Raw genomic sequence first — 131170 nt, forward strand, 5'->3', positions numbered from 1 at the left:
TTAGAAAAACCTGAGTAATGAGAAAAGACTATTTAGAGTCAGAAAACATCTGAATGAATATTAAAAGTTCATATTCTTTGAATCACTGAATGACTAAAATATGACCCTCCATTTGGATCCACACAGTTTTAAAGGTTTACATCTCTGAGCTTTGAAAGACACGCTGTTGGAAAGAGAACAACGATGGCTTCGTTTTGAGGGTAAATGAGGCTGTAGAGCAAACACTGTGGACACAGCAGCTGTTGAAAGAGAAGTGTTAGATGAATCTTGGCACAGTGAGAGACAGAGCTCGTTAGGCAGGCAGGTGTGAGCCTGGTTGCTATAGTGACTGAGCCAGGGGCTCCATACACACGCACAGAGACATGCACCTCAGTTTTGCTGCTTAAAATGAACAGAAACGTCAGCCCAAACAAATCCTTCCCAAATGAAAAGTACAGTCCTATTGACGAAATTCTTTCACCGTGAGCGCAGCAATGTCTAGTCTACCTAATTCTCAGTTTTCATGCCTGTGGAGTTTATTATATGGACGTGGTGACAGTGTAAAAACACCATGCTCTTCTGATTTTCAAACGAACCTTCTGAGCCATTTTAACATTAGAGTCTATGGAGGAGTTGGAGGGAGGAGGCTGTGCTTTGGTGACATTTATGAAAGAACCATAACACCTAGGACAATAGTAAACACATTGGATGAAAGAGGACAGCGATGGCTACGTTTTGAGGGTAAAATCAGACCGGTAGAGCAAACGCTGCGGACACAGCAGCAGTTTTAAAAAATATTTTAAGATTAATTTTTTCGCTCCTCTCACTCTGGCAGTTGAAGCTCTCACTCTAACCTCCAACATTCCGTCCCATACACACCCATTATAAACTCTGAAATGGCTGAAAAAACATCATGAAACTTAAACTGGAACTGAAGAAAAAGTATAACAGATATTGAAAAGATAAATACAAGTTGAATAGTTGAATGTCTTGTCTTCGTTTAAAGTTTGAATGGTGGATCTATGTCAACGTATGTGGAAGTAGTAGGAGTTTAAAATGAGTAAGTTGAATGAGGATTGAAGGGTCTCCCCATTGAAATACATGGAAAATTTTTGTTGAAAAAGTTGAATAAAATTAAAAATATAAATGTTAAAATGAGAAAAATAGAAGCAGTCATGTCCAAAAGAAGAGGAATCTAACGGTGTTTGAATGGTTTTTCTAAGTTGAACGGTTTTGAAGTAGTAGGACTACAAAAAACGTACGGAATAGATAATAATAATAATAATAATAAAGATTACAACAACTATACTGTGAATGCTTTTACAAGCATTCACACTAATAATAATAACTAGAAAGTGCATTTTCTGAAGAAACTGCAGTGTGAATGCTTGAATCTGAATATATGCACTGAAAAGAATTAATTGCTGAATTTTAAGTTAAAAATGTTGAATGAGATGAAAAATACAGAAATTTTCACCTGAAAACAAAAGTGCTGAACTGCTAAAAGCTGACAAGCACAGAGAAGAAGTTGGAAATAGCTGAAAATGTTTTAAATGTAAATTAGAAAAACCTGAGTAATGAGAAAAGACTATTTAGAGTCAGAAAACATCTGAATGAATATTAAAAGTTCATATTCTTTGAATCACTGAATGACTAAAATATGATCCCTCCATTTGGATCCACACAGTTTTAAAGGTTTACATCTCTGAGCTTTGAAAGACACGCTGTTGGAAAGAGAACAACGATGGCTTCGTTTTGAGGGTAAAATGATGGCTGTAGAGCAAACACTGTGGACACAGCAGCTGTTGAAAGAGAAGTGTTTAAGATGAATCTTGGCACAGTGAGAGACAGAGCTCGTTAGGCAGGCAGGTGTGAGCCTGGTTGCTATAGTGACTGAGCCAGGGGCTCCATACACACGCACAGAGACATGCACCTCAGTTTTGCTGCTTAAAATGAACAGAAACGTCAGCCCCAAACAAATCCTTCCCAAATGAAAAGTACAGGTCCTATTGACGAAATTCTTTCACCGTGAGCGGCAGCAATGTCTAGTCTACCTAATTCTCAGTTTTCATGCCTGTGGAGTTTATTATATGGACGTGGTGACAGTGTAAAACACCATGCTCTTCTGATTTTCAAACGAACCTTCTGAGCCATTTTAACATTAGAGTCTATGGAGGAGTTGGAGGGAGGAGGCTGTGCTTTGGTGACATTTATGAAAGAACCATAACACCTAGGACAATAGTAAACACATTGGATGAAAGAGGACAGCGATGGCTACGTTTTGAGGGTAAAATCAGACCGTAGAGCAAACGCTGCGGACACAGCAGCAGTTTTAAAAAATATTTTAAGATTAATTTTTTCGCTCCTCTCACTCTGGCAGTTGAAGCTCTCACTCTAACCTCCAACATTCCGTCCCATACACACCCATTATAAACTCTGAAATGGCTGAAAAAACATCATGAAACTTAAACTGGAACTGAAGAAAAGTATAACAGATATTGAAAGATAAATACAAGTTGAATAGTTGAATGTCTTGTCTTCGTTTTAAAGTTTGAATGGTGGATCTATGTCAACGTATGTGGAAGTAGTAGGAGTTTAAAATGAGTAAGTTGAATGAGGATTTGAAGGGTCTCCCCATTGAAATACATGGAAAATTTTTGTTGAAAAAGTTGAATAAAATTAAAAATATAAATGTTAAAAATGAGAAAAATAGAAGCAGTCATGTCCAAAAGAAGAGGAATCTAACGGTGTTTGAATGGTTTTTCTAAGTTGAACGGTTTTGAAGTAGTAGGACTACAAAAAACGTACGGAATAGATAATAATAATAATAATAATAAAGATTACAACAACTATACTGTGAATGCTTTTACAAGCATTCACACTAATAAAGATTACAACAACAATACTGTGAATGCTTTTACAAGCATTCACACTAATAAAGATTACAACAACAATACTGTGAATGCTTTTACAAGCATTCACACTAACTAGAAAGTGCATTTTCTGAAGAAACTGCAGTGTGAATGCTTGAATCTGAATATATGCACTGAAAAGAATTAATTGCTGAATTTTAAGTTGAAAATGTTGAATGAGATGAAAAATATAGAAATTTTCACCTGAAAAGAAAAGTGCTGAACTGCTAAAAGCTGACAAGCACAGAGAAGAAGTTGGAAAATAGCTGAAAATGTTTTAAATGTAAATTAGAAAAACCTGAGTAATGAGAAAAGACTATTTAGAGTCAGAAAACATCTGAATGAATATTAAAAGTTCATATTCTTTGAATCACTGAATGACTAAAATATGATCCCTCCACTTGGATCCACACAGTTTTAAAGCTTTACATCTCTGAGCTTTGAAAGACACGCTGTTGGAAAGAGAAGAACGATGGCTTCGTTTTGAGGGTAAAATGATGGCTGTAGAGCAAACACTGTGGACACAGCAGCTGTTGAAAGAGAAGTGTTCAAGATGAATCTTGGCAGAGTGAGAGAGAGCTCGTTAGGCAGGCAGGTGTGAGCCTGGTTGCTATAGTGACTGAGCCATTGGCTCCATACACACGCACACAGACATGCACCTCACTTTTGCTGCTTAAAATGAACAGAAACGTCAGCCCCAAACAAATCCTTCCCAAATGAAAAGTACAGGTCGTATTGACAAAATTCTTTCACCGTGAGCGGCAGCAATGTCTAGTCTACCTAATTCTCAGTTTTCATGCCTGTGGAGTTTATTATATGGACGTGGTGACAGTGTAAAGACAGCCTGCTCTTCTGATTTTCAAAGGAACTCTCTGAGCAATTTTAACATTGGAGTCTATGGAGGAGTTGGAGGGAGGAGTCTGTGCTTGGTGACATTTATGAAAGAACCATAACACCTAGTACAATAGTAAACACATTGGATGAAAGAGGACAGCGATGGCTACGTTTTGAGGGTAAAATCATACCTGTAGACCAAACACGTGGACACAGCAGCAGTTTTAAAAAAGATTTTAAGATTTATTTTTTTGCTCCTCTCACTCTAGCAGTTCAGCTGTCTCACTCTAGCCCCAACATTCCGTCCCATACACACCCATTATAAACTCTGAAACAGCTGAAAAAACATCATGAAACTTAAACTGGAACTGAAGAAAAGTATAACAGATATTGAAAAGATAAATACAAGTTGAATAGTTGAATGTCTTGTCTTCGTTTTAAAGTTTGAATGGTGGCTCTATGTCAACGTATGTTGAAGTAGATACAGTTTGAAAATGAGTAAGTTGAATGAGGATTTGAAGGGTCTCCCCATTGAAATACACGGGAAATTTTTGTTGAAAAAAGTTGAATAATTTTAAAAATATAAATGTTATAAATGAGAAAAGTAGAAGCAGTCATGTCCCAAAGAAGAGGAATCTAATGGTGTTTGAATGGTTTTTCTAAGTTGAACGGTTTTGAAGGAGATACAGTACAAAAAACGTACGGAATATAATAAAATATAATAATAACTAGAAAGTGCATTTTCTGAAGAAACTGCAGTGTGAATGCTTGAATCTGAATATATGCACTGAAATGAATTAATTGCTGAATTTTAAGTTAAAAATGTTGAATGAGATGAAAAATACAGAAATTTGCACCTGAAAACAAAAGTGCTGAACTGCTAAAAGCTGACAAGCACAGAGAAGAAGTTGGAAAATAGCTGAAAATGTTTTAAATGTAAATTAGAAAAACCTAAGTAATGAGAAAAGAAAATTTAGAGTCAGAAAACATCTGAATGAATATTAAAAGTTCATATTCTTTGAATCACTGAATGACTAAAATGTGATCCCTCCACTTGGATCCACACAGTTTTAAAGCTTTACATCTCTGAACTTTGAAAGACACAGTGTTGGAAAGAGAAGAACGATGGCGACGTTTTGAGGGTAAAATGATGTCTGTAGAGCAAACACTGTGGACACAGCAGCAGTTGAAAGAGAAGTGTTTAAGATGAATCTTGGCACAGTGAGAGAGAGAGAGCTCATTAGGCAGGCAGGTGTGAGCCTGGTTGCTATAGTGACTGCACCCACTGGCTCCATACACACGCACAGACATGCACCTCACTTTTGCTGCTTAAAATGAACAGAAAAGTCAGGCCCAAACAAATCCTTCCCAAATGAAAAGTACAGGTCCTATTGACGAAATTCTTTCACCGTGAGCGGCAGCAATGTCCAGTCTACCTAATTCTCAGTTTTCATGCCTGAGGAGTTTATTATATGGACGTGGTGACAGTGTAAAACACCATGCTCTTCTGATTTTCAAACGAACCTTCTGAGCCATTTTAACATTAGAGTCTATGGAGGAGTTGGAGGGAGGAGGCTGTGCTTTGGTGACATTTATGAAAGAACCATAACACCTAGTACAATAGTAAACACATTGGATGAAAGAGGACAGCGATGGCTGCGTTTTGAGGGTAAAATCAGACCTGTAGACCAAACACTGTGGACACAGCAGCAGTTTTAAAAAATATTTTAAGATTTATTTTTTGCTCCTCTCACTCTAGCAGTTGAGCTGTCTCACTCTAGCCCCAACATTCCGTCCCATACACACCCATTATAAACTCTGAAATGGGTGAAAAAACATCATGAAACTTAAACTGGAACTGAAGAAAAAGTATAATAGATATTGAAAAGATAAATACAAATTGAATAGTTGAATGTTTTGTCTTCGTTTTAAAGTTTGAATGGTGGCTCTATGTCAACGTATGTGGAAGTAGATACAGTTTAAAAATGAGTAAGTTGAATGAGGATTTGAAGGGTCTCCCATTGAAATACATTGGAATTTTTGTTGAAAAAAGTTAATAAAATTAAAAATATAAATGTTAAAATGAGAAAAATAGAAGCAGTCATGTCCAAAAGAAGAGGAATCTAATGGTGTTTGAATGGTTTTTCTAAGTTGAACGGTTTTGAAGGAGATACAGTACAAAAAACGTACGGAAGAATAAAATATAACTAGAAAGTGCATTTTCTGAAGAAACTGCAGTGTGAATGCTTGAATCTGAATATATGCACTGAAAAGAATTAATTGCTGAATTTTAAGTTAAAAATGTTGAATGAGATGAAAAATACAGAAATTTTCACCTGAAAACAAAAGTGCTGAACTGCTAAAAGCTGACAAGCACAGAGAAGAAGTTGGAAAATAGCTGAAAATGTTTTAAATGTAAATTAGAAAAACCTGAGTAATGAGAAAAGACTATTTAGAGTCAGAAAACATCTGAATGAATATTAAAAGTTCATATTCTTTGAATCACTGAATGACTAAAATATGATCCCTCCATTTGGATCCACACAGTTTTAAAGGTTTACATCTCTGAGCTTTGAAAGACACGCTGTTGGAAAGAGAAGAACGATGGCTTCATTTTGAGGGTAAAATGATGGCTGTAGACCAAACACTGTGGACACAGCAGCAGTTGAAAGAGAAGTGTTTAAGATGAATCTTGGCAGCGTGAGAGACAGAGCTCGTTAGGCAGGCAGGTGTGAGCCTGGTTGCTATAGTAACTGCACCCACTGGCTCCATACACACGCGCACAGACATGCGCCTCACTTTTGCTGCTTAAAATGAACAGAAAAGTCAGGTCGAAACAAATCGCTCCCAAATGAAAAGTACAGGTCCTATTGACAAAATTCTTTCACCGTGAGCGACAGCAATGTCCAGTCTACCTAATTCTCAGTTTTCATGCTTGTGGAGTTTATTATATGGACGTGGTGACAGTGTAAAGACAGCCTGTACTTCTGGTTTTCAAACGAACCTTCTGAGCCATTTTAACATTAGAGTCTATGGAGGAGTTGGAGGGAGGAGGCTGTGCTTTGGTGACATTTATGAAAGAACCATAACACCTAGTACAATAGTAAACACATTGGATGAAAGAGGACAGCGATGGCTACGTTTTGAGGGTAAAATTATACCTGTAGAGCAAACACCGTGGACACAGCAGCAGTTTTAAAAAAGATTTTCAGATTAATTTTTTTGCTCCTCTCACTCTAGCAGTTCAGCTGTCTCACTCTAGCCCCAACATTCCGTCCCATACACACCCATTATAAACTCTGAAACGGCTGAAAAAACATCATGAAACTTAAACTGGAACTGAAGAAAAAGTATAACAGATATTGAAAAGATAAATACAAGTTGAATAGTTGAATGTCTTGTCTTCGTTTTAAAGTTTGAATGGTGGCTCTATGTCAATGTATGTTGAAGTAGATACAGTTTGAAAATGAGTAAGTTGAATGAGGATTTGAAGGGTCTCCCCATTGAAATACATGGGAAATTTTTGTTGAAAAAAGTTGAATAAAATTAAAAATATAAATGTTAAAAATGAGAAAAATAGAAGCAGTCATGTCCAAAAGAAGAGGAATCTAACGGTGTTTGAATGGTTTTTCTAAGTTGAACGGTTTTGAAGGAGTAGGACTACAAAAAACGTACGGAAGAATAAAATATAATAATAATAAAGATTAGAAGAACAATACTGTGAATGCTTTTACAAGCATTCACACTAATAATAACTAGAAAGTGCATTTTCTGAAGAAACTGCAGTGTGAATGCTTGAATCTGAATGTATGCACTGAAATCAATTAATTGCTGAATTTTAAGTTAAAAATAAAAATGTTGAATGAGCTGGAAAATACAGAGTTTTTAACCTGAAAACAAAAGTGCAGAACTTTTGAAAGCTGATGTTCACACAAAAGAAGTTGGAAAATAGCTGAAAAGTTTTTAAATTAAAATTTGGAAAACCTAAGAAATGAGAACAGAAAATTTAGAGTCAGAAAACATCTGAATGAATATTAAAAGTTCATATTCTTTGAATCACTGAATGACTAAAGTGTAATCCCTCCACTTGGATCCACACACTTTTAAAGGTTTACATCTCTGAGCTTTGAAAGACATGCTGTTGGAAAGAGAACAACGATGGCTTCGTTTTGAGGGTAAAATGATGGCTGTAGAGCAAACACTGTGGACACAGCAGCAGTTGAAAGAGAAGTGTTTAAGATGAATCTTGGCAGAGTGAGAGAGAGCTCAGTAGGCAGGCAGGCAGGTGTGAGCCTGGTTGCTATAGTGACTGCACCCACTGGCTCCATACACACGCGCACAGACATGCACCTCACTTTTGCTGCTTAAAATGAACAGAGAAAGTCAGGCCGAAACAAATCGCTCCCAAATGAAAAGTACAGGTCCTATTGACGAAATTCTTTCACCGTGAGCGGCAGCAATGTCCAGTCTACCTAATTCTCAGTTTTCATGCCTGTGGAGTTTATTATATGGACGTGGTGACAGTGTAAAAACACCATGCTCTTCTGATTTTCAAACGAACCTTCTGAGCCATTTTAACATTAGAGTCTATGGAGGAGTTGGAGGGAGGAGGCTGTGCTTTGGTGACATTTATGAAAGAACCATAACACCTAGTACAATAGTAAAAACATTGGATGAAAGAGGACAGCGATGGCTACGTTTTGAGGGTAAAATCATACCTGTAGAGCAAACGCTGCGGACACAGCAGCAGTTTTAAAAAAGATTTTAAGATTAATTTTTTCGCTCCTCTCACTCTAGCAGTTCAGCTGTCTCACTCTAGCCCCAACATTCCGTCCCATACACACCCATTATAAACTCTGAAATGGGTGAAAAAACATCATGAAACTTAAACTGGAACTGAAGAAAAAGTATAATAGATATTGAAAAGATAAATACAAATTGAATAGTTGAATGTTTTGTCTTCGTTTTAAAGTTTGAATGGTGGCTCTATGTCAATGTATGTGGAAGTAGATACAGTTTAAAAATGAGTAAGTTGAATGAGGATTTGAAGGGTCTCCCCATTGAAATACATGGGAAATTTTTGTTGAAAAAAGTTAAATAAAATTAAAAATATAAATGTTAAAAATGAGAAAAATAGAAGCAGTCATGTCCAAAAGAAGAGGAATCTAATGGTGTTTGAATGGTTTTTCTAAGTTGAACGGTTTTGAAGGAGATACAGTACAAAAAACGTACGGAAGAATAAAATATAATAATAAAGATTAGAAGAACAATACTGTGAATGCTTTTACAAGCATTCACACTAATAAAGATTAGAAGAACAATACTGTGAATGCTTTTACAAGCATTCACACTAATAAAGATTAGAAGAACAATACTGTGAATGCTTTTACAAGCATTCACACTAATAAAGATTACAACAACTATACTGTGAATGCTTTTCAAGCATTCACACTAATAAATAGAGAGTACTACAACCTCAACCAAAATAGCGGTCTCAATTTCTCAATTCAAGCATATAGTTAGGGCTGGACCAGGTGACCCTGAATCCTCCCTTAGTTATGCTGCAATAGACGTAGGCTGCCGGGGATTCCCATGATGCATTGAGTTTTTCCTTTCCAGTCACCTTTCTCACTCACTATGTGTTAACAGACCTCTCTGCATTGAATCATATCTGTTATTAATCTCTGTCTCTCTTCCACAGCATGTCTTTATCCTGTTTTCCTTCTCTCACCCCAACCGGTCACAGCAGATGGCCCCGCCCCTCCCTGAGCCTGGTTCTGCCGGAGGTGTCTTCCTGTTAAAAGGGAGTTTTTCCTTCCCACTGTTGCCAAAGTGCTTGCTCATAGGGGGTCATATGATTGTTGGGTTTTTCTCTGTATTTATTATTGTGCGATCTACTGTACAATATAAAGCGCCTTGAGGCGACTTTTGTTGTGATTTGGCGCTATATAAATAAAATTGAATTGAAAATTGAATTGAATTTGTCAACATGGTGGCAGGTGATAAATATAGAAAGTGCAGAGGCCTTGAAAATTACTTGTTCTCGTTTTCAAATACTCACTCAACAAAGTGATTATCTGTGAAAACTGGTGTTTTATTATTCATGTATCAGCAAAACAGATGTTCACTGACAGAAACCTTTATGAAGGGCTCCAAGGGGAAAATAACTACTTATGAATGGCACAAAAATGCCACATAAAACTTTGCCAAAGTTCATTAAAAGAGCCTAATGAAAACTGGCAGTGCATTCTACGGTCAGATGAACCCAAAATAAATGAATCTGGGTCAAATGAGGTCCAGAATGTCTGGCACAGATGAGCTTGGGACCATCACTGTGAATGCATAGTACAAAAACATGGGAGAGAGTGAGTGCTGGTATGAGTGCAAAAGGTGAAGGAGTACAATTAATACTTCAATACTACAAATTCTGACTGAGAATATACCAAAAACCTTGGGAGAATGGAAGTTTTCAAGTCAACATTAATTCCAAATACAACAAAAAACACAATTGTTTTTAATCACACACACACACACACACACACACACACACACACACACAGCAGAAGCGCCTGAACAGTATTCTGTTACAGTAAAACGGGATAACTGGGTTTGTTCAGTTCAGTTCACACGCATGCTAACAGTGTTTATGCACGTGTGTCTGTGTGCATGGGAATTAGTCTTAATCAATTATTCAGGCTCCTCTTGATGAAGCTTCAAGCTGATCCTTTGACTTTTCGACATATGACAGCTGTGACACCTCAACCTCATTAGATGCTTTGTTTGGGTTTCTCTTTGAACCGCAGCACAGCTTGAGTTACACCAGAGCTCTGAACAGAGCCTGGTTCAACCTTAAAGACCTCCATTATGTCACATCTAAATGTTCTCCAGTGAGTCAGGTGTGCAGTGCACTTCAGACAGGATGTTGTTTGCCTTCTGTTACGGGTTCGAAATTGAGGATGAGAGTAAAACAATGATGGTCCAGAAGAGGTCAATCAAACAATTGATTTTAATGAATGCACGCAGCGTGGAGAGGTGCAAACTGCAAAACAGTTGTACATCTCTACCCAAAATACACTCTAGATTGCTTTTATAACATCAGGGTATTGTAACGCCCCTTCTTGCGTTTACAAGCACATAATTTGCATGTACAGAACATTCATGTATTTTAAGAATTAAATGCAAACACAGAGGTTCCTCCTTGTGGCATACTCTTCCGAACATGGTGATGACCTAAGGCCTTTGAGGTCACCATGGACTGGACATCCTTCCGTCACCTGTAACTAAGCAAACTCAAATGCAACAAGAAGCTGAATACATTCAGGCCTTTGCTCAGCTACTATTTTACTATACCAATATACTCAGCATATGAGTTATGATACATATATATTTAACTCAATCATTTTAAAGTAGTTATAACTGCACCTGTAATAAAAATGTTAATATTTGATTATGATAACCCCTATAATATAAATTATAACATAATGCCAGCAACTTCAATAAACACTTTGATGAAATGATAATTAATGCAATGATAAGATGATGGTTATGTAAAATGATCCCTGTAATTCCACACTTCTTTTCATTCACTTTACAAGTTTCCTTAATTCACATCACAAACATTTAGCATCTTTTACCAAACTACCTCTAATTGTAGTTTTAACTTTGTAGTAATCAGTGTTTTTTCTATTATGGTGTTATTATAGTGTAGAAAATGTCTTCAGTTTTATTCTTTATTTTGTTTATTTTTATAGCGCTGGGAGGAGGTTTTGGGATTGGTACGTCTACATAAGTGACTAAAATATTGTCACATTAAGTTGAAGCAACAAATTCCTGTCTGAAAACTGAACTTAAACAAACAAATTAAAAACTAACGAAAGGTACAAAACTTTAATAACTATGATCTCAAGAAAACTAAACAAATAAATAATATTGTAATAATTTTTAAAAATAAACAGGTAAACCCATGAAATCTTTAGCACTTTTGAAAGAAAACATTACTGTAATAATTGTCCAAGTATAAAATAAATGCTTTTTGAATAAAAACTGTTTTCAGATAAATCTAGAGGAATAAACGGAAAGCAGGAATAATGCAGTGAGTGTCAGACAAACGACAGGGTGTAAATTAAAAAACAATTTAATTCCAGCTTGACGTTTGTTGTCATATTTAACTTTCTGTTTCTTTTGTCCTTTGTTTCTCGAGTCTCTCTCCCTCACTGACCTTTGCTAATTCTTCTGGGACTTTAAAGGTCACAAAAACGGTCTAATAATAACAACAGAGAGATTTACCATCACATAAACACAATGCAAACACATGAAATGTCTCTCTCTCACTCACACACACACACACACACACACACACACACACTATCAATATTTCAGCATCTAATTACCCCAGCAGGGGGCTGGGACAAAGGTTGTGTGCAGTCATGCCCTGTATGTCTGCACGTATCAGATTTTATACCTGTACATTAACACACAGTAGCCAAAAAAAACCCACAGTGTAAGTGAAACATCCTCCAATGGTGAGACAATGTTTAGATGGACAGAAACAAAATGATAAGGGAAGAAAGAAAAGTAGTGATAGGAGAGGCTGTAAAAGAGAAGAGAAGGATGTAAATGGAGAAAAAAACTTGGAGTAAATAAAGGGAAACGTGGGAGGAGAATGAAGGATGAAAAGCAGGAAGAAGAGTCAAATAGAGAGCGGGCAAATATTCACAGATAATTAAAAATAGGAGGACAGGTTAGACTGTAGGAGAGGGTGAATAAAGAAACACCTATCTCTAAACTGGCTGCAAAAGTTTGCGAGCTACACAAGAGAGGCTGCCTCAGAGGAGGCAAGGCTACCTCCATGTTTGAATGATTTATCACAGCTCGTGTCCTTCTAGCAGGGCCTTTGAGAGAGGACATTTGAAACAACTACAAACGTGTTTTGAGCTGCAAACATGATGTGAGCATATCAGTATTCCATATCATATCAGTTCTGAAAAAAAATTCTGGTTTACAGCCTTTTTAGCAATACTTCCTGCCAGTGCAGGGGTTTAGTTTCCACCTCACTTCCAGTAGTGGTATTCTGGAGGTTTCTTCCTGTTAAAAGGAAGTTTTCCCTTCCCACTGTCACCGAGTGCTTGCTTGCACCGAGTGACTGTTTTTCTCTCTGTTACTGTAGGTTCTTTACTTGACAATATAAAATGCCTTGAGGTGACTGCTGTTGTGTTTTGGTGCTATATAAATAACTCTGAATTGAACTGAATTTGACTTCATGCAGCTTTAATTCTTTTAAATACCAAAGAATTGCACTAAGAACTGAAACCACTAAACCCTGACTCGTCTCTCTGCTTCTCATGACAGTGTGGAAGCTGGATTTTTGGTTTTAGAAGACTTTGACACAGCTGTCTTCTGACAGACCAACTGACAGACCAATAGCACCGCTTTAGAGAGCGGTGCTATTGTTATCTAAACTTTATCAGCCTGAATAACCAGAGCGTGCTAACAGTCTGTAGACCTAAATCTAATTCCTGCTTGCCCTTCATGACCTACTGATAGGGCTGAGGGAGGTACTGCCTACCCCCCACTGAGTGAGGCACACTGGCTAAATTAAAACCCTTTAATTGGACAGCTGTGGACTAATATGGTCCCAAAGGCAATCGGTTTTGGGTAGCTTTCCAGGACAGACCCACTCGAGAGAGACTGGACATTTTAGTTACTGTGACAAAAAACAAACAAACAAACAAAAACGTTAGCTTCCATGTACTTTGTGACATAATTTAAATGAAAGATAATAATTTAAATGAAAAACTGTAGACCACACGATCAATGCAAAGTCTCCATCCTGCATAGTTTCTATGTTTATTAAATTAGATATATGAAAATTTAAGCATTTGTAATGCGTCCCACACAAACATGCCTTTTGCACAACATTTGGTTTAACCTCCTAAGACCCGAACTCTTCCACAGCATGCATTTTTAATTTCTCTTTGATATTTGGGCTGATTGGGACCTGATGAATGTAAAAACAAAGAATTACCAGTTTTTTTTTTACCTATTTTTTTGTTTCTAAGAAAAATGAGAGCCACTAATGAGGATATTCGTTTAAAATTTCAATAGAACAGTAGCAGTATAATGTCCTCGTAAGTAGATATCAGGCCCCTGTAGAGCAAAATTGAGTATTTTGGTCTAAATAACCCAAAATGTGATGTCCACATATATGTGGACGCCAGGTCCTAGGAGGTTAACACATTTAACTGCTGTGTATGCATAAAAAACCCCAAAAACAAACATAAAAAAACAACAAAATTCATGTGACTCATGTAATTTAGGACAACCTCGATGGGTGTTTGCCAGACCTCTGCAGGCCGCATGACGAAGCCAGAACCACAGAAACTCTCAAGATGCATTTTGTGTAATGCAGAAAAAAACTAATCAAGTCGAGAGCATTCACAGAGCAGATTTTAAAGCAACAAATGCCGACCGATGCCGACGGCCTAAACAAACAAATGATGGGGGAAAAAAGCATTTATAACACAAAATAAATTAACCACTGCCAGCTAATTAATATCAAATTTAAAACAAAGTCAAACTTGCATTTTTAAAGTATTAAAAGTAGTGGCCTGTTCCTAAGCGTAACTGTGGCAACTGAAAAAGCATAATCCTCCTTTATTTTAAATCTGGATGCAGGAACCAGGAGCATCTGGTCAGATCTAAGTAAACTGGTTTCTGACACGAAAGTAAATAGGTCCCACCAAGCTATGAAGGAGTCAATTATTAATAATGTATTCCCTACATTTTCAGTGACAGTGTCCTGCCATTTAGTGCTTTACAGTCTTTCAGATGCTTCCTAAGCATTATAATGTTACACAACTGAAATAGTAAACCGGAGGAGCGAGCTTCAGCTCAACTTTATGTACTCATTAAGCAATTTTCTTTATTCCCCCTGATGAGATAGTGTCACCAAAGAGCTGATTTTACTAAGTAAAGACAAAAAAAACCATAATTTACTTATGGATTAATAAAGTATTCTGATTCTGATGATTCCGATGAAACCAGAATAAATACCAAATATACACTGAACACTACTTTAAATATTTTAATTGTTTCTGCATGCCTGCAGACTGTACTGTATAAAAAAACACATCTCTTACAGTGACAGTATCAGATGTCATGTCTTCAGCTTGATTCTTTGCCTCCAAAATGACAAAAAGAAGTCAAATAATTCAGCTGATGCTGTTATTGCTCATATTAGCTGGCTGTGCTGAAACATTCGTGTCAACATGACCTTTAGGCAATGCCCACTTCAGGAAATATGCACTGTAATGTGCAAATTAAAGATAAGAGTATAAAAGCTTGTGAGTACCCAGGGAGGGAGCAGGAGTAGCAAACCTGCAGCACTTTATGCTCAACATTTAAAGATACTGGAGGTTTGATACATACAAACAGTGGGATCAGTAAGAATTGAAGGAGGAGTGTTAAAAAGGAACCAGAGATTTTTAATGTGCAGCTGAACAAAGTATCAAACAAAAAACACAAGGGCCAAAAGAGAGAGACCCTTTTACTGACACCAGTCCCACAAAATAATGTGTTTACATTTGAAATACAATGTCCAGAAATAAGTCACACTTCAGCCAAATATCATTCATATGCTGAATTTCCCCACCCTTCATCACATAAGTTCTTGAGTGTTTAAATTTGAGGAAAAATTCTGAACAAAAATGTTCTATTTTTTTTGTCTATTTTCTGTATAATAAAAGTGGTTTCTGTCATGCATTTAATATTATTATTATTAAACAGCCTGATATGATACCAGTACAAAAAGCAAATAGCATTAAACACACAGAATAACATCACTGCTTATGTTTACATGATTTCTGAACGACTGCTGTTTGATGAATACTGCAATGCTGAATTTGCATGTGTGTTTTATCTGTGTGATATAATTCAACATGTTGTAAACTTGTTAAATAGTTCTCTTAATATTTTAAGAAATAAAGAAAGACATGCCACCTGGAACACCATGTGGGAACACACGGTGATCCCTTAAATCACACACACACACACAGATTAAGGAGATTATAAATAAAGCCAGTATGCCTCTGCAAGCCTCACCCTTTTGCGTGATCTGAACACTTCTTGGCTCTTCTGTTTCACTCTCCGTCTCCTGTTGATCCACTGCTGGTCTCGTTTCGGACGTCCTGTGTGGTGGATGGAAGGATGAAGAACAGGAAAACAGACTGAAACCGTTGTTAATTCCACAGTGTGACACCTTTTTTTGTCCTTTCCACACCTTTTCTCGTATATATGCTTATCTCCAGTCTCCAACTTTCTCAATTTCTTTCTCTCTTTCTTCTTCTGTTTGCTTCCAGTGTTAAACTCTCATGCATGACTAATTCTCTTCTTCCTTTATCTGTTTTCGCACATTCTCTCACTCTTCCTCTGTGAAGTCATACAGAGGTATAAGACGTGAATGGCTCCCTTCTCCTCCCTTCCTCCCTCCCTTTTTTGCCGGTATTAACAGTGACACGGCAAGCTGCTCATTCACTGCCACTGATCCCTGTTTCCCTGTGTGAGAGAGACAGAGTTAGTGGGGGGTGATGTGGTTCAGTATAGAGGAGGTTGTAATTAGACACAACACACACACACACACACGTGGGGCAGAGAGAGAAAATGTTGCAACAGTTGCATCAATGCAGACAAAAGAAAATCGTTGCATGCACTACTTTCATAAATAGGCTGCAGTAAAAGTCTATTTCTGTCCTTACAGGCACAGTCTATACTGATGTGATCTCCTAAGGGCTGATTATTGGACCCCAACATTATGCCCCTTTAAAGGACCAAAAAGCAGTAAGAGTACACATTTTTACCACTGCTAGTCCTAGATTTTATTTTATTTATTTATTTTATTGTGCAGTATCACAAGAAAGTCTATGTTCTCCTAACATAAACTGTGCTTTCTCCAGATGCACTTGTTTCCTCGTACAGTCCAGAGACATGCATGTTCAGTTAATTAGCAGTTTTCTTTGGGCTGTAGGTCCAGATGTGATATTTGAGTGGCCAGTAAGACAAGAAAAGTTCTATCCATTTCCAATTTTCTGCAACAATAACAATACTTAACAGAATTAATGAGACCCATGTTACGAATTCTGAAATATCCACTTTCAGTACTGCTCTCCAAAAGGCACAAAGCACAAGGGTCCAAATAAGGTCCTCACACACAGGATTCGCTTTGAGCACCTTAACGATCCAGTGATAAGCTGTTAAAAGTACTTTATTCTTTGAAAGTGCATGCATATGAGAGGGTGATACAAGTTTCAAGGTCTGACAGCAGCAAAATGGTTTGATCAGTAAGAAGATCAGCCAAAAACTCAGCCAAAAATCAGCCAGCATTTTATTTGCCAATATGTGCCATGGTTTTCCAGCTCTTTTATATATTAGAATATTAGAGCTTAAGAATATTAATGAATACAGCTGCATAACAATTTGAAAATGTAATCCAAAAATCTAATCTAATTATTATGTGTTATCTGAGTTTATTTTTGCATTGTTAGTGGTGTTCATTTCTTTGTCTAAGTGCATTTAATTAGACTGCAGTGTACTTACATGCAGTATTTCAAAAATAACTATACTACACTTTTTAAAAAATACAACAATTTAGATGATCAGTTTTGTGACAAAAACTATACTTTCACTATATTAAACAATTTGCTTGATTATTTATATGAAATGAATATTTTTTTGAAAAACTGACCTGGACAGGGTTTCTACATTGCTATTTACGGTCCTCTAGTGGCCACAGTTAGACACTGCAACATACTAAATAAAGATATGATAGCAAATTAAAGCATCGGAGAAGGTCTTTCGCACTAATTGTACATATAATAGTGAGAAAAATAATATTTAATATTTTTTTTACTAGGACTGAGGGTCATGCCACTGATGTAGTCAAACTCAAATATACACATCAGGCATATTCCTACATCTTGTAAGATATTTTTGGAAATTGTGTAAGATTAAAATTTTTGAAGGACAAAGCAAGAGGGGGGTACTAAACAACAAAATATGAATATAATTCATCTTTTTTAGCTTAAGTTTTAGTTAAAAAAAAAAAAGCGGGACAGGATGTAGGAATACAGCACAAAGATCAGGCTGTTAAATAAGGCTGTTAAAGTTGAGATGTTTTAGTAAAAATTAGATTAAAATTAGAGTTATTCTTTACACGAGCCGTTGACAAGCATGACGTCAGTACGTCGTCGCTGGGCGGGTCGTGTTGTTGTTGCTGTTGTGCTGAACGTGAAGCCTCTTTAAACACACGATTCGCGCTTGTTTAAAACCTCAGATAATACCACCATCATCTTCATCTCCGTAACGGGCTCCCGAGTCTAACGGTTTTTTCCCCTCGCCTTTTTATCCTGAGTCAGGATGGGAAGCTGTTTAACTGTGGGGCCAAACGAAGCGTTGGTGGTCTCCGGTAGGTGTTTCCCGTCGTGTTGATGGAGCGAGCTAGCGGGGATGGGGAGAAAGTAGCTAATAGTATTAGCTGGCAAACTAAACCACGTTTGGCATTCTGTTATTTAAAATAAGTGCAGAGCGAGCCAGTGCGTTTAGAGCACACAGTTACTGTGTAAAGTGAATAAATTAGCGGTCGTGTCGTTTCAGAGCTTAGCTTAAAAGCTGCGACGCTGATCAGGCGGTGCGTTAGCAGTGATTTGGATCATGTGATTTAAAGCCATTGGCGTCTCAACGCAAATATGTGAATAAGTCAGGTTTTTATCTTTTATTGATAACAAGTGTGATTTATTAATAAGCGGATTTGAAAATTAACAAAGTGCATTCACTCAAGTATTGTACTTGAGTAGAAATTTTCCCTACTTGAGTATTTCCATTTGGTGCTACTTATTTCACAACTAATGGAGACAGGCATGTCTACATTTATGTCACAATAACGGGTTAATTATAATATTTTACAAGCTCTAAACACATCGTCAAAGATGAAATCATTGGCTTCCAACCAATGACTAATGAAGTAGCCGAGAAGTGTATATAATCATATGAGGCAGTGGGACCTGAACAGAACTTTTACTTTACTATTTTTACTGCATTTTAAGGCTTCTTTTATGTACTTCTTCTCAAGTAGATTTTTCCATGGAGGATTTTTACTTAAGCAAATGATGTGAATACATCTTCTACCACCGTTAATGAGCATGGTGTAGCTAAAAGTAACGGATTTAGTCATCCTGAACCAATTCTAGTTTTTTTAATGACTATAATTAATTGGTAGAGATATCAGGAAAAAGAACCCCCCCATGTACATCAGATAGAGTATATGAGTATAAAATAACTCAACGGTATAACCTGAAGAACATACAACCCTTCTAAATTCACACAATTAGATTAGATTAGATTAGATTAGATTAGGGTACTAAAAAGTCATGTTGATAGAAATGTTCTCTAAGAGGAAAAGACGCATTGAAGGGCATTAGATAAATGTTCCTTTTCTTAACTGCACATCTGGTTGGAGTCATGGCTGAGTGGAGCCGACATTGGGTGAGAGGTGAGGTAGGCAATTTACCAGGCCATCACAGGGCTTAACGCACAAAGACAGACAATCATTCACCCTTAGATCTACGCCTACACCCAGTTTGATGTCGCAGTTTACACCCAATATGTCTTCTGACCATGTGAGAAAAATGGGGACATACAACTTTCACAAGGAAAGGCCCCAATGCCTTCTTACTGTGAGACCACAGTGTGAACCACTGTACTACCACACAGCCCTGTTTGTTTATTTTAAGCTTTCTAGTGAATAATGTAGTAATAACAATAAAAAAAACTGCACTATGAGGACAATATTGTGCTACAGAGCAAGGGCCAATGTTAGCAAAAATAAAAGACACATCTTACTTTTGTCATCTTAAGGTTGCAAGTTGGGGCCCTCAGCATCATGTCTGTAAATGATAACCTTAACTCTATAGTTAAAAAATCATGCCACTTACATTAATTAATACATATATGAAATAAACATTATATAAGAGACTGGGGGGTTGGACCCTGTCCCAGCAGCTCATAGGGCGAGAGGCGGGGTACACCCTGGATAGGTCGCCAATCTGTCGCAGGAAGATTGGAAGGCCACGGTTGCCAAAATTGGCTCCTGAGAAACAGAAAATAAAGAAACTATTCAGTAACTCTCTGAAATCTTGACTTTAAGTAGAGGGCTTGTTCAAAACCTGCCAGTAAAACAGGTTTTGATAATAAACACGGCATGTGTAAAAGCCAAAGGGGAGAAAAACTATGGGAAAACACTATCCAGCTGTTGTTCTCAGACAAAGGCCATAATAAATACATTGGGTTCTTGAATAATTAAAGTAGTGTGAACGATAATGATTATAGTTGTAAAACACCTTTCAATGTTAAAAAGGCTTAATAGGGACTCTGCTTAATAAGCTCAGTTCATATCTTTGGACTGTATCATTTAATGTTATAGTCAAAGAATTACTAAAGAGTCCTGATGGCGCTCTCCTCTTTCCTCAGGTGGTTGCTGCGGCTCTGATAACAAAACCTACGTCGTAGGAGGATGGTCCTGGGCATGGTGGCTCATCTCAGACGCCCAAAGGTGACAGTGTACTAGAAGCAATGATGTAAATGTTATCTTGAAATATAATATGGACCAAGCTTTCTAATTAGACCACAGCGAAAAAGATTAACCACAAGAAAGTCAATTGCATTATCTGAAGGCCATCAGAAGGCAAAGTGGAAGCTGTTCTCCCACACTTTGTCTCATATTACACACAGTGTGTTTCCAGTCACATTGTATACAAACATTTCCTCTTACATGACTGGGGTAGTGTTACTGAGAACTAAATGTATGCTGCTCTCTTAATGTGGAGTGTGCTAAGTGCATATCTCACATTATTTTTTTGTGAGTTGTCATAGATAAAATATTTTATTGCAGGACTTATATTTTACACAGAACTGAACGGTCATCAAATGCTTTGCGAAATGCTTAATCCCGTCATTTTGTCTGTAATAGGTACATTTTAACTTTAGCTATGGATAAAGTTGTTATACCTATAATTATAATCATAATTGAGTAATCGAATCCTAGTAGTTCACTTTTGTTAAAAAACAAAAGTGATCTGTGAGTAGGGAATTGCCTCAAAGAAGCTGTATTTTGTTCTCTGGTAAGAGACATCGGTTTCTAGTCACAAGTAGATGCAGTGCTTCAGCTCTGTGTTGAGTAGTGTCTGAATAAGCTATGAATGGAAGTTAACAAAACACAGCTGCATGTGGACAGTGTAAACAAACTCTTTGGCAAACAAGTGCTTCACACAACCATCGGACAGGTGTGTTGAAATGTGAAACTAAGCAGGGTGGATCCATCCCCAACGTACTGATTCTTCAATGCAATTCAATTCAGTTCTATTTACGGCCATGTGAAAAAGAAAGTACACCCTTAATGCTTCCATAGGAATTAAGAGGGTAAGTAGCAGCCAGGTGCTGCATATTCAGTGTGCTTGATTAATTGATCATCAGCAGGTGTGAACACATCTGTAAAAGCGGGAGTTTTGGCATCGTAGTGGTCAGGATCATTCAGGTGTGTGTATCGACAAATCATTAACACAGTGTTAATACAGTCCTCCCAGGAATGGGTATCCCACCTGATTCACCACAAAGTCAGACCTTGCAATGCTCTGAAAGGCTGCAACACCCCCACACACCCCCACCAAGGGTTGGCATGTTCTCTCTAAAAAGAACATGGCAGCACAGCCTAGGTTTGTAAAGCTGCATCTAAACAAACTAAAAGACTTCTGGAGCAATATCCTTTGAACAGATGAGACCAAATAGAGATGTTTTGCCATAATGCACGGCACCACGCTTGAAGAAAACCAAACAGAATATCAATACAATGCTTTACACCAGCTGTTAAGCATGGTGGTGGAGGTGTGGCAGTTTAGGCACCGTGCAGTCATTGAGTCAACCATTAACTCCTCTGTATACCAAAGTGTATGTGAGTCAAATATGAAGCCATCTGTCTGACAGCTAAAGCTTTGAGTCATGGTACAAGACAATGATTGATATGCACATCAGCAAATCTACAACAGAATGGGTGAAAAAGAAAACAAAGTGTTGCAATGACCCAAAGTTCAGACCTCCACCTGACAGAAATGCTGTGGTAAGGCCTTAAAAGAGCTGTAAACACATATCTGCAAATGTCAATGGAGTGAGGCAAACTTGTATAGACGAGTAGACTAAAATGCCTCCTCTATGATGAAAGAGACTGATAATCATACAGAAAGGGATTACTTCCAAGTTATTGCTGCTAACGGTGGTTATACGAAATACTGACCTGGGGTGTACTTCCTGTAATCAGAATCAGAATACTTTAATGATCCCTAAAGAAATTATATGGTTACAGTTGCTCCAAGGCAAAAACGGTAACAGACTGAACTAAATTAAATAATACACTATATTAAGAAGTTTACAAAATATAAGAAATGGCTCTAATATATACACACAAAGCTCAATTATAAATATCCAGAATATTACAGAGGTGACATTTTACTCTAAACTGTAAGACTTTGTTTTTTGTTATTTTCACTGTAGAGGATGTGCAAATATTAAAGGTGTAACTATTGCACTGTGTACTGTGCATTAGATGGATGAGTTGTACAGCCAGAGGCAGGAATGATTTCCTGTGTTGTTCAGTGGTGCATTATGGGTAATCTCAGTCTCTCATTGAGCGTGCTCCTGTGACTGGCCAGCATGTTATGGAGTGGGTGGGAGGTATTGTCCAGCATTATCCTTATCTTGGACAACATCCGCCTCTCAGACACCGCCTTAAGGGAGTCCAGCTCCATCCCCACAACATTACTGGCCTTGCAGATCAGTTTATTGAGTCTGTTGGCATCTCAACCTGATACCCCAGCATGCAACAGCAGGGAGGATGGCACTGGCCACAACAGACTAAAAAGAAAAACCCTAAGCATTATTCAACAGACATTGAAAAACCTCAGCCGCCTTAGAAAATAGAGACGACTTTGGCCTTTTCCTGTAGAGTGCAGTTTATTATCTATGTGTACTCCAAGGTATTTGTAGCCCTCACAATGTCCACATTGACACCCTGGACTGAAACAGGGGTCACAGGTTTCCTGGTCCTCCTAAAGTCCACAGTCAATTCTTGGGTCTTTGTCATGTTGAGCTCCAGATGATTCTGTTCACACCGCGTGACAAAGGAGTCAAACACAGCCCGGTACTCTGACTCATCACCCTCACTGATGCATCCAACCACTGCAGAGTCATCAGAAAACTTCTGAAGATGGCAGGTCTCTGTGCAGTGGCTGAAGTCTGTGGTGTAGAGAGTGAAAAGGAAAGACACACAATGTGGAAGACGCGCATATTGTGCTCTTTCTGTCAGGTAATCAACAATCCAGGACATGAGAGAGCCATCCACCTGCATCGCTATCAGCTTATCACCCAGAAGGGTCGGCCTCATGGTGTTGAATGCACTGGAAAAGTCGAAAAACATGACCCTCACAGTGCTTGCCAGCTGGTCCAGATTGGTGTAGACACAATTAAGCAGGGAGATGATGGTGTCCTGAGCTCTGAGGCGGGGCTGGTAAGCGAACTGAAGGGGATCCTGATGTGGTCTGACTGTAACAGGCTGCACACAGAAACTTACACTGCACCGCAGAGAAGTCTGTAAAACGTTTCTGTTCATAGGACTTTGACAAGAAGTCTCCTCAATGTCAGATAGAGACACTCAGCAGTCAGATGATCCCCTATAAATAAGGACTTGGAGATGACGTGGAGGAGGAGCTCTGAACTGGAGGAAACTTTCACAACCATCTGCTGTGACTGGCTCAAAAATTTTTTGCTATAGGTTTGTTTTTGTTTTTTAAATAAATTTTCATGTACCAGGATTATACAATCCATGACATTTTAAATCTCTTTTGCAACAGTGTCTTACACAATTATATGCAAAGTAGACATACACATAATCATAAACAATGAGGTATAGACTCAGGGTTTTTTTTTCATTCATTTTGGGATCTTTCAAAGAAAAGATGCAGGAATTTAGCAGTTTTCAGTAGTTTTGCTAACTTCAGTTTCTTTTACACAACTAAAGGATTTTGTGTTTGTCAAATGTTCAGAAATAACAGGTAAATCTATGGATTTCTGTTAAATAACACAACGCAGACTGCCTTTTACTGTGTGAGGAATGAGTGTGCTTAAGCCCAAACTTAATGCCCAGAGGCCCATTGAAGACAGGAAGACTCTTAGTGTTAAATATTTAAAGGTTCCACCTGTTGCTCTATTGTTTCAGAGTCTTGAGGCGGGACTGGGCAGCCTAATAACTGTGCCTGTGTTTGTTGCTGTAGGCTAAGCCTGGAGATAATGACTCTGCAGCCACGATGTGAGGATGTGGAGACAGCAGAAGGAGTAGCTATCACTGTCACAGGGGTGGCTCAGGTAAGACCAGATCCCAGCGTCTTCTCTGCGAACGCTGACACAAACACTTACACTCACTCACTCACTCAAGCCAAGCCTATTTGTCAAACATCATCTGTTATCAAAAGTGTCGGGTTCTGCTGCAATGCTTTCTGATGTTTTCTGAAATGTGTCCCTGTAATCTAATGGTGTAATTCCAAAGAAAAATCAAGCAGTGCTTCCCAACAGACTGCCTCATAATCAGCAGTCTTATTTATTTATTTAGTAAAATGACTTTAGCATACTTGATGAACCCCTTTAGCCACAAAAACTTTTTTTTTTTCAGGAATGCAAAGAAATAACTGTAATTTGGCATCTCCATTAAAAAAAATATGTGCTTTACTATTTTTGTCCAGCATTTTTGGAAATAATTTAATTATAATTTAGCATGAAAAATATAATAATCAAACAGCTTGCATATATTGGTAAGTTAGCCATTAGAGAAAAAAATATTTTGGTAATTATCAATACTGTTAAATTAGGACTGCTGTGGCATGAACCTTTGACTGGGTGATGGTCTAGTAAATGTGTTAAGTACTGTACATAAAGGTGGGTACACTCAGAGCATCACAATCTATCTATAACAAAACTGCACTTCTGATCATTCACAGTAAAAACATCAAAAAGGGCATTTTGGATCAAATTTAAAGAGCTGTATCACTGTGTGGGATAGGTTCCTGGTCAAAACAGCATATAAAAGCATGAAAAGGTGTTATTATATATGAATCTACATTTTCTTACCAGGCTCATCTTCTAGCCAAACAACGTTGGTGTTAGCACATTCATTTTCAAAATTGTTGAGATTAACTTTGCTTGATTGTTTAAAATTGCACCGATGGCACTCTGAGCCCATGTGCCATGATTTGCTTCTCAGTGTAGAAGGCTTGCTGTGTAAACACACTCTAAATGTGTCTCCTTCAGGTGAAAGTCATGACGGAGCAGGACCTGCTGGCAGTGGCTTGTGAGCAGTTTCTGGGTAAATCAGTAATGGAAATCAAAGGTGTGCTGCTGCAGACTCTGGAGGGACATCTGCGCTCCATTCTAGGTGTGGACAGTTAACACTAACCACAACAGTAACACTACACATATATAGATTTTATTTCAAACAATATCATAGTTATTTTATTAATTTTTAGTTCTTGGTTTACAAGTCCAGAGTAGCTACTCCTGCATGTATACAACAGAGGAAAAGAAGCAAAGTATTAAAGTGGTTATTGATTAGTTCCTGACTTTACTCTACAAGTTAGCCTTAGTTTGCCTTTTATGTGTTATACATATTGTGTTGGCTTTTCTGTTTGAGGTCTGAATTAGAGAAGAAAAGTAATATATAAGTGCTGTATAAGTACTAGAGATGCACCAGTTTATTCAATGTGAAATATTATTTCCACAATGAAAGACATTATTAAACTTTACAGTTTCCCCCAATCTGCAGAAAGTTAAAGAATCTTCTGCTACTGGAAACCTTTACCACCTTTACCTGACATACCAAACAAAGCAGGTGGTGCAGATTTATGTACTTTACATTTTCCAGTTTATGGAGACTTGAACTCTTTTCTATTTTCCTCATAATGGATTTAATCCTTTGGCTGCACATACTGAGGCTGCTAGCTTGTGGCTGTTTCTGAGCTCTGGACAGCTTTAGCTTTAGCACTTTTCCTTTGTAGCTTCTTTCAAATGTTAAGCTGGGCGAGGGTGATTTTAAGTATGTGATTGGAGTTGTTGTTTACCAGGGTTTCTGGGGCAGGCCTCCAGACTTTTTGTCTTGACTCACAATGGGTGGCTTCCACACTAATAACATTAAAATTACCGTGTGAATTTGATTGTGATTTTGAGCATTTGCCTCTGTGCACATGCTGAAACAAACTGACTTGGATGCAGACATATGTGAGGCTGACTGAGAACACTGGCAGTCGTCAGACTGTGGTCTACGGACCGGTCGATCTCTGATTAGTACCAGCAGCTCTGTGCTGACCATTTATGCTACTTGAGTTCAGGGGTGATGCATTTCTCTGACAAAATTATGATGCTGTGACGTGAAATAAAAAAAGAAATTTGGATCAAAAATAAAGCTGCCCAGCACAGAGCTGCTGGTAGTTTGTTAAAAGTGAATTGCAGGCTAAATGACATTGAATGATGTGTCTTTTTTGCAGGTACTCTGACAGTCGAGCAGATCTATCAGGACAGGGATCAGTTTGCTAAACTGGTGAGGGACGTAGCAGCTCCTGACGTCGGCAGGATGGGCATCGAGATTCTGAGCTTTACCATTAAGGTGAGTTAAAGGTGCTATGAGAAGTCACAGCAGCAGGAGCTCTGGCAGCAGCCTCTAGCTGCAGTGATAAGATTATCTGAAGAAAAGGCTCATGTGCAGAAGAAAGGTTACTAGTTATACAGCTCAGCACAGACTTTGACACGATTTTCTCTACATTGCAAAGACCGCATGTATTGAAACAGGAGTAAACGAGTTCAGCACCCAGTACCTCTTCAGTATGCATAAAAAGAAGGGTCAGTCAGTCTTAGTCTAACATTTGTTTATGTCAGCAGAGTTCAATTTTAGCAGGAAAATTAAACGAGTAATATAACAAAAGTAGTAAAATAAAAACAAAAATATTAAGTATTCATGTAAGTATATAACTACTTAAACCATGTGAGCGCCGTTGGTGCTCTCCATTTTGCCTCAGTGTGGATGTGCAAGAGAGATGATGCAGAGTGTCAAAACTTTAGCTTTAGGCCACATTTATTCAGTCAGAAGAAATGTGACACTGACAGGGCGACACATGGGACAGACAGTCGTTCAAACATTAGTCAGCAGCCTTCCCATCTTTCTTTTTAGACTGTAGTTTTGTAATATTACTGAAACTGAAAAGGTCTTTCTCTGAGCTGTTGATGCTGCTGGTTATTAGAGACGTCATCCCTAATGAGTTTAATTGGTTTTTATAATTGACTGGACTCACCCTGTGGAGTTCACTGTTGCTCATTAGAACTAATTGAAGTGTGTGGTGTGGACAGAGCGGCTGAGGTTAGTGCTCTGCTGAAACCCAAAGTCCATTTCTGTAACATCTTTTAGTCCATGTCAGGATTTCTGTGACACGTCAGATTCTGGACTTTAAAATATGATTAAATGTTACATGTAGAAATGAGACTGTTTGAGTGCCACCCTATCATCTGCTTTCTTTACACCCACAAAGGCCCAGCATTTTTTAATCTGTATGTTTTATTTTATTTTGGCTTCGTAACCTTGTTAATCACATGAAAGATGCTGATATACGCCACACCCAGTTTAATGTTACGTGTCCTGTGGTTCTGTGTTTTCAAAGGATGTGTATGATAAACTGGACTACCTGAGCTCCCTTGGAAAGACCCAGATTGCAGCTGTCCAGAGGGATGCAGACATTGGTGTGGCCGAGGCAGAGAGGGATGCTGGGATACGGGTAAGAAAATCTAGCAAGCTTGAAATGGATTCTTCCGTGCACAGAGACCAGCTGTTCACAGCTCTGTTTCTTTATTATCGCCTTAGGAAGCCGAATGCAAGAAGGAGATGATGGATGTTAAATTCAAGGCCGACACCAAGATGGCTGACTCCAAACGAGAACTGGAGCTGCAGAAAGCTTCATTCAACCAAGAAGTCAATGCTAGGGTTCGTACTGTTTGCACTTACAGGTTGTCTGTGTACAGTTCAAGTAAAAATACTTGTTATTATACTATATTATACATTGCTTTAACCAAACTTATGGCTGTTCCCAAAAAGTGCCAGTCTGTATTAAATCACATGGTGTGTAAACAATTTACCTGAAATCTGCAGTTAGAGTGATTAAAATCAGAAAAACAACATGTGCTCTTTTGACCTGAAGTAATGCATTAAAATAAGACCTCAAAAAAGTGCACGTGTCAACACAAACAGAAACTGTGTTGCCTCAGATGTAAACGCCTTAGACCACCTCTGTGTTGATGTTTTCAGAAAGCAGAGGCCCAGCTGGCATACGAGCTGCAGGCTGCCAAAGAGCAGCAAAAGATCCGGCTGGAGGAGATTGAGATCCAAGTGGTGCAGCGGAAGAAGGAGATTACAATTGAGGAGAAGGAGATTGACCGGACAGACAAGGAGCTCATTGCCACTGTAAAGAGGCCTGCTGAGGCCGAGGCCTATAAAATGCAGCAGCTGGCTGAGGGCGAGAAGTGAGTAAAAAGACATTCAGTCAGATTTAGGAATGAGTAGAAATGGCAAGATCCCCAAGAATGTACCACAGCTCTTGTCAGACATGATTAGACAGCACATTACCTCCCTGATATAAAATATATATTTATTTATTTTGTTGGTTTAATCCCTGCAGAATCCTACAAAACAAACACCTGGAAAGTTTGGACTAAGGAAGCCAGACTGTGTTTTTAACTATAATGCATCCATATTTCCATAAATGTTTTTCCTTTCTGAAGTGAAATGTATCGTGTAATTTCCAGGCGCTCTGTATGAAAAAGTCTGTGCATGTCTGATTGTACTGATTTGCAAAAACTGATATTCCTGTGCATCCACCCGTAGTATTTCCAGCAGAGCAAAATAGATTTGAAGTTTATTGTGTGCTGCCGTGGGCTTTATTTGAGAAAGGAAAGCTGTAAAAACGATCCCAACATCCCAAACTTGTGCATGAAGACAGATTAACATATGACACGTCACTAAGAAGCAAATTGTCTCAAAAAAGTTGCATCCTTCCCACTCAGGAAGGGATTTTGATAACAGCAAATATTACTTTAATGTTTCCCTGCTTCAGGCTGAAGAAAGTGCTGATTGCCCAGGCTGAGGCCGAGAAGATCAAAAAGATCGGTGAGGCGGAGGCTAGCTCGATTGAAGCGGTGGGAAAGGCTGAGGCTGAGAAGATGAGACTGAAGGCTGAGGCCTACGAGCAGTACGGAGATGCAGCTAAGACAGCTTTGGTCCTCGAGGCCCTGCCTAAGGTAACACACAGATACGTGCTCATACAGCTCAAACTAAGGAAGAGAAGAACTTGAATTGAAGTTGGATGTCATTTTACAAGCATCACCCGGCCCGAGGTTGATGAATTAGAAGTATTTTTCTTTTTATGTCCACATGAATTTAAGCACAAGTTTTTCATCACTTCAGCTTCATCACTTTTTGGTTGCATTTAACACTTTGATACAAATGTTATTACTAAGAATTCAACAATGCGTGATCGTAAAGAACCATAACCCCAGTCTATTAAAAATCCATTTGTATTGCTTCCGGCACTGCTGTCAACCTCAGCCATCTGCAGAAAGCAAACATCGACTTCTGTTGGCATTTCCCCTCCTGTGCCAAACTCACTTAACTTTCATTTGGAGGGTCATGTTTGTGCTAGCATGCTAGCTGATATTTCTGTTTGCTTTTGTAAATTCACAGAGTTATGCATTTTGAATCGATCCCCCAGAGTGAGACTGTCGGTGCTCAGATCTACTGTAAGGTCTTGAAGCGTCTGAGGGGAAGACATTCAGGAGAAACAACCTGAACTGTGGCAGGTGCCATGCAGTGTTTTGGCCACACAAACACACTTTAAGCTCACCTCCCATCAGATTTCTCTCCCTTTGACTTTGTGTACTCATTTCCCTCAAAATGAAATGCAAGCCATTTTTGGCACACTTGGAGAGATCTGTCCGAGGCAGAAGTGCAGATTCCCAAAACCTTATGATCTCACCTTCTCTGGCAATGAGCCTGCTGTCCCAGGACAGTTAGCAAAAAGTCCAGAAATGGTCGACCAAATTTAAAACAATCGGCCTTCCAGCTGATTTAAGTTTAATGGACCTGGAAAAGTGTTGATATTTGATTAGCTATGGGTTTTTTAATATATAATGAAGCTTTGGCCATGCCGAAACTTTCAACAGAAAAAGTTGGTATTTTTCTTTAGGCTAGTCTAGCATGTCACATAAAACACCAGAGCTGGATTATTATTTTCATCTTACTGTAAACGCTTAACAATGTCTTTGCAGATTGCTTCCAAAGTGGCGGCGCCCTTAGCCAAGACGAATGAAATTGTCATTCTGAGTGGCGAGGGCAGCCGTGTGACAGGCGAGGTGAACCGCCTTTTGGCCGAACTTCCCGTGTCGGTCAACGCTCTCACTGGAGTGGATTTGTCGAAGGTAACATCTTTATATCATTTTATATATGATGTGTTCCTGTTAACCTTTGTGATTCAGCACTTATTTATAGACGCTTTAATGAAATTGGGAGACATATGGTGAAAATTAAAGTAGCAGCTGTCTCGTCTTAGATTGGAGTGTAATGTAAAAATGGTGAAATGCCTCGATAAATCCTAACAGTTGGAAGCATGTTGGATTTAAGTTTTTGTTTCCAGTGTGAACCTAAAGGACGTTGAAACCAGCGAGGTTGTACTTCAGTTAAGCTTTACAAATAATCTGTTCGTTTTTGGGATTTTTTTGGCAGATCCCTCTGCTGCAGAAGGTGACCAGCTCAGCTTAAGCCTGAAAACCGAAGACTCCACATGACTCCAGTCTCTGTTGTATGCACTGTCATAGACTGCCTTTAATACACTTGAAGATTTTTGTTGTTTTATACGTATACTCTGTATACCAAGTGAATTTTGGAAACCTCTGGTGCCTTACTTTATACAGGACCAGAAAATCTGCATGCACTGCTGCTCATTCAAAGATTTTGTTTTTAGTTTAAAACTTGAATATTTTGTGATTGATTTTTATTTGTTGTGTTTGAAATGTATTTATTGGCCGGCTTGTATAAAACATAATTGAACAAGAGAGCTGATATTAGACTGAAAGATGAGGCAGATTATATTTGTTATTTATTATATCATAACACCTACTCTTTGGTAATTATACACTGAGGCCAGTTTGTACACTCTTTATGTTTCAGCCCTTTTGTTAATTTATATACCTGTTATGTGACACATCTGAATTCCACAGATAATTTCAATCTTTTTTTTTCTCAGTGTGTTTCATGTTGTCATTTTTACCAATGAAACACTGTTTTATGTCTCAGAAGTTGAGACAAAGGTGCTCTCAGTCTCAAAAGAAGCCCCGCTGATTTTTTTCAAATCTCCACCTTCAGTCCTTTGCAGACTTTTTGTCTGTTCCCCTCTGAATGAAGTTTTTCTCTCCACGTCTGTTGATATCAAGCATGACATGTTTTACCATCATTTATATGCTGACAGGGAAACGGGTAGCAAATTCTTGTGTTAATGTGGTTAGCTTGTAATGTGTGTGACTTTTTTGATTTTATATATACATATATATATAAAAATATATATACAGTGGGTTTTAATGTAAAATGTAGCTGCTGGCTTGGCCTTGATTAAAAGTAGAAAAATGTGGCTGGTGAGGGGACGGGGGGGGGGTTGCAGAGAAATTGTGAAAGTAACCAGTTTAGAGAATTGAACGTGTTTATATTGCGTAAAATGTGAGGCTATCGAATAGATTTAGAACATGAAACAGTGATGCCAAATAGAACAGACTGACTTGATTTTTACTGTATCAGAAGGAGGGATTGTGCATCTGAGGACCAATGTTTAATTTGACACAACAGTTACCTATAGATGCTAAGCCATGTTTAACAGAGTGTGTCAACAAACCAAACTTTTACATTTTAGAGAGACACTCTTTTCTGTTCAGCGTTTCTACATATCTGCAATTTCTGAACTGTGGCATCAGATATGAAGTGATATTCTAGCGGGGTACACTGGATAATCAAACTTATCTTAATGTTATATCTGTTAAAATTTGTAATTGTCACAGAGCTTTCTAGTTTGGAAGTGTAATCCACTGCAGCTGCTCACAGAATCTGTCCATTTTAGCAAAAAAAGTCGTGCAAATGGTTTGCGCATTTCCATCCACTCTCGTGTTTCCAGACGACCTGACTGCAACCTGGCAGGGACGTTTAGTTTGAGTAGTTATTGAGGAAGAAGCGGTCAGTCTGGGAGAATTTATAGAAGACTGTTATTCTTGTTGTTGATGCTTTTTTGTGTGTGTGAGTCTCTCATCTTCACTTTCTTCATGACCTGTTTGTCTCAAATGTTCATATGTTCATGTATGCTCCTGCTGCATGTCATCCATCTGTATACAATAGAATCTGCTCACTCTCAAACTGTCATTCTAATAAATCAAACTGCCATGATTTATTTCTTTATTTTCTCTGTTTTAAATTAAAGCGGAAGTGATAAAAGGCAGGAATTTACAAGTTGAGTATACAATATAAATACTTTATTTATCCCATATTTGGAAATTCTTTTGTTACAGCAGTGACCATAGCAATACTTTTAGTAGTAGTTAATAGTAAATATAAAGGAAAATATTTAAAAGTCAACTAAACAAACAATTGTAAAAAAAAAAACAAACAACAACAACCAAATAACAGATGTTTCCCTGGCGAGATGGTGCAGTGGTTAGCACCATCACCTCACAACAAGAAGGTCCATGGATCAAATAGCCTTCTCTCCTCCTGTAGTCCAAAGATGAGGTTAGGTTAGGTTAATTTATGATTCTAAATTGGTGGCCAGTTTAGAATCATAAAGTAACTTAAAATAACCTTATCTGAGTTTGTTTGAAGCTTTAAACTCAAATCTTCCTCAGTTGTTTCCTGTTTTACTTCTCACCAGAGTAATTGTGCAGTAGTATTCTGTTTTTTATCAGTTTTATTTTCTATGTGATTTTTAATTGTATATTAGTAAATTCAGTTTAGTTTCTGTTATTTCCCCAGGAGAATCAGTTGGTTTGAGTTTTGATTAGTTTTAGTGTGAATTTAATTTATTTTCTTCAAAATATTAGTGGTGCCAGATACTATTATTTTAATAATGTGCTTATCTAAACCTCCTAAATCTTACAAATTCTTGTCACATAGTCATCCCAGTCAGGTTAACCGTCTGCATTAATGTTTCTTCGGTCTGCTTGTGCTGGAAAATTTGACCAACCTGAACAAAAACATTTTTATCTGTTTTTTATTTTTTATTTTCGTTTGATTGAATTTTTAGTTCGGTTGGCCAAAATGTTTTTTTTTTTTTACACTAAGTGTTACTTTTTAGTTTAATTCACTATAAAAAACAAACAAACAAACAAAAAACCTTGCTTTTTGTGGAAGGTTTTCATCATGCCACCACTTCAGAAAATCCAAATCATGCCAGGTGATAAGAAGTAAGTGACCAACATTTGTCCCAAACTGCTGCTGCGTGCGCTTAATATAAGGCTGACAGGAACACCCAGGCAGAAAAACCAGATCTTTTAAGTTTATATAATCTGTGATAAATTTATGATAAAATGACGCTCTTGGGCTTTAATAGCGTCTCATCTGTGGTGGATTATTGGACAGGCGTTCACCGTCGATGCCTTAAATGCAGAAAAGGGGTCCTGTCTGTTTGCGCATGTCCGACAGATGATGCTGCTTTAGCAGACAGCAGCACGAAGAGCTGATACGCTGATTACAATCCTTATCAACGTTATGTCGCCACAAAATGAAGTTTCCTTACTCAAAGATTCCTGAGGAGTAAGTATCGCTCTCTTTAACACAGGTCACGGCGGCGCTTTCCGTCAACGAGAAGCTAAAGTTTGCTAACCAGCTGGCCTGTTCACAATAAGCACAAAGAGGCTCCTTATTTATTGTGGTGCTTGACTTGAGGTAACCTTTTGAACGATTTAACATCAGTTTTCTGAAGGTGTCTGGTTCTGCTTGGGGTTCACATGGTGTTTGGCCACTGGAATCGTCCGGGGTGGTTTATTGAAGGCTTCAGGCGTTAGCTAGCTGTTTGAAACTGCAGCAGGTTGAGACTGGATTGTTAGACAGATGGCTAACGTTACCTAGCTGCAGACCGGCTGTCAGAAAGTTCACCTCTCCCGCTGTATGACCACCCCAAGAAAGCGGTTCAGCCTTAGGAAGACAGCTTTAGCTGGTGTGGGTATGTTTGAAAGGTTGGGTCTGTTTTTAACCATCCCTTTCCTCCCTTCAGAGGGTAAAATAAGTGTGTATATGTACAGCTAGGACTGAAGCGTTGATGTGTAGCCCAATGCATTTTAATTAAGATTAAGTAGAAAAGCCTGGTGTCTGGCATCTGACACAAACACCATTTCTCAGCAGGAGACTTCATCTGAAACCTCTGGGGAATTGTGCCAAAATAAACGCACCTCTGTGGTAAGGAAGGATGAATGCTGATAATGTTTTATTGATTCCTGATTGTTTACAAATTAGGGTTACACTGGTTTAGTGTCTAACTGCTTTATATTCTGGGTCTGAACACTGTAGACAAACTTGTGTGTATAATCATAAATATGTCACTGAATAAAAGTCAGTGAGCACACTAAAAGGTCTACAGTTTCTATGGATTGTATAGTTTATAACTGGTTTGTCTTTCCTATCCTGAATAACAAGTCAATCTTAACTTCCACTGTTCAGACAGTTAACTCGTGATGAATCATAAACTGCAAATGGAGGATGATTCGGCAGTTGTGCTTCTTAACAGATCCCTTCCTCTTCCCTCTCAGTGGAGGAGCTGAGAAAGCTGCAGCAGTTCTCAAAATCTTTATATTCTCCATTAATCTATTTTCTTAATTGTCTTATTTCAAGACTTTAAAAAAACTCCTTGAAGATATATTTATTTGAGTTAACATGAAGTCAGAGGTTTCAGTGACACTTTAAACCACAGCATATATAACTATGCAATATTACAGAAAAGGCTGAAGACAGCCTTCCAATTCCTTTTTATGGAGGGAGGAAAATGGGAACTAGGTGCAGCAATTTACTTAATATACAGAAATAAAAAGAAATGCAATATGTAAGGCAAAATCACAGTTTGTATTATTATAACAAGCTTGAAAGTAAATATTTGGTTATGACCACCAGCCTGACTTCTTAGGTAGCTGTCTTGTAACTTGCCAGTCTTCAAGAATAGTTCTCCAGGCTTCTTGAAGAACATTCAAAGCCCTTCTTTGGATGTTTGCTGTCTGCTGTTTGGTTTAGATGATTCCACGCTGCTTCAGTGTTGACTCTGACGAGGCCAGTCCATGACTGATGGTGTTCCACCGTCTGTGGTGTTTTGTTTTTTAAACCAGGTATGTGTTTACTACACAAAGCTGTGGACAATCAGATGCTCTCTGGATTGTACTGCATGTTGGATCAAAATCTGATGGTACATTTCTATATTCATAAATCCATCAATTTTGAAAAGATCTCCACCAGCATGACTGAATGCAGCTCCAAACTATGACAGAACCTCAATTATGATTTGTTGCCACTGATTTTCAGTGTGGTTCGTATGTAATTTGGCATGCCTCAGCTTTTTCTCCCCCTCCAAACATAAAAACATTCTTATGAAAATGGTAAGGTACAAGAACTGAACAGAAAATGAGTGAAAAAGCCACCAATGTCCAAAAAAACCTTGAAAGACATTAAGAAAACTTGGAGAACTATTGCTCTGTGCCACACAAAACAAAGCCTAGATCTGTTGAAGCAAATTGTAAAGAAATGAGAGGTACTTCAAGGCTTTTGCACAGTTCTGAATATGAGGTGTGTCTGTGTGGATACATAGCCTCCAGTTCTGAAAAGTGAAGCTAGCGTATTGCTGGTATAATTGACAGTCAAGAAGGGGATATAACAGTGAAATGTTAAAGAATGGCTTGTATCAAATATGTTTGTATTACTGGAGAAAATGAAAGTAAGTAATTCTAAAAGGACAAACAAAATGAAGAAAAATGGCATTGTTTGTTTTCCTTATTTAAAACACTACTTTATATATATCACTGGTTCTGTACCTCTGCATTATGATGAAATATTTAAAATAAAAGTTTTAGATTGTGTTGTAAGCAGATTTTCAGCATAGCTCTTGGCTTTTCCCCAATTGTTGAATTTTCTAATTTGCTGCTAAAACATTTTGGCACATTCTTAGCTTGACACAGAAAGCTGGCTGGCTTACAGTCTGCCATCACTCTACAACTATGTGCTGCTTTGTTCATCTCCATCTCAGCTCCTTGCTGCCTGCAGTGTGTACACAGAGAGCTTATACAGAGCCATGGTTTCTCTTTATTACAAGCTGCCATTTGCAAAAGGTCAAACTGAACTGTGAAAATCAGTGATGCCAAAGTATTTTCACACCAACGTAAGTGTGTGTGTGTGTGTGTGTCAACGGCTGACTTTGACCTGCTCTGTTTGTCCCCCAGTATGGTGAGGAAAAGGTGTCCCGTGCTGCATTAGTTGAAAAGTGACATGCTGGCCCGCCTGCCAGCATCAGTTAAGCCTACCATCAGACTACTTTCCCGCACGCAGATGAACACTGGACCTCCAAAATGTAAGTGCTGTCTTTTATCATGTTGTGGTGTTTCTTTTGACTTATCATACTGGTCAAGCGGTTTTCTAAACACGACATCCACAATTTCCAAAGATTTAAATGACACTAAAGTTTAGTTGTATAAAATATCTAATCACTGAGCATCTGAAACTCGTAGTGGGATGACCTTGTAAAGCAATGCAGAAAATGTATGTAAATGATAAAAATTACCAGTAAGTTTAGACAACTGATTTTAAAAAGCAGTTAAATTGTGTCCATGCTTCCTGCTTTCAAGATGCAGTTAAATATTCAACATCTGTTCAGAACATTACCGTAAGTGAAGTGGGTTTTTGTTTGAGGCTAGTGCACAAATGATGACACATTATTGAAAACTTCTGAATTTTTGTGGCGTTTCCCACAGAATAAGATTGTATTTGTGGCTATATTGCAGCAGGATGAGTATGCACAAAAACAAAAAACATACTTTACTAAATAACCCAGTGAATGATAGCATATTTACTTTGTGGGAGGTAATAAGAGCATTAATTATCTGCTTCTGACATAAATATTGTCATTGCTGGACAAATTCAAAGTCAAAGTCCCCCGCTGTGGCAGTAGTCTTTGTTTGTCACCTGGCTCTCCAGAGCAGAACATGCATTATCATAGCCAGCTACAGTCTGCTACTGTGTGCAAGGTGAAGTGCTGTCTGATCAGTTTCGCAGCATTTGGCTTCATCTGAGCAAAGGGACCTGCCCTGTCCGACAAATGGTGAATAGCTGACCGGACAGCACCTCAGAGCAAATGGATAATGAATGCAGAAAAACCAGAACAAGAAGCAACTGAAAGGTGGCTGCAACAACTTGAATGGGGATGTCCTTGGGTTCTGGGGACTATTTTGGGTTTCTGAAAATGGGGAGACTTTGTATAGGCTGTTTTTGTTTTGTTTTGGGTTTTTTTAAAGAGCAGGATGATTGCAGTCTGGTCCACTTAGCAGCTTTAGAAAATATGAGTGCATAGATAAGTGTACAACTTTTGTGTATTTTTGTAAATGTTACAGTTTTGGCTATTAACAAAGACTCCCACCAAGGACATTTTCAAAACTCTATACTATAGACCAGGGGTGGGTGAACTCCAGGCCTCGAGGGCCGGTGTCCTGCAGGTTTTAGATCTCACCCTGGGTCAACACAGCTCAATCTAGTGATTAGTTCATTACCAGGCCTCTGGAGAACTTCAAGACATGTTGAGGAGGTCATTTAGCCATTTAAATCAGCTGCAAGACACCAGCCCTCGAGGCCTGGAGTTCTCCACCCTTGCTGTAGAAGATGTTTTAAAGTTTCCCCTAAGAGACGGTCACCTTGTTTTGTTTTGGTTTTTTTTCCCTCCAGTTTGCATTGAAGAACTTGTATAACTGTGCAGGCTGACAGCATGTTTCTCTATAAAGTTTTGTGCTATGTGAAATCCCAGTTGGTGTTATTTTCTAAGAATGCTTTTTTGTCTGATTTTGCACATCTTGCAGGGGAAACTACACAGAAAATGAGATCTGCCAGCTATCCAACCCCAGCAGAGTTGGATGCCTATGCTAAGAAAGTTGCCAACAACCCTTTGACCATCCAGATCTTCCCAAGCAGCGTCAAAGTACCTCAAAAGAAGCACATTCGTCGCACAGTCAACGGGCTCGACACATCCTTGTCCAACCAACGGCAGAGTCCCTACTCCTCTCAGGTCGGCAACAGTGGGGGCCTGCTGGCTGTCCTCCGTGCACCTGTCAAAAACTCAGATTCTAGCCACGTCCGACAACTACATAATTCAGTCATGAATCCTCACAGTGGGCCCTACGCCACTGAAAGCACTTTAAACCATCCTCAGCCTGCTCCTCACCTACAGGGTCCGTCTCAGTCTGCACTCCAGAAGCAGAACTTGGTTCACCCTCAAGCACTACAGCAACAGCACCGTTTGACTCATCCAATGGCTTTACAGCAGCCTCACCCACAAGCTTTACAGCAAAGGAATATGGCTCGTTCACAAGCTCTCCAGCAGCAACAGAGCTTGTCCCAAATTCAGGCGCCACAGCAGCCGAGATTGGCTCATGCACAGGGTATGCAGAGACAGCAGAGCCTCCCTCACAACCAGACTGTGCAGCAGCAGCCACAGCAGGGCCAGTCATGTTCGTCAGTTGTACCACAGCAGCATCTTTCTCATCTGCAGTCACTAAAGCATCAGCCGGCTCCTCCACAAGCTTTACTTTCACAGCAAGGAGTGACTCAGGATCTGCGCCACATATCTGATGGATCTCAGCTTCCGAGCATGCAGCACACCCAGGGGCTAGTTGGGTCGCAGGCCCTTCCCCAGGCTGTTGCTGCAGGCCCTCCTACCATGCCTAATTGCCCCCAGCAAGCCCGACTGGGACCTTATGGGCCGCAGAAGCTCCCTGACCCAGATGCCCCACCAAATATAACTGTATCTACCTCCACCATCCCACTGTCCATGGCAGCCAGCTTGCATCAGAACAGACCTGGTGACCTGAGCATCATTGTGCACCAAATCAACCAACTGTGTCAGGCTCGGGCCGGTATGGGCACCACCTCAGTCTGTGAGGGACAGATTGCAAACCCCAGCCCCATTAGCCGCAACCTGCTCATCAATGCCAGCTCAAGGGTGTCCTCTCACCACCCAGCTCTGGGCAACATACCCAGCAGCCTCATGGTGGGACCACCAGACAAAGCTGCAGCCCAAGCTCCCAGCGTTTCTCTCAATTCACAGCAGAGTATAGCTGCTGCGAATAGTGTACCTGCTTTTCACACCAACCCCGAGAAGGTGGTGCAGCAGCAGCTTCAGCACCATTTACATCAGCAGAAACGACAGCAGCAGCAGCATTTTCAGCAGCTCCAGCAGCTGCAGCAACAACGCTCCTGGGCTCAGCATCAGTTAGCCCACATGCAGCAGCCTCCTGAGGGGGCCAATCCTTGCAAGAATCCAAGGATGGAACCTCCAGCTGAGTGTGCTTTCCCCTCCAGAAACCTCTCCTACAGTCACAAGCTACCAAACAGTGCACAGAGCTTTCCCCTAAATCATCCTGCAGAAAAACCGCAACCTTCATCCCCTGTTAAATGCCCAGCAAGTTCTATGCCTTACATTAATGGCCACTACATGAAGCCACCGTGGAGCAGCGTTCAAGCAACAGCAGGAAACAATGGCCCTCAAGACCTCTCAATGGCTTTCCAGGGAGGGCAGGCTGCTGCTTCCAGAGACAGAATCCCAGGGGCAAAGTATAGGCCAGGGAAGGAGGGTCCTAATGACCAGTCAGAGCTGATGCAGAATGTGGATTTCTTAGGTGGGGATTTTCAGATGCCCAGCTTTCAGGAGCAGAATGTGGATGCAATGGGGAATATACACAGGTCCGCCAGGAGCCAAGTTCAGGAACCTGGCAGCAGCGGAGCAGTCCATGCTCATCGCCCAGGTTACTGTTAAATGTGCGTTTATGCCCATGTGGCGTGTACTGAATTTTTTGTTTTTGTTCTGGTCTACAGTTGCTTTCAGCTTCTGTATTTTACTCTTTAAAACCTTCAAAGTGAGCAGTTAAATTGCATTGCTTCAGAGCTTGATTTGAAGACCCACCAGGTGTGATGTTTCAAAGTATTCCTCAGGTCTTAAGCCATGTCGTACTTGTTGGAGATGAAGGGTTTTTGAGATCGTTGTCGACTGTTTTATCTGTGGCACAGATGTGCTGCTGTTTGTTCATATATCTATGGTGTTCAGAGATGTTAATTTGCAGCTGAGACTATGCTTGCCTTATGATTGTCACAGTGCTTTTCATAGGTTGACATGGAACAACTCAACTTTTATTAGCATGTGTGGCCTTAGAACTGCCCAGAGGCAAGATAGAATAGGATGTCTTTGTGTAATGTTTTTATTTGCAATTATTTATCTTCCTAACAGCTTTGATCCATTTGAATGGGGGTTACTTGTATATGCAATTATTAGGACTGTTGACAGTGCTCAATCCCATAGCTGCATTGTACATTTGTAAAGGGGCCTGGGTGTGAGCCAGAGCTCCCCTATCAGGAATACTAACATGGCTTCTGAACGATATTGTTGGTGGTCCAGGTGATTTTTGACATTGCTCTTGGTGGGATGTTTTTTTGGTTGTTGTGTTGTGTGTTTTGTTTTTTTGTTTGTTTGTTTGTTTGTTTGTTTGTTGTTTTTTTTAAATGAAGGGGGGGGGGAACCCTGCCAGTACTAGCAAAATCGGTAACCTTCTCCATTTCTGATATTCTTGTAGTGTGGGAGTTCCTTTTAAATGTTTCTTTTGTTGTTGTTTTTGCATTTCTGTACATTGTCTTACTTGAATCGTAGAATTTGCTTTTAAATGTCATGCTTAACATTTGGAAAAGGGGCAGAAACTCTCATTAGCTCCCCACATGTTAATCTTTAGGCAATGTGAAATAGAATGGATCCCATTACTTTAAACTGAGCGTGTCTGTATGTGAAAGGTAAACTGATCATGTGCATGCATGCAAGTACGTCAGATCATGCTACCGGGGAAAATGTCATTTCCCTTGAGCACACGTTGTCACCATTTTATTACTGTAATGCAAGTGAACTGATGTGGCGTGGATGTTTCCTTTTCTGTGGGGCTTGTGGTCAGTTGTTCATCTACTAGTCACCGGCCTTACCACGTGTTGTATTTTTGTGACCTACAAAGAAAGAACTAAGAATATGTAATGCAGGTCATGTTTTACTAGATGTACCATAGTTGATGTTGTCTGGGCTTGTGTTGCTGTACTACCCTCAAGCCTTCTGGAAAAAGCCTTAAATGACACACTAGTTATAGTCTACTTTAACAGTTTCTTTGCCAGGATCACAACTTGTGTATGGCTGTGAGGAAGGTTGTTTGTTTTTTGCCCCTGAACTTTGGTTTCCCTGTTTAAAGCTATTTGGGAGGTGTTAACATGTACAGGCAGTAGGACTGGATGATATTGCCTTAAGGTAATAATGCTACTCATCCCAGATTATAAAGCCCTCATCCTTCTGTCTGAAATGTTGCCTAAGGATTTAGGATAGCGGAGAAAACAAATGACTTAATAGCAGATTTAATAGGTATTTAGACCAGGGATGTAGCAGTTATTTTAAGGTATTTGAACTGTTGTAACTAGTTGTTACATGTAATATCCTCATAGTTTAATTTATTGTTTGGACCACTGCATCCTGAAGCCATAGGTATTTTCACATTAGGTGCCATAGGTGACATACTGATGCAGGCAATAGGTTTGCATCCAACCTTTAATGTCTTTCACAACAGCAGTTCTTTTTTTCCTAACTGGATTGTTCTCAGAACATCGTACAGATTAAAAGGGAGAAAGAATTGCAAGATGATAAATCTTCAAAGAGAGACAGTTCTCTTACAAGCTGTAGCTTTTCTGGAGTTCAGTCTTTGTACTTAATGGCAGTTTTGTTTTGTTTTTTTAATTTTACTTTTTAGTTTAGGTTTTTTGTTTTTCCTGGCTCTCATTTTTGATGTGCCTGCCCCCTGAAGCTGCTATTAAATTAAATCTTGACACACACGTATGATCTGTGTGTGTGTGTGTGTGTGTGTGTGTGTGTGTGTTTCTGTGGTGATGATATATGGGCTGTATCAGTGAAATAAGTTCCTATTTATTTGATGGGTGCAAGGTGAAAGTTGTCACCAGTCAAATGCAGGTATGTTTGGCTGTTTGTATGTCTTGCGAGCCAAATTTAAAGAAGATTCTGTATTAATGATTTAAAACTGACCAGTATTCAAGGTGGCAGAGTGAAGTCTGACCCACTGTGGCCTAAAGACCTTCCAAACCTGTTTGGGTTTCTTTAACATTAAGTTGACTGGGTGAAAACACTAAAGGATTAGACAGACCCGCCCTGTTAATGTTGAACTGCCTCGTTACAGCCCACCACAGTCAGGTTCTGCAGTTTCATATGAAGTGCCTCCACTGGGTGTAGTATGGAGAAGTGTGTGTGTGTGTGTGTGTGTGTGTGTGTGTGTGAGAGAGGGAGTGAGACTGAGTGCTTGCTTGTATGTTAAGCTTGGGTACTTGCACACAGGTGTGCGTGCTGACAGAGGTGCACAAAGTTGATCTCTGATGGGGGGACCAAGCTGCTTAGTATAACTACTGATACTGTGTCATGGACTGAAGTCCTGGAGTGTGCCACGATTCCCAAACACTGTCAGGATGTGTGAACTGTTTGCTGCTGACTCACTGACCAAAGTGACCAGAAGTCCCTCTCTAACCACTCTGGCTGAAAGCCTTTTGAAAGCTTGTTAATGAGCAGCATCCTGGTGACCTAACAAAAAGCTGCTGGGGTTAAATAAAGTCTTGTGAAGTAAAAGTAACGATGTGAAATGCGCATTTATTTAAAAAATAAAAAATAAAAAAATAAAAAAAAAAAAATAATAAAAATATCTAGAGTGAGTAGTTCCTTTTTTGCAGAGTGCACCCCAAATGTTCTGGTTTTAACCAGAAATCTGGAAATGCATTAAAATACAGAAATATTGTACAAGAACCGTGTCAAGAATCACATCTACTTAAGGATGTTGTAGCTCAGCTTTTTAAGTTGATATAGATGGCAATATTTACTGGGGCACAGACATAACAACTCTCTCTAGATTTTGACTGATTTATATAATTGTCTTTGGTTATCAAAGACATGTTGTGAACAGTGGTGGAGGGGGGCTTACTTTCTCTACTTTGAAAATGTGATATTCCAGTTTTGCCTAACCTTCAGGAAAAAATGTCTTGCACAAACATTCCCCTAACCAAAATAAAGTTTTCAAACACAAAGCTATTGACTGACTTTTTTTTTTTTTTTTTTTTTTTTTTTGTGAGCAACATGTTTCAAGGGTTTAAAGCTAATAAAACTGCATATATGGAATTACACTTGAATCTGAATTCAGTTTAAGCAGAAAGATATTTGTGTATGAATATTGAATGGCCAACATTCTCCTTCAGGTTTTTCAGGTCGAGAGCAGAATTTATGGTTCCATCTATTACAGAAAGTCGTCCAGCTTCCAAAGCAGCCAGACCATCACACTACCACCAGGTCTGATTGTTTGTTTCACCTTGGAACTTTCCCATAGGCGCCGTTTTGCTCGGTTTCTTTATTATTGTTGAATCATGAACGCTGACCTTAACTGACAAGTGAAGCCAGCAGTTCTTTAGATCATTGGCGGGGAACTTCAGGTCTCAAGGGCCAGTATCCTAGAGGTTTTAGATGCGTCCTTGATCCAACACAGCTGATTTAAAAGGGTAAATTACCTCCTCAACATGTCTTCAGAGGCCTGGTAATGAACTAATCATTTGATTCAGTTGTGTTGACCCAGGGTGATATCTAAAACCTGCAGGACAGACATAACAACTCTCTCTAAATTTTGACTGATTTATATAATTGTCTTTGGTTATCAAAGACATGTTGTGAACAGTGGTGGAGGGGGGCTTACTTTCTTTACTTTGAAAATGTGATATTCCAGTTTTGCCTACTTGAGGCCTGAATCCCCCCACCCCTACTTTAGATGTTCTTCAGTCGGGGGTAAAAATAAAAAAGAGAAGTTAGGAAAAGCCGCATTCTTTTTCTCGGCACTGTAAAAGATGTCATCTGTTTTTGATCAGTTTTACCAATTTGGCTGTTGCTAAACTGGCAACATACTTAGATAAGAGGGCTAAGTTATAAGCTAATGCTAGCGAGTTTGTTTATGCATGCAGTTATCTAAACAACGATGCAACGCACAGATACCTGCTGAGTAACATAATAAAATTCCAGAATTTCATTCACCAAAACTGAAGCACAGACTTCTTGGACAATCAGTTTTATGCCAGATAATTGCTTTGAAATGTTCTGAAAGACACAGACCAACAAAAAAACCAAAGAATACTAGTTCAATAACTCCAATCAGCAATGTTATTGCCTAGCCTGCAGCTTTGGACTAAAGCTAACTGTGTCAGCACACTTGTCAATCAAAGCAGCCGCACCATAACTTGAGCATCCGGATTGATGGGTTATTAGGAAAAAAAAACTTCCTCCTTCTGTTGTTAAGTAGGAAACAATGCATAAAGACGAACACTGTAATCTGTGTCATCTCTAAACCTGCTTTTTATTGCTGTTAGGCAATCCACCCACAAACTGAGGTTAAAATGTTCAACCTAACTTGTGGAAATAGCTTTGAGTTGACATTGGAGGAATTGCAGTTTTAGGCACTTCATGATGGCTTCTTCCTTCAGTTAGAACAGTTGGAAGAAAATAGTTCAATTTAGTTTTATTTTATTTATAACACGCTGAATTGCAAAAGCATTCACCTGAAGATGTTTTACGTTGTGTGAAGGAGACACTGCAATAATACAGAGAAAACCACCAACCAAACAAGGAAGCAATTGGCAACAGTGAGAAAGAAAAACTCCCCTTTAACAGGTAGAAACCTCCAAGAGAACCAGGCCAGGAAGGGGCAACCATCTGCTATCTGAACTACAGAAACGGGCACAAATTGAAACTTCAGTCCAGGGGTCCGTTCTTCGTACCTCGCTAAGTAAGTTAGCCGGATTTGATTGTTGACGATTTCGCGTGATCTTGGATCATTCGGTTCTCCGAAGCTCATCCGGGACTTGCTATCATAGCAACAGATCCGTAAGCGTAAACCTGCTCGGGAGCAGGCTTACTTTATGTAAACAGGATTAGATCGCGGCCACTCAGGTATGTCCGCTTCATTTATACGAAAGCAACAGCGATATTTCTCCACTGTTTCTCCATAAATAAATATTATCAATGTAACTAAAGATAATGCAGTATTTGATTCTTTTATTGATTGCATACAGATACATACAGGTCATTTCCTAAAAAAAGGGAAATGTACTAGTAATCATTCTATTACAAGTATTTGATTATTTCAGATGTAATTCATATTTTAGAGTAGTAATAGTAAATTACTTCGTGTAATCAAGATGAGAGACCACGGCTATAAAAGCGAAGGTGGATTTGGGAAGTCTGTCGCAGCCATGTCCTGTCCGTTTGTACGCGAGCAACCCATTGCGGAAGGTGCAAGATTGATAAGGAGAGTTTTCAGAATTCAGCGTATATTGCGGGATAGACAGGATGCTTCCTGTCCTTCCTCCTCCTTATATATATATATGTGTGTGTGTGTGTGTATATGTGTGTGTGTGTGTGTGTGTGTATAAAAAAACACCCAGCACGCCCCTGCGGGTGGTTTATCCTTCAAGCTCGGGTCCTCTACCAGAGGCCTGGGAGCTTGAGGGTCCTGTGCAGTATCTTAGCTGTTCCCAGGACTGCGCTCTTCTGGACAGAGATCTCCGATGTTGTTCCCGGGATCTGCTGGAGCCACTCGCCTAGCTTGGGAGTCACCGCACCTAGTGCTCCGATTACCACGGGGACCACCGTTACCTTCACCCTCCACATCCTCTCGAGCTCTTCTCTGAGCCCTTGGTATTTCTCCAGCTTCTCGTGTTCCTTCTTCCTGATATTGCTGTCATTCGGAACCGCTACATCGATCACTACGGCCGTCTTCTTCTGTTTGTCTACCACCACTATGTCCGGTTGGTTAGCCACCACCATTTTGTCCGTCTGTATCTGGAAGTCCCACAGGATCTTGGCTCGGTCATTCTCCACCAACCTTGGGGGCGTCTCCCATTTTGACCTCGGAACTTCCAGGCCATATTCGGCACAGATGTTTCTGTATAGTATGCCGGCCACTTGGTTATGTCGTTCCATGTATGCCCTGCCTGCTAGCATCTTGCACCCTGCTGTTATGTGCTGGATTGTCTCTGGGGCATCTTTACACAGCCTACACCTGGGGTCTTGCCTGGTGTGATAGACCCCAGCCTCTATGGATCTTGTGCTCAGAGCTTGTTCTTGTGCTGCCATGATTAGTGCCTCTGTGCTGTCTTTCAGTCCAGCTTTGTCCAGCCACTGGTAGGATTTCAGGATATCAGCCACCTCCTCTATCTGCCGGTGGTACATACCGTGCAGGGGCCTGTCCTTCCATGATGGTTCCTCGTCTCCCTCCTCTTTCTTGGGTTTCTGCTGCCTGAGGTATTCACTGAGCACTCGGTCAGTTGGGGCCATCTTCCCAATGTATTCTTGGATGTTCGTTGTCTCATCCTGGACTGTAGTGCTGACACTCACCAGTCCCCGGCCCCCTTCCTTCCGCTTAGCGTACAACCTCGGGGTGAAACCCTCCATGCATGGTAAAGAGCTTTCTTGTCTTTATGTCAGTGGCTTCTATCTCCTCCTTTGGCCAACTTATTATACCAGCAGGGTACCTGATCACGGGCAGGGCGTAGGTGTTGATAGCCCGGATCTTGTTCTTACCGTTCAGCTGACTCCTCAGGACTTGCCTGACCCTCTGCAGGTACTTGGTGGTTGCAGCTTTCCTAGCGGCCTCTTCATGGAATACCCAGGTACTTGTAACTGTCCTCTATGTCTGCAATGTTGCCTTCTGGTAGCTCGATCCCCTCAGTTCTGACTACCTTCCCTCTCTTTGTTATCATCCGACTACACTGTCAGCAATGACATCGGGAATGACATCCCGATGTAACCATCACGGTGGCAGACATCCCGATGTAACCATCACGGTGGCAGACATCCAAGAAAGGGCCTCTAGTATGAAGAGTTGGACAGCACCAGGCCCTGACATGGTTCACGCCTACTGGCTGAAGAAGCTGACTGCACTCCACGAGCGTCTGGCAGCACAAATGAACCAGCTGCTAGTTGACGAGAGACCTAACCGAAGGTCGGACGGTCCTGATCCCCAAGGACCCCAAGAAGGGACCGGTCCCATCCAACTACCGACCAATAACCTGCCTCAGCACCACGTAGAAGCGCCTGTCAGGCATCATATCGGCTAAGATGAACAGGCACATGGGTTCATGTGGGTTCACATGCAGGGATTGCAGGGATTTGCAGACAATTCTGCAAAAAAAGATTTTTGTAAATCTGCAAGACTATATTATTTTACCTAAGACTGTCAACCATTAAAAGGGAGCTTTGGTTAAGTGAGGTGTGAAAGTACAAACACTTTTGGCAGAAATTGCAGACATGTAGCATGTTTCCAAAATTATTTTCTCTACCTGTTCATTACTACACGTGTTTGGTGATTTTTTTTTTTTTTACCTGAAAAATTTCCGAGTGTCCATGCTGTTTCTGGAAGACTCCATCCTAGATGATCTGGAAAGCAGCTTATGCCTCAGGGGTTTTGGCAGAGACCTCTCCATGTCCAAAATTGTAAAGGCCCGCTAAAGATATGAAACAAGTCGTTTTTGTTTCTTTTGTGTTTGTTTCATGTTTTTGAAACAGTCTAAAAACACTTATTATTTATATGAGTCATAATAAAGTACCAGTAGTATGGGTAAGTGCAAAATTAAATATAATATCCAGTATCTTAATGGATACAATGAAGAATTGCCTGGAATTTTTGAGGTCATGGTTGCAGACTTTAACAGCATCCCACCTGCAGGTTCCAGATGTTTTCGCTTTGGTTTGAGAGTCTTTCAACTGTGTTGCTCATCAGGGCTATCAGCATGTTCAGCAGCAGGATGTATGTGAGAACTATGTAAGAGATGAGCAGGATGTAGTAAACTTTGTACTGAACGTCGTCCGTGAACTGCAGATCTCCCATTCCAATAGTGAACTTGAACAGTTCCAGTATAGTAAAACGAACGTCACTATAACTTAGCTTGTTTACAGAAGTAGTCAACCTCCCTCCTTGTAGCTGTATATCAGCTGTCAGGTTTTGGGCAGCTGACACTACTTCAGGCGGGTCACGTATAAGAGCAACAAAAGCTATAAAAAAAAAAGAGAAAATCCAAGTGAAAACTTCAAATCTTGGTAAGCATCTATTTTGCACATTCTTAAGTTCTTAGATTTGAGTGAATGTGTGCGTGAATGGGTGGATGACTGGATGTGTAAAGCGCTTTGGGGTCCTTAGGGACTAGTAAAGCGCTATACAAATACAGGCCATTTACCATTTAGATTTGGAGTCTATTAAAATCTTACCAGCAGAAAATCCAAAAAGCAAGACACAGTAAACGGATAAAAAGTGCAACAGGTCACGTAAGATCATCTAAAGAGAGATACATATTTTAAACTGAGCCACTCATGTCTGCCCAGGCAGCCTATTTTGATAGTTTTGGTAACAAAACTCTTACTCTTTGCATCATGACACCATACATCCCTAATTGCTTGGAACCTCTTAGGTAGTAAAGAAGGTTCACCCAGGCAAGAGCCAAGGGGAGCACAAGAAGTCCAACGTATTCCTCCTGCCCACAGCCATACATAATCACACAGATCAGAAGGAGTGCTGCCTGCAGGAAACTGCAAAGAGAGATTTCTAAGACAGCAGTAATAGTAAGGTCAGGGTATAAAAAAATATTTAATGGTGATACTTACAACACAATATCATTGAATCCATCAATAGATAGGACCCTGAAGTTCGGAGGGTTCCTACAGAAATGATTTATCTAGGGATTTGAAGGTTATTACATTAGTAAGTTTAACTCTGTCTGTGTGAATGATGTGACCAGGTTCCACTTTCTTACCGTCTTATAGAGAAAGATTAGTGCTCCAAAGACACTGAGGATCTCACCAACACAACGGAGATGGTCAAGTGGAAAATTTTCAATGGGAAATGGCGGCTGAGGGTTTAAGAGTCTTTGCTTCGTCAAAGGTGAATGTCTTAAAACATAAACATTTGTCATTTAAGTTAGAGGATGTTTAACCCTTTTTACCTTTCCATCCTTTCTGTACAAGGCCACAGCAGTGAAGATGATCAGGTACACCACATAAAGCAAGAAATTCATCAAGAATAATTTCAAAGCGAACCTTTCCCACTTATCCTGAAGAAGACTGCGAAGTGGTTCAATCTGAAGCATCTCAGGATGATTCTGAAATTTATAAGATAGGTTTTATATTAACCCTCCTAAGACCCAAACTCTTTCATGGCATGCATTTTTAATTTCTCTTTGCTATTTGGGCTGATTGGGACCTGATGAATGTAAAAACGAAGAATTACCTGATTGTTTTTTTCCTGATTTTTGTTTCTGAGAAAAATGAGATCCACATAAGAGGACATTCGTTTTAAATTTCAATAGAACAGGGACAGTATAATGTCCTCGTAAGTGGATATCAGGCCCTTGTAGAGCAAAATTTATTGTATTTTTCGGACTATAAGGCGCACCGGATTATAAGGCGCATTAAGCGAAACAAAACAGTCAGATAAGTCAAACTTTACTCAACTCATTCCTCTTGCTTCCTCCATTTCTGTACCATTGATTCATTAATGTTGAATTCTGTCGCAGCTGCTCTATTCCCATGTTGTTGCAGTATATTAATGACTAACCTCGTATTGTGGATGGATTATCTCAGTTGTTCTCGTGACTGAAGTTTGGTCCGTTTACAGCATCCTGCCATGCGATTGCATTTGTCCCTAACCATCAGGAACCCTCTCGTTAACTTTTATCGAGTGGAAAAAAGTTAGCGTTCATCCTCCAGCTTCAATGTGTTTATGTTATGCTAACATAGCTATGTGGCTAGCAATAACGTAGCACATCATTATATACCAGCTAGCCCAACTGCAGTAACCCTACAAACGTCACTGCTGTTTAGTTTCCTGTCTTCATTTATGTTGAAAGTGATAGCAGAGCTGTACGTTTTAACTATTTCAGAAATCTCTGTCAGAACATGGTATATCATGTTTAGGTGGAAACTAGCAAGCTAACTTCCTGCTAACTTCTAACTCAGTTAAATGTAATAAATTCTGAATGTTAAACTTAATTGTTACACCTGGTAAAGCAGCAACACTGATCATTCTATTAAAGATGAAAGAATTTAGACAGTTTTTAACTCTCAGTGATGCCGCAGTGTTCACTTGACTTTGGGACCTGAAGTGGACGGAGTTTTGGACCCAGATTACTTCGGGAGGCTTCTGACTACGGTAGCCGTAATGCTCCGATAATCCATCAATGTTTAGTCGTACAAACATTTTTTGACAGATTTTTAAGTGCCATGTACCACATAAAATCGGTTGGAGGTCAATAAGCACAATCAGAATTCATACATAAGGCGCGCTGTCAATTTTTGAGAAAATTAAAGGAGTTTAAGTGCGCCTTATAGTGCGGAAAATACGGTAGTATTTTGGTCTAGAGAACCCAAAATGTGATGTCCACATATGTGGATGCAAGGTCATAGGAGGTTAAAATACTTAATTCCTTCTGTTTAATTTGTTGCCATCATAGTTTATACTTCAGCAGATTGAGCTCCCAATTGTGCTGTTCCAGACATGATTACTCCTTTATTAAAATATAACTAGTATGATTTTTAAAATTTTGCATCATATATTTAATATTTGCTAAATTTATCCCATGCAATACTATCTAAGCACAGTGAGGCAAGAGGATTTTACTACTGTTAATTTCACTCTACACTGCCTATGCATAGAGTATCTCTAGTTTCATCTGAGCACATTCAACACTGTTTCAATCATTGTTTAAAAGGCACTACTGCCTCTACAAACGTACCCCACAGCAGTCAATTTCCTACTTTATCTAAAACATTGGAGGGAATAAAGCATAGAAATATCATAAAATAAATTAAAATGAGGTCAAAATTGGAATTTCTCACCGGAATCTCACTCCCAAAAATTATTATCTCTAACACAGAGTCTTCTTCATTGGTGTCAATGGAGGTCATGTCATAAAGTGAAGAATGAACAGGTCCGTAGACCCATTCTGTAAACTTCCTGGATAGTGGCCTTGTCTCCTCATCCATGAATTCTCGATGCAGCATGTGCCTAAACAGCTGGCAAATGAGAGAGCAGAAAGGAAAAGATCTATCTCAGAGACATTATCATTTTTATTTTCAGTGCTTGCTGTAAGTAGGTCAGGTCATAATAAACCTTTGTTAAATGACCATTAATGCCACCTGGGACATTACTATTAACTGAAGCGATTCATCAATCCAGTTGTTAAATTGCTCAGGGGGACTCAGGCCAACGTCTGTGGAGGCAGAGGTCTATATTATATACATGTGACCTCTAATCACGTGACCTTAACTTGTCTGCTGTTTTGCTTGTGTGACAATCATGGTGACTGTATAAAATCAAGTAGATAAGGCCCCATTCACACAGGCCTCCGTGACTCTCTGATAACCACCAGCCATGAGGAGAATGTGAGTATTACCCAACCAGCTGAGAGTGGTTGCTGCAGCTTTGAGACACAATTTTTACCATTCTCCGTTTCCAGTTTACGTTTCATTTTTTCAAGTTGCATTTGCAGACAAGTATGGAAAAACTACAGGCAACAGTGGCAATCTGCTAGCACCTAAAGGAATCACTAAGAGATTTTGGTGCAGTGCAATGTGTGCATTACGTCATGTGAGAAACCTCATTACAATTGAAACTCTTAACTTTGTATTGCGATTCTTATATTGCTCATTATTTTGTTCTGCAGCACAAAGAACCGGCACCATTAGTTACATTCTTTAAGAGCGCTTACTCTAAAGTTTGAATTTAAATGGGAACTAAAGGCAAGTCATTTGGCTCACATCATCATCTCATGTCAGTCCTGCTGCCTATGAATGTCTTAACTTTATCTTCTGTAATGTACTCAAAACATAGGTCTGCAGCTCTGAATGCATTTGTAGCTACAGCCAAGGTGTGTACAAATACAAGCTTTCTGTTGCTGAATGTCACCTTTAAACATGCCATTAAACAGATTTAAGTAATTTTGCATTACTTATAATAATAACATGTAGGGCGGTAAATATAATTTTCGCATCGTGATACAATCTTTATTTCATCTTTATTTTTTTATAAAGAAGTACTTAAATTAGTGTAAGATAATCACTTAATCTCAAGTCTGCTTGAAAGAATCTGTCATATATTGCAACATATCAAAATTTAAACATGTTGCAACAGCTACATAGTGTAATACAACTTCTTACCTGCCAAACATTATTACCTATTGTTTTGCTGAATTTTTCTTAATTTTATTTAAACATTAAAAAGTAGCACAAAAGCTTTGGCATATGGGAATGGGTCAGAACCCTCAAACATATCCCCTGAGATCCCCCGTTTTAACAGGTTTTATTTTAGTGTTAGAAGGCAGTGTACACATGATAAATCAGACTGTTGAAGAAAACTGTTCCATCAAGTCAAAACAGACATTTAGCAGAAAATAGTTTGTGGCGGAGGTGTGGTCCCTGGCGTAGCTGCAGGGGAGGGGTGGAGCAGTGAGCTCAGGGGGGTGGTACCGGGAGGTAGGTGAGCCACAGGTAGTGGCGATTGTGTCATGAGTGTCTTCCTTCTGTGTGTCTATATAGTGACGGCAGAGTCGAGCGGGAGGCTGGCTGGACCGGAACGAGCTGTCACGGTGCATTGTTATTATAAATAAAAACGTGATCGTGAGCAAAAACGGTGTGTGTGTGTCGCATATGTCACAAGCAATGTTCCCTCTAAGCTGCGCACGTGCGCAATTGCGCACTGCTGGCATGGTCTCTGTGCACAGAAAATCTGCGTTGCGCACAAAAAAAAAATCTAACCTGAATTGAAATTAGAATTAATACTTTAACAATTCTGTTTTGCAGTGTTAGTTAGTAAGTGACTGGCTGCTCCTGTATGGGATTAGAACGATGCCACCTTATCCTATAGTCCAGCCAATAATGCAATTCACATTCGTATATACGCAGCCAATCAACGTCGTTGACAGGCTATGACAGCGTCCTGCGCAAATTTGCGTAACTTCCCTAAACCCAGCACCCCCTAGAATTACTGGCTTTTTTATTTTCTGGTGCAAGTCCCGAGGTGTTAAGCACCCCTGCTGAGATTTTCACAGGTTGTCAGCTTGTTTCTCCTCCAGCTTTTGTTGTGCAAACCACCCATTATCCTTGAGGCCTGGCACATTTGCATTTGCTCACTCAGAGTTGCTCAGATCCAAGGCAGGCCAAACCTCTGTGTTACAACTTTCAGAAATGCCTGGTAGAAATGCTTCAACTTACTCATGAGATTTTGACCACATTTCTTGCGGAAGTCACAGCTATACTGAATGCACGACCGTTGTTGCCAGCTGCAACAAATGCTTGGTAGGGAACAGCTGTTCCCTACCAAGGTTCGTTGTCCATTCCATCCATTCACCCTAACCAAGTCAGACAAATTTGGGATCAAGTTCTGGATGGCCACGGATTTGGACACCAAATATGTCTGCAGTGCATCTCCTTTCTTGGGAAAAGACCCCAGTTGTCAGAAGGGAGAGAGGCTGGCAGAGAACGTGGTCATGAAACTGATGGAGCTGTTTTTGGATGATGGGAGAAATGTCACAACGGACAATTTCTTTACTTCACTGTTACTGTCACACAGACTGCTGCAGCGCAAAACAACGTTACTGGACACGGTGAATAAAGTCCGGCGTGAACTTCCTCAACTTGCAAAAGATACTGCAAAGCGAGAGGTATTCTCCACTTCAGTGCTTAGAAGTGGCAGTGTGTCCTTGACAATTTATGCACCTAAAAAAAACAAGACTGTGTGTGTTCTAAGTTCCATGCACCAAGACGTGACGATCGGTGACGGCAGAAAGAGGAAACCCAACACGATAACAGACTATAACCACATGAAGGTATGTGAATGTGTGTACAATTTTACACCAGTGCTACAATGTTTTCTGATGTGTGCTATACAGGCCTATAGAAAAAAACATATACTCATGACTCTCTCTCTCTGCTTTTACAGTGTGGTGTAGACGTGTTGGACCAAACGGCACGGATGTATTCCGTAAGAGCAGCAACACGCAGGTGGCCAGTAGCGGTTTTCTACAATATGCTGGACCTGGCAGCAGTGAATGCCTACATTTTGTACAAGGCATGTACAGGGTGGACAGGCAAAAGAAGATTGTTTCTGAGTCTTTTAGCTCAGCAATTTCATTGACGATTCATGCAGCACAAGGAAATATTAGCACAGAGGCAGGCTGCTGCAGCTGCTGTGCCAGGGACTGTAAAGACAACGCAGTGCCAGGTGCAAGAGAGCTGCAACAGGAATCGAAGCAGGTTTACCTGTGCAACATGTCAGAAATTCACCTGTGCCAAATGCAGGGATGATGGACACTGGGTCTGCAAACGCTGTAAAGTTTGAAACACTTTGAAATAAAACAGACTTGTGTACCCATATATTGTGAATGTGTGTCTTTTGTATGTAGGTTGTAACACAGAGGTTTGGCCTGCCTTGGATCTGAGTAAACAAATGCCAATGTTGCACAGACACACACACACACACACACACCCAGCAAATCTGCATTTATTTGTCCCACAAGTGGAAAATCTGCATTGTCATTGCAAAAAAGTGGACAGAGCATGGTATAGAAAGTGCACTATACAAACAATCTGGAAACATATATATGGACACGTGTATTCAAAAATATTGGTGTATGTATACACACACATATATCTATCTATCCATCCATCTATCCATCTATGTGTGTGCATGTATGTATATATATATATATCTCTATATATATAGATATATATATCTAGATATATATAGATGTGTCTGTGTGTATAACTAGACTTTATGCATATTATATAAGGTGTGGCTATATAAATATATGTACAACTCTGTGTATATATGTTTATGGACAGGCATGCAATGTAGTGACAAGGATTGACAAGAACTAATATTGCATATGAGAAATATTGCACATAGAAACTACCATGGTGTATTGTACACTGCAGGTAAGGAAGGAAAGTAGCCTTGCAGGGAAGGAAAGACCTGAATCTCTCATGGTTAGGGTTTGGGGGAGGGTGTGTTTGCACAACAAAAGCAAGAGAACAATGGAGCTGAAGACCTGTGAAAATCTCAGCGGGGTGCCAAGAGGTGTTAAGGTCGGGGGGAATTTACGCAAATTTGCGCAGGCTAGTAAATCTAGTAGTAGGGACTTGCACCAGGGAAAAAAGGCTCAGTAATTCTAGTGTTAAGTGCCGACACTGGAGTTTTAGCTAACAAAGCGGCGTGGCTGATGTGGAGTGAAGCCACGTTAATGACAACGTGTACAACCATTGGAGATGTGAGCAGGACAGACGGAACAATTGACGGAAAAAGTGTGGACTTTATACCAGTTTTTAAATTGTGTTGATAGGCCACGTAAAACCAGAGTTGTGATAAAAAAATATGCAATGTTTGGTTTTCTTCCTGAATACTATTGTTGTTTATATTTACTGCGGGAAGAAACGGTAAAAACGGCGTTTTATAAGAAAAAAGGATCGAAAGCACTCTCCGCCTGTGAGCAAAAACAAACCCCCCCGCTCCCCCTTTCCTATTCGTCCAAAAAAGTACCATGTCGACCAATCAAAAAATGATATGGCAACGTGGCATCTAGTTGTTAAGAAACGGGGGGAATTTTTAGGAGTGACGGCGGTGTTCTGAGATGTGAGAGATTTGAGACGTTTAGCGCAAATCTTGTGTAGTTAGTGTGTAGTTAGTGTGTAGTTTAGTCAATAGTTTTGTTGTGTGTGTCAGAACAATGAGGCGACTGCTGAATGTTACAGGTGTTACAGGAGTGATACATCTCCTGTTGTCAGGCCTGCAGGTATCAGGCTGTTGTTCTCCTTTATCTCATAGTGGACAGAAATTATTTTTTCGAGTGGCACAAATAATGTGTGTGGCATCAGATTTCATGCAGAACAGCTGATTGTTCTGTAAATAGTTTGAAATGTTTATTTAAAAATGCCTTGGCTGCATTAAAAAAAAAGCTGCAAAAAACTTTGTTGTTTGCCAAACTGAGTTACTTCTTCAAAAAAGTAACTATATAATTAATTGCCCAGCATTGGTCATTATATACTATATTTTGCAGACAGAGAGTTACAGGACTCTCTCCCAGACCACAGACTCATACTCATAATACAAGTCAGAGCTTTATAAAAAAAAAAAAAAAAGAAAGTTGTGTTTTCGAAATTGGAGTTCCAAGTTATTTTTACTTCCAATAGTGTTAACATACTACACAGGTCAATGACTAGATTTTTTTTACATTTTCATTGTAAATGGGCTAAAACAGTTCATTAAAAGTAGTCTAACATAAATGTAACTGCTGTAATTTGATTTGATTTTAATAAACCATGTAACTTGGATGGATTAGGTGCTGGCGTGACCACAGTGCACACGTCTGATGTCGCTCACAGTGGTCCAAGGGATCGCTCAGGGAGTTTGTGTGTTCGCTCAGACACATGAAAAATTAGAGGGAACATTGGTCACAAGTGGTGCCGAAACCCAGTGTGGAATGTCTGACCCCCATGATGCGTCGCCCACTCAGCCTGTGCAGTTGTTGGCACAGATGCTGGCAGAGTTGGCGATGATGTGCCGTGGCCCAGCGGGAACATCTGATGAAGCTCCAGGAACATTTGGACCACCAGACCAAGGTCCTGGAGCAACTGGTCGGGGCTTCTGCGTCGCCTCTGCCGCCACCGCTGTCGCCGTCTCTGTCGCTGCCTCTGTCGCTGCCTCTGTCGCCGGCGATGCACAGGATGGGGGACTGTAACGATCCCCAGGTTTTTTTGGAGGCGCTCCATGCGACGGCGGAGGCGTGCCGGTGGCCGTGAGCGGAGTGGGCCTCGCGGCTGATCCCACTGCTGTTGGGGGAGGCTCAAACGGCGGCCCTGGGCCTGCCGCCAGCCTCGCGGAGCAGCTTCGACGACGTGTGCCGGGCCGTGTTGGACCGGATGGGCCTTGCCCCGGAAGACCAATGCCGGTGGTTCCGTGCCTGCAGGCTGACTGGGGAGGATCGGCCGTTTGCATGGGCTCGCAAGCTCCACGACGCGGCAGTGCGATGGCTGCAGCTGGGACAGTCGGCGGGAGAAGCCCAGCTGGTGTACAAAATCATGCTGGAGCAGTTTGTGGAGGGGCTGCCGGCGGAGACGGCGAGATGGGTCCGGTGTCATAGACCTGCCAAGCTGGAGGTGACGGTTACGCTAGCGGAGGATCACCTGGCCGCCAAAGCAGTGGAGCCAGGAGGAGCCAGCCGGCTGCCTGGCAAGCAGGGCCCGGTACCAGCACCGCGCCGACGGGCTCCAGCGCTGGTGCCGGGAGAATGGGCCCCGGCGTGGAGTCCTACGAGCCCGTTTTCTTCCACTTTGCCTCCCCAGGGATCGCGCAGCCTGGACACCTGAGGAGGGATTGTCCACTGATGGAAGTGGGGCAGGTGTTCCGTGTCACCGGTGCCCCAGCACCCTCCCCCGGTCCAGGAGAGACATACAGCATTCCGGTAAGAGCTCAAGGGGGTATACGCCAGGCTTTGGTGGACACGGGCTGTACGCAGACCCTCGTGCACCAAAGCTTGGTTCGCCCCGGGGCATTGCTGGAGGCGGAGTGGGTGGAGGTGAGGTGTGTTCATGGTGATGTGCACAAGTATCCCATAGTGTCACTGTTGTTAAAATATAGGGGCAAAACGCATAGAGTTAAGGCTGCGGTTAGCCTGCGCCTGTCGCATCCCCTTATCTTGGGCACGAATTGGCTGGGGTTTCATCAGCTGTTGGGACATTATGCGGGGATGCGATCATGACCATTGGTAGCGTGTAGTGTCTGCGCGGCGCTCAGCGGTGACGCAGGGTCGTCCGACGCTGACTCCGGGGAGGGGGAGACGGCGGGCCCTTCAAGGGACGACCCGCCGGCTCCGGAAATTACCCCCAAGGGAGATTTCCCACTGGAACAGTCTCGTGACGACACCTTACGCTCAGCCTTCGATCAAGTGATTGAGATTGATGGTCATGTGGTGCGCCATGAAGCCGCGCGGACCTACCCACGTTTCGTGTTATTAAAAGATAGGTTATGATAGGTTTGTAGCATAAACCTATTCGCTGGAACGTTCAGGACAATTTGCTACACAGCAAAAACAAGACACAAGTAGGCAAAGTTCCTTGTAGTACTCATGCATGAGGGAGGCCTGCCTGGAGCCAAGTGTCGTTCCACCCACTTGACCTCCGTCAGACTCTCAGCCAGGTTCCCCATAGCACTCCTTTTATTGTGGTTACATGAATATGCATAGGTTCATTAACATATGACATCTTATATAGGTATGCATGTGAACAAAGAATACCCTGTGTGTGTGTGTGTGTGTGTATCTGTGTGTGTATGGGGTCAAGATGTAACCCCAGGAAGACTCCCCAAAGCTGGTGCCAGGAGTCTAGCGGTACATCTGAACAAAAGGCTCTTAGACTCAAACAGATATATGTGTGTTTGCTATACCATATATCAGCAGGAGAAGATACGACCTCTCCTAGGAGGTGTGTGATCTATGCCAGAACACTCTGAAGAGGAGTGAACGCACTCCCCTCTTCATGCTACACAGAGTTGTTACAGACCTCCTAGGATGAGACATTCTTTCAATCTACAAATGATTATATACTTCTAAGCATATATGAGTAAATATTTCTAAGGATAAATGGCAATCACAATACAAATCTAACATTTTATATCGAGTGAGTTGTGACGCTCGCAAGGAGGAGACGCACACCCAGTTGTCGGTGCTACGAGGCCGCTGGGAAATAATTTTCCAGGCGGCTCATTATAACCCCATGGCAGGGCATATGGCAGGGGTAGGCAACCTTTCTGATGGCGAGTGCCATTTAAAATTTCCTCAGAAGTCAGTGTGCCATATGATTGCATTAGCAATAAATTTAATAACGCTCTATATTAACAGTTACACACTATATAGAACCACTTTATAGAATTATATTTGTTCGCAGATGTTGGCAGCTATCAGCGAATAGTTATCAGCTATTTTGAAACAAAAAAAAAGACACTTTTTATCCATAACAAGAACTCCATAACAGCAAATACAGAAAATACAAATGCTATTTATGGTCTCCTCACAACAATGATAAGAAAAATAAACTAGGCCAATATGGCATGTTTGTTAATACAGAGACACACATGTTAATGTGATTTCTGGTCTCCCACTCAGAGACACAGGTCTACGAGTGTCCAGCATTCAGACGGCTACCCGAGGACGCTCATGTGACAGAAAATCTGCTCACACAGATATGTAGAGCCCAATACTGTCAATAAGGCCTTTGCTATGTTCTGAAGACAGTTAAACTTGTCAGGTAGTGATGTCCAGCAGGTGAAAATGCAAGCTCCATGAACATGCATGGATTCCAGCTACTTCGATGTTATATGTATGATTTCTATACATTTTATGTCAGATAAAAACTTTGGTTGTAAGATTCAGATAATTATTTAATAACAGCCAGACATTTTAAATGAGAATAAGAAAGTATTTCTTTGTGCCCCCCTTTCCCTGTTAATGCCCTACCTGGCCCCCTGGCAAAGCTTTGCTAGACCCGCCCCTGCACAGTTACCAGCTGTCAGCTACTTAGAAAAGGATCCTGGTGTTATTTTTCTCTCAGAAACAGTTCATAACTTCCCTTCAACTCATTCATGTCACCTAAAAGGTAAACCTGTTTCTCCATCACCTGTTCAGCTCTGATGATTCAGTAAGGACATCTCCTGGTTTCATCTTCATGTCTCCCTCTCACCAGATATACAAACCATCATGACCAGCAGCTTTTACAGCTGTAGCTCCAGCAAACATCAGCTGATACTAGAAATTAATATTAAATAAATTCTAACAACAGCTGATCAAGCTTAAACGTGCTGCTGTTGTTTTGCGCTACATCCGCTGGTTTCCTCTTTCTGGCGCAAAGTGGGCGATAAACAAACAAGAGAGAAAAGCCGATCAGCTGATCATTGATCGTTTCATGATTGACGTAGCAACAGGAGAGGGAGGGGAGAGAATGAGAGGAGAAGAGGCAGCTGTGCAGCGTAAACACAGAATAACTCCAGCTTTGTGTCTTTTTTCATTTTAGCTAAAGTACGGGACAAACTGTGTTCCTTTTCACCTTAGTACGAAAAGCGTAATATTTTCTCTGAATGAGGGACGATTCCGTCTTTTTATAGGCAACTCTACTAACTAACCTTATGAATAAAATACAGTTCACTATGGTATCACTAACATCACAGCACTCACCCAGTTGTATAGAAACTCCGTCATGCTAGCTAGCACGTAGTACGAGTTATTGTAACTGACTGTAAAAAGTCAGCACAACGAAAATAAACTCCTCCTAAACTTGGTTTATATCTGACCCAGATAGACTGCAGGTCATAACTTCTTACCTGAAGTTTGGTTCACCTGACACTCGGACCGGCGGCTGCCTCGGGTCTCTCCTCCTCCTGCCTCCCCTTTCTCTCATCCACCTGCTGGCCTCCACCACTTGCTAATTTTACTGAATCTGAGGAAGCTCCGCCATAGCCACCACCAAACAACTGAGTTATTTTTACACACCGACCAGCATCTGGCCAAACCACCACCTTTCATTGTTTATACCGTTACAAAGGGGAAAAAAAGTCACCGGGCCACCGAGCAAATGCCCGATGGCCAGTCCAGCATTGGTCGTGTCATCAGTTGACCCCTGGCATATGGGATATGACAAAACTCTGGAGCGAATAACGGCCCGATTTTATTGGCCCGGCATCCATGCGGATGTGCGCTGCTGGTGTGCGTCCTGCCCGGAATGCCAACTTGTTAATCAGCCGGCCATTCCAAAAGCGCCTTTGCTCCCGCTCCCTCTAATGGAGGTCCCGTTCGAACGTATTGGCATGGACCTCATCGGGCCGTTTCACCGGAGTGCACGCGGTTATTGCTTTGTACTAGTTCTGGTGGATTATGCAACGCGATACCCGGAAGCAGTGCCACTGCGAAGCATCTCTGCGAAGAGCATGGCGCAGGCCCTGTTTCAGGTCATCTCCCGAGTCGGTATCCCGAAAGAGATACTGACTGACCAGGGCACGTTGTTCATGTCTCGCACACTGCGTGAACTGTACGAATTGTTGGGCATTAAATCTATTCGGACCAGCGTCTACCACCCTCAGACTGACGGGCAGGTGGAACGACTGAATAAGACTTTAAAGTCCATGATTCGTAAGTTCATTCACGAGGATGAACGAAATTGGGATCGTTGGTTAGACCCTCTGTTATTTGCAGTGCGGGAGGTGCCCCAGGCCTCCACGGGATTTTCTCCCTTTGAACTGCTGTTCGGCAGGAAGCCACGTGGGGTGCTCGACCTAATTAAAGAAAGCTGGGAGGATGGTCCGAGCCCCGCAAAAAACGAGATTCAGTACGTGTTGGACCTGAGAGCGAAACTCCACACTTTGGGGAGGTTATCACGGGAGAATTTGCTCCAGGCTCAGCAGCATCAGCAGCGCCTGTATAACAGAGGGGCTAGACTCAGGAAATTTTCACAGGGAGACAAAGTGCTTGTATTACTCCCTTCTTCTAGCTCAAAGTTACTCACCAAATGGCAAGGTCCCTTTGTGGTCACACGGCGAGTGGGGGACGTTGACTATGAGGTCGCACGGTCGGACAGGGAAGGGGCCACGTAGATTTATCACCTCAACCTCCTGAAAGCATGGAGGGAGGCTGAGTCTGCTTCTCTGGTGAGCCTGGTTAAGGAGAGAGATGAGTTGGGGCCGGAGGTGCCAAATTCTATCATTCCCGCCTCCCTCCATTGTGATGACCATCTCACACAGGCCCAGAGAGCGGATGTTGCCGCTTTGCAACAGCGCTTTGTGGACGTGTTCTCCCCCCTGCCCGGCCGAGCGTCTCTCATTGAGCATCATTTTGAAGCACAGCCTGGCGTGATGGTGCGTTCACAGTCCTACAGGCTCCCTGAACACAAAAGGCAAATCGTTCAGAGGTAATTGGCCGACATGCTGAAGATGGGAGTAATAGAAGAGTTGCACAGCGCCTGGTGTAGCCCCATCGTTCTAATGGTGAAGAAGGATGGGTCTATACGGTTCTGTGTCGAATATCGCAAAGTGAATGAGGTGTCACAGTTTGATGCTTATCCCATGCCCCGGGTCGACGAGCTCCTGGACCGGTTAGGCACGGCCCGTTTTTTCACGACACTGGATTTAACCAAGGGCTACTGACAGATTCCCTTGTCTGCAGAGTCCAAGGAGAAAATGGCCTTCTCCACTCTGTACGGTTTGTACCAGTTCGTCACGCTTCCGTTCGGCTTGTTTGGGGCCCCGGCCACCTTTCAGTGCCTCATGGACCGGGTGCTGCGTCCACACGCTGCGTATGCTGCCGCCTACTTGGATGATGTGATCATCCATAGTGACACCTGGGCGGAGCATGTGCGGCGGGTGGCCGCAGTCCTGGAGTCCCTGAGGCAGGCGGAGCTCACGGCCAACCCGAAGAAGTGTGCGGTTGGACAGAGGGAGGTTCAGTATTTGGGGTAACACTTGGGAGGCGGGCAGGTGCGTCCACAGGTAGAGAAAACGGCGGCTTTAGCATCCTGCCCGCGCCCCAAGATGAAAAAGGAGGTGAGACGGTTCCTGGGGCTGGCGGGTTACTACCGCCGTTTCGAGCCGGGGTTTGCGGAGCTGACCAGCCCCTTGACTGAGCTCACCCGCAAGGGTGCTCCGGATCTGGTCCAGTGGACGGGGCCGTGCCAGGCGGCGTTTGTGCAGGTGAAGAAAGCTCTCTGTGGAGAGCCGCTGCTCCACACTCCTGACTTTACCCTCCCTTTTGTTCTGCAGACTGACGCCTCGAACAGAGGGCTGGGGGCTGTTTTGTCCCAGCAGGTACGGGGGGTCGACCGGCCCATGCTCTACATTAGCCGGAAGCTGTCTGAGCGGGAGAGGCGGTACAGCACTGTGGAGAAAGAGTGCTTGGCTATCCGGTGGGCGGTCGACTCCCTCCGCTATTATCTCCTGGGGCGCTCATTCACCCTCTGCTCGGACCATGCCCTGCTGCAGTGGCTCCACCGCATGAAGGATGCCAACGCCCGGATCACCCGGTGGTATCTGGCTTTAGAGCCCTTTAAGTTCAAGGTGGTCCATAGGCTGGGGGCGCAGATGGCTGTGGCCGATTTCCTCTCTCGCTTGCGGGGGGGGGGGGGGGGGGGGGGGAGTAGGTTCGGCCTCAGTCGGGCGGTGGGGGTGTGAGGCGGAGGTGTGGTCCCTGGCGTAGCTGCAGGGGAGGGGTGGAGCGGTGAGCTCAGGGGGGTGGTACCGGGAGGCAGGTGAGCCACAGGTGGTGGGGATTGTGTCATGAGTGTCTTCCTTCTGTGCGTCTATATAGCGACGGCAGAGTCGAGCGGGAGGCTGGCTGGACCAGAACGAGCTGTCACGGTGCATTGTTATTATAAACAAAAACGTGATCGTGAGCAAAAACGGTATGTGTGTGTCTCATACGTCACACAGACCTACCTCTATCTTGCCGAGCTTAGCTGCCAGTTTTAGAGGAGTCATACTATCATTATTTTCAATCTCTTCCAACTGGACTTTTTTGTCAAGCTTGTTGTGTTGAACAAGTATTTCATCATACACCTTTGCAATTATATCTGTGTTTTCTTTTGTGTTGTCTGCTATGACCACCAAGGTGTGCAAAACAGTGTTTCCTCGTGAGTCTCTGTCAGTCACGTCAGCTCTTCTGTAAGGGTTTTCCATGAGAAAGGACACAATATCAGGCTGGTTGGTGCAGGCAGCCAATGACAGAGGGAGCTCCCCTAATGGAAACACAAACAGATGAGCTTAGAGATAACACTTAGCCATAAACAACTGAGACAGAAAGTGTAGCTTGTTAACACCAATATGAAATTACCCACCAAAATAAAAGCCAATTTCAGCATGACGCTGGAAAAACTCTCCATTGGCTTTGGCTTCCACATCTGCTCCTTTCTGGACTAGCAGCTTCACATGCTCAAAGGTCCGTCTCTGGCAATGGCAACATGCAAAGCTGTCTGACCTGTTATAGGCGTGGTTTTGTTGTTATAGTAAACAGGCTATCTTTGTTATGTTGCGAAAATGTGAGCTATTGAGCAAGACCACCAGGTTTTTTCCCCCCACATACCTTTATAGTTACGATCTGTATAAGATGCATTGATCAAATTTTCTAATTTTGATCTAATTTTTTTTTTTTTTCGACCAAGATGGCGGCGCGTGAACAACGCGAGGCTCAGTGTCTCTCCAGAATCTGCTATTTAGCGGGTTTTTTTATCTACTTTTAACCGGATTATTCATCCAGAATTGCTGTGCGTTGCTGACCTACAGCAGACAAGAGATTCTGGACATCTGGACTCATAACTCCAACAGTTTTATCGCCGATCTCCGACTCATCCCAGAGATCTCCAGAACACCGGAGGCTGCCCACTCTCCCCGGCTGGGCGGAAGTGCACGCAGACGGCGCCGAGAACGTAAACAAAGGCGAGGTAGGCGCGGAGGGCTACGGGCTAAGCTAAAGCTAACACCACATCGGCTGCCTTTACCTAGTATTTTCCTCGCCAATGTCCGTTCTCTGGCAAACAAAATGGATGAGATACGGCTCTCCATCACTAACAACAGACGGATTATGGACTCAAATGTCATGTTTTTCACCGAAACATGGTTGAACAACAGCTGCCCGGACAATGCTATCGAGTTAGCAGGACGCCACACACACCGAGCCGACAGGCTAGCAGATGACTCTGGCAAGACCAGAGGTGGAGGTTTGTGCATTTATATTAACAATGCTTGGTGCATGAACTCCACTACTACTGAGAGTCACTGCTCACCTAATGCAGTTTTTAATGGTCAAATGCAGACCTTATTATCTCCCCAGAGAGCTCACTTCGATCATACTCACTGCAGTATATATCCCCCCCGACGCTAATGCTAGGTTGGCCATGAAAGAACTTTCTGCAGCCATTAACAAACACCAGAATAACCACCCCGAGGCTGCTTTTATTGTTGCTGGCGACTTCAACCACACCAACTTAAAGACAGTCCTCCCGGTTCAGATTCCACCAACATGTCTCCTGCCACACCAGAGGAGACAAGACTTTAGACCATGTTTATTCCAACTTGGCTGGAGCCTACAAAGCAACACCCCTCCCCCACATTGGACAATCGGACCATCTCTCCCTGTTCGTCACACCTAGGTATTCACCACTCATCCAACGTGTGAAACCTGCTGTGAGGACAATTAAAGTGTGGCCAGAGGGGACAGACGCAGTGCTCCAGGACAGATTTAAAAACACAGACCGGAATATGTTCACCCACACAGACCTGGACCAGTACGCCTCATCTGTACTGGATTACATCTCCGAAACCACAGACAGTGTCACCACCCAGAAACGGATCACCATGTACCCCAACCAGAAGCCTTGGATGAACCGGGATGTTCGTCTCCTCCTGAAGGCCCGCAACACCGCCTTTAGGTCAGGAGATGCACACGCCTACAGTACAGCCAGGGCTAATCTAAAGAAGGGCATCAAAAAAGCCAAACACCATTACAAAAAGAAGGTAGAAGAACACTTCTCCAACTCCAACCCCCGACGCATGTGGCAAGGACTCCAGACCATTACAGACTACAGGACCACCAAACCCTCCCCCACATCCTCTGATGCCTCCTTCCTCAACGAGCTCAACAACTTTTATGCTCGTTTTGAGCGAGGGAACCCCACAACCACAACCATAACAGACATGACGCCAGACCACCAACCTCTGACTCTCTCCCCCACCGATGTAGGAGTGGTGCTGAGCAGGATCAATGTCCACAAGGCTGCAGGTCCTGATGGTATCCCCGGGCGTGTTCTCAGAGCGTGTTCTGGGGAGCTTGCAGGAGTGCTCACAGACATATTCAACCTGTCCTTGGCCCACGCTGTGGTACCGGCCTGCTTCAAATCCACCTCCATCGTCCCGATACCCAAAAACTCCAACCCATCTAGCCTCAATGACTACCGCCCAGTAGCCCTCACCCCCATCATCACTAAGTGCTTAGAGCAGCTGGTCTTAGCACACTTCAAATCCTGTCTCCCCCCCACCCTGGACCCCCACCAATTTGCATACCGCCAGAACAGGAGCACAGAGGATGCAGTCTCCATCGCACTGCACTCTGTCCTCTCACACCTGGACAACAACAACACCTACGCCAGAATGCTGTTTATAGACTTCAGTTCAGCATTCAACACAATCCACCCCTCACAACTCATCAGGAAACTGACAGACCTGGGCATCAGTTCCCTCATCTGCAAATGGTTACTGGACTTCCTGACCAACCGCCCCCAACATGTCCGACTGGATAACCGCTGCTCATCAACAATCACAATGAACACCGGTGTACCACAAGGCTGTGTGATGAGCCCTTTCCTCTACTCCCTCTTCACCCACGACTGCAGACCTGCTGATGGTTCCAACACCATCATTAAGTTTGCAGATGACACCACGGTGATTGGCCTCATCAGTGACAACGATGAGGCCGCCTACAGGGAGGAGGTGGATCGTCTGGCTGAGTGGTGCGACACAAACAACCTGCTGCTTAACACCGAGAAGACTAAGGAGCTCATCGTGGACTACAGGAGGAATGCTGACCCACATCCACCCATCCACATTAAGGGGATGGCTGTGGAGCGTGTGAGCAGCTTCAAGTTCCTGGGAGTCCACATCTCCGAGGATCTCATCTGGACGACCAACTGCTCCAAGCTGGTCAAGAAGGCTCACCAGCAGTGTTGGTCAAGTTACTTGAAAAAAGTAATCAGTTACTAATTACTGATTACTTCCCCCCAAAAGTAATCCCATTACTTTACTGATTACTTATTTTCAAAAGTAATTAATTACTTAGTTACTTAGTTACTTAGTTACTTTTTACAAACACGATTTACAACCTGAATAGGTGATAAAGCGATAGATCTTTCAGCCCAATTCTACTTGTTTTGCATAATCCATCATACAAAATGTAATCAAATGGAAAAGTCTCTTTTTAAAACTTGTTTTATTAGTTTTAATCTTTTAACTTTATGCATCAAGCAAAAATTTAATTATATGCAACATTCTCTGACTGGAAGAAATTTGTTTAACATTTAAACCTATTTTCTGCACATTCCAGCACATAAAATAAAATATGTTTTTGTGTTTACACTCACTCTTTCAAATAGATGCAAGTAAAACACAGCAGAAAATAAATAAAATCAAAGACTAGCGGTCCTGTTGCTCTATTTTCACCTGTAAAGCAGGACTGGGGTAGGCGGAGGTTTACCCTGGTGCAGGTGTGCTGCAGCGGTCAGTGGAAGAATCCACGAGTTTCTCTGTGAATTTCACATTACGTCGTAGTACACTCGGTGCTTGCTTGGAAGTTTAGGGGTTTTTTCGCTGTAAAAAGAAGTTTTCTTCCCATGCACAACGGACACTAATGTTTTTGTCACTTTTTATGGAATCAAACTCAAAATAAGGTCAGTACTTCCACGCTTTAAACGCTGCATGCTACACTCTGTCCCGCACTCGATATATTATGATCTGCAGACAGCTGTTGTCACGAACGTCGCACTCGCTTACGTCACTGTCATGAGACGTTCTCGCAAAAAATCACGGTTTTAGTAACGCAGTAACGCAGCGTTCCTACGTGAAAGTAACGGTAATCTAATTACCGTTTTTGCAATAGTAATCCCTTACATTACTCGTTACTTGAAAAAAGTAATCAGATTACGCGTTACTGCCCATCTCTGCTCACCAGCGCCTCTTCTTCTTGAGGACTCTGAGGAAGAACCACCTGTCCTCAGACATCCTGGTGAACTTCTATCGCTGCACCATCGAGAGCATCCTGACCAACTGTATAACAGTCTGGTACGGGAACTGCTCTGCCTCAGACCGGAAGGTGTTGCAGAGGGTCGTGAAAACTGCCCAGCGCATCGCCGGAGCACCACTTCCTGCCATAAAGGACATCTACAGGAAGCGGTGTCTGAAAAGGGCTGGGAAAATCATCAAAGACCCCAGTCACCCATCACATAGACTCTTCACCCTCCTGCCCTCTGGGAGGCGCTACAGGAGCCTCCGGACTAAGACCACCAGGTACCGGAACAGCTTCTTCCCCACAACTGTCAGACTCCTGAACTCTGCCTCCTGACATCTGACCCACGTTAAACTCATGGACTGAACATACACACACCCACAACCACTAGCACTTTACCACTACTGTATAGTTCTGTGTAGATAATCATTCTGTACATACGATAATTTTTAATCCCACAACTGTTTATAACTTACATAGTTCACATTCTGTATAACTGTATATCTCAGATTTCTGTATAGTTTTTATTTCATATTTATATCCTGTTCATAGCCTGTACATAGCTTGTACTCACTACAGCCTGTACATACTTATAGTTATAGAATATTCATAACATACTTCACACTGTGTACATTATAACATACCATAATAGACCCATTTCTGTAATATACTTACACATCTCTATTATTGCTAATATATATTGTAATATATCTATATCACGACTAAAGCACTTTCTGGATGGATGCAAACTGCATTTCGTTGCCCTGTACCTGTGACATGTGCAGTGACAATAAAGTTGAATTCTATTCTATTGAATTCTATTCTATTCTAAATCTCCAGTTTTCTCTGCTATGTCAAGGATGACTTCAATAGTGTCGTTTCTTCCATCCTTCAGATTCAGCAAAGCTTTCAGGAGTGCTGTTTTTCCATTTCCTTCATCTGAAAGAATTGAACAAATTACTTATTTCTTGACAATTTCTCATACAATCTTAAATTCATACTGCAATAACTTCTTAATTTACTTGGGAAAGTATCACCACGCAAGAACAAACCACTCCTCTTCTCCAGTCCTTTGTTTATTAATGGAGTCCACATTTTTTATTAACCAAACAATCCTGCTATTCCAGTACTAAACTGCATTTACTGTACCGGATATTTCTGAGGACACACTACAGACAAACATGTTCACTACAAAGCATAATAGCAGGATATAGTCATATCCTGCTATAAAGACTGTCCCCATTATTTACCTGTGAATTCTGGGCTTGTAAGTCACTTATTATGACGTTGCAGGTACTCGAGCAGGCCATGAAGTTCTGCTGTGTTTCCTTGGGAGACTGCTTTAAAGACTTTCTCACTTGTGAACGTGTCACTGGGAGTAGGTTCACCAATGGGCCTAAATAATAAATAAAGATAAAAACAAAATACATAAAATACATTATCAGAATCAAACTCTGTTTTATTTGTCAAGTGTACACATACAAGGGATTGGGCTGTGGTTTTTTCTTTACTCTCAATATATGTAACAGAATAGACAAAGACAATACCAACAATAGCAACATGAGACAGACAGTAAAAACACATGTGGCATATGTATATGTAGCTCCAGATTTTCAACAATGCATCAATTAAATAAATAATAAGCAATTAAATAAATAATAAATAAAGATTAGTTACATCCTCACTGGGTCGATGGTATCCATAGGTATAGGTGCGAGATTCTTTTTCTAAGGAGACATTTCAATTCCAGTTCTTCCCCTTCTGGTTCTTTATTTGGCTCCATATTTTCAGGTGTATCATTGTTTTCCATTTTAAGTGAGGTTGATGAAAAGATTTTGATCATCCATGAAAAGATACTGTTTGTTCCCACAAGCAAGTCTTCAACAACAATGAGCTAACGCTGCACGAGTGTAGAATTCTAAGTGTTATGAGTGCTTTGCAGGTGTTGCTGTTTGCTACCTTAGTCATGTTTCAGTCTCCACCCTCTCCCCAGAGAAGATGGAGCAGTTGGGTTGGGTGGTTTTTTCACAGTGGAAATTTTGACTTGCTGCGGCTTGCAAAGAAAGTCTAACACAGGGGTCGGCCGCATGCGGCTCTTTAGTCCTTATACTGCGGCTCCGCGTGGTTTGGGCAAATAAATTAGAAGTATTTAGCTGAAGTGTATTTTATTTATGTTAGTTCTTTTTAACTTGTAGTTCTAAATTGGAAGATTATTGTGATATTGAAATATAAAAATAAAATTATATTCTATTATTTTTTCATCGCTCAAAATAAGAGTCACACTCGCGGAAGCCGGTATACCCGCCTAAACGCCGTGCATTTATCGAGACTTTCAACCCCAGGTAGGCCAATTATGGATCTTCGGATCCACATTATGTCAGCAGCTGTTCTCCACCGTGAACTATGTTAAAGACAAACACCGCTCACGCCTGACAGATGACAGCTCACAGTCCTGCGTAAACTGACTTCGTATAGCCCCGATTTGCGGACTCTGTGCGCAGAGGCTCAGGAGCAGAAGTCCCACTGTAAACAAATCACGGCAGACCCGACGATGTTTCCATGAGCATGCTTTTGAGCATCTCTTTATTGAGCACTTTTCACACACGGTTGCTGTACGCATACAGCCGGCTGTAGCTTTTCAGCTCACAGCCCGACATCACCACCAACAGCACAACAGCACAGATAGCGCAGACGTAAAGGCAGCGAGGCGTGATTGCGGGTGTCTCAGGTGCGTCCGCCTCCCCTGCAGCGGCGCTGCAAACCACGCCCCCGCCGCACGCATTAATTCAATTCAATTCAATTCAATTCAATTTTATTTATATAGCGCCAAATCACAACAAAAGTTGCCTCAAGGCGCTTTATATTGTACAGTAGATAGCACAATAATAAATACAGAGAAAAACCCAACAATCATATGACCAGGTAAAATACATATTTAGGCAGAATTTTGCAAATATCTATTTTTCATTTTTCAGCAGCATAGAGCGTTTTTCCAATTATTTTTTAAGAGTCAGGTCAAGGCTCCAACAGCCCAAAGGCGATATAAGGGAGGCGGCTGACAACAGTTTTTGTTTGCTACATGGATCATTTTAGTTCAGGTTGGTGTCTTTCCTTTTGTTATATTTCTTTAAGAGTTCAAAATGTGTTGATTACATAAATATAATTTAATTTTCTCTGTAGCACTTCATGGATTTCATAAGCAGCACACCTTAGTTGTTCACACAAAGCATAAAGATAAAACACAATATATACAATGTTATCTTCATTTTTTTTTTTAACTTTTTATTTTGTGCTTTTCCAAATTAACAGTACACGCAGACGAAAGTCTGAAAAGGAACACAAAAACAAAAAAAACAAAGCAAAAAACAAAAAAACAAACAAACAAAAAAAGGACCAAAAAAGAAAACAAAAAACAAAAACAAAAACAAAACAAAACAAAAAAACAAAACAAAAAAAACAAAAACAAACAAACAAAAAAAACTAAAAGTTATAACATACACCTAATCTGTGGGGGAAAGAGAATAAAGAGTAAATATACGCATATATATAAAGATGGGGCCAGGAAAGCCCAAGTTCCGGTCCTCTCACCGGCAGGTCCGGTTCCATCCACAATCATAACCTATTTGAGTGCAAAGTGGGGAATAGAGGGGCCCCATTCTCTCGGGGCTCAGCCATCCGCCTTATGGGGCTGAATAAGTCTTGTAGGCTATCCATTTTGCCCACTGTTTTCGATGTTTGTCAGATTTCAGTCTCAGAGTGTAGGTCATTTTCTCCATTACATATATTTCCTCGATTACATCTGTCCATTCTTCCAATTTTAAAGGGTCACTTTTCAACCAGTTTTTTGTTATTACCTTTTTGCTTGACAACAACATAATTTTGAACAAGTATTGGTCCTCCTTTCTTACATTTTCCCATAATCCAAAATACATTACTCGTGCCTCACACGGCACTTCGTACCCCAGCACTCTCTTCATTGTTACTGCAATACTTTCCCAATATGGTTTGATATGTTTACACTTCCAAAACACATGGGAATGATTGGCGTCGCGGTCTCCACATAATCTCCAGCTATGTTGGGGTATTTTCAGCTGCTTACTTTTAATATGGGGAGTAATAAAGAACCTAATCACATTTTTCCAGCCATATTCTCTCCATCGTCTAGAGCTGGTAGAATTATGCTGTGAGAGACATACGGATCGCCAGTCATCCTCTGACAACTCAAGATGTAATTCAGATTCCCACTTTTGTTTGATATATAATGTTTCATTCCTATTCAAATTTTGCAGACCATTATATAATTTCGTTAAAATTCTTGGTGGAAGTTTTTTTATATGCGCCTGTTATTATTTCTATTATATGGCTTCCTTCTCTCAAGAGCTTCTTCCTAATTTCTGTATTGTAAAAATGTCTTAATTGAAAGTACCTAAATAAGTCTGATTTTTCCAGTCCAAATTGTTTCTGTAGATTCTCGAAGGATTTGAATGTTTTCCCGTCTATTAATGTGCTCATTGCTGTAATTCCTTTATTGACCCATCTTAAGAATGTACTATCCCATTGTCCACTTTGGAATTTTTGAGAGTATGCAGGCCAAATCAGTAGTTTACAGTCTTCTATAATTCTATATTTCTTCACTATAATCCACCAGAGTTTAATAGTGAATTCAGTAATGAGATTTACGTTCGTAGGCTGTATAGTTTCCTCTCCCAATCTTGCTTGTGGATCACATGATGAGCAATAATTTATCTCTATACACTTCCATTTTGAGGTGTAATCCGGTGAGCACCAGTAAACAATATATCTCAGTTGGGCTGCATAAAAATATTCCTTGAAATTTGGGAGGGCAAGTCCTCCTTTTTCTTTTCTTAATTGGAGTGTTTTAAATCTTATTCTTGGCTTTACCCCTTTCCAAATGAATCTACTAACTAATTTATCCCATCTAACAAATTGTGCATCTGGTATATAGACTGGCAATGAAGTGAATAGATACAGTAGTCGAGGAAGCACACTCATTTTTATTGCCTCTATTCTTGAACTAAGGTCCATGACAAGGGGAGCCCATTTAGTCAAATCTTTTTGAATTGTATTACTTATCTTTACATAATTTGCCTCGTATAGTGTACTTATTTCGCTAGTTAGATAGACACCTAAGTATTTAATCTTATTTGAGTCCCATTTTAATTTATATTCATTTTGAATTGAATCTTTGGGGAAATAATTCACACAAAGTACTTGGGTCTTTAAAATATTTAGTTTATACCCTGAATTTTTGCCAAAATATTTTAATGCTTTAATCAGTTGGGGAAAGGCCGTATCAGGATCCTGTAAATATATAATTATATCATCTGCAAAGAGACCTATTTGTTGTTCAATTTTAGAAACTAAAACCCCTTTTAAGTCTGCACTTTGCCGTATATACTGAGCCAAAGGCTCGATGTACAGAGCAAAAAGGGCTGGACTCAGGCAGCAACCCTGCCTGGTTCCTCTGAAGAGCTCAAAACTGTCTGTCAGGTCCCCATTTATTTTAACTCTAGCCAATGGCCTGTAGTACAAGGATTGTATACACTCAATGAAAAGGCTGTTGAAGCCCATTCTTTTCAAGACTGCAAAAAGAAACATCCAAGAAACTCTATCAAAGGCCTTTTCAGCATCTAAGCTCACTAAAACTGTTGGGATTTTCTTTTTATTAACTTCGTTAATTATATGCAATGTGCGTCGTATATTATCTTGTGTTTGTCGCCCCTTAATGAATCCTGTCTGGTCTTCATCCACCAGATCTGGGAGAAACAGCTCTAAGCGTCTTGTGATTATGGATGTAAATAATTTATAGTCCACATTTAAGATGGAGATTGGACGATAAGACTCACAGTATTCCTTGTTTTTATCTTCTTTTGGTATGACTGATATAATGGCTTCTTTCCAGGAGGGTGGAATTTTAGCATGTTTTAGTGTCCAGTTAAAAGAGTCAAAGGAGTTTGCAAAGAAAGTTAAAAGAATTTATCAAAATAGGAGCCAGGTCCTCTTTAAAGGTTTTATACCACTCATTGGGGTATCCATCACTCCCTGGACTTTTGTTAGGTTTCAATCTCCTTATTGCCTTATCCAGTTCTTCTTTAGTGATTGGTTTAGTTAAAAATTCATTTTGAGTTATCCCGATAGAAGGAAGGTCTAACTGATCCAAGTACTCTTCAATTTCTTGTCCGTTTTCCTGATCGGGTTGGTTATACAATGTTTTATAATATTTTTGAAAGGCATTTTTTATCTGTGTTGGTTCATATAGTAGTTCCTTAGTGTTTGGATCTCTAATCTTATTAACTGCATTACTTATTTGTATTGATTTTAACCGTTTAGCCAGTATTTTGGTTGCTTTGGAGCCAGACTCATAAAATGTTTGTTTTGTGAATCTCAGTTTCTTCTCTATTTCCTCCATAGACAGATCATTTAGTTGTTTTCTTACATCTTTAATTCTTTCAGCCAAGTCAGCAGTCAAGTCTGTATGCTGTTTTTTTTCTAAATCTCTTAATTGTTGTTCTAATTTGAATTGTGTGAGCTTTTTCATTTTTTTGATATGGGTAGTCCTTGATATCAGATACCCTCGAGTTACTACTTTAACAGTATCCCAAATTATTGTTGGATCCATCTGTTCATCCTTGTTGTCAGCAATACAGAGTTGTAATTCTTTTTTAATCTCTTGTACCACAGATTCATTGTTAAGAATACCAGTATTTAATTTCCACAATGATTTCTTATTCTGATTATTTAAGTGAATAGTCAAGTGTATGGCGTTGTGGTCTGACAGATCAGCTGTACCGATACTACATTCTATGACTCTATATTTATCGCTTCTGTTTATCAAAAAAAAGTCTATCCTTGAGTGTACCTTATGGGCCACTGAGTAATGTGTATAGTCTTTCTCCAGAGGGTGTAATTCTCTCCATACATCGCAAAGATCTACTTCTTTTATAAGTAAATTAAGAGCCTTAGATTTCTTATTTTTGCGTCTTTTTAAGCTTGTAGTATCTTTAGTATGATTTAATACACAGTTCCAGTCGCCCCCACATATCAGAGTCCCTTCACTAAAACTAATAATTTTTTCTGATAATTTTTGATAGAATTTTGGGTTGCCCTCTGGAGGGGCATACACATTTATCAGGGATACCACATTATTACTAATCCTTCCTTTAACAGCGACATATCTACCATCCTTATCACAGATTACCTCTAACATTTCAAAATCAACCGTATTAGAAATTAAAGTTATAACTCCTCTTCGTCTGCTATTCTTACATGAGCTGTAAAAGATATTTACATAGCCAAACTTTTTAAATTTTTCATGTTCTTCTTTCGACATATGAGTTTCTTGAATGAATATAATCTGCGCCTTGTGTCGTTTCAATTTAGATAACAATCTACTCCTTTTAACCGGATTCCCCAGACCGTTGATATTGATCGAGATAATGTTTATTTTACCTACACCACTCATGACTTGTGCAATATGCAGTAACCATCCCCTCAGAGTTGAAAAAACAAAAAACAATATTACTACACATAAAACAAAAAGTGATCAAGAACTTGTGACTCCCAATCAGTTGGAGAGGGCAATCTCCCCCCGTGACCCCGTTGGTAGGTCTAGGGTACAAACCTCCATAAAGGGAGGGCCCTATAGAAAGTTTGAAAACTGAAAATATTGTTCCCATCTTATAGTCCAACGTATTTACCTCCATCCGGTGCTGCTCCTCCCGTGGTTTGAATTAATGAGGCAGCTCTATGGTATTCTAATCAGTTACAGGGGAAAGATGTCCCCTGAACTACTCAACATTTCTCTGATATTCCTTCAGCTTTTTTTTAGCTCTCTGCCCCGGGGAAGTAGTTTGCTCTCGACTGGAAATTGGGACCCGTTTCCACTCTCGACACCTTCTAATTAACGCGTCTTCTTCCTCAGATTCCGCCGGGATCTGTACATCGTATCCTCGCCTCTGCAACTCCAAAGCCGCATCTCGTGCACTGCTGTAGTATCTGGCTCCGTCCCGCCAATGAATCCGCATGCTCGTGAAGGGGGTTTGGAAGCACACACCCGCATCCTTTAGTATCCGTTTAACTTCTCTGTATTGTTTGCGCTTTTGGACAATGTCTGGTGCATAGTCATGATCAAAATAAATCATCTTGCCTTTCACCTGAATTTGCTTCTTCTTCCAAACTTCTCGAAGTATAAGTTCTTTCGTTGTAAATTCCTGGAAATTAATAAGAATCGGGCGTGGGAGTTCTCCAGGGCGCGCTTTCCGTGTGGGAATACGATGGGCCCGCTGGATCTTGAGTTCCAGCCCGTCTGGGATAAGTATTTCGTGCTGTAGTAACTCCGAGACAAAGTCTTGGACGGATCTCCCCTCGGCGCCTTCCTCCACTCCAAACATGCGTATGTTATTTCTGCGGGATCTGGACTCTAAATCCGCCAGCTTGTTCTGAATTAACTTCTGTGCTGTCAAGCTTTGGATGAGCGCTTCAGTTAACTCCAATGTCATGTCTTCTATATTTCCCACTCGATCCTCAGCTTCCCCCATTCTCTCCGACAGAGTTTTTATGTCTTCTTTAATTTTGTCAAGTTTTCCGCCCAGCTCCTGCTGTAGCGTGTTAATATCTTGTCTCAGCCTTTCGTTATCTTGTTTCATTTCTGTTTTCATTAATTCGATAGCTTTTAGTAGCTCGCCAGCTGAGTCACTAATTATACTGTCAGGGCTCGTGCAAGCTTGTCCTGTTGCATTGTTAGTATTTGTTTTTGCGGAGGAAGTGGCTTTGTCCTGTCCCCTTGGCATTTTGGCTTCCTTCTGCCTTATTCCTCACCTACTACTTTTGTCTTGCTCAATGAAGTTGTCTGTTGACGAGTTTTCGGTGTTATCTATCCTGATTGTAGGGAGCAGCCACCATACACGTCCTCTCACTACGCCATGACACCCGGAAGTCCCGTTATCTTCATTTTAGATGTCAAAAAGTATTTGCGGCTCCCAGTGTTTTCTTTTGCGTGGAAACCGGGTCCAAATGGCTCTTTGGGTGTAAAAGGTTGCAGACCCCCGGTCTAACAGCACAGGTTTTCAGTTTGATAACTGGCTTTACAAAATCCAGTACCAGTCATAGGTAATATATATCAAAATAGTAGCTTACATTGTTATTCATCAGGCTCTCATCAAGTTCAAGGTTCAAGGTTCTTTATTCGTCACATGCATAGTTATACAGGTATAACACAGTGAAATGTAACGTGACACGCTCCTCGACTTGTGCAAAAAAAAGGGGGAGGGAACATTATATATAATATATACATTAGGTGAATGTGCAGTAGTAGCATGTATGCAGCAAGCAGGTGAATTCTGTACATAAAGTGAATTAAATAAGAATAGACAATCTGACTATTTTACAGAATAGACAATATGGACATATTTAAAATTAAAGGAATTTGAAATGTACATTGTGCCGGTGGGTTTAGAGTGTCTGGAAGAGAGTCCTGTCTCAGTCACTTATGGATGATGTGAGAGGGCGGGTGTGTGTGTGGGGGGGGATTTGGTTTAGGGCCCGGATGGCTTGGGGATAGAAGCTCCTCTTGAGTCTCTCTGTCCTTGCCCGGATGATGCAGAACCTTCTACCGGATTGCAGAAGTTGGAACAGTTTGTTGCCAGGATGTGACGGGTCCTTCAGTATCTGCGCTGCTCTACTCCGGCATCTCCTGGTGTAGATGTCCTGAAGCGGGGGGAGAGCAATCCTGCAGCAGCGTTCTGCTGTACGGATCACTGTCTGAAGAGCTTTTTGGTCCTTAACACAGCTGTTCCCAAACCAGGATGTGATGTTCTGTGTGAGGATGCTCTCCACAGTGCCTGTATAGAAAATCTTGAGGATCTCTGGAGAGACCCTGAACTTCCTCAGTTGTCGTAGGTGGTACAGGCGCTGCCTAGCCTTTTTGGTCTGGACCTAAATGGGCAGACCATGTCAGGTCTGAGGAGATGTGGACACCGAGATACTTGAAGGACTGCACACTTTCCACTGGAGCTCCACTGATGATAATGGGCTTGTAGTCTCTGTGCTGACTCCTTCTGAAGTCCAACACCAGCTCCTTGGTCTTGCCAACGTTCAGCTGGAGATGGTTGTCCTGGCACCATGTTGACAGATTCTTCACTTCATCCATGTAGGCCGCCTCATCGTTGTTGGAGATGGCACCCAACACCACTGTGTCGTCAGCAAACTTCACAATGGTATTGGAGCTGTGGGTGGCCACACAGTCTGAAGTGTAGAGGAAGTAGAGTAGTGGCGAGAGGACACATACCTGTGGTGCTCCTGTGTTGATGGTGATGCTGTTAGAGATGATATATTGTAGAAGATGAAGATGTATTGTTCTGATATATTGAAAGCATTTGGTGTGAAATTTCACTCCTTTTCTGCACAAAATCCTGCCATTGCCTATTGCCTTCCAAAGTTGAGAGGAACAAATCAAAAATCTCTATAGGTCATTTTTTGTTTGTTTTTTATGTAATTGTTCAGATTATTTTGTGGCAGCTTCTTTGAAAGTCAGTTGTAAGTTTACAAAACTGTGAAAATGGAAACTTGGAAACCCTCAAACAAACACTCAGATTATTCTGCTAAGTAGGTGTCCTTGTAGGTTAGAAGGCATTTAGTTATTAACAGAAACTGCAAACTATATGTGTTTTTCATTATTATTTCCTTACAAATGTTTAAATCTTTTTAGCCTATTTCTCCATTTTTTCCTCAATGAACCACATAGATCTATTAAATTGTGTCAGTAATTCTATTGTTCAGTATTACCTATTGTCTTTTACATTTTTAGGATTGGAGAGCCTACATCAGTGTCTAGAAAAACTAGACACATGTATATGATTTTAGTGTGAACATAGTTTGAAAGACACAGCAACAAGATTTACTTTTATTAATAACAGTAATTATTAGTAATACCAGGAGTAAATGCATGAACGATTTTATGGGAGTTAGTGTCAACAAAAAGCAAAGCACAGCTGCATGTGTACACCACTTTTATGTGGTAACTGCTTTTTGTTGACATGACTTAAACATGCACCAAGAATACCACCAAAACCAATACAAATAGCTTCACTATGATCTATTGTGAAATTAAATCAATTTCCACCTCTCCTTTATTGGACAGTAACATTTTGGGGCAGATTTAAACAGCCTTTAATGTAGGCCAATAATAATCTGTTTCCTCAGTCAAGGTGTAAAACAGTACTAGACTTAGCCTATTCCTGTCATGGTCCTGAGCCTGTTGACTCAGTGTTTTGTGTTTCTTTATGCTTTTGTTATTCTGATTAGGTATTTAATTATTATTTCGCCATTTTGTTAGGTTTCTGTTCTGTGCCCGTCCTGATCCTCCTTCCATGTTCCCCCCGTCTGTCCATGATGTCAATGTGCCTGATTATGAGTCTGCGTCTGTGTCTCTGTCTGTCTATGGTGTCACACCGTCTGTTTGCGAATCTGTCCGTTCAGTTCAGTGTCTTGTCTGGTTCTGTGTCTGTGAGTTTCCTGTTTTATTATGAAGGTCTCTGCAGAGGTGTGGACTCGAGTCACATGACTTGGACTCGAGTCAGACTCGAGTCATTAATTTTATGACTTTAGACTTGACTTGAAAAAAGGTTGTAAGACTTGTGACTTGACTTGGACTTTTACACCAGTGACTTGGGACTTGAATTGGACTTGAACCTGTTTACTTGAAAAGACTTGATATTTTACCCAAATCTAAAATTTAACATACATATTATATAAAAAGTGCGGACCATTAATTCACTTTATTCATTCATTCATTCTTACCACACTCCGTATGTATGTGAGCGTGTGCTGTAGCACAGCCAATCAAATTAACCAGATTTGAAAAAAACAAGAACAAAAACGCTCGAGCCAAAAATGCTCCCAAGAGTAATTTCTTTCGGGTACATAAACTACGAAGTAGTCAACAAAAAACGAAATGCAATATGCAAAACATGCAAGAAGAGAATCACAGACGGAGATGGAACAACTTCCAACTTTGTCCGACATTTGAAGTTGCATAAAGAACGGTAGGTGGTGCTTTTTTTTCTTTTTTTTTTTTTTTTGCTACGATGAGACAGCTGACTTAGCTAACTTCATCTTATTAGCAAATGTTCTTCGGGCTACGTTGATGATACTGTTTGGCTTTAACAGGTATGATATGTTTGTCATGCTATTTTAAATCCGGTCCTGCAAGCGCATCCAAGAATAACATGCAACTTGTTAGCTCAGAATTGTCGGTGAATGGTGAGCAGGGTCCGTTTCAGAAAGTGGGTTCTGTAGCTGTACTCAGTCTCTCTCCGTCTCCTCCCCATCATTAACCCCGTAGATTTAACCCAGTTTAGACTGACAAATATTTATTTTACCATCACATCACAATTCAAAATCACTGTGTTTAATTTGCAATTAGTGTATGGTCATGTTTAACTTTTGCATGTCTGAGCCAGGGAAAAAAATTTTTTTTGGTTAGAAAATCTGGCCCACCTTAGTGTGTAATTGAGTAGTCCTGCTATACATGGCCTTTTTCTTCTGTCATTTATGTCAATACATCAAATAAAATACTTTGATCTTATATTATTAGCTGTTGTTTATTTGCAAAGGTTATTCTCAACAGGGATGCTAGACAAAAACGGCGTTTTCTACAGACAGCCTAGCATACGCTCTCCACTTGCGAGTGAAAAAAGAAAAAACACCCCTTTCCTATTGGTGTTAGAGTTTACCATGTCAGCCAATCAAAAAAATGATAAGGCAACATGTGACATTTGGTTGTTTAGGGAGAAGGGGAAGTTTTTAGGAGTGACACCCGCGACGGAAAGCGGGCGAGCGAAAGAAAGAGAGAGCGAGAGAGAGTTTTCATATGTGAGACATTAGTGACGTTTAGCGTGTTTGGAGGCTGTAGTTAGTTTGTTGTGTAGTTATTGTTTTGTATTGTGTGTCGGTTAGACTGCTGAATTTCATATTTGATCTAAAAAAGCTGTCAAAGGCAGATTCCAGTGTAAACGCTGTCTCCACATAGAAAACTGGACTGTTGCACCTCCAGTTGTCAGACCTGCAGGGTTTAGGCCTGTGGTGTTCTCCTCTGTCTTATACTGAACACAAACTACATTTTTTGGACTGGCACAAATAATTTGTGTGCCTTCTTATTTGATGCAGCACACCTGATTGTTCTGTAAATAGATTTAAATGGTTATATAAAAAACGCCTGAGGCCTTGGCTGCATTTTTAGGTAAATAGTACCATATAACTTTGTTGTTTGCAAAACTTGTGCATAATTTTTAGAAATGTACAATTTCTATTTGCATTTCAAGTTATGAAAATGATTCGTTAAACATGTAAAAAAATATAACTTTTTTCTACTCGGATTCTGAATTTTTTGTCTGAATTTAGATCAACTGTGCTAATATAGTATACCAAAATGAAAAAAATAACTCAAATTTCAGATATTTGAGGTTGTGCTGTAAATAATGATACCAAACAAGGCAAGAAAAACATATTTTAAAGGTGAAATATAGAAGTAAAATCAAAAGTAGTCAAGAACGGCCAATTATACCCGGGACCCCAGAGGGTTAAAAAAAAAAAGACTTGAAAGGACTTGAAATTCAAAGTTTCGGACTTGGGACTTGACTTGAAAGTTCTCTGTCTTGACTTGCGACTTGACTCTGACTTGCTTGACTTTACTTGAGACTTGACTTGTGACTTGAGGATAAAGACTTGGGACTTACTTGAGACTTGCAAAACAATGACTTGGTCCCACCTCTGGGTCTCTGTCTCGTGAGTGTGTTCAGTTTTCGTTCCCCTGTTCCGTCAGCTTTGATTTCTCCCAGGTGTGTTCCCCTCCTGTTGCTCATCCCTTGATTACTGTTATGTGTATTTAAACCCTGTGTGTTCTCCTGCCTGTTGCTGGTTCATCTGTGTTTCATGGTGTCCTGTTCCTCGTCTGCATCTCTCTGCCTCTCATCCCTTTTGGTATCATCCCAGGTTTGTTGTTTAGGTTTCCCAGTTTAGGTTTCTTTAGTTTATTGTTCTCCCTCATTGCCTGTTTTGCCACTTCCCCTCTTTTGTAAATAAACTTCACTAGCATTTCATCCACTGCTTGCATTTTGGGTCCTTTCTCCCTCCAACACCACTGACAATTCCTGCCTAAAGTAAGCTTGTTTCCTAAAGGAAAATTAGAGCTAATACATGCATAAATTCAGGTTTAAATAAAACTTCCCAGCAGGCAGTTTCACTTCAAATTAATGTTGTTTGCTGATGAAGACACATGGATTACTTAGAGTATTTCATTGATGATCAGCGAATATCACTTGCCAGACAAATTCTTGTTGACAGAAGTGACCCACTGCAATTTTTCAGGCCTGGAGTTGGCCACCCCTGCTCTAGAAGAAAAGTGGAGGAAACGAGGGATCTTTCTTCCTCTCGCTCTTCTTGCAAGTGTACCTCAGTAATCCAGATGCTTTGAAAAATTGACTACTGTTCCTATTTCCTGATGCAATTTTCTTTATTTTTGCAACAGGACATAAAAAGTTTCATGTACATGGTGGATTTCAAAATCATGAGCCAGATTACAAAACTCAACAGGCAAAGGTTAAAATATCAATACTACAGTCTAAATATTAGGAGAGCAAATCAGTATGCTTTCAGATGTGTGTGTGTGGGGGGGAACTAATCTGGAGTGGGGAGATGCCTGTGTGGAAATAAACATACAGATAACTAATTGCTTTTCTCTAGCACAGGAAGATACTTATTTCAGATGTAGTTTTGAGCACCTTTTAAAGGACTGGGTAGAGTTGAAAAATCCAACCTTGTAGATTGGTGGAAAGACACAAAACTAGGAATAAAACGGTATATAATAAAATGTTGCAAAATATACAGCAACGAAAGTCCAAAAATTACAAATAGAATGTTAAATTCCACACAGAAAGAAGTTGAGAATATATATTCTATTGATATTTCTAATGAGAGGGATTATTTAGTAATTTCACATAAGACAGCGTGACATTCTTGAGAAAAGTGCTAAAGCTTTTATGTTTAAGGTGCAGAAGCAGGAATACATGAAAAATGAAAGGTGTTCTGCTTATTTCTACCGAAAACCTAAAACACATTGTAAATTATTAAATAAAGGAAATCAAGAGGAATGATGGGATCATGGCTAAAACATGTAAGAAATACTGGAGATGGGCCGAACGATGGTTCAGAGTACTCAGCCTTATTAGAGTCTTCAACTAACACCTCTTTTGAGGGAGACTGGGGATTTTGAGTCCGAGCTGCTGCCACAAGGTGGTTGGTGCCTGTCGTGGTGATAACCCCTGAACTAAATGGTGGACACCAGAGGTAAAGGGAGCCACCAGGCTGAAGAAGGGGTCCTATCGGGCTTGGTTAGCCTGTCGGACTTCAGAGGCAGCTGATAGGTACTGACAAGCCAAGCGGAACGTGCCTTGTGCAGTAGCTGAAGCAAAAACTTGTGTGTGGGAGGAGTTCGGAGAGGACATGGAAAAAGACTTTTGGACTGCCTCGAAGAGATTCTGGCAAACCTTCAGGCGACTCAGGAAGGGAACTGTGTATAGTGCAGGTGGAGCGCTGCTGATTTCGACTGAGAACATTGTCAGGCGGTGGAAGGACTACTATTCTATTGAGAGCTCCAGTAGATTTTCTTTGTGTAAAGGCTGTGATCAGCTGGCCATGCTGCTCTTTGTAGACGTACACAACTGAATTCAACCAGGTGTCAGCAGATGTTTTATGAGTTGTCCTGGCTGATTTCCATCCTCTACTACCGTCAGTGTTTATTATGTTTTTTTCCTAGATGGTATAAAGTTGGTATGAAGGTGGAATTCAGTCAGTGGAGCTAAGCATCATCAGCTAAATTTCATATGAATCTCTGCTACACTTGATGTTACCTAACTCTGACCATGAAGCCACAGCACTGTGCATCAGTCAAACACTGTTCTTTACTTTAAACCCATCACAGTACAACAAACTAACCTGTTTATCTTGCACTAACCTGCAGAGGATTTTCATGCAGTCTTTAAATAACACAGTTAGTCTACCTTAGTTTGATTTAGACATTTCACAGTATGAAAAATGTCACATATTAACAGACTCAATATCTAATTTAAAAACTTATCAAGTCTCTGTCCTAGCATTAGATACTAGAACCCCTCCCTTTTGGCTCTGTGCAGCAACAGACACTTTACTAGTTCTCCCTGGAGAGTCACACGGCTCATGCTTAGTAAAACTGGCTTTGTGGATGGCTTTGGCTCTTTAAGGGAATTCTTAAAATCCTTGACAAGTACCAACTCACACACTGATCAGTAGCTTTACACGCCATACACCATTGATCAAAAAGGGTACTTTTCTCCCTCACAAAGGGAGAAACGGTTAAATTATAAACTTTTTTCAACACAAAGAGACGGCAATGCTCCTATATCAATATCAAAACAACAAGCAAAGGTACAACACAAATTCACCTATCCAAAAGGAGGGAAGACAAAAGCAACAACTAAAATACACTTCAGTGGCCCACAGGCTCACACCTCCCACTGATCCCCCCCCACCCAACCCAACCGAATCCTAACCATAAATCATCCTTGGGGCATTGGAGATGTTAAACTCATAAGGACTGATTTTTTTTTAAATTTCATTTATCAAAACAAACATCATTTAAAAAAAAAAAAAAACACAATACATGTCAACATAAAAGACCTGATGTTACAGCAGGACATCCTGAATCATATAAATTCATGGGTATACAAACCAAAAATCTTACATACCAGATTTTACCTTTTACCAAAGATATTAAAGTAATTATTAATAACAAATCTTGTCTTCTTATACCTTTCAAATAAAAATTTACAATCTCTTCATAACCCCCAAAAAGCTGATTCTGTTCATCTGGACATAGCTTTTTCAGTGAGAGAAACATTTTGTAACTCGTCCAAGTGACTTCTTTGGTCTCCTGAGTGACTTTTCTCGGAGAAACGTTAAATCCAGATGAACAGAATCAACTTTTTGGGATTTCCTTACCTGGATGATTGAGCATGCATCAAAATCTCTTCATAAGTAATTAAACCTAAACAGCTAAACCACTTCTTCAACAAAGTTTGTAAAGAAGAAGAGAAAAAACAATCCCTAAGGACATGACAAATCGTCCACTGTCCACTTATAGGAATCTTTAACTGTAGCTTGTCTTGCAAAGCAAGACTAACACATGACCAAATCAACTCCACCCCCAAACAGTTCTCTCTCTGAAAATATTTATTTAATAATAATAATAGTAATGATAATAATACATTTTATTTGAGGGCACCTTTCTAAAACCGAAGGTCACCATACAAAAAGATCCAACATTCGTTTATGTTGTTGCGGGAATTGCCGTCTTGTGTGTGGCTGGGTGCAGTGAGGAGTGTATGTGATGTGTGTGTGAGCATGCACGTGAAGGAAACGCGGGGAGCGGAAAAAAGAAAAGAGAAAGAGAGAGTGTGACACGGGTAGAGAGGGCGACCGGGAGCAGCGTTTTAACGGGCTACAGCCTATGCAGTGTACCTGGGGGAGTGCAGTACTGTTATTAAAAAGCCTCATCTCTTCAGTACTTTTCGGTGTCTCGGCTGATTTCTGCCTGCCTCACTACTCCACAAAGTGAAGGGAGTTAACCCCGAAGGAGGACAAACTTCGGCCCTGGAGGAAGCATCTCCCCTCGCGTCTCCCGACCACGGTCAGGGGACTGACGGCGAGGAATGGTTAACACTGGCGACCACGAAGGGACCCTTTCACGCTGTCAAAGGAGTGGTGAGCACTGAGAAAAACCGACAGGCTAAAGCGGCTAACGATAAAGCCGAGTGACCGTAATTACAAGTGTATTGGCCCATAGCTAAGCTAACTCGCGATGGCCGCTGCTCGCCATTCTCGGGAAAACTACGGACTTGAGACCAATTACTCCAACCCATTCATGTCGCTGACCAGTGTCTCCGAGGGTGCCGCGAGCATTAGGGAAGCTAACAGAGACAGAGCTGTGACTAAATGTGAACATATCAACCCATTCCTGTGTGCCGAAAGTTGTACTAACACACACGCTAATGGAGAGGATGTATTCGCGCCGCCCGATGGTCCTGCCCAGCCGCAGTTTTCCCGCACGAATCCCTTCGTCGATGCTGAATGCCGCAGCTACGGCCGTGAGGGAAACACAGGCAGCAGCAGCATGAACTATTATCCAGCTCCTACTCCCCAAATGAAAATGCACTATCCAGACTTAAACCCATTTTCCCCCGCTCACATGAACAGTTTTGTACACAGCACACCGGCTCAATTTAATGCAATGTTAAATACACCCATGCAATGTGTGCCTTCCAGTAGCCTTAATGAAGCCATAAGCTATGGGCAAACCACTACACAGCATAAACCCCGCTCAAAACCAGGCAAGACCCGCTGTGTGCCCCGTCAGCCACCATCTGACAGTGAAGAGGACGGTGACCCTAGAGAGAGAGTCCCCACTCTACGTCCGGGCCAATATGACGGCACCACACCGTGGAAGGAATTTCCGCACAGGTTTGAGAGCTGCGCTGAAGCCAACTATTGGTCAGAAAAAACAATGACAACTCAGCTAAAATTCTGCCTAGTTGGAGCAGCAGGGGCTATTATCCACAGAAATCCCCGCTCATCCAAATGGGATTACCGCCGCCTGGTGGACGAACTGGAAACTGCATATGGTCCTTCTTCTGACCATGCAGCTGCTGTTGCTGTAGAATTGAGGCATAAACCTGGTGAGGCCCTGCATGTTTTCAGAGATGACATTTATGGGAAAGTGGCTGTTGCATATGGTGATAGAGCAGAGATTGAACAAGACTCTATAGCTGTTGAAGTTTTCACCAATGGGCTGGGTGATGCAGAAATAGTACAGAAGTTGCTAGAGAGGCACCCAGCCACACTTGCCTGTGCATACGAAATAGCCCACTGACACGAAACCACTAAAAGGGCTGCATCTTATGTAACCAGTGCCATGCAGCAAGGAGCCCGTAACTCAGCTGAACGCCGGCCCCGAGCTGCTGTGGTCAGAGAAAAGGACAAAGATGAGACTGCTGCTGAGAATGCACCTGCAGCTAGCCCCTCACCGAATCGCTTTGTTCCACATGCACCCTTGACAACACCGAAAAATCACAGAAACTTTAAAAGGGGTGGGGTTCGCTGCCATAACTGTCAAGGTTGGGGCCATGTCCAAAAGCAGTGCCCTTCCCCTCACAAAACCACCAAGGCCTTAACATTGAACGGTAGCCCTTGGGACAGCCCAAAAGCCACCGTGCTCCACCTTAAGTGCCAAAGCCAAGAAATGAGTATCCCCATGCGCCTCTATGAAGTGGAGGTATGTGCTGTTTTGGACAGTGGGGCCTGGAGGAGCGTGCTGCCGCTGCCCTACTACAACTCCATCCACCCAGACATGAGGCCACCACTACAGCCCTCAGTTGTTGAGACCTTGCTTGGTGTGGGACCTGGGGACGTGCCGGTGCTAGGTGAAGCCCAGATACCTGTCAGTATCAACAATCGACAAGTGGATGTTGATTTCCTGGTGGCAGATATAGCAGGAAATGAGGTGCTGCTTGGGCATCCCTTCCTCACTCAAGCTGAAGCACGTCTTGATTTCGGCAAACGCCGCATCATCCTGTTCGGTGAAGAGGTGCTCTACTACCAAACCGAAGCTAGTACAAAGTCACACGCAGTGAGAATAGCTAGAACTGTGGTGGTGGAACCGGGGCAAGAGTATATGGTGAAAGGCAATGTGCATCCTGGTGCAGCAGCTCAAGGTGACATGATGCTTAGTCCCACCAAAGGTTTCGTTGAGAAGCACAAAGTACTTATCGCCAGAGTCCTAGTCAATGCACAGCCTTCTAAAGCTGTCCCACTTCGGCTTTTTAACCCCGGCAATAAAGCAGTAACAATTAAGGAGGGATCCATTGCCGGGCTCCTCCAGCCAGCTGAGGCCGTGGAACCCTCCATGGTCTCCCCAGCTGCAGACTCACTGACCAGCCCTCCTGTGGTTCCTCTGCACCTGCAGGAGCTCTATGCCCAGAGCTCCACAGACCTCAATGACTATGAACAGCTCCAACTGAAACGCTTGCTTTGCACTTATGGACATGTGTTTTCTACAGGGCCTGCTGACCTGGGCCGAACCAGCCTTGTGCAGCACGACATCATAACCCGTCCTGGTGCTCCAGTCAAACAACATCCAAGAAGAATGGCAGGGGAAAAGCAGCAACACGCTGATCAGCAGATCTACGACAGCCTACAGAGTGGTCTCGCCCAACGCAGCTGCAGCAGCTGGGCCTCGCCCATCGTTATAGTGCGTAAGAAAGATGGGACATACCATCTCTGCATTGACTACAGGGCTCTCAACGACCGCACCATAACAGACGCCTACCCGCTGCCCCGCATTCAGGACACGCTGGACACACTCTCGACTGCCAGATGGTTCAGCACATTAGACCTCGCATCAGGCTACTGGCAGGTTGAGCTGACGCCTAGAGCACGCAGGGCCGCCGCTTTCTGCACTAGGACAGGCCTCTTTGAGTGGAACGTCATGCCATTTGGACTATGCAATGCCCCGGCGACGTTCCAGCGGCTGATGGACCGGGTCCTGGCTGGCATGCAGTGGGAGACCTGCCTGGTCTACTTGGACGACATCATTGTGCTGGCTAAGGATGTGTCAGGGATGCTGCAACGGCTTGGCCAGGTATTCTATAGACTTCAACAAGCTAACTTGAAACTGAAACCTGCCAAATGCTGCCTCTTTCGCCGCGAAGTTGCTTATCTTGGCCATGTGGTGTCCAAGCATGGTGTGGCTACCGACCCCAGCAAAGTTCAAAAAGTTCAGATGTGGCCTGCACCTACGTCCATCCAGGAGGTCAGACGCTTCATCGGCCTGGCCTCATATTATCGCCGGTTCGTGAAAGACTTTGCCTCTATAGCCGAGCCCCTGCACAACCTGACCAAGAAGAATGCACATTTTCAGTGGCATGCTGAGCACCAAGCAGCTTTCGACAAGCTAAAGTGTCGACTCACCTCTGCCCCTGTTCTTGGCTATCCACTTGACCATGGTGAAATGATACTAGACACTGATGCCAGCGACACAGGCATCGGTGCGGTGCTGTCACAGATGCAACAGGGCGTGGAGCGTGTGCTGGCATATGGCAGCCGTAAGCTATCGAGAACTGAACAAAACTACTGCACCACACGATGTGAACTACTAGCCGTCGTGGATTTCACGTCCCGTTTTCGCCAGTACTTCCTCGGACGGCCTTTCAAAGTGCGCACAGACCACAGTAGCCTGCGCTGGCTAACAAAAATGAAAGAGCCAGAGGGACGGTTAGCTCGATGGCTCGAGAAGCTTGCCGAGTACAGCTTTGAGATCATCCACCGTCCAGGTCGAGTGCACACCAATGCTGATAGCCTCTCCAGAAGACCCTGTCGCCAGTCCTGTCCATGCAGAGTGCAGGACCCCTCCAAACATCTCGGGGGGACCAGTCATCGGGCGGTCCAATGTGAGTTGGACTCTGACACCAGCTCCCTGTTGCTGAGTCCGGTGAGGGTGGAGGGACAACCAGCTACTACAGCGGTGTGTCCAGTGGGGGTAGGTCATAACACCCCTACACCAGACATAAAGACTTTAGACCAAACTGCTTTTACTATGTCAGACATTTTATGTCAAAACACTCCTACCAACACAGACGTCTCAGAACAGATAATTCACACTAGCACAGACATATCACACCAGAACATTTCCACTGGCACACACACACACACCGTAAAGCTGACTGAGAAAGTATATGTGGCTAAAACTCTCGATACTGCTTCTCTGTTTCATGGCTGGACCATGGGGGAGCTGAGCCAAGCCCAGGACGCTGATGCAGACATTGCACCCATACGCGCCTGGATGGAGGCCAGCAGTGAGCGCCCCCCATGGACTACTGTCTCGCCATGCAGCCCGGCCACTAAGACATACTGGGCTCAATGGAAACGGCTCTACTTCAGAGATGGAGTTCTGGTCCGTCGCTTCTACTGCCTTGACGAGACCCAGTTCTACCCCCAGGTCGTACTGCCACGCAAGCTACAACCAGGAGTGATGAGCCAGATGCACGAGGGGCCAGTGGGCGGACATTTTGGTGTCGAGAGGACTGTGGCCAGGCTACGAACCCGATTCTATTGGTATCACATGAGGGAAGACGTCGCTCTTTGGTGCCGTACTTGTACCAGCTGTGCATCCAGAGCCCGACCCCAGAAGACACCACAAGCTCCGATGGGAACTGTCCGGGTAGGAGCCCCAATGGAGCGCATTGCGCTGGACATTATGGGACCACTGAATGAGACAGAGCGCAGAAACCGATATGTGCTTGTGATACAAGACTACTTTACAAAGTGGACTGAAGCCTTTCCTATCCCAGATGAACGGGCTGCAACCGTTGCCGAGGTCATTGCATCTGAGTGGGTGTGCGGCACACCCACTCAGATGCAACGACACTCAGATCAAGCACTGCACAGTGACCAGGGACGCAATTTTGAATCTGATGTGTTCCAGGGGGTGTGTAGTTTGTTTGGCATAGACAAGACTCATACAACGCCATTCCGACCCCAGTCAGATGGCCAGGTTGAACGTTTTAATGCCACTCTCCAAAAGATCCTGGCCTCCACAGCAGAGCGTTGCCATTGGGACTGGGACCTGATGATCCCGTACGCTGTTATGGCCTACAGGGCGACCAAACACAGTGCTACAGGTTTCACCCCAAACTTCATGATGTTTGGCCGAGAACTGAGTGAGCCAGTGGACCTTGTCGCAGGTCTACCTCCTGATCCAGACAACCAACCCTCAGCTCCAGAGTATGTGCAGCAAATGCGTGAGCGGCTGGAGCTGGCCCACCTCATTGCCAGGGAAGCCCTGCGTGAGTCAGTCACGTACGCAAGAAGGCAATATGACAAGAACTGTTGCCACACACAGTACAAGACTGGAGATCCTGTGTGGTATCTCATCAAAGGAACACGTCACATCAAGAACAAGGTCAAAAAGTTCCTCCCATCGTATGAAGGACCATTCTTTGTCCTGGGGCAATTGGATCCAGAAGAACCCAAGGTCTAAAGTGAAAGTTGTCCACCATGACCAGCTTAAGCATTATCGCTGCCGTGAGCCCCTGGACAACACCTGGGTCCTTGATCAAGCTCATCTGTGGTCACCTACAGAGGTCCCACCACCAGCTTTAGAGGATGACCCAGCAGACCATGATCTGGGTCTGCACAGTCTGTTCTCTACTGCAACTGGCAATGGCCTCAGCGCCTCTCAGCCATCTGTCTCAGTTGCAGCTGATCCCGCTCCGGTTGTGGTTGTCCCATCGTCCCCTTCCCATGTAGACCATGAGAATGGTGGGGGTGTGGTGGGTGAGCCAGACCATCTGGGCCAGCAGTTTCAGCGACCAACTCGTCGGCGCAGAGCACCAGACCGGTATGGGGTGTGGATCACTTAGCTTGGTCTACCTACCATGGACAGTTCCAAGTAGGACTGAAGATTCAGTTCAAGTTTAAATCGTTTCAGCCTCCTACACTGTTAGCTACAATGGTTTAAGAGAGCTATATTTTTCATTGTTTCAGTGTTTACATTTGGAAAAAAGGGGAGTGAAGTATCTGAAGAACCTACGGGGTTATCTACATGCACCTATCCATTTGTATTTGTGCCTTCCTAGATGCTAGGATAAGTTAGTTATTCCCGGTCGCCATGTAATAGTTACAATTGTGTAATTTCTTTCCTACTTGACAACACTTGAAATGCTTTATTTTGCACATGTATGTACACCTTGCTTGAGCCAACGTTTTTGCCACTGAAGTGCACTAGTTGATACTATACCTCACCTTATATGCGGTAATGGCTAACACTTTTATCTCCTGTGGGCTCCAAGTGGTAAAAGGGAATTGTGTTCCAGTTTTATGCATTACAATGCTGGAGTGGAATTATTGTTTAATTGCCATCCAGAGTGGGGGTAGTGTTGCGGGAATTGCCGTCTTGTGTGTGGCTGGGTGCAGTGAGGAGTGTATCTGATGTGTGTGTGAGCATGCGCGTGAAGGAAACGCGGGGAGCGGAAAAAAGGAGAGAGAGAGAGAGAGAGAGAGAGAGAGAGAGAGAGAGAGAGAGAGAGAGAGAGAGAGAGAGACACACGGGTAGAGAGGGCGACCGGGACCAGTGTTTTAACGGGCTACAGCCTATGCAGTGTACCTGGGGGAGTGCAGTACTGTTATTAAAAAGCCTCATCTCTTCAGTACTTTTCGGTGTCTCGGCTGATTTCTGCCTGCCTCACTACTCCACAAAGTGAAGGGAGTTAACCCCGAAGGAGGACAAACTTCGGCCATGGAGGAAGGAGGACAAACTTCGGCCATGGAGGAAGCATCTCCCCTCGCGTCTCCCGACCACGGTCAGGGGACTGACGGCGAGGAATGGTTAACAATGTGCATATACAGTGGTCCCTCGTTTATCGCTGGAGTTATGTTCTAAAAATAACCTGCGATAGGTGAAATCCATGATGTAGTCAGCTTTATTTTTTTACAATTATTATAGATGTTTTAAGGCTGTAAAACCCCTCACTACACACTTTATACACTTTTCTCTGACGGACATGAACATTTTCACACTTTTCTCTCTTGTTTAAACTCTCTCAAAAGTTCAAACCTTCGTAGAAAAGTAAGTCCAGTACTATAGAATGAAACCAAAGACAAAACCCTGTTTTCAGGTCCAGAACATGAAAATAAAACAGATTTATGTAAATTTGACAAGCTGAATGCATTCTGTACTGTACAGGAGACACGGCACAAGATTGATTGACAATGGTCTACAGACAATCAGGATGCAGAACACAATGCGCTCTAAAACAAAACAAAACAAAAAGCATGCAAAATTGCACACACAAAAAACACAGAGGCCACAAAAGGTGAACCGCATTATAGCGAGGGACCACTGTAATATAAATCACACTGGCAAGCTTTTGTTTAGTATAAGCTAAAGTCATTTAATCTCCTATCTAAGCCTTTCATCTGTAGCCCAAGTGTGAGTTGAATACAATCAAAGAGGTCACTTTGAGCTTTCCTACTAACTTCTCATACAATAATTTATTTTTCTTTATAATATTGATGTTTTCGCAATCTTGCTGTTCTTCTTTCATTTAATTACATATTGGTAATGTCTGGGCATGTTTTCAGCCTTAGGTGAATTATTATCCCATCTAATTATAGAATGGAAAGGAAGTGCAAGCCAAAAGCTGTCACAGCCCATGGCTCGGCATCCAGGGAGCCATGGGAGGCTTTGGTGGCCACACCACCGGGCTGGGCCACCTCCAAACCACCTGCGTCCCATTTGAGGCAATCACGGGAGGACTACTTCAGCCAGCTCTGACGGCTTCACCTCGCCAGTCTGTAAGTCTCCTCTCAGTGTGACCATTGTTTGACATGGAAGCCTGTGGCCTGCCTGTCCTCCTGCCTGACTGTCTCCCGCAAACACACAACACACTGCTTCAGAAGCACTGTGTTGAGGCTCGATTTGTTTAGCCAGAGTCTCGTTATCAGTGACGTCCGTCGACAGTGCGCCTTATAATCCGGCGCGCATTATGTTCCGAAAAACACGGTATATATATGTCTGTACAAATAAGAGTGAAATTACTTCATGTACTACTTAGGTCCAGTGCTTGGTCTGTGAAGAGCAGCTGGCCTACAACCATAACACCTCATCGATGCTAAGGCATTTCCGTGCCAAGCACAATGCTGTCCCCTCTGGGAGTAGACTGACAGCGAACCCAAGCAGTCAGTGAACCCAAGTGACATCAAATGAGTCCCACACCAGTGTGCTGAAACCACAGTTGGACTGTTGTCACAATAAAAGCGCTGTCACCACATCAGCCATGTTGTGACTTCTTGGGAGAGGTCCGACATCACAACATAATTTATGACTATCGAACAAGCTGGGAATAATGGCATTAAAGCCTAATCAACTTACACAAGACAGTTAAGCACATTTTTATACTCATATTCAAATGGGTTTTTTTGTATTGAAGGGATCATGAACGCAGAGCCCACTCAGACCAGACAGCAGATGGTTGATGCAGCTTTGGTGAACAGGATTGTGAAGGACTCGCAGCCCAGTTTATTGGTGTGTTGGACCCAGCCTACACAATCCCCACCAGAAAAGCTCTAAAGGAAACAGTGGTGTTAAAATTCAAGGAGGAAAAGGAGGAAGCAAAGAGAGAAGTGAAGGCTACAGCTGTGAGTCTCACCAGTGACATGTGGGCATCTGTTTATATGGATGCCTACTTGGCTGTGACCTGTCATTTTGTCAGTGAACAAGATACACCGTCCACAGTTTTGCTAGGAGTGCGACATTTTCTGAAGACACATACAGCAGAAAATATTTCTGAGGGGAAAAAGGCTTTGATGGAGGAGTGGTGCATCCAAAATAGAGTCAGATGCCTCGTCACTGATGCAGAACCAAACATGATTTCCATCTTCGAAAATATTGAAAGTGTGCCACACAAAGTGCATTGCACATACTCTGAACCTAATTCTGAGAAAACCAATTGATAACACACCTGGACTTGAGGAGATCAGAGGTAAAGGCTCGAAAAATAGTAAGCCATTTCTGATCTAACACAACAGCAAAGGAGAAGCTTTGCCAAATGCAGCAGCAGATGGGGAGACCACATCTAAAGCTCCTTCAGGAGGTGGACACCAGGTGGAACAGCACATACACCATGCTGCAGTGTCTGTATGAGAAAGAGAGTCAGTTAGTGCTGCCCTTGTCTCAATGAGAACGGATCTCACACCCATCACTGCCGAAGAGTACCACTTAGTTAAAGAGTGCCTGGGGGTGCTTTCTTCATTTTACATGCCCACTACTAAACTTTCTGGAGAGCAGAGAGTATCTGGGTCCAAGGTCATTCTACTTGCCTGCATGCTGCGGTATATAATCGCTAAAAAACAACCCCAAGTTCTGGATGACAAAGCCCACCGGCTGTGCATCAACCTCACAGGAATGCTAGGTGACTTATAGATGTTTAATAATAATAATAATAATAATAAGTGTGATGACCAATGCTACACTGCTTGAGTCAAGATTCAATGCTGTGGACGTCTGCAGAATGTGCCACCATCACTGAAAACAAAAAATACCAAAGGATGCCTGTCCCTCCTGCCCCATCTACCTCCTCACAGCCAGAGCCAGCAGCTGGTTCCGCAACTCAGTCAGGTGTAGCTTTTGTTGACCTGAAGTGCATAACACATTGACAGGGTTCCAGCATATTCTTAAAAATTTCTCAATTGTAAGAATTTGCTTTAATGTCTTAAAGTTTTAATTCTGTTGTTGAAAATATCTAAATATAAAATGTCTCAACAAAACTAAAATCTGCTTTTCAAAATATAAATATCATTAAATATCTTTAGAGACACTTACATTTGACTCTTCAATTTTAATGTAAAAAAAAAAAAAAAAAAAAACTTTTAATTTTTAAAACCAATCAGAAAATGTTATTCTACAAAATGTGCAGCCATTTAATTTGTTTATTCTTTTTAGGTGATTGTCTGTGGGATCTGTGAGAAGCCATGTGGCAGAGAGGCAAGCAAGGAATGCTACCACAGATGCCACAGCGGACGTATAGAGGTACATGGCAGATCCTTTGATTCCCCGGACAAAGGATCCACTCTACTTCTGGGCAACCAGGAAGACTGTATACCCCCATCTGTACAAACTTGCGTTGCAGTTTCTGTGCACTCCAGCATCATCTGCTCCATTAGAGAGGATTTTCTCTAAGGCAGGAGAAATTGGAATCCAAGAAAAGAAACAGACTCAGTCCTCGCACAGTGGAACAAATTCTTTTCTTAAATAAAAACCAAACAGGATAACCTTAAATGCATCGTGTGTTTACTTTAAAAGTTTATAGAAGTTTATAGTTTTAAGCATTTTCCCCTCCCAGTTCACAATCAGTTCTTTCCTCAGGTCCAAATTTGTAAGAGATTTGCCCAATATAATATGATTTATAAACATACCTGTCCAGCTCTCTAGTGGTTAATTGCTAAGTACATGATGTATCGGAGGGGCTGGCCCAGCACTTCCTGTTTATTTGGAGAGTATCTATCGGAATTTCAGGAGCAGGACCACGCCTCCAAACACACTCCTTCCAGCTGTCATCTATATAGGTTCCCCTAGTTCTGCAAGCTGATCATTCTCGTTTACATGCCCCACCCTCCCTCCTTCTTCACTTCTGTTTAGTACATGGGGATCTGCCAGGCCTGGGAGCCATCGCCAGTCCCCTTCGAGGCCTTCCCCAAACCGCAGCTCAATTCATGTCAAAGCATTCACTTTTACCTACTAAAATGCTGTCAAACTTAAAATGAGGACGTGGGCCCAGCTAGTGAAATAGGTTCATGATGTCATTGATAGCATCACTGGGTGCAACCAAATGAAGGGTTTTTCCTTTTTGCATAGTATTGTTTATTTTCTTTAAATTAACCTTTTGAGTTTTACTGTATGAAGTGTTTTACTTTTCAAACCATTTAGTTGTGTAAATGGGTGTGTAAATTAGATGAATTGTCACGGCGGGTGGGATGAGCCGTGTGGAGAAAAATAAAGAGGATACAATTGCAGGCACTCATGGAGGTGTGAAGGTGGTTTATTGGAACACGAAGCACAGGGGAAAAATGACAAACAGAGATTAAGCTAAACTATACTGGGCACAAAACTAAACTACAAAACAGCAAATATGAACATGAACATGAAGGAGAGTCAGCAGAGGCATATGGAGGTTGATAGCAGGGAGAACACACGGAATGAAGCACGGTAAATTCACAGACGGACCAGCGACTACAACATAAAAAGACACGACTTAAATAAACACAGAAGAACACAGGGAGATCATGCACAGGTGGGGAACACAGCTGGAAGTAATAAGGGCTAATGAGACAGGGGGAGAAGTAAAACTGAACACGCTGACATCACACATGAACATGAACCTTCAAAGTAAAACAGGAAACAAGACACACTTTACTAAGACACGGACTAGACAGAGAGAGACAGCCTTGACACTGAACTAAACCTACTATAATAATAATAATAATAATAATAATAATAATCAACACAGTATCACTAAGTAATCAGAATATAAAATCATAATCCAGAGAAATAGAAAACAATCCATCATTCAAAAATAAACCAAAAACATAAGAACTCAAAATACTGGGTCAAAACTGACCCAGAACCGTGACATGAATATTCTTATTCTTGTTTCTTTTTTTTTAGATTGTGTTGTTTGATGTGACCTATTTATTAATGGTAGAGACTAATGAGGTTCAGGTGCGTGTAAAAAAAATCTGTATAAAATGAGATGGCAGAATGGAGATGCCAGAAAATAAAATACACTAAGAAGAAATTTGACCAGTCTGCTGATAAGATAACCTTTATTTGTTTTGTTACAGCAGAAAGTGGACAGTGCAAAGTTATATAGCAAAAATTAGAGATCACTGGAATACAACAAGAAAAAGATACTGTACACAACTGTACAGAATAGAAAAGAATAAAATAAAATACTATATAGAATAAAATAAAATATACAATAGGATAAAAATAGAATACAAATGCTATATACAACTGAGTAAAAATACAATTTTGTCAGAAAAAAGAGTATTGCACTTAGTCTTATTGCACATGTATGGGTTTGTGTGTTTGATCAGCTGCACAATCTTTGTTGTGGAGTCTGACAGCAGTGGGGAGGAAAGACCTGCGAAATCTCTCCGTCCCACATCGATGCTGAAGTTGAAAAGTAGGTGCTGTCTACTTCCTTACCGCTTGAACTACACTACCAAGTATCATTCAAAAATGTATTTCAAATAAAAGAAACAAAAACAAAGCCTTACACAAACAATGGAGTGTGTGGTCAGTACAATCCGTGGTATAGATGCATGCATGGGTGGAAGAATGGCGTACGCAATGTTGCTTAGTGCAGAACCAAACCAAAGGCAAAGGTGTCTCAAAGTAAAGCAGCACCCAGCAACTGACTGCTTATGGCTGTTAGAGAGCACAGGGCCCAGGTGTTGCCATTGTTACTGATTGGGAATGAGCCCTTCCACCCCTCCAATGCCTGCAAATTAGACACACAAACAGGCTAAAAAAAGGCAAGATGGAGTGGGTCGTCACACCACTGGTCTCCCTCTCTGACTCCTTGTCCTCACATACACTAATCTCAACCTTGCCTCCTCTTTACATACATATTGCATGGCCACTCTGACTACATGCCACTACTTTTCCACATTCTTCTTTTTCCTTTTCCTAATTGCTAATTGACACACTCATTTTTCCCACCTGTGCCACTCTGTGTCTCTTTCAAGAGAACAGAAATGTTTTTCAGTTTCACTTGTTTCACTGCCATCTGCCTAAATCCCTTCCCTCAAAAAAGTTGCATAAAGTCAGGGTTCCAGGCAGTTCTTGGCCAAATGAGATTTAGCATTGCATAAAGTACATTTCTCTTTAGAGCATAACACAAAAGCCTGTAGAGCGTAGCAGTTTTGGCAACACACCTGTGTGCAATTATCAACTGAGTGTCTGCACTACATTTTCAACAGACTGTTGGTTGCCCTGCATAAACAGGGAAACTCTTGTGTGCCCCAATAAATAAAAATTGCAGGATGGCAATAACGATGATTGAATGTATCCACCCCACGTGCCATTTGGACTCTCCCTTGACCCATTCCTTGATAAACATGAGTTTGTCAAAATTACAAGTTGTTAAGTAAGTAAAGATTGCTCCTCGTCTTAACAGGTCATAATTTTAAAATCTGTCATGGTTATTATGAATGTAGTTTAGAAAATGCTTCTTACAAAATATCAAAAGACAAGAAGAAAAAAAAAACTACAAAGGATGCCAATGTTCATCTTGCCCCTTCATCAATTAGTAAGCTTGGGGGGTTGCTAAGCCATTCCAGTGAGAAAAAAGTGAGAAATACTGACTGCAGCATCATTGGTGTCTTGTATTTCAAAGGTCCTCTTTGTTTCTTGGCTGCTGGCGAAAGTATTGTCCCTAAGAACAACTGCATAGGATCAAGGTTTGGGACAGTTTTTAGCCAAGTGAGATTCTGCGTTACATAAATGACATTTCCTTAATTCATTGTAGTCTCTTACGTTGTGTCCCAGTGCATTATAACTTCAGCAACACACCTGGCTACATGCATCTCCTGTATGTCCATATGTACTGCATTTCTAACAAATTATTAATTGACATAATGAATCCCCCAATCTGCCCGAATAGTGAAACTTGCAGGTGGGTGACAATATCTTTCATAACCAGTTGGGTCTTCCTTTAATTTAATTCTAAATGTCTTTTCCCTGTCCATATTCCCAATGAGACTTTGATCTCCTTGACTCTGGGTAGCACAGTTACAAATGTCCCTAAAAAATATTGTATTGTATTGGCCGTGTGGACTGTTACAGTCTGGTAGTCATTATGGTACAAGAAAGTCTTGAAGAACGGTGTTAGCAAGCTCAAGTACTAACCTGAGATAGTATTTGCAATAGAGACTCACAGGTTAACCAAACATCTTTGCATCACCCCTCTGTTCCACAATGACCTGTATGTCCAAACACGCACTCAAAAGCAAGCTCAATCTACACTGTTAGATTAATTGCAAATGTAAAAAACACATGCAGTCCAGTCCTCAGTTTCTTAATTAAGTTGTTGTTTTTCATTCGACAGATGCCTCTTTAAGATAAACCCTGACAAGGGATCCAAAGTGGAGCGGAACACATCTAAGAAACACCTTGCAGTCAATCCAAAGGTTCTGACATTGATCACCAAAATTGTGGACTACGAGTGGAGAGAATAAAAAGGTCTTATCTTTATCCTGAGGATAACATAATCTGGTGTTCAGTAGCACTGATCTCTGGTTCACAGCCAATGTCAACAGCACGGGTGGCCCTCTTGATAGGGGAAAAGTGAAATATAGGCTGCAAATCCTATTCACATTTAGCTAGCATTAGCTCTAGCCAGTTAGTATGTTACTGTCTGCTGACAGGCTTCTCTGTCACTCTGTCCTGCTTCAGGTATAGCACTGTCTTAAGTATTATCTTCATCTCAGTTTATTGTAATAGGCTATACATTGACACTTGTGGTGCTTACACTGTAAACACAGTCCCATCCGTTCAGTTATTTTGGTAAAAGTTTATGTTAAAGTGACAACTTAAAACATAGCAGTGCTTATCAGTTAAGTATAATCAGATTCAGCATAACAATGAGGCTTTTGTTTTACTGTAGTTGTTCTTTGCATATAATTTCATTGCAAATTTCTCCAAGGGAACCCAAATGGCCAGCAGCAGCCCTAAATGTGAGACTTTCAGAAAGCTAGGGCTGCTTCTAACACCCTAACCCTTAAATGAGTTTTTAAACGGGATTTAAAAGATAAAACGGAGTCTGACGCACAGATAGCGATAGGAAGGTTATTCCACAGATTCGGTGCAACCAGGGCAAAAGCACGGTCACCCCTAGATTTAAGTCTAGCTCTAGGCTGAGCCAAGAGTAACTGGGCTGAAGACCTGAGGGCTCGCCCAGGGACATATAGACTAAGAAGATCGACAAGATAACGAGGGGCTAAATTATTTAAAATTTTAAAGGTGAGCAACAATATTTTAAATTCAATGCGATATTTTATGGGTAACCAATGCAAATCAATAAGAACAGGGGTGATAGAGGCATGCTTTCTAGTGCCAGTCAGGAGGCGAGCCGCAGCATTCTGGACAAGCTGAAGTCTGTGAAGGAGAGCGGAGTGAAGACCAAAATAGAGAGAATTACAGTAATCCAATCTAGAAGTCACAAAAGCATGAATGAGCTTTACAAGATCTTTATGAGGGACATAGTGCTTAGCCTTAGCAATAAGGCGCAGTTGGTAAAAACTAGATTTGATTACTGAAGATACTTGTTTGTTAAATTTGAAAGAGCTATCCAGCAGGACACCTAGGTCACTAACTGAGTCAGAGAAAGAAGTGGCAAAGGAACCAAAGGTATCAGCTAATAGGCCCCTAGGGATATGGTTGCCAAACACCACAATCTCCGTTTTCTTTTCATTCAGAATAAGGGAATTGTCTGAAAGCCATTCTCTGACTTCTCTCATGCACTCAAGGAAGCAGTGCAACGAAGGAGCAATGTCATCATCATGTAATTGAAAATATATTTGTATGTCATCGGCATAGAGGTGATAAGAAATGTTATATTTTTCAAAGATTAAGCCTAGGGGGAGCATATATAAAGAGAATAACATTGGGCCAAGCACAGAGCCTTGGGGCACACCACAGCATGAGGATGCAGTTGAGGAAGAATAAGTACCCAAGGTAACGGAGAAGGACCTGTTCAAAAGGTATGATTTGAACCAGTTAAGGGCTTCACCCCAAATGCCCACAGTGCATTCTAACCTCGTTAATAAAATATTATGGTCAACCATATCAAAGGCTGAGGACAAATCCAATAAGACTAATACAGCAGAATGCCCTGAATCAGTAATTAAGAGAAGATCATTAAGGACTCTCAGCAAAGCTGTTTCAGTGCTGTGACGAGGTTTAAAACCAGATTGAAATTTATCACAGATGTCATGCGCATCCAGGTAAGCCTGGAGTTGCGAGAGAACTATCTTCTCTAGGATTTTGGAGAGGAATGGAAGTTTGGATATCGGCCTATAATTAACGAAATCACAATGATCAAGACACCTTTCCTATTCTCTCTGACGTAACTGACGTAACTGAATATTCAGGAAATCTATGTTAAATTACACCTAAAAACTAAATTTACATGTGTTATTATCTAAAATTAACAGTAAAATGTAATATTGAACCCAATATTTAGTGTTTTGACAAGTTTTTGACATGTTTTGAAAGAGAAATCAAATTATTTTATGTGTTATATACTGTAGTATTACATGAAATATAATTGAATATAAAACTTTTTTTTTTACATCAAATAATGTTATTTAAACCAACTGTTAACTGTATATTTCTGTAAATTTAAGCATTATTATTCATATTGCCACATTCATTGACCTTGTTTATAGGTAATTTCATTGTTTAATCACATTAAAATGTTCCTAATTTAATGTTTAAAAGCACTTGAAAAGCCAAAATCACATGTAAAATTAGGGCAACAAACTGTATTGTTATTATTGAAAATAACTGTATTTTTATGAGAAAGTTATTTTCTGTTATTTTACGGTATTATTTTGGCGCCCCAGCTGCCGGAATATTACTGTTTTTGTAGGACTTTTTTTACACTGTAACTTAACAAAACAAACCATTATCAACATATATTCTTACGCCTTTTGTTTCCATTGCATGTCTTAGCACACCTTTATTTCAGTATCCTTTTTCCATCCATTCTCCGACGAGATGGTCTAATCCCCTTCCCTGACCCTCTAGTCCTGGAGGTTTTGTAAAAATAGCTTTCTGTCACGGGCTGCGATGGCAGACCGTGGAGTGGCAGTGAAAGTAGGGCCCAAACGCGAGACTCTAGTGAAGGACAGTGGATTTATTTACAGGGGGTGGAAAACACACAACTATATGCAAAATCCAGGCACTGTGGTCCGTGGCGATTCTCCCTGAATCCCACACAGTGCAGATGTCCGTGAAAAGTGAAAAGTGGCGACTCCAAAAAACTCCTATTCCCACACCGTGACTTTAAAGCACACTCCGCTCCAGATTCCTGGTAACACAAAAACATTGAGGTTAGGAGGCAATCTATTAACTCGGAAGTTATACAAAAGCCCACGGCTGTACTGACGAGTTCTGACTCAAGGATCCCGCGTCGGCCTCAGCTCAGCTACAGTCTTAAATGCCGCTCCCTCGACGAGCGTAATCTACTGCAGCTGGCAGAGGACAACGAGCGGCAGGTGTGGCTGTCTCTGGAGCAGAAACACTTCTGGGTTCGCAGTCTCCTCAGCAAACCAAAAACCTCCGTAAGCTCACACGGAGAAACATGGAGAAAAAAGGAGAGCAAACCAAACACCACACGGAAAATATAAACATAAACATACACTAAACATACATGAGCCCTGGGTCCCTAGACCCAGGCCATGACACTTTCCACCCATCCTTTATCACTAGTGATGGTAAATTTGATTCTTTTTACTGAATCGAGTTTTAATGAGTCACTCACCAAAGTGAATCGGGTTTTTTGAGTCATTTGAGTCACTGAGTCAGTTGACGAGAGAGTGCAAAAAATGTACATTTTCACTCAAACTTAATTTGTTTCTCTTTTAATGTAAATCCTACTGCTAAGATGAGTGATTCTTAAAGAAAACAACTATTTTATATAGCAAAAAAGAGCAAAAGAATTTCTAAAGGGAACATTTCTTTTGTTCATTTTTATTTTATTAGTATTTTCCTTACATCTGTCAAATATATATTTTCTCATTTAAACGTCCACTGAGCTGTGACCCAGGGGGCGGTAGTGTGCCTTAACATTGGTTTCCAACCAAGAAGAAGAAGAAGTAGCTGCGAGCCAGGAGGGAGGGGGTGAGTGAGTGAGTGATTCGTTCTCTCTATGATTCAGCACAGGAGGGGGGGGGTTAGCGAGTCATGAGTGATTCGCTCGCTCTATGATTCAGCATAGGAGGGAGGGGGTTAGTGAGTCCTGAGTGATTTGCTTACACTACGATTCAGCACAGGAGGGAGGGGGTTAGTGAGTCATGAGTGATTTGCTTCCCCTACGATTCAGCGCAGGAAGGGAGGGGGTGAGTAGCTCAAATGTGCTGTTAGCATGTTAGCAGAGCGATGCTACTGTGAACCGAGGAGCTATTGTCTTGATGTGAGCTTCTACTCAGGGTTTTTTCTTCCAGTTCAGAGCAGAAATGTTTTTGTTAAGATACTGGATGTTGTGTTTTTCTTCACAATTTGAATTATAAGCTAGATATATTTCTACTAATGAAATTAGTTTGCTAACAGCAACAGGGATGAGTCAGTGAGTCAGTTGCGCTTGTGAATCATGATTCACGAGTAAGTAAAGTGATTCTCGAGTATTGAACGATTCGTTCATGATTCGCGCATCACTATTTATCACCTCCCACCCCCATTTTAAAATCTCATACATACAAATTTGTTCTATTTCCTTTTCAATTCTTTTACATGTTCCCTCCATCCATCTATATGCTCCTGTAATCCATCCTTGCCATGCCCTCCATAATTTTAATTTTACTATTGACAACAGCAGGTAAATTTTTGCCCTCTGTTGCTTTCCCCCCTCCTTTATTTCAGAATACACAGAACCCTCATATGTTATATCCCTCAAGCATTCGTAATATTCCTTTACCCCAGGGGTGTCGAACTCCAGGCCTCGAGGGCCGGTGTCCTGCAGGTTTTAGATATCACCCTGGGTCAACACACCTGAATCAAATGATTAGTTCATTACCAGGCTTCTGGATAACTGCAAGACACGTTGAGGAGGTCATTTAGCCATTTAAATCAGCTGTGCTGGATCAAGGAAACATCTAAAACCTGCAGGACACCGGCCCTTGAGGCCTGGAGTTCGACATCTGTGCTTTACCCCCTTCCAAACCTTTTTGGCAAAACCACATTCCCACATCAAATGCACTATAGTCTCTTCCTCAAGGCAATTTTCTCTTGGACAGTACTTACTTTTCCCCAGTCCATGTGCATACATTGTGGACCTCACAGGGAATCTCTTATGCAGGAGCAACCAGTTGAAGTCCTTGTGCTTATTGCTCAGCTCTTTATCTTGGACTCTTCTCCACACCTCCTCTTTCACCAGAATAATTTGTATATTATATTTTTGCACCAAGCTCCTATATAACTCTCTATGCTTCATGATTACCCCTACATCCTTGCATTCAGTGTACTTCTTTCTCCAGTCGTCCATTTGTTGGTAATAATCTGGTCTATCTTCCGCCTTTGGCACGTTATTATCCCATTTAACCAAAACCCGGAAAGGTCCGGATAACCAAAACCACATTAAAATCTGACATTTATGCATATAGGTCTTGCTCAACAAATTACATACATTACTATAGAAGATCGCGTCGAGCTTCAGCGGGATACAAGGGACATCCCTCCCTCCTTCCCTTATCGTCTGGTATATTATCGTCCTCTTCACGTACTCATAACCCCCCCATATGAACTTGAAAATTCCCCATATCACCTTTTTCCTAAATAAACGAGGCACTGGAAAAATGTACGCCAGGTGGAGTAAAGCTGGTAACATATCGGCCTTTATGGCTAAAATCTTGCCCGTTATAGACAAATTTCTTTTTTTCCATAAACCCAATTTTACATTTATCTTATTTAATTTTTTTCTCCAATTTACATTAGCATCTCCCTCTAAATTCCCAAATGTTATCCCCAACACCTTCATGGGCCCCTCACATAACGAGAAATCACAGATTTTCTCCTTTCTGTGCGTCCATTTTCCCAAATATTTATATGTTGACTTCTCCACATTTATTTTTGACCCGGCAGCTCTTGAAAAATCATGCATAACCCTTAGAGATTCCTGAACGCTCTCGTCATCTGCCAAATACAAGATCATATCATCTGCAAATTGTGAGATTTTTAAAACCTCACCTCCCGGTAACCCTATCCCCCTTATAGACAAGTTTTCCCTAACTGCGCATGCAAAAGGTTCTGCTTATAAAACGTAAAGGAATACCGAAAGGGGGCAGCCTTGCCTCAATCCCCTCATTTGCCTCACCTCTTCTGTCAAATTACGTTCACTTTTACTCTGCATACTATGTCCGTGTACATCATCACTACCCACTTCAAAAACTCTTTTCCCATTGCAAAGTGCTCTACCACACCCCATAAAAATTTATGATCTACTCTATCGAAGGCTTTCTGCTGATCAAGGCTAACACAGATTGCGGCCAAGTTTCTCTCTTCTATGTACTTTAACACATCTCTGTGCAATTGTAGGTTCCACGTTATCTGCCTGCCTTTTACTCCACAGCTTTGATCCATCCTGATAATATGGGGCATAGCCCGAGCCAGGCGATTTGCCAATACCCTACCTACTCCATATTTTATAATCCACACAGACCATAGTAAGCTGCCTATAATTTGCAAGGGAACTTGATTGTCCCTTCTTATAAATCAAAGAGACTATTCCCGTCCGCATGCTTTTCGTCATTTTACCCTTTTTAACCATGTCTTTAAAAACTTCCAACAAATGCCCCCCTTTCAGGCCCTAGAAAGTCATATAGAATTCTTTAGTCAGTCCATCTATTCCGGGAACCCTATTATTTTTCATTGACCTTACTGCGTTATACATTTCTTCCACGGTTATGTCCCCTCCCAACTCCTCCCTCACTTCTTCCGGTACTCTTTTATCCAAATGATCTAGATATTTCACCTCCAAATCACGGTCCACCTTCTCCTCTCGAAAGAGCTGTGCATAATATTCCTCTACTGTCTCCAATAAGTCCTTACGTTCCCTCACTATTTTACCCTCCCCTTGCTTTTCCAACTCCTCTATCGTAACCGTACCATTTCTGGCTGTCATTTTCTTAAAAAAAATAAGCAGGGCATTTTTCATGCTCCATATATTCTTCCTGCTTTAATTTAAATGTTACAGCTCTTGCCCTTCTCTCAAAGAAATCCCTCTGCCTCCTTTTTAATATTTCAAGTCTCTCTTTCTCATACCTCTCATCCCTAATATTCCGAATCGAAATTCTCTCCTCTATCTCTTTTTGCAACCCAATAAACTCTTCTTTAAATTTTCTTGATCTTCTGGAGCAATAATCCACAAAAAAAGATTTTATTTTCTTTTTTGTTCCCTCCCACCAACTCACTCTATCCTGATATCAACCTTTCATCTCAACCCAGATTGCAAACATCTTCATAAAACTTTCCCTAAAATCATATTCCGTTAATACTTCATTGTTCATTTTCCCGTACCCCTTCCCGTACTCTGGTCCGCTAACCACCACCCTAGCACTTACTGCACTGTGAGCCGAAAAAAATACCAGCATCACCTTGCCATCTATTACTTCATCCTTAGTCCCTATTAGGATGTAGTCCAACCTACTCTTTATTCCCCTACTATTCTCCCAACTGAAATCAAGCTGATTTCCATACAATCTGCCCATAACATCCACCAGATCATATTTTGAAATGAAAATCCTAAGTATATAAGAGCGCTCATCCTTTTCCAGGGAACAGTTAAAGTCTCCCCCCACAATGATCTTTTTGCTTGTCATAAAACATGTATCCAAGTTTGTCAACAGCTCCCTGCGTGGCCCTGGTTCTGTATGCCCATATATATTAATTACCCGACAATGGAAACCCCTCTTTTTTATATCAACACACATTACCCTCCCCTGTACTACCGTAAAACTATCCACAATTCTTATTTCTTTATCCCCACATAGCACTCCTATCCCCGACCCATGTACGCTCCCCACGCTCCAATGAGCATCACCCCTCCTCCATTCTTTAGTAAATAACTCAACATCCCTTTCATCCCTTTAATCACAGGTGTCGAACTCCAGGCCTCGAGGGCCGGTGTCCTGCAGGTTTTAGATGTTTCCTTGATCCAGCACAGCTGATTTAAATGGCTAAATGACCTCCTCAACATGTCTTGCAGTTATCCAGAAGCCTGGTAATGAACTAATCATTTGATTCAGGTGTGTTGACCCAGGGTGATATCTAAAACCTGCAGGACACCGGCCCTCGAGGCCTGGAGTTCGACACCCCTGCTTAAATGAACTTCTTGCATTAGGCAGATGTCAAAGATACAAGTTGTTAAAAACTCAAAAACCGCTCCTCTCTTCTGGGAATTTCTCGACCCTCTAACATTCACAGTCACAATCTTCAATTCTTCCATGTTTTATGTGAACTGTGTAAATACAACCGTAAAGGTATAAATAAGAAAAAAAGGACCACTAGAAAATAAAGTCACAAAAATATAAAGAAACTAATTACACCACCTCTTTACATATCTTCTTAATTTCCATATTTAATAACAAAAAAATGATAAACATCAGTTCTCAATTCGCCCCCTGATCTCCAAAATCCGTCTGGGAAAATAGTGAACGTATAAAGGATTCTTCTGATTTCCCCTCTCCCTCCTCTTCCATCTCAGCCCCACTCAGTATGTCACTCAGTGGTGTATGCATGCACTCAGTCTGCGTCCCTTTTGGCTCATAGCTCTCCATAATCTCAGTCAGCACATCCCCAACCTCCTCATCCTCCTGATTTTCTTCTGGGGATACAACAGGGCTTACTATTCTCCTCTTTTTTTGAAGCTTTCCTCCTTGACCTTTTGACCACTTTCCACTGCTGCTCAAACTCCTCCTTCCCCTCCTTTTCCGCTCTCAAACTTTCCTCGTCGCTCTGTCTCTCCTCCTCCTGAAAACCCGCCCCCCTTCCCTCTGCTCCTCCCTCTACTTCATCAGCCTCATTTGCCTCACCTGTACGCACTTCCTCACCCATCGCATCTTCCTCCCCTCCTTCCTTCTCTTCTCCATTGTCCCTTCTTATAGAGTCCCCCTTCAACACAGCTGCATAGGGCCTGGGTTTTGTGCAGTCTCTCCCCATGTGTGACTCATAAGGTGTCACATAAATGACACCTTTTGGGTTTACTACAATCTCTTGTAACATGTCCCATACTCCCACAATTCCTGCACCTCACCTGGTCACAATTATCCATCATGTGTCCATGTCCCCCGCACTTCCTACATGACTGCGGCTGCCCTGAGTATACCAGGAAGTCCCTGTCCGCCCCGATAGAGAACACAGCGGGTGGATGTCGATACCCGTCCTCGCTCGTCAAGTCCTCCTCCAACTTTATACGGAACTGTCTTTTCCCGGTCCATATTCCAAGACCATCCTTTATAATCCTTACCCCGGGGAAAACTGTGACATATCTCCCCAGGAAATATCTAATAGTCTCTTCGGTTACCCACGGATTGTACATGTGGACTGTCGATATCCGGTAATCGTTCCAGTAAAGTGGAATTGCAGCGTATTTCCGCAGCTCCTCGTTAGCTGTTGTAATAGCCGCCCTCCTCACCTCCTCCGCTCTGTCACTGGTTAGCATAGTGACATCGTAGTATTTCTTTGCCGTGCTCTGTTGTAGGCAAAAAATGTCATCTGGTCTCGTTTTCAGGATATCAGACAGGATTCTTCGTCCGAAGGTCACTCTGTCTTGAAAGACTCCTTCTTTGTCGATTAGGGCAGACCTCAAAGTGTTCTTCAGTCCACTCCCTCCTGCGTTCTCCTTGTTGGTTCTGGCCGACGCAGTCGCTATTTTGCTTCTCAGTAAGAACAGATTTTTTTTTTTCCTTTATTTTCAGTCACACACATTCATTTACACAAAATGCCAAAGTTACATCACATCCTCTCGATTGACAATCTAGTTAACATATTTTCCCAACCACTTCTTGACTCTAAACCAGTCTTACTATATATCACTCTCAGAACAATCAAAACCAAAAAATCTCTCCACTATCTTCTTCTTTGGTCCTTTTGTGCCCTCCTCCTAATCCCCTGGATTAGGTGGCATCCGAAAAATGGCTTTCCACCTGTCTTTGATTGCATCCCACCCCCACTTCAGTTTCTTAAAACAACATACTTTTTCTATTTCCTTCTCTACCATCCTACATGTGCCCATAACGGTCCATTTATATGATCCCAAAATATATCCTTGGCGGGCCTTCCACAGGTATAGTTTCACCAATGACACTAGCGAAAGAATCTTTTCTTTTCGTTTACTTCCCTTCTCCCACCCCGTAAGAAACATTACATCATCATACAAGATTCCTTTTAAACAATCATACTGCCTCTGCATTTCACCCCACACTTCTCTCGCAAAAGGACATCCCCACATTACGTGCACTATTGCTTCTTCTCTTTGGCATATGCTTCTTGGACAGTTCTTATTGTCACACAATCTATGTGCATACATTATTGACCTTACTGGTATTTTTTTATGTAACAGCAGCCAGTTAAGGTCTTTGCACCCGTTGCTCAGTCCCTCCTGCACCCATATGTTTTGGGTGTGGGTTTTCTGCACCAAAGTTCTGTACAGATTTTTGTGGTTCAAAATTAGGTCCCTGTCCTTATATTCCTGGTGCTTTTCTTGCCATTTAATCATCCTTGCGTAATATTCTGGCCTGCTTTCCGCCCTCGGCACTCTATTGTCCAACTCAATCAATTGTCTCAAGGGACCGGATAATCAAAAACGGATCAAAACTTGACATTTGTGTGTATAGGGCCTGTTCAATAAATTACAGATATTGCAATAATACATCACATCTAGTTTCAAGGGAATGCATGGGACATCTCTCCCACCTCTTTGTATTGTCTGATACATCGTTGTTCCTTTTACGTATTCATATCCCCCCAAATGAACTTAAAAATTTCCCCTGTTAGCAACTTCCTATGAGTCTGTGGCATTGGAAAGACATATGTCAAGTGAAGTAGGGCAGGTAAGATGTCGGCTTTTACGGCCAAAACTTTGCCAGTTATAGTGAGCTTTCTTTTTGACCACATCCCCAATTTCTTTGTAACTTTCACCATCTTCAAACTCCAATTGTGATTTGTGTCCCCCCCAGGATTCCCGAAATCAGTGCCCACAACCCGCATGGGCCCTTCACACAGGGAGAGCCCACAGAGCATCTCTCTTCTACCTGCCCATCTTCCCAAATATCTATATTTTGATTTTTCCTTATTCACCTTTGACCCCACCGCACTCCCAAAGGTCTGTATCATTTGCATCGTCTCCCTCACACTCCCATCATCTTCCAGATAGAGCACAATGTCATCTGTGTACTGGGAGATTTTCAACACCTCCCCCCCTGGCAAAACCACCCCTCTGATTTTCTCATTTCCCCTTATTGCGCATGCCTCTGTTAGGTATCCATTTAACTTTACCTTGCAAATTATGTCTATATACATCATGCTTATCCAGTTCAAAAAAATTTTTCCTATATCAAAAGTTCTCATCACCCTCCACAGGAAATCGTGGTTAACCCTATCGAAGGCTTATTGACATATTGATGTCAAGTTCCTCTCTTCTATAAGCACATCTCTATGTAGTTGCAGATTCCAACCAATCTGTCTGCCCTTCACCCCGCATGTCTGATCTGCATTTATAATAGCAGGCATAGCTCGGGCCAGACGTATTGCTAGAGTTCTGCTCATGATTTTATAGTCCACGCAGAGCATTGAGAGAGGCCTATAGTTTGAGAGTGCTACAGGTGAACCTTTCTTATGTATTAGACTTATCACTCCTGTCCTCATGCTCTTTGGCATTCTACCCTTTTCACACATTTCATTAAATACCTCCAACAAGTGGTCTCCAATGAGATCCCAAAATGTGATATAAAACTCCTTCGTAAGTCCGTCTATTCCAGGTACCTTGTTATTTTTCATTGTCTTTGTCGCCTCATATAGTTCGTGATTTGTTATACTCCTTTCCATTATCTTCCTTTCATCCTCTGATAGCCTCTCTTCCAGAAAACCCAAAATTTTTTCTTGGGCATCTCCATCTGCTTTTTCCTCCCCAAACAAAGATCTATAGTACTCTTCAACCACCTTCAATAAGTTGTCCCACCCAGTAACCACTTTCCAGCTCCATAATTGTCCTTTTCTCCTCTCTCCTTTTCATTTGAGCAAAGAAATAGGCCAAGCACTTCTCCTGGCCCATATGCTCCTCCTGCATTAATTTAAACATTCTTGTCTTCGCTCTCTTCTGAAACAAATCCTCCTGTTTTTTCAATAATACATTCAGTTTCTCACTCACTTCTCCGTTTTTATTGTTATTCCTCTGAGCTTCTATCCCTGCAATCTTGTCCTGGAGCTTCTTGAAAACCTCTTTGGAAGCCCGCCCTCTCCACGTGCTATAGGCAATTGAAAACATTTTTATTCTCTTTTTCGTTTCTTCCCACCAACTCACTCTGTCCTCATACAACCCTTTCAGTTCCACCTAATTTCTGAAGATTTCTCTAAAGCTTTCCCTATATTCATATTCTGCCAAGATGTCATTATTCAGTTTCCAATATCCCTTACCAAAACCTACTCCTCTGAAAGTTACCGTTACCCAAATTGCTTTATGATCAGTAAAAGGGGCAAATATTGTCCCCCCTCCCGTTACCTTTTCCTTATCTCCTACTAATAAATAATCTAATCTACTCCTCATTCCTCGACTATTTTCCCACGTATAACCCACCTGTTTGCCTGATACCTTTCCCATAGTATCCGCTAATCTATACTTTGCCATAAAATCTGTAAGCAGGTAAGATCCACCATCCTTGTCTAGTGAGCAATTTAAGTCTCCTCCCGCGATGATCACATTACTCATCATAAAACATATATCCAAGCCGCCAAAGAGTTCTCTGCGGGCCCGTGGTACTGCATGTGCATAAATATTAACCACACGACATTGAAATCCAGCCTTTCTAATGTCCACTACCATCACTCTACCCTGGATTACGGAGAACATATCTATGATTTGGATGCTTTTCCTTCCACACAAAACTCCCACTCCTGATCCATGTACGCTCCCCACGCTCCATGCTGCTTCACGAAAATAGAAAAAAGGACCAGTTCCCGAAACCTTGCCCACTGACCCCAGCAATAGCAAAGCACCAAAAATAGAACCTAAACAGGGCCAAAGAAGCCTGTGCCAAACAACAGGTGCAGGCATAGCCCTTCTTTCCATCCGTTTCACCATTCATGATGAAATCTACTTCCCCAAGCTTTCTTGGGAGAATAGTGTTCGTATGATGAATTTATCTGAATTACCTGCAGTCTCGCTTCCATCCTCCATTTCATTTTCACTCGTCAAAACGCTCAGAGGAGCGTGCATGCACTCCGTTTGAGTCCCTTTTGGGGCGTGTCCTTCCGCCTCACCGGTCGAAGGGTCCGCCCCTGCCTCCCTCTCATATCCGTCCTCCGGGGAAGTGGTCGAATCCAATCTTCTCCTTCTTTTCGCAGTTTTCTTTCCTGTCTTCTTGATCACTTTCCAAGGCTGCTCTGTGGGCTCTGTGTCCTCGCTCTTTCCTTCTCCTCCATCCTCATTACTCTCTTCGGCCTCCTGTAGGGCCCCCCCCCGCCGTTTTCTCTACCTCCTCCGCTGTCTCGTCAGTCTCATTCCCTTCACCTGTCGGTAATTCCAAAACAATCACAGGTGCTCTCGCGGTTTCATGTCTGCTTTTCTTGTCTTGCCCCAGGAACCCCTTGACTACAGCCGCATAGGGTCTGGGCTTCGTGCAGTCTCTTGCCATATGTTCTTCGGACTCACATAAATGACACCTCTTTGGTTCGGTGCAGTCTCTTGTGCTGTGGCCCATGCTATTGCAGCTTCGGCACCTCACCTGGTCGCAATGTTCAGCGTCGTGTCCTTTGCCACCGCATTTCCTGCAGCACAAGGTTTGACCCGCATAGATAAGGAAGTCTCTATCAGCCCCGATGGAGAAAACCGCAGGCGGGTGTCGAAAGCCATCCTTGCTGTTTAAGTCTTCTTCCAATTTTATACAAAATTGTCTCTTACCTGTCCATATGCCCAGTCCATCTTTTATTATTCTTACACCTGGTAACACTTTCACGTGCCTCCCCAGGAAACACCTTATCGTCTCTTCCGATACCCATGGATTGTACATGTGTACAGTTAAAATCCTGTAGTCACATCTGTACAAGGGGGTCACCGCATATCTTTTTAGGTCTTCATTTGTCGTTATATTTGCATTCCTTCTCACATCTTCCGCTCTGTCTTTAGTAGTTAGCGTCACGTCGTAGTATTTGTTAGCTGTGCTCTGCTGTAAGCAGTAGACCTCCTCTGGCTGTATATTCAGAGCGTCAAACAAGATTCTCCTCCCGAAAGTTATCCGGTCCTGGAAGGCAGTGTCTTTGTTGATCAGATCAAATCTTAATGTGTTCTTCGTACCGCTCCCTCTGTCGCTCGCCTCCGCATAGCTGGCCGACGCAGTCGCCATTGTGCTTCTCAGTAAGAACAGATTTCAATTTTCAATTTTCAAAGAGTTTTATTGTTCAAAAACCAAATTACATCAGTTCATTCATACAAAAATAATGAGACATCCAAGTTCAAAGACCCAAATGGGAAAACCCACAAAGGTAAAAAAAACAAAAAACAAACAGGACCAAAACAACAACAAAAATACTCTCACATTATTCTACATACAAATGTTCAAATACTTCCTTGGTACTTTCCACATCTTTCTTTTGTTCTCTTCACTTTCACCAAGGGAGAGTCTTATAATATAATCTTTCAACAAACTAATCATGCTGTTGATTACAACTCTTTCCGGTATTTCATACTTTTTAAATACACAAATCTTTCTCGCTCTCCACAAAGCATCTTTTACACAATTCGCTATTATCCACCAACATGTTTCCCCTTTCCCCCAATTTGTTATCAAAAAACCATACATTATAGTTTCATATGTCAACTCTTCTTTACTTAAATCTTTCAACCACTGTCCTAATAGGCCCCATACTTTTTTTGCAAAGGAACATTCCCAAAATATATGTTTAACCGTCTCGTCTTCCCCACACCGCTTTCTTGGGCACTGTGCACTCCTCGTGCGCTCCCTTTTTTTCAAAAAGGCTCTTGTCGGCAAACATTCTTGAACAGCTTGCCACGCTAAGTCCTTATGAGAATTTAGCAGAAGTTTATTATTTACATTACCCCAAGCCAGTTTAGCGTGGATTTCGCGTAATTTCCCTATCGGTGACATACTAACTGTTGGAAACAATATCTCCTCTATAGTTGCACGAGTTATCTCCTGAGGTGTTATCTTAGTCGGAAAACGTTTCAACAAATGAATCACTACCTTGTGAATTACAGGATATTGTTCAGAGAAGGGCACGTTAAAATGGTAAATGGTAAATGGCCTGTATTTATATAGCGCTTTTCTGGTCCCTAAGGACCCCAAAGCGCTTTACATATCCAGTCATTCACCCATTCACACACACATTCACACACTGGTGATGGCAAGCTACATTGTAGCCACAGCCACCCTGGGGCGCACTGACAGAGGTGAGGCTGCCGGACACTGGCGCCACCGGGCCCTCTGACCACCACCAGTAGGCAACGGGTGAAGTGTCTTGCCCAAGGACACAACGACCGAGACTGTCCGAGCCGGGGCTCCAACCGGTAAGCTTATCTTTCGGGTCATGTTACGGGTTCAAATATTGAGGAAGAGTACAAAACAATACAAGTCCAGAAGGGTTGGGTCAAACGATGATTTTATTTCAACACACGCGCGGGGAGATAATTACTGCACACAATCAGCATGGATCTCCGCCCAAAAAGACACTTCAGATTGCTTTTGATTCATCAGGGTTAACGCCCCCTCATGCGTTTACAAAAATATAATTTGCATCTTAAGAACATTTGTATTTTTTACAGACATGATCAATTTTAAGAGATAAATGCAGACACAGAAGTTCCCCTTTCTGGCATCTTCTTCCAAATAAGGCGATGGTCTCAGGCCATTGAGGTCCCCATGGACTTGTCCTCTCCTGTCACCTGTTGTCAAGTAAACTCTAGTGCAACATGTTGCTGAATACATTCAGGCCTGTTTCTAGGTTATATGTGGTATATATATGTGTTTTGTAAGCATGTGTGCGATCTTTCTTCAGCTCTAAGCCACTTATCCAATAGATCGTCCGGACATCACGCCGAACGAAGCTTCTGACCTTTAATTACTCGGCCGAGCTTCAACTCTTTTATAAGCACAGAACTGCAATGTGTGTATAAAATGGTTCTAACTTTGTCTGTAATAAAGATTAATATGGTGTCAGTGTGTTTAAATGTCTTAATGCCGTCTTAAAGCTATATGTGATATTGTTAATGCAATGTTAATGCTGTAGATTATATTGTAGCAGTAAAAATAATCTCTTTAATTCCACAGTCACTAAAACATGCCTTAAGAATTGGAGCGATAAATATTGCATTACACTTAGACTCGATTTCTGGTACTGCTCTCCCCCCTTTCCCTACTGGTCTCTCTCTTTGCTCTCTCATGTTGACCTCCACGAAGAAAATGAAACATAGCCTTCCTCAGTGATATTAATATTTTGTAAGGGATTGGTAACGTCGTTGCCAAAAACGCTATAGAAGCAATTACTTCAGCTTTCAACACCAGTAAGAACAGATTTTTTTTTTCCAAATTTTTATTTATCAATCACACACATTTCACAATCCACATGTACAGCTTGTTAAAAAGTGAAAACAACAACAAAAACACATAAGAAAAGAAATAGAAAATAAGAAAGAAAGAAGGTACCAAATGGCGCGGCATCTTACTACCACGCGGGCCCATACTTAACAATATTCTTCTCAAACACAAACCCTCCATTTTGGATCAGCGAGAATCTATCGAAACACAATGACCAAGCTATCCCCTTATTATAAATCTCTTGTGCCTTCTTAAAACCCCATCTTGGGTCGTGTTTGGAAGACATGTTTCCACCTATCTTTAATCGTATCCCACCCCCATTTGGTTTTCTCCAAAAAACATGTCTTCTCTAATTCTTTTACTATTATTCTACATGTAGTTCTAGCTGTCCATTTATAAGACCCCAGAATATACCCCTGTCGTGCCTTCCACAGGTACAATTTCGTCAGGGCCGTCAACATGGAGATCTTTCCTCCAGCCTCGTTTCTTTTCCCCTTCCCTATAAGGAACATCAACTCATCATATTGGATACCATTTAGACACTCATATTGCACCTGCATTTCTCTCCACACCTCTTGCGCAAAAACACATCCCCGCATTACATGTTCTATCGTTTCTTCTTCTTCATGACACGTACTCCTTGGACAGTTTTTATTGTCACTTAATCTGTGTGCATACATTATCGACCTCACAGGAATTTTCTTGTGTAACAGTAACCAATTAAAATCTTTACACCCATTGCTCAGTTCTTTTCCTTGCGCTCGTTTCCATGTAGCCTCTTTCACCCACACACGCTGTGCATGGGTTTTTTCCACCAGAGTCCTATACAAGGTCTTATGATTCAGAGCGAGGTCCTTGTCCTTACATTCTAAGTGCTTCTCCCGCCATTTAATCAATTTTGCATAATGCACCGGTCTGTTTTCTGCTCTGGGCACACTGTTGTCCCACTCGATAAATTGTCTCAATGGACCTGATAGCCAAAAGAGAATTAAAGATTGACATTTATGTATATAAGGCTTATTCAATATATTACAAATATTGCAGTAATACAATACATCCAATTTTAGTGGGATGCATGGAACACCTCTCCCGCCTTTTTGTATCGGCTGGTACATCATAGTTCTCTTCACATATTTGTACCCACCCCAGATGAATTTGAACACCTCTCGTGTTAGTTCCTTCCTAAACATTTGTGGTAATGGAACAACATATGCCAAATGAAGTAGGTAGGGCAGGCAGGATGTCGGCTTTCACAACCAGAACTCTGCCGGTTATGGAGAGCCTTCTTTTCTTCCACATTCCCAATTTCCTCCTCACTTTTGCCATTTTAGACTCCCAATTCTGTTCTGCATCTCCCCCGGGATTCCCGAAATTAATACCTAAGACCTGCATGGGGCTTTCACATAAAGAAAGCCCGCAAAGCCTCTCCCTCCTGCCTGCCCACCTTCCCAGAAATTTATATTTTGTTTTTTCCTTATTTACTCTTGACCCTGCCGCCCTTTCAAAAGTGTGTATTAGCTGCATCGTTTCCCTCACACTCCCATCATTCCCCAAATAAAGGGTAATGTCGTCAGCATACTGGGAGATTTTTAGCACTTCTCCCCCTGGTAAAGCTACCCCTCTAATTTTCTGATTTCCCCTTATCGCACTTGCTAATGGTTCTACATAGATAACGTAAAGCCGGGCAGACAAGGGACAACCTTGTCTGAGTCCTCTTTGCTGATACACCTCATCTGTCAAGAAACCATTTACTTTCGCCTTACCACAAATATCAACATACATCATTTTTATCCAGTTAAAGTAATTTTCCCCTATATTGAAAGTCCTCATCACCCTCCAAAGGAATTCATAATTGACCCCATCGAAGGCTTTTTCTTGATCGATTGTTACACATATAGAGGCTAAATTCCTGTCCTCTATATACGAAAGTACGTCTCTGTGCAGTTGCAAGTTCCAAGCAATCTGTCTGCCCTTTACTCCGCAAGTCTGGTCTTCATTTATAATGAACGGCATAGCCTGGGCCAAGCGTAACGCTAAAGCTCTGCTCAGAATTTTATAATCCACACAGACCATAGACAAAGGTCTATAATTAGAAAGTATTGCCGGTGAGCCTTTCTTGTGCAATAAACTGATCACCCCCGTCCTCATACTTTTCAACATACTACCCTTTTCACGCATTTCATTAAATACTTCTAGCAAATGGTCTCCGATAAGGTCCCAGAAAGTGACATAAAACTCTTTCTATTCCAGGTACCTTATTATTTTTCATTTTCTTCAAGGCTTCATACATTTCGTTCTTATTTATACTTCTATCCATTAATTTTGTTTCTTCCTCCGGTAACCTTTCCCCTAATCCCCTCAAAAGAATCCCCTGCGCATTTTTATCCAACTCTTTCTTTTCAAACAAACGCGTGTAATACTCTTCTACTACTTTCCGTAAATTGTCAGAACCCGTAATCATCTTCCCACCTTTCTCCAATTCTTTAATTAATCCTCTTTCTTCCCTCATTTTCATTTGGGCAAAAAAAGTAAGCCGAACACTTCTCTTGACCCATATAACTTAAACATCCTAGTCTTCGCTCTCTTTTGGAAAAAATCCTCTTGTTTTTTTAATAAGACGTCCAGATTCTCACTTCTATCTCCATTTCTATTTCTGTTCCCCTTCCCCTTTTGCGATTTCCCTCTGCAAATCCTTAAAGACCTTCTTTGAGGCCTGTGCTCTCCGCATACTGTATTCAATTGAAAATTTCTTTATTCTTTTTTTCATTTCCTCCCACCAACTCCCTCTATCCACATACAGACATTTCAGATCCACCCAATGTTGGAAGATCCCTCTGAGGCTTACCCTATATTCCTGTTCCGCCAAAATATCATTATTTAATTTCCAATATCCTTTCCCATATGCTGTCCCCTCACATTTCACCTTCGCCCACACTACTTTGTGATCAGTAAAGGGCGCATAGAAAGACCCTGCTTCGATTACCTTTTCTGTATCTCCTACTAGTATGTAATCTAGCCTATTTCTCATTCCCCGACGATTTTCCCACGTATGGGTTGGACGGTTGCCAAAAAATTCTTTCCCATCGCATCTACTAAACTATACTTTGCCATAAGGTTCCTGAGTGGAAGAGAACCATCGTTCTTATCTAAGGAGCAGTTTAAATCACCGCCCACGTAGATTACATTACTTATCATGAAGCAGATATCCAAGCCAGAAAAGAGTTCTCTACGGGCTCGTGGTTCTGCGTGTGCATAAATATTTACCACACGACGATGTATTCCGGCCTTTTTAAAATCCACCACCAAGACCCTACCCTGTATTACAGAAAAAGTGTCCGTAATTTGAATACTTTTTTTCCCACACAAAACTCCCACCCCTGAACCATATACACTCCACGCTGCTTCACCTCCTTTCCACTCCTTCGTGAAGAGCAGAGCGTCGTCCTCGTCTCTTAGGTGAGCTTCTTGGATCAAACATATGTCAAAGTCACAAGTAGTTAGGAACTCATACAGATCTTCTTTTCTTTCCATTCCTCAGTCCTCTGACATTTATAGTCATTATTTTCATCTTATCCATTTACTAGAAGGGCAACCATGAAAACCTCTGTTCTGATATCTTATCCACATAAAAACCAAGTGTATCGGGCTACCAAGAACACAAAACTGAAAACTGGTCCAAAAAAATACATACCAAAAGGAGGGAAAAGAAAAACATTTACTCCCTTCTATTCTGTCCATTTTAATAATAGGGACTACTTCCCCAAGCTTTCCTGTGAAAATAATGTTCGTATCACGAAGCTTTCTATATTGCTTTCATTTTCACTCCCATCATCCGTGTCATTTTCACTTATTGTGGTGCTCAAAAGGGTGTGGGTGCACTCCGTTTGAGTTCCTTTTGGGGCATGTCTTTCTCCCTCCCTACACAGTAGCGCAGTCTCTAGTTTTTTCCCATTGCTATCTTCTGGCGGAGTAGTTGAAGCCTGCCTTTTCCTTCTTTTCGCCTTCTTTCTTCCTGCTTTTCTAACCTCTCTCCAGGGTTGCTCTGTTATGTCCTCACTCATAGCGCAAGCTCCTTCCTTATTTCTGTCCTCTGTATCTAACAAAGGAACCTCTATCATTTTCTCCGAATCCTCTTCTTCCTCATCAGACTCATTTCTTTCACCTGCAGGAATCTCCTGCATTAACAAGGGTGTTCCTAATTTGTCATATCCAGTTTCCTTCTCTTGGCCCACCGGCCCCACCACTACTGCTGCGTATGACCTGGGCTTCGTACAGTCTCTTGCCATGTACTCCTCTGACTCACATAAATGACATCTCTTTAATTCAGTGCAGTCTCTCATACTATGCCCCACGTCATTACAATTCCAACACCTCACCTGATTGCAATGAGCAGCTTCATGGCCTTTGCTGCCACATCTTCTGCAAACCAGAGGTTGGCCCGTGTAAATGATATTAAGTTTCTGTACCAACTTCCTGTATAATAACTTGTGGTTTGTCACTATGTCCTCATCCTTGCATTCCGAATGTCTCCCCCCCACTTGACCATTCGCTGATAGTACTCCGGCCTAGTCTCAGCTTTAGGGCCTTTATCATCCCACCCTATTAAAAACCGGAATGGTACGGACAGCCAAAACCATAGCAGGGTTTGGCATTTATGTATGAATTTCTTTTTCAAAAGTATGCATACATTGCTGTAAAATATTGCATCCAGCTTCAGGGGAACGTTCGGCACATCCCTCCCACCATCTGGTATCTCCTGGTACATTAATGTCCTTTTCACATATTCATAGCCCCCCCATATAAACTTAAACATTCCCCTCATTAGTTGGGCTCTATATCTCTGCGGCATCGGGAACACATAAGCCAAGTGCAGCAGCTTTGGCAATACGTCGGCCTTTATAACCAACACTTTCCCTGATATAGAAAGTTTCCTTGTCCTCCATAATCCCAATTTCTTCTCAACTGCCACCATCTTGTTTGTCCAATTACAAAGTGCATCCCCCTCCCCATTCCCAAAGGAGATTCCTAATACGTCCATAGGGCCTTCGCACAACATAAAGTCACATATCTTATCCTTCCTCCCCTCCCACTTTCCAAGGTATTTATACCTAGTCTTCTCCTTATTTATTCTAGATCCAGTTGCTTTTTCATAATCTTGTATAATGTCTATCACCCCCCTTAAACTTTCATCATCTGCCAAATATAAAATTGTATCATCCGCATATTGCGATATTTTTAAGCTCTCGCCCCAGGGCAACGTTATCCCTTTAACAACCTGACTCCCCCTTATTACACACGCCAGGGGTTCTGCATATAATACAAATAACACCACAGATAACGGGCATCCTTGCCGCAGTCCCCCTTGTTTGTTGCACTTTATCCGTTAAATGCCCATTAATTTTAATTTTAGAATTTATGCCCGTATATAAAACCTTCACCCATTTTATGAAATCTCCTCCCACACCAAACCCCTCTATAACCTTCCACAGAAATGCATGATCTACCCTATCGAAGGCCTTCTGCTGATCCAAACTTACACATATTGCAGCAAGGTTTCTCTCCTTTATGTATGCCAGTACGTCCCTATGTAAATGTAGATTCCATGCAATTTGCCTACCCTGCACCCTGCATGTTTGGTCCATTTCCAATATATACGGCATGGCTCCTGCTAGCCTGTTCGCCAGAACCTTGCTCAGTACTTTATAGTCCACGCACAACATGGTTAGTGGCCTGTAATTTTCCAGTTGGGTCGGATTTCCTTTCTTATACAGCATGGTTACCACGCCCGTTTTCATACTCTCCGACATCTCACCCCCCTCCATAATTTCCTTTAAAACCTCCAAGAGGTGGTGCCCCACTATATCCCAGAATGCCACATAAAATTCTTTCGTTAAACCATCTATGCCAGGCACCTTATTGGCCTTCATTGCCGTAACAGCATTATACAACTCACCTAACGTCAGTACCCCCCCCCCAAATCTCCGATTTTTTCTTCAGGTAACCTCCTCCTTAAAGATCTTATAAACCTCTCCCCCTTCCTCTCATCCATCTTCTCCTTCGTAAACAATTTCCCATAGTACTCTTCCACCGTTCTTAATAGGTCATCTCTCCCTCTCATCATCTTCCCTTCCTTCTCCAGTTCCATTATCACACCTCTCTTATCCCGAGTCTTCATTTTACTAAAAAAATATGAGGAGCATTTCTCATGCTCCATATACTCCTCCTGTTTTAGTTTATATGTTACGGCCCTCGCTTTTCTCTCAAGGAGTTCCTCCTGTCTCGTTTTTAAATTTTCTAAATACCATTCCTTGACAATTCCCCCTCCCCTATTTTCCATAACATAGATTTTTTCTATCTCCTTTTGAATTGTATCAAACTCTTTCTTTCGAAATTTTGACCTCTCTGTACAATATTCAACCGTAAACTTTTTAATTTTTTTCTTTATATCCTCCCACCAAGCCACGTTATTGCTGTATAAGCTTTTCATCTCAGCCCAGATCGGGAAGATTTTCATGAAGCCTTCCCTAAAAGCATTCTCTGCGAGGACGTCATTATTAAACTTCCAATACCCTTTACCAAATTCTGGCCCAACTATCTCGACCTCCACATCAACTGCGTGATGATCTGTAAAAAGAGCCGGTATTGTTTTCCCCTCTATTATTTTGGACTTTTTATCTACTAACATGTAATCCAACCTACTCTTCACCCCCCTTGTATTTTTCAAAGTGTACCTCACTTGCTTTCCCAACAACTTCCTCATTACATCAGTTAAGCCATATTTTGTTATAAAGGTCCTAAAGGGGAGGGAGAACTTTTCCTTTTCCAAAGAGCAGTTAAAATCTCCTCCCACAATAATAGCTTTCCTAGTCAAGCGGCAGGTATCCATTTTTAAAAAGAGGTCCGTACGTAGCCCGGGTTCCACCTGTGCGTATACATTTATTATTCGACATTGGGTCCCATTTTTGTCAATATCCACCAAAAATGTGAGGAGCATTTCTCATGCTCCATATACTCCTCTTTCTTCAGTTTATATGTTACAGCCTGCGCTTTTCTCTCAAGAAGTTCCTCCTGTCTCATTTTAAATTTCCAAGTACCCTTCCTTAACAATGCCCCCTCCCGTATTTCTCAAAGCATAAATTTCCACTATCTCCTTTTGAATTACGACAAAATCTTTCTTTCGAGCTTTTGACCTCTCTGTACAATAATCAACAGTAAACTTTATTTTCTTTTCTATATCCTCCCACCAAGCCACATTATTACTGTATAAACTTTTCATCTCAGCCCAGATCGGGAAAATTTTTCGCAAAACCTTCCTTAAAAGCATATTCTACAAGAACATCATTATTAAACTTCCAATACCCCTTACCAAAATCTGGCCCAAGTATTTCTACCTCCACTACAACTGCATGATGATCTGTGAAAAAAACAGGTATTATTTCCCCGTCTATTATTCTACTTTTATTATCTACTAGAATATAATCCAACCTACTCCTCGCCCCCCTTGTATTTTCCCATGTATACCCCACTTGCTTTCCCAACAACTTCCCCACTGCATCAGTTAAGCCATATTTGGTTATAAAGGTCCTAAAAGGGAGGGAAAGCTGTTTCTTTTCCAAAGAGCAGTTAAAATCCCCTCCCACAATAATGGCTTTTCTAGTTAAAAAACAAGTATCCAGTTTTGAAAAGAGGTCCTTTCGTTGCCCAGGTTCCACTTGTGCATATACATTAATTATTCGACATTGAGACCCTTCTTTTTCCATATCCACCACCATTACTCTTCCTTGCATTACAGTAAAGCGCTCCACTATCCGTATTTCTTTGGACCCACATAATACCCTGACCCCAGATCCGTGTACCCTCCCAATACTCCAACATGGCCCCCCCCCGCCATTCCTCAGAGAACAAAACAACATCCCTCTCGTCTCTCAGATGAACTTCTGAACCAAACAAATATCAAAGTAACAACTTAGCAAAAATTCAAAGACGATTTTCCTTTTCCGGGCATTTCTCAGCCCTCTAACATTCAACGTAATTATTTTTAGTTTTCCCATACCAAAACAAAAAACAAAGAAAAAATAAATAATAAAAATGAATAGAATTTCCTATAAAGTAAACACTGTCTCTATTTTCTTTTAGCTTGCAAGGATCCGGTCACCAAACAAAAAGTACAGCTTCATGATTCACGTTATCTCCTTTGTTAAAATTTTTAACTAACCACATTAGCATGTGACAAAAGAGTTGTTATAAAAGAGTCCTCCAACTTTTCATCGCTGTCGCCTTCCTCCTCCAAGTCTCCATCACTTATTAAGTCACTTAGGGGGGTATGCATGCATTCAATTTGAGTTCCCCTCAGCACATAACCCTCTGCATTTCCACCTTCCCCCGGCTCCTCCTCCCTAATTCCCTGATCACTCTGCTTGCCATCTTCCAGGGAGACGACTGGACTCACCTTTCTTCTTCTTTTTGCTGTTTTCCTCCGTGGTTTTCCAACCACTTCCCAACACTGCTGGGGTTCGTCCCCTTGCTGTAATTTCTTTTCGTCCTTGTCGGGTCCCCTTTCTCCCTTCTCCTCATGTCGCTCCGACTCCTCCACACCTTCCACGTTGTCATCATCAGCCTGATTTTCCACACCTGTTGGCGGCTCCAAACACTTTGTTCCTTCTCCAGGGTCTCTTTCCTCTTCACTGCGTTTTCTTTCTATGGGTCCAGCCTTCACCACCGCTGCACAAGGCCTCGGCTTGGTACAGTCTCTTGCTATGTGTGCTTCTGAATCACATAAATGACATCTCTTGGGCTCCTTACAGTCCCTTGTAGTGTGCCCCATATTATTGCAACTTCTGCACCTCACCTAGTCACACTGTTCCGCCTCATGTCCCGTACTCCCACATCTCCTGCATGCCTGCGGCTGCCCTGCATACACAAGGAAGCCTCTGTCCGCACCAATGGAGAAAACTGCGGGCGGGTGACGGTAGCCATCCTCGCTGTTTTTGTCCATTTCCAGCTTAATATGGAATTGTCTTTTCCCGGTCCATATGCCCAGGCCATCTTTTATCTTGCGTACCCCAGGGAGTACGGTGACATATCTCCCCAAAAAGTACCTTATGGTTTCTTCCGTGACCCAAGGGTTATACATGTGTACCGTTAGTATTCTGTAGTCGTTTCAATACAAAAGAGTCACCATATATCTCCGTAGCTCTCCATCTTCCTCTGCAATACACTTTCTCCTTACTTCCTCCGCCTGGTCATTTGTGGAAAAGGTCACGTCATAGTGCTTACTAGCAGTACTTTGTTGCAAGCAGTATCTCTCTTCCAGTTGTATCTTCAAAACGTCGAAAAGAATTCTTCGTCCAAAGGTTATTCTGTCGTGGAAGTGGGTGTCTTTCTCCATGAGCTCAAATCTAAACGTATTTCTTGTTCCAGTTGTCCTGGCATCCCTCTCAGTAAAACTGGCCGACGCCGTCACCATCTTTCTTTGCTTCTCGGAGATCTGATAAGAACAGATTTTTTTTAATTTTTTTATTTACTTTCAAAAACATTCTCATGGTTACATTTTACATTTCACGTTCTCGTAAATCATAACATATCATTTTCCAAATCAATAACAGACCTTCATTCCAGTAAACCTAATTAAACATCATAAAGAAAACCAATAATCGAAGAAAATAGACCCCAAAAAGAAATACCCGAACCCAAAAACAATCACATTTCTATAACCTCACTCCATTATCTCCTACCACCTTTTTTTTGGTGGTTTTGAAAAAATTAATTTCCACCTATCCTTTATTGTATCAATTCCCCATCTTTCTAATTCAAACCAGTATATACTTTTGATTTCTTTTTCTATTACCCTGCATGTCCCTATCTCCCTCCATTTGTATGCTCCAGTCATTTGTCCCTGTCTTGCTTTCCATAATTGAAGTTTTACAATTGATATCAACATACAGATTATTTTATTTTGTTCTTTTCCCACCCCTTTAACCCCAAAAGATGTGATTTCATCATATGTAACGTTCTTCAAACACTTGTAACTGTCTTTCACCCCTTCCCACACCTTTTTTACGTAATCACATCCCCACAATACATGTTCAATTGTTTCATCTTCCATACAATTTTCCCTTGGACAATCTTTATACTTCCCCAACTTATGGGCATGCATCGTGGCTCTAACAGGTAACCTTCTAAGCAAATTCATCCAATTAAAGTCTTTAAGTCCGTTCCTGAAACTTGTCCTGAGCCCGCGTCCACACTTCAGGGTTCACCATTACTGGATTGACCTTGAGTTTCTGTACCAACTTCCTGTATAATAACTTATGGTTTGTTGCTATGTCCTCATCCTTGCATTCCGTATATCTCCCTCCCCACTTAACCATTCGCTGATAGTACTCCGGCCTAGTCTCAGCTTTAGGGCCTTTATTATCCCACCCTATTAAAAAGCGATATGGTATAGACAGCCATAACCATATCAGAATTTGGCATTTGTGTATATATTTCTTTTTCAAAAGTATGCATACATTGCTGTAAAATATTGCGTCCAGCTTCAAGGGAACATTGGGCACATCCCTCCCACCATCTGAAATCTCCTGATACATTAACGCCCTTTTCACATATTCATAGCCCCCCCATATGAACTTGAATATTCCCTTCATCAATTGAGCTCTGTACCTCTGAGGCATCGGAAACACATAAGCGACGTGCAACAACTTTGGCAATATGTCGGCTTTTACAACCAACGCTTTCCCTGATATGGAAAGTTTCCTTGTCTTCCATAATCCCAGCTTTTTTTCTACTGCCGCCATCTTCTTTTTGCAATTACAGATTCCATCCCCCTCCCCATTCCCAAAGGAGATTCCTAATACGTCCGTGGGGCCTTCGCACAGCGTAAAGTCACACATCTTATCCTTCCTCTCCTCCCACTTTCCAATGTATGTATACCTAGTCTTCTCCTTGTTTATTCTCGATCCAGTTGCTTTTTCGTAATCATGTAGGATATCTATTACTCCCCTTAAACTTTCATCATCTGCCAAGTATAAAATTGTATCATCCGCATATTATGATATTTTTAAGCTCTCGCCCCGGGACAACGTTACCCCTTTAACGACATGACTCCCCCTTATAGCACAGGCCAGGGGTTCCGCGTATAAAACAAACAACACCACCGATAGCGGGCACCCTTGCAGCAACCCCCTTGTTTGTTGTACTTTATCCGTTAAATGCCCATTAATTTTAATTTTTGAGTTTATGCCCGTATATGAAACCTTTATCCATTTTGTAAAAGTTCCTCCTAGGCCCAACCCCTCTGTAACCTTCCACAAAAATGCGTGGTCTACTCTATCGAAGGCTTTCTGCTGGTCCAGACTTACACATATTGCAGCAATGTTTCTTTCCTTTACATATGTGAGTACATCCCTATGTAAGAGCAAATTCCATGTGATTTGCCTGCCCTGCACCCCGCATGTTTGATCCATTTCCACTATGTGTGACGCCTGTAATTGTCCAATTGGCTCTGATTTCCTTTCTTGAAGAGCATGGTTACCACTCCTGTTTTCATGCTCTCCGACATCTCCTCTCTGATTTCCTTAAAAACCTCTAAAAGGTGGTTCCCCACCATGTCCCAAAATGCAACATAAAATTCTTTCGTTAGGCCATCTATGCCTGGTATCTTATTGGCCTTCATTGCCGTAACAGCATTGTACATCTCCCCTAACGTCAATACCCCCCCCAAATCCCGTTTTTTTTCCTCAGGTAACCTCCTCCTTAGAGATCTTAGAAACCTCTCCCCTTTCTTCTCATCCATCTTCTCCTCTGTAAACAATTTTCCATAATGTTCTTCCACTGTTCTTAACAAATTAACTTTCCCCCTTATCATCTTTTCATCCCTCTCCAGTTCCATTATCACACCTCTCTTATCCCTAGTCTTCATTTTGCTGAAAAAGTATGAGGAGCATTTCTCATACTCCATATACTCCTCCTGTTTTAATTTAAATGTTTCGGTCCTCGCTTTTCTCTCAAGTAATTCCTCTTGTCTCATTTTTAAATTTTCCAGGTATCCTTCCTTTTTAATTTCCCTTCCCCTATTTTTCATAACATAGATTTTTCCTATCTCCTTTTGTATTGTATCAAACTCCTTCTTTCGAAGTTTTGGCCTCTCTGTACAATACAGGGAGTGCAGAATTATTAGGCAAGTTGTATTTTTGAGGAATAATTTTATTATTGAACAACAACCATGTTCTCAATGAACCCAAAAAACTCATTAATATCACAGCTGAATGTTTTTGGAAGTAGTTTTTAGTTTGTTTTTAGTTTTAGCTATTTTAGGGGGATATCTGTGTGTGCAGGTGACTATTACTGTGCATAATTATTAGGCAACTTAACAAAAAACAAATATATACCCATTTCAATTATTTATTTTTTACCAGTGAAACCAATATAACATCTCCACATTCACAAATATACATTTCTGACATTCAAAAACAAAACAAAAACAAATCAGCGACCAATATAGCCACCTTTCTTTGCAAGGACACTCAAAAGCCTGCCATCCATGGATTCTGTCAGTGTTTTGATCTGTTCACCATCAACACTGCGTGCAGCAGCAACCACAGCCTCCCAGACACTGTTCAGAGAGGTGTACTGTTTTCCCTCCTTGTAAATCTCACATTTGATGATGGACCACAGGTTCTCAATGGGGTTCAGATCAGGTGAACAAGGAGGCCATGTCATTAGTTTTTCTTCTTTTATACCCTTTCTTGCCAGCCACGCTGTGGAGTACTTGGACGCGTGTGATGGAGCATTGTCCTGCATGAAAATCATGTTTTTCTTGAAGGATGCAGACTTCTTCCTGTACCACTGCTTGAAGAAGGTGTCTTCCAGAAACTGGCAGTAGGACTGGGAGTTGAGCTTGACTCCATCCTCAACCTGAAAAGGCCCCACAAGCTCATCTTTGATGATACCAGCCCAAACCAGTACTCCACCTCCACCTTGCTGGCGTCTGAGTCGGACTGGAGCTCTCTGCCCTTTACCAATCCAGCCACGGGCCCATCCATCTGGCCCATCAAGACTCACTCTCATTTCATCAGTCCATAAAACCTTAGAAAAATCAGTCTTGAGATATTTCTTGGCCCAGTCTTGACGTTTCAGCTTGTGTGTCTTGTTCAGTGGTGGTCGTCTTTCAGCCTTTCTTACCTTGGCCATGTCTCTGAGTATTGCACACCTTGTGCTTTTGGGCACTCCAGTGATGTTGCAGCTCTGAAATATGGCCAAACTGGTGGCAAGTGGCATCTTGGCAGCTGCACGCTTGACTTTTCTCAGTTCATGGGCAGTTATTTTGCGCCTTGCTTTTTCCACACGCGTCTTGCGACCCTGTTGACTATTTTGAATGAAACGCTTGATTGTTCGATGATCACGCTTCAGAAGCTTTGCAATTTTAAGACTGCTGCATCCCTCTGCAAGATATCTCACTATTTTTGACTTTTCTGAGCCTGTCAAGTCCTTCTTTTGACCCATTTTGCCAAAGGAAAGGAAGTTGCCTAATAATTATGCACACCTGATATAGGGTGTTGATGTCATTAGACCACACCCCTTCTCATTACAGAGATGCACATCACCTAATATTCTTAATTGGTAGTAGGCTTTTGAGCCTATACAGCTTGGAGTAAGACAACATGCATGAAGAGGATGATGTGGACAAAATACTCATTTGCCTAATAATTCTGCACTCCCTGTATTCTATCGTAAACTTTTTTCTTTTTTTCTTTATATCCTCCCACCAAGCCACATTATTTCTATATAAACTTTTCATCTCAACCCAGATCGGGAAGATTTTCATAAAGCCTTCCCTAAAAGCTTTCTCTGCAAGAACGTCATTATTAAACTTCCAGTACCCTTTTCCAAAATCAGGCCCTGCTATCTCTAGCTCCACGTCAACCGCATGGTGGTCTGTAAAGAGGGCCGGTATTGTTTTTCCCCTTATTATTTTACACTTTTTTTCTACTAAGATGTAGTCTAACCTACTCTTCACCCCCCTTGTATTTTCCCAAGTATACCCTACTTGCTTCCCCAGTATCTTCCCCATGACATCGATTAAGCCATATTTTTTGATAAAAGTCTTAAAGGGAGGGAGAACTTTTCCCTTTCCAAAGAGCAGTTAAAATCCCCTCCCACAATTATAGCTTTCCTGGCTAGAAAGCAAGTATCCATCTTTAGAAAAAGGTCCTTTCGTAGCCCAGGGGTCCGTTCTTCGTACCTCGCTTACTACATCCAAGATCAAATGACACATCCAAGATCAAATCATCGCGCCAGCTTTGAGCTCGCTAATCCGGTTCTCCGAACACACCTGTTGTTGACGATTAGTATAGCTGGATGAAGTAATCTGAGATCACTGGGTGGCTTAAAAGGGGCTACGCATCGATAGTAGAAACATTGATCGGCAACCCTTTGATTGGTTGGCGAAGATGTCGAAGGAGCGCGCTCAGTATTTTTCAGCAGCAGAGCAAAAGCTCTTGATTGAGGGATTTCAGGAGTTTCAGAGTTTAATTAAAACGCAAGGGAACACTGCAAAGGCTGCAAAAGCAAGGAGAGAGGGCTGGCAGAAAGTTGCTGACAAATTAAACTCGTAAGTAATTTATTATATTATATTACATTATATCCTCTTTCACATTAGAGCCACAACAAGGACCCACTAGAACATGGGAACAAGTAAAAGTGAAATATAAGAATATTCTACAGAATGGTAATATTTATCACTTATATTGCTTTTAGTCTCTTGAAAAGAGACCCTGGAATAATCTGTTTGTTTGTTTATAACAGCAACCAAGAAAAGGGCAGAGCAAATAAAGACAGGTGGTGGTCCTGCACCCCCTCGTCACACCCCGGCTTTTTGTACTGTGACATTTATTGACAT

General features: G+C 41.6%; 2 protein-coding genes, 1 long non-coding RNA gene and 1 pseudogene across 6 annotated transcripts; 3 read left to right on the plus strand and 1 right to left on the minus strand.

Moving 5' to 3' along the window:
- The first annotated feature begins 17977 nt into the window (after positions 1–17977).
- LOC100710678 (flotillin-2) lies at positions 17978–32325 on the plus strand. Of its 2 annotated transcripts, XM_003448999.5 has the most exons (11): positions 17980–18183; positions 20244–20325; positions 24092–24182; positions 25122–25245; positions 26351–26469; positions 27515–27628; positions 27715–27834; positions 28156–28370; positions 28961–29144; positions 30171–30320; positions 30625–32325. In XM_003448999.5, the coding sequence occupies exons 1-11, from the start codon at positions 18135–18137 to the stop codon at positions 30658–30660; spliced, it is 1284 nt and encodes a 427-aa protein (XP_003449047.1). In that variant the 5' UTR covers positions 17980–18134; the 3' UTR covers positions 30661–32325. The 2 variants fall into 2 exon arrangements, with proteins under 2 accessions (XP_025753904.1, XP_003449047.1); XM_025898119.1 differs by lacking the exons at positions 30171–30320; positions 30625–32325 and adding an exon at positions 29587–30164 and having other exon boundaries at positions 17978–18183.
- Positions 32326–33531: 1206 nt separating this feature from the next.
- On the plus strand, positions 33532–43269 carry LOC102079067 (protein FAM222B). Of its 3 annotated transcripts, none has more exons than XM_013273613.3 (4): positions 33534–33687; positions 34276–34329; positions 36351–36478; positions 37974–43269. In XM_013273613.3, exons 3-4 carry the CDS (start codon positions 36397–36399, stop codon positions 39923–39925), a joined length of 2034 nt encoding a protein of 677 aa, XP_013129067.1. In that variant the 5' UTR covers positions 33534–33687; positions 34276–34329; positions 36351–36396; the 3' UTR covers positions 39926–43269. The 3 variants fall into 3 exon arrangements, with proteins under 3 accessions (XP_013129066.1, XP_013129067.1, XP_013129065.1); XM_013273611.3 differs by having other exon boundaries at positions 33535–33687; positions 34273–34329; XM_013273612.3 differs by lacking the exon at positions 34276–34329 and having other exon boundaries at positions 33532–33687.
- A 3963-nt stretch (positions 43270–47232) lies between these two features.
- Positions 47233–82195, minus strand: LOC102076156 (transient receptor potential cation channel subfamily V member 1-like; annotated as a pseudogene).
- LOC112842124 (uncharacterized) lies at positions 53959–54363 on the plus strand. Its single transcript, XR_003213781.1, has 2 exons — positions 53959–54093; positions 54207–54363. It is a non-coding gene; the product is annotated as an uncharacterized LOC112842124 (long non-coding RNA).
- Positions 82196–131170: the final 48975 nt, after the last annotated feature.

Source organism: Oreochromis niloticus, linkage group LG14, assembly GCF_001858045.2.
Source record: "Oreochromis niloticus isolate F11D_XX linkage group LG14, O_niloticus_UMD_NMBU, whole genome shotgun sequence".
NCBI classification, from domain to species: Eukaryota; Metazoa; Chordata; class Actinopteri; order Cichliformes; family Cichlidae; genus Oreochromis; species Oreochromis niloticus.

What these genes read in the sequence shown, in the direction of transcription:
- LOC102079067 (XM_013273612.3), top strand. Translation starts at nt 36,397, where the DNA reads ATGCTGGCCCGCCTGCCAGCATCAGTTAAGCCTACCATCAGACTACTT. An exon ending in GAACACTGGACCTCCAAAAT is followed by an intron (nt 36,479 to 37,973) that starts GTAAGTGCTGTC and finishes CACATCTTGCAG; the next exon opens with GGGAAACTACACAGAAAATG.
- LOC100710678 (XM_003448999.5), top strand. Translation starts at nt 18,135, where the DNA reads ATGGGAAGCTGTTTAACTGTGGGGCCAAACGAAGCGTTGGTGGTCTCC. An exon ending in ACATCTGCGCTCCATTCTAG is followed by an intron (nt 25,246 to 26,350) that starts GTGTGGACAGTT and finishes TCTTTTTTGCAG; the next exon opens with GTACTCTGACAGTCGAGCAG. An exon ending in CTGGAGTGGATTTGTCGAAG is followed by an intron (nt 30,321 to 30,624) that starts GTAACATCTTTA and finishes TTTTTTTGGCAG; the next exon opens with ATCCCTCTGCTGCAGAAGGT.